This window comes from Bidens hawaiensis, unplaced genomic scaffold, assembly GCF_021521415.1.
Source record: "Bidens hawaiensis isolate Kalapana, Puna unplaced genomic scaffold, B.hawaiensis_p1.1 tig00025198_1, whole genome shotgun sequence".
NCBI lineage: Eukaryota > Viridiplantae > Streptophyta > Magnoliopsida > Asterales > Asteraceae > Bidens > Bidens hawaiensis.
The window spans coordinates 70,064-214,242 of NW_027494014.1; the positions used below are offsets into that span (position 1 = coordinate 70,064).

A 144,179-nucleotide genomic window follows, 5' to 3' on the forward strand; every position below is an offset into this window, starting at 1 on the left:
CGTAGAGTAAATTAATATGTTGAGGTAATATTGGCATATAAATGGGAAAAAGGTCACATAACCATTTGTATGTTGATATTACAAGTTGATACAAGTAGGACGACTTAAATTAGAACCATGTGAAGAGGGTCACCCAAGCATGGGGTCTAGTAGGTGTTGATGGGATAAACATGCCGACACGAAATATGATTTCGAACCGGTCCCATAAACTCTAGAAGTTGCAAAAGGGTTTGCAATTGTTATGAATAACTACCTTGATAAAACCGACAATGGGAAAAAGGTCACCTAACCGGAGTCGGGTTTATCGTTGGATTCTAGATTTTAATTATTAATTATATTTGGTATATATAAAAGGGTATTAATAATTAAAATAAGTAAAACACTAAAATGAACTTAATTAAAATTCAGCAGATGGCCGCACACGTCGACGACAACATAATCCCTAACGTCCAAAATGTATCTCTCCGATCTATTCTCGCTAAAGACCGTCTTAATCACAATAACTTTTCGGATTGGTTCCGAAATTTAAGGATTGTTCTAAAACAAGAAAAATTATATCATGTTTTGGAAACACCTATCCCCAACGAACCGGAAGAGGGAAGTGAGGTCGAATACATGAATTGGGTCCAACACACGGAAGATTCCATTCAAGTGTCATGCCTCATGTTGGCGACTATGGTTCCCGAAATCCAAAAGGATTTCGAAAACCATAATGCGTACGACATGATTACTCAACTTAAGGAAATGTTCCTTAAGCAATCGAGGGTTGAAAGGTTCGAAACGGTTCGAGCCTTGCATGCATGTAGAATGGATGATAATCAACCAGTTTCAACTTATGTATTTAAGATGAAAAGTTACATTGATCGCCTCGCCAAGCTCAATTGTCCCACCTCAAAAGAGTTAGCAACGGATTTGATCCTTAACTCTTTGTCGAAAAGGTTCGACACTTTCGTGTTAAATTATAACATGAACGGGTGGGACAAAAACATTGGAGAACTTCACTCAATGCTTAAAACAGCCGAGGCGAGCATGGGTAAAAGGGTTTTACCCGTGTTTGCGATCAATGAAGGTGGATCCAAGAATCGATCTCAGCCCAATCCTAAGGCTAAGGTAGCAAAAAGAAAGGGTCCTCCTGTGCATCTTAAGGGTAAGGGCAAGGCACCGGTTATGGCAAAGAAACAAAAGGTTGTGGAACCGAGGGGTCATAAGGATGATCCTTGTTTTGGTTGTGGGGAGACCGGACATTGGAAACGCAATTGCCCGGTCTACCTAAAGGAGCTAAGAGACAAGAGGAATGCGGGGCATGCCTCGGGTAATGTCTTTATGATTAATATTGAGCTAAATCTTATTTCTTCTAACACATGGGTATTGGATACCGGATGTGGAACTCACATTTGCAATTGGTTGCAGGGGTTCAAAAGGAATGAAGACTTAAAGAAGGGCGAAGTGAGTCTTTTCATGGGCAACGGTGCAAGGGTGCACGTGGTCGCTAGAGGAGACTTCACTTTATCGCTTCCAAGTGGTTTGGAAGTTGTTTTGAGGAATGTTTTGTATGCTCCTAGTTTGACTAGGAACATTATTTCCGTGCACCTTCTTAGACAATGTAATTTTGACTTTAAATTTGTAAAATCAGAAATGCATGTATCATCTAATGGTATCTTTTATTTTAAAGCTGTACCAAACAACGGTATTTATGAATTGGTTCATGATAATACCTCAAATAGCTCATTATATCAAACTTCCACCAAAAGACTCAAAAAGGATTTGAGTGATTCCTACATTTGGCATTGTCGCCTTGGACACATAAACAAGAATCGTGTAAATACTCTCCAAAAGAATGGTCTTTTGAAAACAAACGAGTTAGGTTCGTTTGATGAGTGTGAATCTTGTATTCAAGGCAAGATGACCAAAGAGCCTTTCAAAGGTACAAATGAAAGGGCTAAGGACTTGTTAGGTATCATACATACGGATGTATGCGGACCTCTCAAGCCCACTAGTAGGAATAGTGAAAGGTACTTCATTACCTTTACCGACGATTTTAGTCGATATGGGTATGTGTATCTAATGAAACACAAACATGAAGCCTTTGAAATGTTCAAGGAATTTCAAAATGAAGTACAAAATCAGCTCGACCGAACAATCAAGGTACTCCGCTCTGATAGAGGAGGCGAATACCTAAGTGATGCTTTTCAAAGTCATCTTAGAGATTGTGGAATTGTTTCACAGCTCACTCCTCCTGGTACTCCTCAACATAACGGAGTATCCGAGAGGAGGAATCGAACACTGTTGGACATGGTTCGATCAATGATGGCACGAAGCTCACTACCACCATCATTTTGGGGATATGCGCTACTTACAGCAGCTCGTATTTTGAATATGGCCCCGACCAAAAGGGTGGATCGAACACCCTATGAAGTGTGGCATGGAAAGGTTCCATCCCTTTCATATTTAAGGGTATGGGGATGCAAAGTTTATGTTAAACGTGACACCCCAAATAAGCTTGAGGCTCGATCCATCAAGTGTATCTTCATAGGATACCCAAAGGATGATATAGGATATATATTCTATGATCCTAGTGAACAAAGAGTGTTTGTTTCACGCAAAGGATACTTCTTAGAAACTAAGTTCCTTATGGAAGGACCTAGTGAAAAGAGAGTGGAACTTGAAGAGGTTCAAGAATCACTGGATGATACACAGTTGGTCGATACTAGCTTTCAACACGAGGATGTTGAAGGTGATCAAATGGTTGATCATACACACGTTGCTCACAGATCTAGTAGGGTTAGTCAACCTCCCGAGAGATATGGATTTCTCGTGGATGATTGCTACTTGGTCGATTCGGATGAACCGATCTCCTACAAAGATGCTATGTCACAACCTGATTGTGAAAAATGGCTTGAAGCCATGAGCGCCGAGATGCAATCCATGCACGATAACCAAGTTTGGGAATTGGTTGATCGTCCACTTAACTCCAAACTGGTTGGATGTAAGTGGGTCTTCAAGAAGAAGACCGATATGCATGGAAATCTAGATACTTACAAAGCACGACTTGTAGCAAAAGGTTTCACACAAACTCAAGGGATTGATTATGATGAAACCTTCTCGCCGGTCGCGATGCTTAAGTCGATCAGGATATTATTTGCCATTGCAGCTCATTTTGATTATGAAATATGGCAGATGGATGTCAAAACCGCTTTTCTTAATGGATATCTTGAGGAAGATGTCCATATGGTTCAGCCTGAAGGTTTTGTCGATCCATCTAATCCTGACAAAGTATGTAAGTTAAGGAAATCAATCTACGGGTTGAAACAAGCATCACGGATGTGGAATCATCGTTTTAATGAAGAAATCAAAGCGTTTGGTTTCGTCCAAAACGGTGATGAGGCGTGTGTGTATAAATGGGCTAGTGGGAGTATAGTTATGTTCCTTATTTTGTATGTCGATGATATACTTTTATTTGGAAATGATATACCAAGTATGGAAAGCGTTAAAGCGTGGTTAAGTAGTCGTTTCTCAATTAAGGATCTTGGAGAAGCGACATATATCTTGGGAATAAAGGTCTATAGGGATAGACAAAGGAAATTGATCGGACTCAATCAAAGTGCATACATTGATAAAATCCTGAAAAGGTTCAGGATGGAAAACTCTAAGAAAGGTTTGGTACCTATTCCTAGAGGAACCGTGTTAAGCTCATCCCAAAATCCTAGCTCTAAGGAAGAGCAGGATAGGATGAAGCATGTTCCTTATGCTTCGGCAATAGGATCTATTATGTATGCAATGATGTGCACTAGACCGGACGTCTCGTATGCTTTAAGCATAACGAGTAGATACCAGCACAACCCAGGTGACAGTCATTGGATGGCTGTCAAGAATATATTAAAATACCTTAGAAGGACTAAGGATATGTTTTTAATATATGGGTCTGGTGAGGAGGAACTCGTCGTAAAGGGTTACGTGGATGCGAGTTTCCAAACTGACCGAGATGATTCTCGGTCACAGTCGGGATATGTCTTCATTTTGAATGGAGGCGCTGTCTCTTGGAAGAGTTCGAAGCAGGATGTTGTCGCGTTATCCACTACAGAATCTGAGTACATCGCCGCTTCAATGGCAGCCCAAGAGGCTGCATGGATGAAAAAGTTCATCATGGATCTAGGGATTTTCTCTACCATTCAGGAGCCCCTAGAGATATTCTGTGACAATGAGGGTGCTATTGCACAGATTAAGGAGCCTCGTGCTCATCAGAAAACGAGGCACATTGAGCGCAGATTCAACTACATAAGGGATGAAGTTGAAAAGGGAAAGATATGTATTCATAAAGTTCATACCGATCAAAATATTGCGGACCCACTCACGAAGCTCCTCGATAGGCCAAAGCATGAGGGTCATGTTTGTGCATTAGGACTTCGGTATTCTAGTGAGTGGATTTAATCTGTGTTTAGTGTTTGTATAAGAACGAATGTAATGGGTATCTCATGAAAATTAATTATGTTTTAATTATTCAATGAGTTATTTCTATATTTGCATGTTTAATCCATAAATGACTTATGTTGTTCTAAACGTCCGTAGTCGATCATACTTGTGGGAACAAGTATGAAGGTAAGACTATTATGAACCCGGATTGGTTGATATTCATGTGATGAATATAGGGCATAGGTTTGCCACCAAAGTTCATAGATATTTGTGGGATACAAATATTGGACTGACCCGCTCTCAAGGATCACTGCATGGAGTTAGTGTAACTGATCATAAGTAATCCTTGAGTAAAGGCGAGTATCATTGTGTCCTTTGACCTGAGATGCATATTGGATCTGGTTTTTCATCAAGTCTGATAACTTGACTCTCTTCTTTGTTATTTCGGTAACACGATAACGTGTAAGAAAGAGCTCAGATATCATACGAGATGTCAACAAGGGTGTATGCAGTCAAGATGGGATTTGTTCCTCTTATGTGTTGAGAGTTTAGATGTCTAAGGCCTGTTAAGTTAAATCATTGAGAGAATGATCACTCTATGTCTCTTCGATTTGACAGGACATCTAGTAACAAAGGATGTAGTGATAAGACTTACCTATATCATATCAAGTATGGACTTGAAGGGGATGATGTTATTGAATGGCACTTAGTCAAACACACTAGGGATGGTGACCTGTTGTTAGGCGGTATTCACCATTAGCATTAACTTCCCATGAGTCACGTGCAAGTGGGAGATTGTTGGAATACCGTATGCCCGAGACACATAATTAGGTTAATGTGGCTAGCCGTGTTTGATCCAAGTTGGGTCATACCCAATAACGAGTTAGACACACACCAATTATGTATTTGTTGAGATATGATCTATAAAACAAATACAGAACACAACACATTCAGAAATCGGGTTTCTGAATAATTACTTGAAAGTGTTAAATAAATTAATTGGTTAATTTATTTATTCAAATAATTATTATTGGAATGATTATTTAAACATGTGTTCTTTTATAAAATGGTTTATAAAAGATGGGATGTTTATATATTTTATAAGGTATAAAATATATATTATTTAGACATGTATGCCTTACACCCCATACACTTGGTCAAAGTTGGTAAGGACTTGATGGAGGTTGAGTAACTTTTACTTGACCAAAAACCTAACTTAAGATATGAATGAGATATGATCTCATTTATATAAAGATCAACATACTTTCAAGATAGAATAAGTAACCACAACTCTCTCTTTCCCTCTAGCTTTTGGTTCGGCCGAAATCAAGAAACAAAAGAGGTTCGAGTCTCGGTTTCTCGTGTTCAAGCTTCCTAACATAGCTCGGTGTGTGTTGGAGGCTCGGGGTATCTTCCGTTTGAGGATTTTCCCTTTGAAAGTCTAGCATCAACATCATCATCTTCTTCAACTTCAACTACACTCTTAAAGGGTTAAGAATGTAAGTGTTTATAGCTTTGATAGTTTAGTTTTTCCGTATTATTTGATCCTTGCCTCGGGTTTCTAATATATAGATTATTGGTAATCTTATGACATGAATAAACTAGGTTGTTCATGAACACATATCATATAAACTTGTAATACATATATATATATATATATATATACATATGGATACATATGTTTAAGTTTGTGATTTTCACGCTTCCGACTTAATTAATGACTAGTTAAATGGTTAACTAAGTTTAAAATATCCATAGAAACCCAACAATTGTTTGTTTAAAGCGAAGTTGTTGACAAGTTCGCTTAGGCGAACTTGTTAACCAAGCGAAGTTGTTGACAAGTTCTCCTAGGCGAACTTGTTGAACGAGCGAAGTTATGGACAACTTCGCCTGAGGCGAAGTTGTCGTGTATTTATATAGGCTACGGTCTACTGTTTAAGTGTTGATCGAGTAGGTTAATTTTCGTGTAATTCAGTGAGTCAAGTGACGTGAGGTCGAGAGGCTGTAAGTAACACGGTTCGAGTTATTAATATAACGTGTGTTTGTTCGTATCGTGTTCGTGTGTTTGTGAGCTTGTGTTCTACGTCCGTAACGATCTACACAGGGATTCCGCACCTGTGTATATCGGGATATCTCGTGTGATCCATCCAGGGAACCTACAATTGGTATCAGAGCTTTTGCTCGATTGTGTGGTTCGGGATATTCACGCGGGTGTAGAATTCGTTCCATTTCGGGTATTCTCGGGACGAGTTATTGGTGTTTTTGCTCATTCTAGCCTCCTACCAGTGTGTTCAAGCCTTTAAACAGTCAAAATCGTCGTTAAAATCCGTTTTTCAGATCTGCAGAAAGTTTAAGTTCGTCAGGCGAAGTTGCTGTTCATCAGGAGAAGTTGCCGTCAGGATACGCAGGGTTTCAGCGAAGATATAAGGAGAAGCGAAGTTATTCACAACTTCGCCTACCTCCTCAACTTCGCCTAACTCATCGAAGTTCTGCTCAAGTTCGCCTAGCTCAGCGAAGTTTTCTTTAAGTTCGCCTACTTTCTAAGTTCGCTTACCCTAAGCGAAGTTATTCTCAACTTCGCCCAGTCACGCGAATTTAAGAAGGATCCAGCGAAGTTATTACTTAAGCGAAGTTATCCTTAACTTCGCCTACAGTACTGTTCCGAGGAAATTTTTTTAACTTCGCCTATTTAGAATTTTTCGGGTTATTAGTCTTCAAGAAGGATGTCGTCGATCAACATTTCGGAGCTTGTAAAGATGGAAGTTGAAGCGGGGTCAGCTACAAAGGCCCCAAGGTTGCTGAAGGGAACCGATTTTGTCGCGTGGAAGGATCGGTTCATACAATACGTTAAGTACCAGGATGCGAAGATGTGGGTATGCATCCAAGATGGATATATTCCACCAATCATGGAGTATGAGGGTCGAGACCAAATCAAGAAATACAGTAAAATAGAAGAGGAGGAGAAAAAGATGTATGAAGCCGAGAGCAAGGCTCATGCTGCAATCACAATGGCTCTTCCACAGGAGATCCTCCATACATTCAGAAAGTATACATCAGCTAGAGAGCTTTGGGAAGCTCTTGAGAGCAGATTTGAAGGAAATGTAGGTATTCGGGCTTCAAAGATAAAGTTGCTCAAGACTCAATTTTCAGTCTTTAAGTACTTAAAGAACGAATCTCTGGATGACATTATCACTCGATATTATCATCTAATGACTGAATTGAGTAACTACTCCATTTCATACCGAGAAGAAGAGATTGTGGAAAAACTTCTCGATGCTCTCCCACCAAAATGGGAGATGTATACTGTACTGATGAGGGAAGACAAGGACTTCCCTACTTATGATCTTGAAACCGCTGTCAACGAGCTCAGAACTTTTGAGCTTAATATGGTAAGAAAAGAAACATCTATGGATCAGGTTCAAGATCCAGGCATGTACGGTGCGAAAGTAAACTCCGATACAAGTTCAAAGACTGATTCTGCCGCCTACTACTCGAAGGGTGAGTCGAGTGCCAATTCTTCACAGGAGGGGCATGTGTCAGTAAACTCAAATGGGGATGTTTGCTTTGTTACGGGTGGATCAAGTGGTACTCAACAGACAGCAAGCAAGAGTAGTGGATCTTCAAGTTCCTCAAGCAATAATTACTCTAAGATGCCAATGAGCGTCAAATCTACCGAAGAGCAGTTTGGCCTCTATGCTTCATTTATTGCTTCATATGAAAACTATATTCAAGGAAAGGTGGTTGATCCAGCGATGCTGGATGAAGACTATGACCAGATCGATGCTGATGATCTGGAGGAAATGGATTTACAATGGCAGATGGCCATGATAGTGAGGAGAGTAAAGAAGTTTATGAGAAAGACGGGGAGAAAGTTTGTTGGTGGCAGGCCAGGGTTCGACAAGTCTAAGGTGAGGTGCTATAACTGTCAACAAAACGGGCACTTTGCCAAAGATTGCAGAAACGAGCGAGTTGAACGTGGTCAGGGCCGGTCTGCACAGCACACTGGGAGTACTAAAGAAGTCAATGCCATGATGTCCAGAGAAGCAGGTGAATACAACTGGAACCTGCATTCGAATGAAACTAGTGAACAGGCAAATATGGCTAAGGTTGAGAATGAAGAATGTGAGAAGATTAACGGAGAAGAGAAAGCTACTGGTAAGGAAAAAGCTTTCATGGCAGATAACAATGATCAACTCTCCGAGGTAAGTTCTAAATCTATTTGTACTAAATGTGAGAATTTGTCTGAGCAACTTGCTACCATAACTGATCAGTATGTTCGTTTAGATGTTGAATTTAAAACTCTTAAAGAAGATCATCACTTTATGAAAGCAAGAGAAAACAGTTACAAAGTTAAAATAAAAGCATGTGAAAAAGATGTTAAAAGCTTAAAAACAAAACTTGCTGAAAAAATTGAAGTAATTGATCTAAGTTATGAGGTTTTAGAAGAAAAGACTAAACTGATTGCTGAACGAGAAAAGCAGATTGCTGACCACCAGGTGAAAGTGGTGGAACTGAACCGAAACTTGAGCAGTTCAGAAATTCCTCAGCTATTCTTGATAACCTTGTTAGTGATCAAGGTACCTCTACAAAGAGGGGAGGAATTGGTTATCACGAGGTTCCACCACCTTATAACCACAATTACACTTTTAACCCTAGTGTTCAGAAATCTGTTGATTTTGAAGTTCCTCAGACAGTTCCAATCAAGGTTTCGAGTAAAGAACCAAGTGTTAGTAGTGGCGAAACGAGTTCGCCTGTTTCAAGTGAGAAAATTTCTGTTACGAGTCCAGTCTCATCGGATTCGGATAAGTTGTCCGAATCAGGTAAGACAAAAGAGAAGGTAGTGTTACCCACTGGTGGAGAAAAAGATAAAACTTCTAAAAAGAATACTCCACTCAACCCGTACGTCCCACCTTATGTGAGACGAACGGCCGGTAACACAGCCTCTACATTCAAAACAACATTTGAAAAGAAAATGGAGTATAGGTGTTGTTTTAGGTGTAATAAGTTAGGACATCTTGTTGCAGATTGTCCTCTGACGCCGAAATTCAGAGGTGTGAGGCCTATTAAAACTGAGCATAAGTCTAATGGTAATTTTAATACTGCTAAAAATGAAAACCTTTCAAAGTTCCGAAATGTAACTAATTCAGGTTTTCACAGAAACAAACCTCAGTTTAACAATGCTAATAACCAAACCGCTAGATATAATACTTTCAATACACATAGGTTTGGAAGGCCTCACACTCAATTTCCAAGGAGATTTCCTAATAGGACTGACAGGAATTATCCAAATGCTAACTTTGGAAAGCAGAAGTACGGGATGTATAGATCCAAGACCAATTGGTCTTGGGTCCCTAGATTCTAATCCTTTGCTTTATTGTGCAGGAACAGTTGAACAGGGCTGCCCACAGTCTTTGGATTGTAGATAGCGGCTGTTCCCGGCACATGACGGGTAACAAATATTTGTTGCACGACTTAAAACCTGTTCAAGGAGCGAGAGTTAGCTTTGCTGGTGAAAGTGGAGGAAGAATTACTGGAAAAGGAACGGTGTCCAATGGGAAAATGACTCTTGAAAATGTTAACTTTGTAGAAGAGTTGAAGCACAATCTGCTGAGTGTGTCGCAGATTTGTGATAAGGATTACACTGTTCATTTCACGAAGAATGAGGCGATCGTGTTGAAGCCTGGTTTTCAGATACCAGACGAGTGGATAGTGATGAAAGCTCCACGTGATACAAATACTTATGTGATGGATATGAGGTCTACTGAAATGGCCACGGGAGAATCATGTTTAATGACGAAAGCAAGCGAATCGGAATCCGAACTATGGCACAGGAGGATGGGGCACATTCATCTTCGGAAGATGAACCACATTGTCAGGAATGGGCTTGTGATGGGCGTTCCCTTGAAAAGTTTTAACTTTGAAGACAAATGTATTGCATGCAAGAAGGGAAAGCAACACAAAAAATCCCATCTCACCAAGAAGGTCAACTCAATTGCCAGTACTCTAGAACTGCTTCACATGGATCTCTTCGGTCCCGTGAATGTAAAAAGTCTAGGAGGTACTTCTTACTGCTTGGTGATCACTGATGACTACTCGCGATATTCGTGGGTATATTTTCTGAAATCGAAAGATGAGACGGCTCAAATGGTGAAGAATTTAATTACCAAAGTTGAGAACGTCATGAGTAAAATAGTTAAGTTCATCAGGAGTGACAATGGAACGGAGTTCAAAAATTTTGAAATGGAGATCTTCTGTCTTCAGAAAGGAATTGAACATCAATACAGCGCACCGTATACTCCACAACAGAATGGAGTGGCTGAAAGGAAGAACCGAACTTTAATTGAAGGAGCCAGAACTATGCTGGCAGATTCGAACCTTCCTGTGATGTTTTGGGCTGAAGCAGTTGCTACAGCCTGCTATGTTCTGAATAGAGTGTTAACCGTTAAGAGACTTGGTAAAACATGTTACGAGCTTATGCATGGGAGGAAGCCCAACTTAAGTGGTCTTGAACCATTCGGGTCCCCTTGTTCGATCTTGAAGACAAATTCTAAATTTGGAGAAGTAGCCGATGAAGGAATATTAGTCGGTTATGTTGTTGGTACTCCCAACAGACGTGTCTTCAATACTTCGACTTGCAAGGTGGAGGTGGTGTGTAACACCGACATCACAAGTTACCAATCGCCAAAACCTAGCAATGGACCTGCTGAGCTTTTCGACTATGTTAAGCTTTTTAAGTCGTTTAACGTACCGGATTTGGAAATTTCTGAAGAAGAAGAAAGAGCTGCGACGAAGATGATACTCGATGAGTAAGAAAATCTATTGCAAAGACAGCTGATTGATAAATGTCAACCTTCCTCATCAAACACTATCGGTACCCCTGCTGCCTCAACTGAAGAAGAATTTATCAATCATTTTCACTCTCAGCATGAAACAACCATTGATGAGATCTCTTCAAATTTGGAAGATAATTTGCATGTCGGTTCTGTTCCGACCACGAGAATTCATAAAAATCACCCTTTGGATAATGTGATTGGTGATGTGTCCTCAGGTGTACAAACGAGAAGTAGCTTGAATGAACACACCTGTGTTTATACAAGCATTAAGGAGACAGGAATAATCAATGAATGCCTGTATACCTGCTTTATAAGCCAGATTGAACCAAAGAATTATCAAATGGCTTTAAAGGACAGCTCGTGGGTCGAGGCCATGCAAGAAGAGTTGGCTCAATTCGAGAAGATGGAAGTTTGGACTTTGGTTGAAAAACCAAAGAATGTGCATGCGATAGGCACAAAATGGGTGTTTAAGTGCAAGAGAGATGATAAGGGGATTATTATAAGAAACAAGGCGAGGCTGGTCGTTAAAGGTTTTAATCAACAAGAGGGGATTGATTATAACGAAGTGTTCGCTCCTGTCGCCAGGTTGGAAGCCATAAGATTGTTTTTGGCGTTTGCTACTTATGAAAAGATGAAGGTGTTTCAGCTAGATGTGAAAAGTGCGTTTTTGAATGGGAAAGTTGATGACGTTGTGTATGTTGAGCAACCTCCGGGTTTTCCTGACCCAGACTATCCAGATCACGTGTACAGGTTGAGCAAGGCGTTGTATGGATTACATCAGGCACCTCGTGCCTGGTATGCAACTTTATCGGATTACTTGCTCGAGAATGGTTTTGAAAGAGGGAAAATTGATAGCACGTTGTTCTTCAAAAGAGATGGAAGCGACTTCCTGCTGGTACAAGTCTACGTGGATGACATTATATTTGCTGCATCAAAAGTCTCCATGTGTCAGGAGTTTGAAGCCGTCATGAAGAAAAGGTTTGAAATGAGTGCTATGGGTGAACTAACTTTCTTTCTAGGATTGCAGGTTGATCAGAGGAAGGACGGGATGTTCATTCATCAGACGAAGTATGTTCATGATGTGCTCAAGCGCTTCAAGATGGAGGACAGTTCTCCATATGATACTCCAATCTGTGTCAATCACAAATTGGGTGCTGAAGTAGACGGTGATGCAGATGTGGACCCAACTCAATATCGGGCAATAATAGGTTCTTTAATGTACTTAACTGCATCTAGGCCTGATATAATGTTTGCTGTTTGTCTTTGTGCACGTTTTCAGGCAAATCCAAAAGAATCTCATTTGAAAGGTGCAAAGAGGATACTACGGTATCTCAAGGGCAAGCCGAAGCTGGGGTTGTGGTACCCGAGAGGAGGAGACTTGGAGCTGGTCGCTTACACAGATTCTGATTATGGAGGGTGCAATCAGAGTCGGAAGTCAACAACTGGAGGATGTCAGTTTCTTGGTGGCAGATTGGTGTCGTGGCAATGCAAGAAGCAGACTTCAGTCGCAATTTCAACCTGTGAGGCAGAATACATGGCAGCATCCAACTGCTGCTCTCAGGTTCTTTGGATTCAACAACAGTTGCGCGACTATGGTCTGAATTTCTTACTTACTCCTATTTGCATTGATAACACAGCTGCTATCTCAGTAACTAACAATCCCGTGAAAATAGTAAAACTAAACACATTGACATACGTCATCATTTCATACGGGATTGTGCTGAGAAGAAACTGATAATTCTTGAAAAGGTGGATACGCTTGATAATTTCGCTGATTTATATACTAAAGCGTTTGACAAATCCAGATTTCAAAACCTTATTGAACTGAATGGGATGATCAATCCCGAGTAACCATGCTTTTCTTGTGATATTTAAAAAAAATAAAAAATAAAAACGTCACTAATCGCTTAAAAATATGTCGGTTACATCAGTTTGAAGGACATGTCTTTGGATATGTTTTGGTCCTCATTTTCTACTTGTAGATCTTGAGGATAGCCATTAACCAGATTACTGATAGTGACCGGGGCGGTTTATGATGAGTTTTTCTTTCGTTCGCTTAAAATTAGTCGATCATACTTAGTTAGAAGGACACATACTAGTATGTGGTCGGTCCAGCTGATCCATTGGGTCTTCGGGATAGCCGTTTACCTGAAGACTTTGTTTTGGTCGGGGCGATTAATGTTAAAATTTTGAAAGAAAAGGGAAATGAAATTATTTTTCAAGTCTGTTACTTCGTAAGAAGTTCGTTAGCTATGTTAAACGGAAAATTGATCCAACCTTGGAAAATGATAGATATACTAATTCTGTGTGCTTAACTAGTGAAGTTATTAGGCTTAAAAGGCTTTAGGACAGTCATTGTATGTCATGGTAACTTTTAATGGTGCGTAAAAGTAGATGTGATACAAACTAATTTTACTTGATTTTACGTGAAAACTCCTTAAGAGTTTTGCGTGTCTTCATATATATCTTTCCAAATGATAGGCAGAAAAGCGATTACCCAGTCATACACGAGCCCATGTGTGTTCTGATTCCCGTGAAGATAGCGTCTCAAGATACTGCAGTGATCCAGATTCGGGACTTGCAGTTAATTTCTACTTTGAAGTCTATGTTTTTTTTTTAAAAAAAAATAATAAAATAAAAATAAAAATAAAAAAAATAAAATATATATATATATATATATATATATATATTTGGAGTTATTGAAACATATTAGTGATGATATAATCAAGACTTCTCAATCTTAGAGTAAGAAGAAGAACGGGAAAAAGAAGAAGATTACTTACAACTGAATCAGACACTATGGGTCGAAGTCAATTCGGGGTGACTTGGGGAAAGCCAAATACGCTTTGAGGATAGATAGGAGGCATCAATATTTCTGAGTTGTTGCCCACTTAAATTTTGAGGCTTAATTGAATATAACTCGTATCACAGAAACGATGAAAACCACTTTAAGTTTTACCTGCTTACAACCTGTCTCTATATGTCATAATACAGCTAAACACGGATCTATGTGACAGTCACGCAATTAGTGTGATTCCTGTTCGGATCTTTTCTAAAACGTGGTAGTCCCTAACTAGACTGAAATTTGATCCCTTATACCTTAAATTTTTTAAGTTTTTGTACTTAGATAGTTTTATGATTTTTTAACTGGTTACTTCGAATTGATCATGTTATTTATTTCTTAAAGGAAAATTTATAACTTAATTGATAACTGTTAACATTTTAAGGGTTAAATTTTGAAATTTTAGGCGATGTTGTTGAACAGGCGAAGTTGTGGATAACTTCGCCTAGGCGAAGTTATCCGTAACTTCGCCTATATAACCCAGACCCTATATAAGGATGTTCAATCGACATACTGTTCATCACTTTTCAAAAATTCAGCGAACTTATATCCACAGCGAACATAATTTTCCGGCGAACTTGTTCAATCAACCGATTACGTGTTATTTATTCCCGATTTTCACACCGATTCAAGGTTCGCAATGGCATTATATCACATAGTCAATGTTCATTCAAGCGTCTAAATGTTTGTTTCGATTGTTTTCGAACCCTCGTACCATCGGTTTTGAAACCGAGTTTCATAACTTGTGTCTTTTACGTGTTATGAACTATTCTGATCGTCTAGATAACCTTAAACCATGTTATTCGGAGTCCTTAATCTTCAAACTTATCATCAAACCTCGGATTTTGAATTTTGAATTATCCTAACTGTCGCCGATTCAGATTCAGGCGAAGTTAGGGTTTAGGCGAAGTTATCCGTAACTTCGCCTGAAGCTTAAGTTCGCCTGATGCGAAGTTATCCGTAACTTCGCCCGAAGCTTAAGTTCGCCTGAGGCGAAGTTATCCGTAACTTCGCCTGAAACTTAAATTCGCCTGAGGCGATGTTGTGATGAAGCGAAGTTAACATTAACTTCGCCTAGATCATTTTAACTGAATGTTAATTAGACGAACTTAAAGCTGAAGCGAAGTTGTTCCCAACTTCTCCTCATCTTTAACTTCGCCTATACAGAGTTTATCACAACTTCGCTCATGGTAACCAGCGAACTTGTGTTATTCATTAACGATTATCTAACTTGGTTAGTTTGTTGCAGATATGGCTGCGATAGCTGGTGCTGGTGGTGCAGAAGGAGACGATGGTGATAACCAGAGACAATTTTTCCCGGGTCACAATATGTACATCACTTTAGACCCGGAGGCGAGCGGTGTGGATGATTACCGTGAGATCATAACTTTCCTCCTACGCTCGAGGATTTTTCATGCCATCACAAACACTCTGCCGATATCTCTACCGAATATCGAAGACTTCTGGCAGACGGTCGAATACGACTGTCGTGTTGAGCCCCCGGTCATGCGAGCGACGGTGAACAATCAAGAGGTTCAGTTCAATTCTGAACAGATCCGGGTGGCATTAAGGTTTGGTGAAGAGACAAGGGACGACCCAACTGAGTTCGTAGCTCCGTTCCGTGATGGAGCGTTTCTCCGAATGGACTACTCTGGTCCATTAGGTGATACCCAGAGGAGGAAGGGTTTCCTTCTAGATCAGTGGCGCTTCCTCATGCACGTTATGATAGTTTGCATGTCTGGAAGGAAGGCGGGCACTGACGGTATGGGTGCGACCATGCAGTCTGCAATGACTGCACTGACCTATAACAAACGTTATAGCTTCAGTCAAATGGTCTTCTACGAGATTGATAGGCAAAGAAGGGCGATGTCTCGGGAGCGGTTCATTATGTACCCACGTTTTATCCAAATGATATTGAACCATGTGGCTCCGAGTCTACCTCAGAGACGCCCGATTAGATACGTGGAATCTGTGAGCAAACGTATCTTTGCTCAATGCCGCACTTCGAGTGCGAGGAGCAACCCTGAACGTCGTCCCAGGCATACTCCTCTGTTTGGGTTTTTAATTAACCCAGAGTATGTTCCTGCTGGTGGGGACGAGTTCAGAGATCCTCAACCGCGACAAGCAAGAGCAATTCAAGCTGTTCCTGCTCCTGCTGTGCCTGTTGTGTCGGCTGCAGAGGATATTGATCTTGACGCTGTTTTTGGAGGTCAAGGTTATTTTGATATGGATCAAGTTGAAGAGGTGCAGGTCTCGGCTGCACAAGGTTCGGGTGTGAGTATGACTAGAGCAGCTACGTCGATGGCTGACTCCGATTTGGATGAGATTATGAATGAGGGGAGACGGTTGATGGTGTCTCGAGAGAGAACGATAGGGAAGAGAAAGAGAACGGAGGATGATGAAGAGTCAGAGGAGGACGAAGATATACATAAGCTGATTAGAAGATCAAGACGGGAAAGGACAGGTGCTGGCATGGGAGCTGGAGAGACTTCAAGGATGGTACGATTTGCTCCGGCCGCACTGTCTGGTATGTCTATCGTTCCTTCTTCTGTACAGGTTACAAGTACAAGCGCTGCGGATGTTCCCGTGGTGGCTACATCATCTGCTGGCACTCCATCCATCACTGCTATCCAGACGTCGACTCCGGAGATCGTGTCTCTACCACCTCCAACGCTTACTCAGTCGGTGGTAGCTGCACGATTTGTAGAGTCAACGGTCGTTACTGCTGCAGGGTTATCAGGTATGGTACCACCTGCGGTTACGCCTGCTTCTGGTGTCTCGCCTACGCCTACTTCAGACTCAGAGAGAATAGCTTCACTAGAGCGGATCGTGGCATAGCAATCTAAGACTATTCAAAGCCTAGTGGAAGCAAATCAACTACAGACATCCCTCCTAGTTGAGCATGGGAAAGTTATAGATGCCTTGAAGGAGTTCTTGGCATCTCAGGGGGAGATGAGCTGTAAGGGCGACGAGCTCAGGACGAAGAAAAGAAATGACCGAGACGATGATCCCAATGCATCGAAAGGTGCAGGTGGTGAGCTGCCAAGAACTTCTCAAGCTCTTGGTACTTCCACAGCTGAGGGGGAGTCTACCGACGCGGCTGGTGGTGATGATGTGGTGTTAGTTGAGGATGACGTGATTGATGCGCTGAAGGAGCTTGACGATGATATGTTCAGCGATGATGTGTTGTTTGATGAAGATGTGCTGCCGAGTGATGTGATTGAGAAGATCGGTGAGCAGATTGTGATTGAAGATGGGATAGAAGAGGGGGAGATAGTAGAAGATGACGTTGAACACGAGATCCCTAATGTTGAGAAAGCCGACATGGGTACTGAGATGGATGAGACTGAGTGGGAGGAGCAGCCAAGGTGGAAAGAAGGCTGTGCTCATTGGTTTATTAAGACCAAGAAGCCTGCTGTTCCAGCCATGTTCAAGAAGAGTTATAACATCAAAGGCTATGCTGAGTCGAAGAAGGGTATTATCTGTTGGATTTATGATGAACAGATGAAGTTGTTTGTGGTAAAGCGTTATGATGGTATTCAATACTTCAAAAGAATGTTAAGATCTCTCAATACGTTGCCGGAATGTGAGGTGAAGGATTTGGCCAGGTTGGGCCTGATAAATAGAAGTGACAACAACATGGCAAGAGTGATTGAGAAGATCGTGTGGAAAGAAAGCATAAAAGAAAAGAAGTTTGAATTTACGCTGGATTCAAAAAATACATCAAATCATCTCTCCATTTTCTGTGAAAAAGGCCAAAGGATGCTAAATCATTACTGTTAGAATGAGTTTTCCAGTCGTCGGTGCAGTTATCGTCACTGGCTGCAGATCTGGCTTGGCTCGATAGGCTATTGAATAGAACCTCTAAGGGGTCCAAATGGGTTGGACTTGAGTCGGCTGATTAAAGCCACAGAAGGGAAAGCTCGTGGAGGATACAGAAAGGGGATTGAGAGCAGATGGCAAGCCATGGATGGTGATGAAGTACAAACCGATCCGATGCATCAAGGAGGTTCCAATGAAGACTATGCCTCAAGATGTGTTGAAGAATCTAAAATGGTGGTACGTTGATTGCCAGACTGCTGAAGCCGTGATGGAAGACGAAGATGAACAAGAAGTGCTGAGGGTGTATAATCCGATGCATCTTGTTAACTTATCGAAAGCTGATCTGCAAGTGTTGAATGAAAAGAAGATATTCTATATTCCTGCTTGGAAGGATGAAGCAAGGAAATATCAGCGAGTAGTCACGGTGTGTGTTAGAGAAGGAGTGCACGCTTGAAGATACAGGATTACGAGACAAGAGCTGAAAGATCAAGATATGAAGCTACTGCCAAGGGGGAGTCTGTTGGTGCATATATGTCAGTAGTTCATATGTCTAATGTCTGTAATCGAGTCTGTAATATTGTTTATGTAATTGTTTGTTTAAAGCGAAGTTGTTGACAAGTTCGCTTAGGCGAACTTGTTAACCAAGCGAAGTTGTTGACAAGTTCGCCTAGGCGAACTTGTTGAACGAGCGAAGTTATGGACAACTTCGCCTGAGGCGAAGTTGTCGTGTATTTATATAGGCTACGGTCTACTGTTTAAGTGTTGATCGAGTAGGTTAATTTACGTGTAATTCAGTGAGTCAAGTGACGTGAGGTCGAGAGGCTGTAAGTAACACGGTTCAAGTTATTAATATAACGTGTGTTTGTTCGTATCGTGTTCGTGTGTTTGTGAGCTTGTGTTCTACGTCCGTAACGATCTACACAGGGATTCCGCACCTGTGTATATCGGGATATATCGTGTGATCCGTCCAGGGAACCTACAATGAGTTAGGAAATGGTCTCATGAAATATATTCCCCATACATCAAAGACCTCACAAATTTGAATGACTTTTTAAGCCATCTCATTTTTTGTTGAGATGTTTCCGTCTCTTTGACAAGCATCGCATGCTTGTATCAAAGCATGTGTATCTTTGTATATGGTGGGCCAGAAAAATCCTGAGTCAAACACTTTTCTAACCGTGGTGGTGGTACTGCGGTGTCTACCAGTTGCTCCTTCATGGCAGTGTTTGAGAATATCTAAGGCTTCCTTTCGTGATACACACCTACGAACAACCTGATTGGCGCCTATCCTAAACAAGTAAGGGTATTCCAAGAAGTAGAACTTAAGGTCGAAGAAGAATTTCTTCCGTTGTTGATGAGTTAGCCCTTTCCTTACGATTCCGCAAGCAAGATATTTTGAGAAATCGGCAAACTAGGGACTTAGATCCTCCTCTTTCATGAATGCTTGGATATACATGAGAACTTCGTGTGAAAAATTATCATCGATAATTTCCTTGTGATGTTCCTCTAAATCTGGGCATTCTAAGAGTGAAAGATGGTCTGCGGCTACATTTTCTGCTCCTTTCTTGTCCTTAACTTTTATATCGAATTCTTGGAGTAGTAGAATCCATCGGATAAGTATGGGTTTTGCATCTTGCTTGTTGAAGAGGTATCGTATGGAGGCATGGTCGGTGTAAACTACGGTTTTGGAAAGAACTAGGTAGGATCTAAATTTTCCAAAGGCAAGACTACTGCTAACAACTTTTTTCTGTTCTGGTGTAATTTTCTTGTGCATCATTAAGAGTTTTACTAGCATAGTAAATTGGGTGAAAATGTTTCTCTTTGCGTTGGCCGAGTACGCTTCCAACTGCAAAGTCACTTGCATCGCACATGATTTCGAATTGAAGGGTCCAATCGGGTGTAGTTGTGATTGGTGCGTTGACAATTTTGTCTTTCAATATGTTGAATGTTCAACATATTCTTCAGAGAAGACGAATGGTGTGTCTTTCTCTAGAAGTTTGGTCATGGGTCTAGCAATTTTGGAGAAGTCTTTTATAAAACAGCGATAGAATCCTACGTGACCTAGAAAACTTCTAATGGCTTTGACTGAAGTTGGTGGCGGAAGTTTGGATATAATTTCTATTTTTGCACTATCAACTTCTAGTCCTGCTTGGGATATCTTATGACCGAGAACGGTGCCTTCTTTGACCATAAAGTGGCATTTTTCCCAGTTGAGTACTAAGTTCACTTCTTCACACCTAGCAAACATTTGGTCTAGGTTTTTCAAATAATGATCGAAGGAGTCTCCAAAGACTGAGAATTCATCCATGAAAACTTCCATAGAGTGTTCGATCATTTCATGAAAGATGGCAACCATGTAACGTTGGAAGGTGGTTGGAGCGTTACATAGTTCAAACGGCATTATTCGATAGGCGAATGTGCCATACGAACATGTAAATGTGGTTTTCTCTTGATCTTCAGGAGCAATGGGAATTTGAAAGTATCCAGAAAATCCATCAAGAAAACAATAGAACATTTTTCCTGATAATTGTTAGAGCATTTGATCGATAAAAGGAAGTGAAAATTTTTCTTTTCTTATGACGTCATTAAGCTTCCGGTAATCAATGCAAACTCTCCAGCCCGTGATGGTCCTCATTGGTACTAGCTTATCATTCTCGTTCATTACAACTGTCATTCCTCCCTTCTTGGGTACTACTTGAACTGGACAATGTGAATCTGAGATTGGGTAGATTAATCCGGAATCAACGAGTTTGATTACTTCTTTCTTCTCCACATCTTGCATGTTGGGATTAAGACGTCTTTGATGTTGGAACACGGGTTTGTATTCTTCCTCCATGAGGATTTTATGAGTACAAAAGGAAGGACTGATGCCCTTGATATCCATGATCTTCCATACGATAGCCTTCTTTTGATTTTTAAGAACCGTAAGAAGATCGTCTTTCTCTTTTTTAGAAAGGTGAGATGAAATAATTACCGGAAGTTGAGAGTCTTTTTATAGAAAAGCGTATTCGAAATGGTTCGGTAGTTCTTTCAACTCTAAGGCTGCTGGTTATTAGATTGATGGTTTGGATTTTTCATTACATTTGATAATCTGACATACTACTTCTGAGGTTTCTTGAGTGTTGTTGATAGTATTGAGATTTTTGTTTTCTAAAACGGGTTTTGTGATAATTTCGGCTAAGATTTGTGTTTCTAGTGGGTTAGTGATTGACGAATCTCGCACATAGCAACTCACGATGGAATCCATGATGTCAACACAATATGTCATCGTGATGTTGCGGATGTTGCATGGATTTTCCTATGCCAAAAGTGATTGCCTCGTCATTAACCCTGAGAGTGAGTTTGTCGATGCAAACATCAATGATAGCCTTTGCTGTGACTAAAAAGGGTCTCCCTAAAATCAGAGGTAAACTTTTGTCTTCCTCCATGTCTAGAATTACAAAATCTACTAGGAAAACAAATTTGTCAATTTTGACAAGCATGTTTTCAAAAATGCCCCCAGGATATTTAACGGATCGGTCAGCTAACTGAATGCTCATGCAGATGGGCTTTGGTTCTCCTATCCCTAGTGTTGCAAAAACCGCATAAGGCATTAAATTAATACTAGCACCTAGGTCAACCAGGGCATTGCTAACAGACAAATTTTCAATGAGACAAGGGATAGTAAAGCTCCCTGGATCGGTCATTTTTTTGCATCAGCTTATTTTGGAGGACAGCTGAGCATTCTTCACTCAGAGTGACATGCGAGAGTTCCTCCAGCTTCCTTTTGTTTGTTAGTACTTCTTTAAGAAACTTTGCATATTTCGGCATCAGAGCAATGGTTTCGACAAAGGGGATGTTGATGTGGAGTTGTTTGAAGAGTTCTAAAAACTTCCCGTACTTAGCTTCCAATCTTTCCTGTTTCAGCTGTTCAAGGTATGGAACAGGTGGAACACACGTTCAGACTGGTTCCTTAGGTTGTGCGATGCCTGTTGGGATCAGTCTTTCCTGTGTTTTATTAGGAACTTCCTTCTCCATAACTGGTTCTGAAGTTGGTTAGGCAACAATGGTTGTGCCACTTCTCAATGTAACAGCGTTGGCTGATGTATTTGGGTTTGTTATAGTGTTTCTTGGAAGATCGTCGGGTGGTCTTTCAGATAATTGTCCGGCAATCTGTCCGATCTGAGTTTCTATATTCTGCAATGATCCTTGTTGACTTTTTATGTCACACCACAACCTACAAAGGAAATGCCGGGGCGTGAACTGATTTCTCACAGCTCTCAAGGCACTATCATTCAATATTGGTAATTTCAATATCTATTAAATTAAATATTCAAGTACAGTATCCAAAAACAAATAATTCACCAAACAATCATAAGTCATAAAACAAATGTCTTTTTTATTTCTCAATCTTGATTCTTAAGTTTTCTTTCAACTATTGAACTAACTTCACATCACACGATTACCTGCATATGCGTTAAAAATAAAGTAGATTTTTCAACACAAGGTTGAGTGAGAAACACACCAGCTTTAATGTGTATATAATAGAATAATAAATATTGCAACAAGTCAAATGAGATAAGCAATTCCACCAATGAGCAAAATAAATGAGATGTTGGAAAGCACGATGGCTATTAGGACTGTCGTATGATCATACTATTATGAAATTATGCAGGACCTCTTCGAATGCGATTCACAATAAGCATGTAAGCACATAACAAGTATGGTACGAAATTGTTAACACAAATGACAATAGTTGCGGTTTGAGTATTAATTAGTAGGAAATTAATATAGAACGCATGCGTCTCCAAAATGATATAAAATGTGTGTAAACGTGAGGAATGTGGTACTCACCTCAATAGACGAGCAAAAGTGAAAAGAGAATATTAAGAATGACGATTTGCGAATCACGCGTTCACAATAAAGCCTATAAAGGAAGATGGAATGCAGATACTAAGTAAATGAAAGAGATAGGTTACGCTAGTTAAATTTAATTATACTATTAGTTTACCAATCCTTTAAAAGCGTATTATACTTAATATAATATTTTATTGTATAAAAATATTATATGAATAAAATACATCTTTAAAAATTATTAGTTTGTTAAAGTATATAAGTATATTGTATAAAGTTTACCTTTTGTGTGTGTGTGTGTGTGTGTATATTAAATCAATAATATAAATTTATGTGGTATTATATATACGTATATATACATATATGTATATCTAATGACACATATACCTACATACATGAACGAAAAGATGCGAGAAAACACGAGTATCATAGTCGGTTTCTATTAAAATAATTTATTTAATAATAATAGTTATTATTACACTTAATAAAATGGTTTTAAAAACAAATTACCAAAGTTATATACATAAACGGGGTGGCAGGGGTTCGAGCCCGCGACCTGCCATTCCGTAACCAAATATTTTAACCAGCTGGGCTAACCAGTGACGTGCGTTATAATATAGAACCCATTAATTATAAACAGACGCGGCTAATACAAAATCAAGAACAAACCCTAGCAACATCAATCGGTTAATCCGATTGATGTTGTTGTAATAGAGGATATGGCTTATGATTATAACATTATTGTGATCGTATTGCATTAATTAATTACCTCAGATGATGAATGGATATAGGGGTATCGGTTCACACAGTCTCCGGCCAAAATAGATTACGGATGAGTAAGTAAACGGCCAAACAAATGCACTTATTTATAGGGTTAACAACGATTAGGGTTTGAGGATCGTATCTGTGCATTTAATTTGATTATCTCGTTTGTTTTTGTGTCCAACAAGATTAAATGATTTTCGGTTTGATTATTAAGGAAAAACGAATCAATATTGATTATATTAACGTGTTAGGATCGTTGGTTAGGCCGAAAATAACATAAACAATATATTTACATGATCAAATTATCAAAAATAACACGAATATTGTGGTCAGAGTTAATCAATTATACCACCAGGAGCAAGAAATTGAATATGGACTAGGATCCGGGTCTTGGGTTACCAGTTTGTGAAATGGGTTATGACAACGTTACAAAATGGACCCTGGAGTTAGAAGGTGGGTACAAAATAGGCGAATAGTTTAAATTTGGGCTAAATTTGTCAATATATGAAAGATATATTTATAATAAACAAATAATATAGAGTAATCAATTTAAACTCGATAAATGCGGGAAATTTTATTGATGAGAAAGCCCGAGCCCGTAAATGGGTCGGGTAACAGTTACAATAAAATATGAGGAAACCCGAATTGTTACATTTGAGGTAAGCTTCATGCTTTAATAATACTCCGTTGATATCAACGGCTCTTAGGTCGGCTTTCTTTTCTGCTTCATTTGTTTTGATCATGATTTGGCTCAACATTTCTTCAATTTTTTAGTAGCTCGGATTTTGATAGCTACTGGAACTTTGTTCTTGAAATTGAGGTTTAGGTTGGAAGGATTGATTCATCGTCCTCTTTTCGAATCCGGGTAGGGTTTGAGTGTAACCTCCGTCATTCTAACTGAAATTCGGGTAGTTTCTCCATCCTGTATTGTAGTTTTTGCTGAAAACGTTGTTTTGACGGGCGATGAAGTCAACTTCTTTCATAGCCATAATGACTTGTTTGCAGTCACTCGTCTTGTGAGTTCCTCCACAGGTGTCGCAGGTGATCTTGGTTTTTGATAGTTCAGCTTGAAGTTGCTCGAATTTTTTAGAGAGTGCTTCAAACTGTGCGGTGACAAGAATGTCATAATCGACATGGTGCATTCTTTTATGTGTTGGTGTAGATCTTGGTGGGTTATAAGGGAAACTCTTCTTTGCTTCCATCTCTATGATTTCAAATGCTTCGTTAGGTGATTTAGATCCCAGGTCTCCACCGGCGACTTGGTCGAGCGCCTGTTTGTTTTAGCTGGATTGTGCGTCAAAGCAAGTTTGTACTTGTAGCCATACGCTCAGTCCGATATGGGCATCTTCTCATAAGACTTTTGTATCTCTCCCATGCTGCGTGTAGCGACTCATCATCATTGGTCCGAAATCCGGTAACGGTGGCTCGATATTTGGCGGGTTTATCAGGTGGAAAGTTTTTGAGGAGAAACTGTTCAATCATATGGTCCTAGTTGGTGATGGAACCAGAAGGAAGAGATTCTGTTCATTCTAAGACTTGTCCCCTTAGAGAGAAAGGAAAGAGTTTGAGTTTGATTTAATCTTCTGGACAGTTTTGAATTTTAAAGGTTCCGCAGATTCTTAAGAATCGAGATGTATGAGAAAGAGGGTCTGTGTCGAGGAGAGCATGAAATTGAACCGAATTTTCCACCATATGAATGGTGCTTGATTTGATTTCGAAATGTTCGGTGATATCAGGTGGAGCCACTCCATTGTCGTAGCCTTCGAGGGTTAGCTTGGCATACTGGCTCATGTTTGTTTCATTGTATTGTGATTCCATCATTTCTTCGGCTTGATTTTCTCCTGATGTCGTGGCGTCTACCAACTCATCTTTGATTGTTTCAACGGTTTCTGCAGTCCGTTTACGTAATCGTTGACGAAAGAGTGGTTTCGGGTCAGAAATTGGATAAACAAGCTCAGGTCCAAATGTAGAGGACATACAAGGGATTAAATCAAATTTAAACTACTTAAATTGAAACTAAATTAAATGTTAGTTAAAGCTAGCCTTAAATAAGAAAATTTCTAATCTAATAGTTAGTAAAAAAAAGTTAGAAATTCGTACAATTTATAAACAATGATTAAATTAAAACTTGGATCGTTCTTAGAAACGTACCGTGTCCCCGGCAACCACGCCAAAAACTTGATGTGATGCGTTGAGTGCTTATAAAATATTGATATTGGAGATTTTAGCTTTCGCACAAGATCGTATTTTAAATTTATAAAAGTGATTTCTACTAAGACTAAACACACACAAAATAGGCAAGTGTACCTATCGTATACGTAGAATAGTATTGGTAAGAACCAAGTATCGATCCGTGGACACAAATGTTTCTAATAATGAATCTTCATTTTAGTTCAATCGGAGAGTTTTAAACTTTTTATAAAATAGAAATACTTATATATATATAATATGTAGGTGACAAGAAGAGAAATTTTAAATGAGTAATTCAATTATATGAAGGTTACCATCTAAGATCAAGAATCCACTCCATTCTTCCTTGATGATTAATAATTAAACATGAGACAAATTTTCCCTAATAATATATGATAGAATAGCCCCTCATGCGTTGAGTGCTTATAAAATATTGATATGGGAGATTTAGCTTTCGCACAAGATCGTATTTTAAATTTATAAAAGTGATTTCTACTAAGACTAAACACACGCAAAATAGGCAAGTGTACCTATCGTATACGTAGAATAGTATTGGTAAGAACCAAGTATCGATCCGTGGACACAAATGTTTCTAATAATGAATCTTCATTTTAGTTCAATTGGAGAGTTTTAAACTTTTTATAAAATAGAAATACTTATATATATAATATATATAATATATATATATATATAATATGTAGGTGACAAGAAGAGAAATTTTAAATAAGTAATTCAATTATATGAAGGTTACCATCTAAGATCAAGAATCCACTCCATTCTTCCTTGATGATTAATAATTAAACATGAGACATACTTTCCCTAATAATATATGATAGAATAGCCCCTCATTTCCAAGTGAACATATTCTATGACATAAAAGAAAGTAGCATGCGTATTTTCAAGTCCACTCTTACTTAATCTCATACTACCACGAGAATGTCAATTTAAGTAGGCAAGTAGTTTTGGTAAAGTAGAAATATTAGTATTGACTTCTCATATACCAATTCTAACAACTTTGGATGTTTATAGTTTAGTCACACAACCTCCCCTTGGTTGATTTAATTAGGTTATAATTACACATTCCATTAACATATGATTTCTTTAACTAGCATGATAACTTAAGCAATTGTGATAACAATGTTATTTCAAAATTATCAAAACTAGAGAAATAGATCATAACTTATATCTCATCATTTCTAAGTACAATATAAGTATCCATTTTTTATCTTGAAAATTATATCAAGGTATTCTTTTTACCATTTCTAGTCTCCAAGAACATGAGTGCATGTATCATGAATGATTATTAGTCATCAACCTTGATTTTTCGAGTTAAAGTGATAAAACATTTCTTCATCAAATGATAATTGCAAAATAACCATGTACTTCACCAAACTAAATCACATGTTGAACATAATCATCAAGTTGAACAAAGCTTCTTCACAGAAATTAGATGGTAAATAGAGTTTAGCTCATAATGAGCATGATTATGAACATTAAAAGAGATAGAGATAATAAACACATGAACTAGAACAATCTAACCAAATGTTGGATGAATCTTCCCTCTTCAATGGTAATGGCTGATGATGATGATGGGTGATGTTGATGATTACCTCCATGCCTTCAAACTCTCCACAAGATCTTCAATATAAGTGTAAAGTGGGTGTTTTTGTAACACCCCGACCAAAGGCGGCGGAACATGCCGGGGTGCATCGTGATTGGACAAATACACAAGACACTATTTAAAGTGACAATATTTATTCAACTCATTTTATTTCAACAAATCAATAACAATACATATCGCTCATATAAACAAATAGCATTCATATTGTTCGTTTTACTAATACCCTAATAGTCTTGGTAACGTTTTCCGTCAAGCACTCGAGTCAACAAAAGTCAAACCTGTAACATTTCATAAAATAAGTTTGTCAACACAAAGGTTGGTGAGCAATTCATAAGTTTGAGCATATAAGTATATAGTAATAAAAGCCACAAAACTTGTATACAAAACAATAAATAAAAGCAACAACTTGGATAAATTGACAATCGCTAAAAGAATTACGTTAGCCCCACCTAGCTACAAGGGGTTGCCAAGTAGACTAGGATTTAATAGAATATCGTTAATTGCATTACGTTAACGACACCTTGCTACAAGGGGATGCCAAGTAGTCTAGGATGTATAGTTCCACCATCCAAAAGCGATAAACACATAGACAAATAAGCATAGAACACCAAATCGAGCAATTATTCAACTAAGGTATACAATCACGTTTGTGGGTTTAAGATTCAAGTAAATAAAGCATTTAGTTAGATAAGTATGAAATGTCACCCCAAAACGAAAGATGGAAAAAGGGGTATGAAAGTACTCACCTCGATTGATGAATTGAGAAAACTAATAAGTGATTGACATAAAAGGAAGCTTGTAAACGAAACGAACGAATCCGACTTGAAAGATAATTGAAAACGGATAAATAAAACATATTAATGAACTTGAACTTTAGTTGAAACTACATTTGAAACATTGGACGAGACGGTTCGGTTGTTAATCGGGTTACCGGTTAGTTTGTTAATGATTAGGGACTCGTACATAATTAATAATAAAATATTATTTTATTGGGCTTTTAAATAGCTAAACCAATATTAAAAGAAACAAGACGAGTTTAAATCAAGAGTTTGGTTTTTATGAAAATAAATTTATAATGAAGCTAATAATAATATTATTTATGATAATGATAATGATAATTTTAAAAAGAAATGTTTTATATATATATATAGACATGTAAGATATGACGTAAAAATAATAACCGTAACTATTATTAATAGTACTAATAATAATAGTTAAAGAATAAAGATCTTAGTATTAATTAAAATGTTGTTGATAAAAATAATAATAATAATTAATAATATTGATAGTAAATAATGATATTATACTCGATGTCGGTTTTATTTCTAAACGAATTCATAATATAACTATAATGATATTTTTTCTAATAATTAATGATAATAATATGAAGATGATAATAATATGATCTTTAATAATATTAATAACAACTTTAATATTTATAATAATGATGATAATAATAATAGTTTTGTTAAAAGATAATAGTAATAATAATAATATTAATAATAATAATGATAATACTAATAATTATCTTGTTAATAATAATAATAATTAAAATAATGACAATCTAGTTAATAATAATAATGATAATAATAATATAATCTAGTTAATAATAATAATGATAATAATAATAATAATCTTTACGTATTTATGTTAATACTAATAGTAATAATAAATTTATTAAGTATAACAAGAAACAATACCAAAAACCGATCTAGGATGACCCGAATCTGAGACCTCTAATTTAATAAACGTACCAACCAAACCGAACCAAAATAATTAAACTCAAGAACTTATTATATCCATTTCCCGGGTGTTCATCTTTTACCCAATTCATACCAACAACGCAAACCCGATTCGTTTCAAAGTATTTGACCAAAAACATAACCGATACTACCAAACCAATTATTAACAATCTAATTCCGACAAATCGATATATGAAAATTAACAATACCAAATCCCAAATTATTTACCTTTTATATGTTTACGAGTCGTGGCTCTATACCGAGAAAGGAACCGAGCCGAAAACGGAAACAAAACAGAGAGAGAGAAGAGATATAGAGAGAGACTGAGAGGGAGAGTGAGAGAGAGATAGAGAGCCGAGAGAGAGTTAGAGAGATACAGAGAGTCCGTGAGAGAGAGAGAGTCCGAAGAGAGAGATGAGAGAGACAGTGGTACACCGGTGGCCGGTTTTCTGGTCACCGGAAAAACGAGCAGCGAGGTGGAGGGGGCTACGGGCTGCCGGAAAAACGAGGGGTGGTGGTGTCGGGTTGAGGAGGTGGATGAGATGGTGGTGATGTAGTGGATGGTGGTGGTTTAGTGGTGGTGCGTCAGGACTCGCCGGAGTTCGTGGCCGGAGGTGGCGGCGGCGGCCCGAAATCAGCTGGAGGTGGGTGACGGCTGAAAGAGATAATAAGGTAGGGTTAGGGTTTGTTGGTTTATATATGATGGTTTATAAATATTTAACTTTAGCCCCTCAAGTTATAAATGTTTGATATTTAGTTGTAAGTAAATCAATTCTTGAATAGTTTTAAGGAAAAATCACACTTTAGTCCCCTAAGGTTTATTTAACCAAACTTATAAACCAAAACTAACGGACTTTTGACAGACCTCGCACACGCTAGAGTTATAATACCGGTTCGGATTTACAAGTTTAACCTCAAATACGAAGTATAATTCATTAACATAAAACGCGAAAATCGACATGTTATAAAATGAATATAAAACGAATATAAAAGTGAGACTCAAATTTGACGAATATCACAGTTTTTGTAAGAGAAACTCGTATAGAAGTTTTATTCAAGCACACCAAATGAGTGCAACATGCTTCTCTATTTATTGGCAGTCTGGAGGACCAGTCATGACCCCGTGTAAGAGGAGGCACGCCCCCGTATATAGGTGTCCAGTCGTATATAATGTTCTATCAGATCGTAAATGATGACTAACCATGGGGACGTGCTTCATGGGGCACGGCCCCATGTTTCTGGTTATCTGTTATATTTCTTTTGTCTTTTATGTAAGGTGACCACAGCCCCATGCCTACTGGGGCACGGCCCCATGTCCATCTGTCCAGTATTTTGTCTTTTTCTTGCAGATTTTTGTCTTTTCTTGCACAAGAAATCATGGGTGCGTGTTTCAGTGTTTTCTTGGGTTTTCTTTGATTTTTCTTTGGCTTTTCGTCCGTTTCTTCGTTTGAGTCTTGGGTTTACCTGAAAATACATTTTAACATGATAAGTAGCTATTTGAACTATATTATTTGATAGAAGTTACAGTTTTTAAAGATTATTTGATGCTAAAAAAATGTATAATTTTATATACATCAAACATTGCAAAGAACTGATGACCAAATACCAAACAACTGATGGTTCAAACATTAGTTGTTCTCCATTATGAGGTTTTGATATCTATTGCTCTAATTGGTTGACGAAGTAAACTGCTGACATAAGAACTGAAGATACAACAACTTCTTTACAAAGTATTGAAGATCCAAAAAACTGAAGGCAAACAACTGATCGATGGTTCAAACATCAGTTGTTAACAAAGATCATTGTTAGCATAGTATTCTCTATAAGCAGTTGTTTGTAATAGGTTTATCAGTAGTTTGTAATCGTTTTGTTAGTTGTCACTATCACCTTTAGCTCGTCAGTAGTTTTGCATATGTATTAAATGAAGAAAAGAGTTTCTTCTTCATTAACACTTTTCACATCATAATACTCACCGGAATCTTGTACTTTTGTACAAGAAAATTCAGTGTGAATGATGAGCTAAGGTTGAAGGGGGGCAATATATTGTAATCATTCGATTATAGTTAATGCATAGTTGTTTTTCCATATGAAACCTATTATTTAGCTCAAATGAATTATGTCGATTAACTTGTTCATTTCATATACTAATTGAAGTTATAGTTTAAATATGGTTTCAATTAAAGTGATACTAATATGTTCAAAGGATTAAATCAATTGTTTACTATTCCATTGATTGTGATTTATGTTAAAGTAGCTTAGATTACTAGATCTATGATCCTAACATATATATATGTTCTTAAAAAAGTTAATGTTTAAACACAATTCTTCAATTCATTTAAGTCCATTTTCTTTAAAAAAATTACACAACTCAATTCATAACCAATAAATGCACTAAAAAATTTAATAGTTTTAAGCTTAAAAAAAACTCATTTTTAAGGACCCAGATTTTTCTTGTCTTTAGTCCAAAATTTTAACGATTATCAGAAACGACCCTATGAAACAACATATCCTCATGTACATGTTATGCATACACTCTCCATCTTAATTATCTATAATTTTAATTTCCTTATACAAGGACAAAAGGAAGTATGAATACTTAGGAAACTAAGTTAGTCAATTACTTAGAGGGAAAGTATCATGTTTCTGATAGTGCCCACTTGGATCTTGTACAATACCATCAAACAAAAAACGTGTGTGGCCTAATGTGTTTAATTTTAATTGTTAAGAAAACTTAAATTCCAAGCGTTTTAATTCAAAAAGAAAAAAATAGTGTCACAATCGTAATCCTCTATTCAAGATAGGATGATTGATTGAGTAAATTTATATACTATAAATATATAATAACCAAATAAACATAAAATCCAAAACTTTAGTAATGCGGTGGCTGATGATATGAGATTGTAAGAACGACTAAATGATCAAGTGACTCATCTGGCCATCTGTCGTGATACCTATATATTGTACCCACTATCAACGAGGAGGATGATGAGGAAGGTTTGTCCAAACCATAACGCATGAACCGGGGGGTGGGGGTGTAACAAAGGAAAATGAGCAACAACGAAATCTTTTATATATAGGGAGAGAATGATTAATTACTTAATGGGAAGACTTAAAAAGATATTAAATAACTTCCAAAACAAAAAGTAAAAATGAAGTCTTACATGGGGATTAGTTACTTTTCCTGCAGGAAAGGTGTTGCGACATGAATAACATCTGTGCATCCATGGATAACACTGTAAAGACATACATAGTGTAGCAAGTCTGCCTTAAAGAGAAGGAGTCTCTCCTTAACATGCTCCAGTTTCTTCAAGTGACCATTCTTCTTCTTAACATTTGAAGATGAAATTTATGGTAAATTTATATAAATAATTCAATCTGTTATATTAACTTAAACGAGCCAAAGTAGTGTAATTTCACAAACCATAACATACCAGGTCTCTTACAGTTCCATGAACAATATAACCCTTGGCCAACAATTCTGTCACCACCCATTAACAAGGCCGGCTTTGAGGAAGGGGAGGAGAGGGTGACCGCCCCTGGCCCGATCACACAGCTAGGCCTAAATTTTCTTTTAAAATTATATATATATATATATATATATATATATTCTTAAAAAGATATGATTTGTTAATGTTTTAACATATATGTTCTTAAAAAATATGGTTTGTTAATGTTTTAACACAATTACTTAATTCATTTAAGTTTATTTTTCTTTTAAAAAAATAAACAACCCAATTCATAACCAATAAATACATTTAAAATTTTAATTGTTTAAACCTGATAAAAAATAACTCTTTTTATTAAGGGCCTAGATTTTTTTCTTGTTTTCAGTCTAAAGTTTTTAATGCTTCTCGGTACACCACATGAAACAACATATCCTCCCGTACACTTTATGCATACACTCTCCATCTTCTTAATTATCTATAACTTTTAATATAATTCCTTATACAAGGACAAAAAGAAGTATGAATTATTGGAAACTAATTTTGTCAATTACCTATAGGAAAGAAAAGTATAATGTTTATGATAGTTCCCATTTGGATCTTGTACAGTTGTATCATCAAACAAAACACGTGTGTGGCCCAACGTGTGTAATTTTAATTGTCAAGAAAACTTAAATTCCAAGTGTTTTAATTCAAAAGGAAAAAAAAGTGTCACAATCGTATCGTGTAATCCTCTATTGAGGATCGAATGATTGATTGAGTAAATTTATGTACTATAACTATATAATAACCAAATAAACAATAAAATCCAAAACTTTAGTAATGTGGTGGCTGATGATACGTGATTGTAAGAACAACCGAATGATCAAGTGACACATCTGTGTCTGGGTCAGCATGCAAGGAAGGCTGGCTGGGAATGAAATTTTGATATTTAATTAGTATGTTATTTTGTTCTATTAAACGTAACGATATTAAGGGGGTTCGGTAGATCTCATGCAGTTGATTGCATTTCCTAGTTCAATTCTTGACTTGTTCTCTAAGTTTGTTAATGCTTATATATGACCTAGGTTTATTTGTTTGTGTAACAATTTTTGTTTGTAAGTCAATAAAATAAAAAAAGAGTTGCTTCTAAGCGTTTGAAGCAAATCTCGTTTGTTCGAGTACGTATTACTTGAAGCCGAAATAATCTCTTCAGTTTGTTCTTGTTTGCCAAGAAAGAGCCATCCATAGGTGTTACTGGATCGGACATCCCATTTACCATTGCAGAGTTTCAAGTATCTAAAGCGTGAAAGAAGTTAAATGAATCACAATTTTCATTAAATACTCAACCACTGCTTATATCACATATCAATACAACGGAAATACTGAAGTACAGGAAAAAAAATCAATACAGAAAAACGCCAACTATTCTTATTCTTATTCTTTAAGCCACAACACATGATGCCCACAACCTTGTTGTCCCAGCAAACTCATTTGACTTGTTCCACTGCAACGGGAGGTTCTTTTATTAGCTTAATAAACCAAGTTCTTTCATATTGTCAACAGAGTCAACCAAAGTCTTCTCCAATGACGTATAGTTCCATCCAAGATTCCTTAACTTCTCACACGTGTAATTCAGTTTGTCATTCCGAACAGGGAGCCTACAGTCATTAAAGTCCGGCACGATTAATTATGTTTTAATCAAAGGCTTAATTGATGTTACATATATAGAACTTAGAAAGCCATACTCAGTACTAGTAGGATAATTATAATGAGGAAGCAAGTTCTTCAGTAGTTCAATCAAAGCCGTGATCCTCAACACATGTGACAAACACAGATACCTCCCCTCGGCTTCAGGCTTTTCATAGGCTAGGAGCAAAGCCTTAGCACAATCACGAACATCCACGATAGGAATATCTATATCTTCCTCAGCATTGTCGAACTCAATGAGATTGAAAGTGTTCTTACCTTTGAAGAAGTTCAAAAGAATCAAGCTGGTGGTACATACCGTCGATTGAAGCATTGGCCCGAATATAACTGATGGACACACTGAGACAACGTTGATGTTGTTCTTTTTTCCGAATTCCAGAGCTTCACGCTCTGATACAGCCTTGCCAGCGCAATACCACTTGCCAATTTTCATGCAAAATTCAGGATCACTCCAACAAGTTTCATCCACTGTTTGATCCTTGGGCCAATTAGGGTTTGCAATAATTGCAAGTATAGATGAAACAACCACAACCATGTTTACTTTACTCTTCAAACATGCATTCATCACATTTCGAGTTCCTGTTATGGCAGGTTCAAGCATATCTGCCTGTTTTGACGCGTGTCGTAAAAATTAGCCATAGTAATTGATTAATTTCAAATAGTAACAGCTTTTAAAAATATAAGTGTGCTTCTTTTTCTATATATTTATAGCTATGATCTTTTAGGTTGTGTTCTACACAGAAGATAGATAACAAAATGGCCGCGTTGCGGCACACAATAACACGAATTAGGTCAGTATCAGTTAAGTTCGTTATGACATTGAAATTAAATGCAAAAAATAAATTTGTAATCCTCCACAGCCGTATTAGCACAATTACAACTTATTTTCAAAACGCCACGAATTCGGCCGGTTAGATTCGCTAAGACACTAGCACTAAAGGCAACAATTAAATTAGTAAGCATTGCACTCATGGTTTATATAACAAATATATATATATATATATATATATATATATATATATATATATATATATATTTATTTAAAACAACATTTATTCGGTCGGTAAAACCCGGACGTTCACTCATACACCACCCCCACATGCCTATACGGCTCATATAGGCCTATACGCCCGTATAGGGTACGCATGCCTGACAAGGGGACAAAAAAAACAGCTTTTTGCAGCCTATACGACCGTATAGGCATTAAATGGCTCGTATTGCCTTCTGACAAAACCATAAAAGCTATACGGTCGTATAGGGCTATACGACCGTATAGAAAACATTTGCAGAAACATTCAAACTGCCTTAATCGCTGTCGAAAAACGACTATACGGACCTATACGAGCCGTATAGTGCTATACGACCCGTATAGACAGATTTTCAGTTTTTTAAGCTTAAAACATGAAAGATTTCTATGATAGTTAATAAGATTAGGCTGAAAGTAATTTGGAATATTATGAATTTTAGGGTGCACTTTTATTTTAATGTATGTGGACTAGATGTTAAAGAAACCTCAAATTTTTATTATATGTAAGCAACAAATATGCCTAGAATATTAAAAAAACCTCAATTTTTTTTTAGAAAATTTAATAATAAACAAGCTGGGTCACCAGCTCCAAACAATCTTGAGCTTTTGACGAGCTAAGTTTGAGCTCAACATTTAAGCCCGTTAAGATAAACGAGCCAAATACGACCCGTATAAATCACATATATTGTATATATGGTCATCATTTTTTAAAAAAAAAAGTGTCTATACCGTATAGGCCTATACAAGGCACTATAAACGATGGCCGACACAACCTGACACGATTCAGGTCCTATACGACCGTATAGCCCTATACGAGCCGTATAGGACAAAAAATAGTGTATGAGGATCCAGGGTGATGTGGGAGGATCTCTTGCCTTAAATGTTTCCTTGTAGATTTGAGGATATAAAAAGCTACATATAACAGAAAGGATGGTATTTGGTTACTATTATAGAGTTAGGTTAAAAGGTTAAAAGTACAAGCAACAGTATCGGGTTCATCTTCTCACATATCGATTAAGTGGGAGCGTGAAAGTACCATATTTAGAGCGGGTCTTTTTGTATTTCTGGTATAGTGTAGTGGGCCCTTAAATTGATTCAAGGAAAGAGACTTTCGTATCGGTTTCATTACCCCCCACCCTTTTTTATTGGTAATTCATTTGGTCTTTCTTTGTGTAGCTTTTTCTTTTGTTGCCATCTTTTATGGTTTATTAATGGGTTGGATGTTACTAATGTATCATCCTAACTAATTTCTTACTAGATAATTTTTTATAATATAACTAATGTTCTAAAGAAAAAGTTTATTCAGAAACTGTTAGTTTTCATCTCTATATAATCAGTGTTTTTTTCCATCACGAAATTCGTCACCAATATTTATGTCTAAAATGCATAATTATATCCTTAATTTTTAGTGCTATCAGCTATTTCATTAACTTATCTAAAAATCTGATTAGTTTTTATATAGATGTATATTCTTTTAAATAAACAATTAAAAATATACCACGAGTATATAGTTAATCTGTTAACATGAGGGACTCACAATATGTTTCGAAAATTTATTCATTTTGAGGCTCAATGAATCGATAAGAGTTATTTTATAAAGTGAACGTAAGACACTCTGCCCGATTCGACTTCCATATCTATTTAGAGAGAATGAATGTTATTTATTCATTCTACACTCCTATTGATAATCTGTTATAATTTAAGTTCATTTTTTATTCAATTATTAACTCATTTTCTATTGAATGCATATACAAAGCTCGTCTATGTACTTAATTAGAAAAGTTTTCATGCGCATAACAGCATACAATGTGCAACCCGTCAGTTGAGGCAAAATCGGCATGAATGATAGAAAGGTACTGAAGAAACGTGGATCGGCTCACTGGTAGACGATCAACTTTCCTCGGGTATGAATATGCTATATCACCGATGGTTCTCCGAAGTATGAATTCTTCCACCTGCAAAACGAGCAGCACCGTGAACTTACCCCTCAGAAATGGACAGAGGGGTCCTCTTTGGGGTAACCCTCCGGTGTGAGAATAAGAGATTGTAGGAGAAGATAATAATAATCTGAGAGTGAGTAAGGAATTAGAATGTATTTTCTTGCTTACATCCCCTTGTGGAGGTGGTGTGGTATTTATAGTGCTAGGGTTTCCAATGATTGGGCTCAGATCCCATTAGGGCCTTTTTGGCCTCCTCCTATTGCTTCGCGCCACGTGTCCTTAGGACACCTGGTGCTTTTTCATTGATTATTCTCTGACCAAGGTATTTCACCTGACCCATGTGCAATCACGTGGTAGCACATGGGTTTTGCTGAGTTGTCCACCTTTCATTGGCAGCTGTCAACATCAGCATATTCTTTATTCCTTAAAGGATACCTTCTGTAAGGTTGTTTGATGAGCACAATCAGGGTTGTCCTTATCCTGATTTGGATAAGGACGAGGTTGATTATGTGCATGTGTGATATGCGCCTATCCTGAGGATGCGCGAGGTCTTCTCTTTATTCTCACGCGCAGATGTTTCATGCGCAGATGTGATATGCGCAAGCATATGTAATATGCGTGAGCATATGTGATATGCGCCACGCGCAGATGCGTGAGCATGTGATATGCGCCACGCGCAGATGTGATATGCGTGAGCATATATGGTGCGTGAGCATGTGATACGCGTGAGCATATGTGATGCGTGAGCATATGTGATATGCGTGAGCATATGTGATGCGTGAGCATATGTGATATGCGTGAGCATACGTGATATACGCCATGCGCATAGGTTTTGGCTTTGTGCCTTCATGATATCTTGATTTCAAGCCTCTTGTCTATATCTTGTGGGTTGACCCGCCCCGCTCGATGTTAAGGCGGGTACATACCTCTTCAAGCCCCTCCAGTCTAATGTGTGTCTTGTCTCGCGCGAGCGAGGTAAGATAGATATTAGACTTGATAGTTTTCTCTTTTAATAGGGTTTGTCTTTTCTTTTTTATTTCTCATCGTTGCGCGAAATTCTATCCTTTTGGTTGAAATGAATCGTCCATGTACGTGGTTGGTTGGTGCTGACATGCGTCAGAGATGGAGACATGTGTCAGACTTTTCGTGTGCTCGAGGTGCTACAGTTGCCTTTCCTGTCCCCTCACACAGTGTCAGGAACACGTGTCGCGCTCGTGTTGGCCTGCACCTGCGAGTGGGGGCGCGTGAACTCTGATCAGTACCTGTTTTGTTCCCTTTCATGTCCCCTCACACAGTGTCAAGAATACGTGTCGCGCTCGTGTTGGCCTGCACCTGCGAGTGGGGGCGCGTGAACTCTGATCAGTACCTGTTTCTTTCTCTCTCCTGGGCCTATAAAAGCAAGCCTTTTGAGTTGTTATTCTTCATCTTCATTGTTATTTCAGAGCTTTTTCTTTCCTTCCATTTTCATTCCGATTAAGAGCCTGTCTTTTGCTTCCCGATTTCCGTTCATGAAGTAGCCTCTGTTTGATTCACAGTTGTATGTCTGATAACCCAGACACCACAACTTCCCCCAGCAAACGCCGTGTAAAATCATTAGTCATGTCCACTTTGAAGAAGACCGGCAAGGGAAAACGGGCTGCCGAGGCCTCGTCGGAGGAGGTGGGGAAGGGCAAAACAGTGAAAAGATGGAATGAGATTCCCTGCAAACTGAAGCAGTCTGATTTCGACAGTCTCATCGCCTCTCAGGGTTTTCTCCCTGAGTACGGCTGTATGCTCCCGGCGGCCGGGCAAACGGCGGCAGATCCGCCCACCGGCTATATCTCCTTATACTGCCATTTTTTCACTCACTGTAACCTTCGTCTCCCGATGACAAGGTTTATGGGTGCGCTGCTTCAATTTCATGGGATTCACATATCCCAAGTCCATCCTTTTGGACTTGTGCGCATGACTCATTTTGAGTTCATGTGCAAAGCTCAGCGCGAGGAGCCCACCCCTCGGTGCTTTCAATATTTTTATAAGCCAAAAATCCAAGATTCTTGGTTCTCATTCATTCCTCGCAGTCAAAAGGTCAAGTGCTGCACTGTTTCCTTCAAAAGCCTTCATGACTGGTCTGAGAAATTTTTTTATATTAAGGCTGGTGTGGTTCCCATCCGCATGACCATGCGCGCAATCACTTCTGCGCCCGCGGATGAGAATGTTCTTAAAAACCCAACTGGCGCATGGGTTAATAAGTTGACGGCTGAACCATCCCCCGCCAAGAATATTTGCGAGGAGGCGCTGGTGGGGATTGGTATGAGCAGGAGGTGGACCGACAGCGCGACTAAGCCTGTTATCCAAGTTGATGGCTTATGTGAGTTATTAGCTCATTGCATTATTTCTGCGCGAATATAATTCGTTTTGCTGATATCATTTGTCTTGTTTTATGCAGTCAGCAAGGAGTACGTCCACGCCGCCTATGATGAGCATATGGAGGGTGGCTCTGTCGCGCTGGGCGCTGGGGAAGTTGCTTTCCCCGATCGCTTCGATGATATGTTCATCCCTGTTGATTTGGGATTTTGCTTTGACAGTGATGCGCCTGGTAAGCCTTTGTACCTATGTTTATGCCTTTAGAATACCAAATTTGGTTAACATTTCTGTTGCACGTATTGTAGATGCGCTCGAGAACTATGAGCTGGAGCTCGCGGAAGAAGAGGTGGAGGAAGAAGCTGAGGCGCCACAAAGCTAAAGGCAAAACTGGCGCAGGGGCCAGTAAAAAACAGAAGAAAAATGATGCCCCTGTTGCTCAGGATCCTCCTACTCAAGCGAAGGGACTTGAGAAAACCAAGGGGTTTACCTTCAAGTTTTCCTCGTCTTCCTTGCCTCTAGGTGTGGGCAGTCCTCCTATCCACACGAGGTATGGTGCCGCCACCTCCACTCTTCGCGCGGCGGACAAGGGAAGCGGCGCTGCGCCTGCTGTTTCCTCTTCTCCAACAGGTATACTTTGTTTATATTTTGTAGTTTTATGAGCGTGATTCCGATAGAATTATTAATGAATCTTTGCTCGCTCAAATGTTTGTAGAGCCGGCGACCTTGGTGGATCAACCTCAGGCGCAGCAAGGTACCAAGGCTGCGCCGAAGGTTGCTTTGAAGTCCCCTGTTTTACCCTCGAAAAGGGGGAAAGTGGACTTCATGGCGATGTTCAACTCGCGGACGGCGGTGCGCCAAGGTATATATTGCGCTTTGATTTTCTGACTTTTTTCTTTTAGATCAAGTCATGAATCATTTCTCTTTGTTGGTTTTTTCATAGGAATTATAGCTGGCACACAAGCTGCTGGCGGCACTGCTGGCGCCGGCGCCGGCGCCGTTGGTTCTGCTTCTGCTCCTACAAGCACTGAATCTCCCCTCATTGGGATTACTAAGGAGCAGGAGACTGTTTTACGCACTGATCTAGCGGCGTCGAGACCTCCCTCACCTCCTCCTGCGCGCAGCCCTCCTCGCGAGACTGGTTTTGATTTTTCCAAGTCGCAGGAGAAAAGACCTGTTACAGAGGATGAGGAGGTCAATTTTGAAGACTCCGATGGCGGCCGCGCAAGCCCTGTAGTGCCACGAGATTTCGTGGCGCAGCCTTCTCGTGGGGCTGGCGCTGACTTTTCTGCTTGCTCTCCGCAGGTATAAGTTCGTTTTGCTCCGCTGTGCGGACTTCCATATTAGTGTTTAGATGACTAAAACGTTGCTTTTGCGTTGCTTTGTGTTTGCAGGAAGCCGATCACATATACCGCCCGAGATGGAATATTACTGAGGATAGCTCATTTCAATCTATGGGTGTGTGTGAAGACTTCTGGGCTCACTCTGTGCCTCTGGCTGAAAGGAGGTTTCAGGAGGACCGCGCCCGCGTGGACTTGCTCAACAACCATCTTTTTGCTGTGTCTGCGTTCTTTGCTGCCTCCCAAGAGCTTCGCAATGATTATATAAAAGTGCGTGATGCTCTTGTGGAGGCCAAGCAAGAGGCTAAGGTTTCTGCTTGGAATCTTTCTGACGCTCGAGAGAGAGCTGAGAAACTCCAAGCAGAGCTCAGCGAGAACCGAGCAAGTGCCAACGCTGCCTTTGTGAAGCGCGGGCATGAGCTGCAGGCTGCGCGGGAGAAGCTGCAGGCGGCAGTGGCGGATGCAGCCAGGTACGCGCGGCGAGCGCGCGATTTGGAGCTAGATGCAGAGGCGCGTGATTAAACTCTTGTGCAGGCTATCACTGACAAATCTTTATTAGAGAGTGAGGTTGCGCGCCTGAAGAAAGAGCTTGAGGCCGCGCGGGCAGAGAAGGATGAAGCCCTGGCGGCAGCAGCGTCTGGCCAAGAAGAGCTCGATGCTGCGCGAGCGGAAAGGAATGAGGCCTTGGCGGCAGCAGCGTCCGACAGAGAAGAGCTAAAACAGACCAAGGAAACTGTTGAGTTGTTAAACTCTCAGATTCCTGCTCTTGAGACGTCTGTTTCTTCCCTCGCGCAGGATCGCCAATGGCTAGTCTCACAGGGTATGACTCGTTGCGCTTATGCGATGAAATACTCAGACGAGTTTCAGACCCTTGTGATGGATTGCAACGCTGCGTCGCGCTTGGTGGGTCGAGCTGAGGGGTTTAAGGATGGCTGTGAATATAGCATGCTGAAGAAGAACCCATCCGACTACCCTTATCAGCTCGACGTTGTCTGCGCTGACATGGCCGAGGTGGGGGAGAAGTATTTGAATACTCCCATTCCCATCCTTGAGCAGGTATTTTAACCTTAATGAGTTTGCCTTGACTTATTTTCCTAGTCTTTTGTACTCATACTTTTCCTTATGACTTGCAGATAGCCTCGCTTGCTGACCAGCCCGATCTCGGCGCGCTAAAGAAATTACTTGACGAGTGTGAAGGGGCTGGTGGCAGCGATGATGGCGCGGGCAATGCTACCTCTGCTAGCGGCTCTGGCGTGGCCAAAGGACCCGCTCCTGACACTATCGTGATAGAAGACGACTCCATTCAAGACGAACAGCTTGACTATGGCAAGTTTGGAGATGACGAGGAGCGAGCTGCGCCAGATGCTGAGGGAGGTAATGATGAGGGCGATGAAGAGGCTGACGTTGATATAGAGACTTGAGAAGCCCTTCATGTTTTTTTTTTTTTATTTGTAGTTTGTATCTCATCATTTTGTAAATTTGTAAACTTCTATATTTTGGAATGAAATTTTGTTTTTCCCTTATTCGCATCTTGCGCATTCCCAATTCATCTCTTTATATTGCATGTTTGCTTGTTGAATATAAGATATGCTTGCACGTTGAAATTTGAACAAGGTTGTAAGGAAATTATTTTACTTAATCCTTGTCATATTTTAAGTGATTTTGCAATATCCTGACTATGCTGACGCGTGCCTTGGCGTTTCATTATTCCTCTTTTGCGCGACGTTATCGCGCATTTATTATAGGGAATTATGAATGAGTTTTTTTGCCTTTACGTGTCAGTATGTGTTACTCTGATATCCATTACAATTCCATGCGCGACCTCGACCTGAGACCTTAACAACTATGTTTTGGCATGTGCTTTGCCTTAGTTGTGCTTAGGTATTTTTATGGTCTAGCTGCGCAGCATGTAGGATGGATGTTGTGAGTGATTTGAGCTAAGGCTCGTATTATTGGGCTAAGGCCCTGAGCTAAGGCTCATATTATTGGGCTAAGGCCCTGACGTTTTAGAGTTAAAACTCGTTAACGCGTTTGAGCTTGAAGCTCGCGCATGTATGTTTTACTTCGTTTTATTTTTAGTTTTGATGTCAATACAATGTTGTCATATTGCTCAAAATTAATAAAGGGAAGTGTGAAACATGTATGCAAAAGGTAATAGAACACACATTAAGAGAAAATAGCGCTTATCATTATTCATAATGGCTTAAAAAGCCTTGATTACAAACTTGACAATTTTTACATGAAACATTTTCTAAGCTGTGCTGCGTTCCATGCGCGCGGGATCTTCTTTCCATTCAAATATTTTAAAGCGTATGCGCCTTTTCCCAATTCTTCCGAGACTTGATAAGGTCCCTCCCAGTTGGGGGACATTTTTCCCGGAGGTATTGCGCGGCTAGCTTCATTGTTCCGAAGGACAAAATCGTTCTTCTTGAAGTGGCATTCTTTCACGCGTTGATTGTAATATTTTTCTAGTTTTTTCTTGTATTTGGCTTCACTGATGATAGTTGCCTCTCTGCGCCCTTCAAGTAAGTTGAGATCCAACCTCCTTTCGCGCTCGTTATCAATCTTACTCATCATGAGCACTCTATGGGATGGGCATCCAATTTCTGCTGGAATCATAGCCTCCGTTCCATAGGTTAGGCTGAACGGGGATTCACCATTGCTGGTTTTGCTTAATGTCCTGTGCGCCCACGGGACATTAGGTAGCTCCTCGACCCATGAATGGGATTCTCCCTCCAACCTTTTCAGCCCATTCAGCAAGCTTTGGTTCGCGCGCTCCACTTGGCCATTCCCCTGAGGGTGGTATACTGAAGTGAAGATTTGGTTGATGCGCAATTCCTTGAGCCAGCTGGATATCTTCCTGTCAGTGAATTGTTTGCCATTGTCGCTCACAATTTCCATGGGCAGGCCAAAACGGCATATGATGTGGCTCCAAATAAATTGCTTCATCGCCTCGGCTGTGATTTTTGCTAGTGGCTTGGCTTCAACCCATTTTGTGAAATAGTCTACTGCCACTACCAAAAATTTTACTCGCCCTTGCGCTTGAGGTAAGGGACCCACAATATTGATTGCCCATTTGTGGAAAGGCCATGCGGAGGTCACCGGAATCAAGTTGTTCTTTGGGCGCATGGTGTTTGGCGCATAGCTCTGACAAGCTTTGCATTTTTGGATCTCTTTTAACGCGTCCAAGTACATGCCTGGCCAATAGTAACCTGCGCTCATTGCCTTGGCAACCACCATGCGCGGGCCAGCATGTATTCCACATATTCCTTCGTGTATCTCTCTGATCACATAGCTTGATTCCTCAGCATCTAGGCATTTCATGAGCGGTCCAAGATAAGAGCGTCGATATAACGTACCATCAAGCAGTTCGTAGTTCTGTGACTTGTGTCTTATCTTCCTCGCCTGTGCGCGATCGTCCGGTATCTTTCCCTCCTTCAAGAATTCCATTAATGGAGTTATCCATGATGAATGTGTTGTATGAATTACAAGGACAGACTTCGCTCCCACCGACGGGTTGCTCATTACTTCCACCCTGACATCTTTGCCAAAGTGATCGAAGCTGGTTGATGCCATCTTACTCAGCACGTCGGCAGACTTGTTTTCACTGCGCGGAATATGTATGATTCTGAAGAAGTCAAATTGCTCGATGAGTTTTTTCGCCTGCTCTAGATACAGAGGCATGGTGTTCTCCTTGGCATCATAAAGGCCATTGACCTGTGCTGCTACCAAGTATGAATCAACATGGGCCTCTAGCTTTTTAACTCCGAACTTGTGCGCGATGCGCAGACCAGCCAGCAGGGCTTCATACTCAGCTTCATTGTTGGTGCTCTTGAAATCCAACCTGATTGCGTAAGTATACTCATTATTTTCTGGATCCACCAGTTTGAGGCCTACGCCGGACCCTTCGTTGTTTGAAGCTCCATCAGTGAATAATCTCCAAACATTTTCTTCATTATTGGCTTGCGGAGGGTCTACCTCGCGCTGAGCCTCTTCAATTTTTTCTTCAGGGATTTCTGCGATGAAATCGGCTAAGACTTGTCCCTTGATTGCTGGACGAGGCTTATAGGCGATCGTGTGCTCTCCTAATTCCAGCGCCCATTTTGTCAGCCTTCCTGAGAGCGCGGGACGCCGCAAGACTTGCTGGATGTTGTAATCAGTCAGGACTTCAATGGGATGACCATTGAAATATCTATGAAGCTTGCGCGACGCGTGTGTTAGTGATAAAACTAACTTTTCCATGATGGAGTAGCGCGTCTCAGGGTCTGTCAGCACCCGACTTACATAATAGATTGGTGTTTGGATTCCCTTGCGATCCACCAACAACACTGCGCCAATGGCGCGCTCTCCTGCTGACAGGTACAGCGTTAAAGTTTCACCAGGAAGTGGAGCTGTGAGCGCAGGCAGATTTATCAAACATTCTTTTATCTCACTGAAAGCTTGCTCGGCCTCGGGCGTCCACTTGAATTGGCTTTTCTTTATGCAATTTCTCAATGTGTTAACGAATGGGGTAGATTTGCTTGCATGGTTCGCTAGGAACCTGTTAATTGATACCAATCTACCATTCAACTTTTGAACTTCCTTCATGGTGGATGGTGAGGGCATGTCAAGGATAGCCTCCACCTTCTCTGGGTTCACCTTGAAACCATCCTTGGTGACCATTACACCTAGAAATTTCCCTTCTTCTACGCCGAATGTGCATTTGCTCGGGTTGAGTTTCATGTTTACTTCCTTTAGGCGCCAAAGGGTTTCTTCGATGTCTTTGAGCATTTGTTTTTCCTCCCTGCTTTTAATCACCAAATCATCCACGTAGACTTCTAAGTTTCTTCCAATTTGCTCGTTAAAAACCGCATCCATGAGTCTTTGGTAAGTGGCTCCTGCATTCTTCAAACCAAAGGGCATTTTTGTGTAACAGAAAACACCCTTATCAGTTCTGAAGGCAGTCTTGTCCTCATCTTGTGGTGCCATTTGAATTTGGTGATAGCCCTTATAGGCGTCCAGGAAACATTTGAGCTTAAATGGCGCCACAGAGTCCACCTTCGCGTCAATGTTTGGGAGGGGGTAACAATCTTTTGGACATGCTTTGTTGAGGTCCTTGAAATCAATACACATTCTCCATTACCCGTTGCTCTTCTTTACCATCACAGGATTGGCTACCCATGTTTGGTATCGTATTGGGCGGATGATATTTGCGCGCAGTAAATCTTTTACTTGCTCATTCATGGCCTTTGCCTTCTCATCCCCCATGACTCTCTTCTTTTGAGCAATTGGCTCTACAGACTTGAACGTGTTGAGAGAATGTTGCGCCAGGTCTCGCGGAACCCCAATCATCTCAGAATGTTGCCACGCGAAGACCGACATATACGCTGTGAGCAATCTTTTCATTCTCAACCTTGTGTCGTCTGATATCGTAGCTCCAATTGTGATTGTTTGCTCTGGGAATTTTGGGTTGAGAATCCATTCCTCTGGCGCGTTGTTTGCCATTGGAAGTTTCATTCTCCCTTCCCGCGGTATACTTGTCACTGCGCACAAATGATCTCGGTATACAAATGTTACACCTGTTGGTGTTGGGAACCCCAACGCGCCGTGCGCTGGCGACGGTATGGCGTTGAATTGGGCAATCGTTCCTCTACCCAAGATCATATTGTGGCATGAAGTGGTGGGCAAGACCAAGAAGTTGACAATTTCAGCTCGCTTGTGTTTCTCATCCCCCATAGTTAGTTCAAATTGTATCTGACCTAGGGGGTGAATAATTTCATTTGAAACACCCGAGATTGGTGCATTCACAATTTCGAGCCTTGCTTGGTCTGCTGGATCCAACTTCCTGAAACATTGCTCATACATGATGTTTGATTCACTGCCGGTGTCCACCAGGACTTTTGACATCTCATAATGAGCAATGTGTGTAGTGATGACTAGATGACTGCTGATAGATGGGCCTCCTCTGATTCTTGGGAAGACTACTTGTTGCTCGCGCCAATCTCCTTGGACTTGCGCGCTTCTCTTTTTCGATCTTTGCCCTTGCCTTCCTCCCTCGGCTACACAGATTCTTTTGAACTTTTTGCTGGCTGAGGCTCCATCTGGTTGTTCATCCTCTGGTCTTGGGTTTTTCACCAGGGGAGCCAACTTGCCTGATTTCACATCTCTTTCAATCGCATCCTTCAAATGGTGGCATGCATCGGTGTTGTGCCCTGTGGACTTGTGAAACTCACAATACTTGCCACTGTTTGATGGTCCCTTATGAAGTAATGGTTTGGGGCTTTTAAACTGGACATTCTCTGTGCTTAACACTTGTGAAGGCGTTTTAGTGAGGGGAGTCCATATTCTTGGTAGAGGTCTGTTAGGCTCTCTGCCGCCTTCCCTCTTGTCACTTTCTCCGCGATTACGAATGTCTTTTTGGGGCTGGGGTGAACTTGGTTGCGCCTGCTTTTCTGCGGGAGAAAAACTAGTTTGTTGCAACCTGGACCATACGGAGTTTTGTTTGCCCCTCCTTTCATTGTTGCGTGGTGCTTCTGTTTGATGCCCTCTATCTCTTGCTCTATCTTGGGCAATTTGTTTTTCATTTCGCGCGAAGACTCGCGATGCTTCCATTAGCTTAGCCCAAGTGGTTGGCATGCCATCTCTGCTCACGAGAGCTCTGCGGAGTTGATCACTGCGCGCACCTTGTATAAAGGCCACGCGCAAGAGCTGTTCAGTGATACCTCCGATTGCAAGAGATTCCTGATTGAAACGAGTTATGTAGTCTTCAATTGTTTCATCATTCCTGCGCACGCAGTGCATGATGTCATCGGGGTCGCGCGTGTGTCTGCGCTGCTGTACGAAGTGAGCCTGGAACTTCTCCAATAGCTCTTCGAACCCATTGATTTGTCCAGTTGGCAAGCTTTCGAACCAGACACGCGCTGCGCCCGTGAGGCAGCGAGCAAACATGTGACACCATGTTGGCATCGTCCAGCTTTCTGGGTTTCCAGTGTTGTAAAAACCTTGTAAGAAATCGTCTGGATCTGTTGTGCCGTCGTACTTGCCCAAACCACTTGGCATCTTGGTTTTGTGTTGAATGGGAGCCTTCGCGATGCGCTCAGTGAATTTTGAATGCTTCACCAAGATGGCTGGCCTATATGGTGTGGTTACGTCCACTTGCCCTCTCGCCGGTGGGTTGTACGGTGTGTACAGATCCATATCGGCTTTGGCTCCAGGCGCTATGTTCATGTGCGCGCGGAGCTGTGAGCCTCCTGCATGAGTATCTCGCGTCTTCCTCATGCTGTGCACTTCTTCATCACTAAAATCAGCGTGTTCAGTGTGAACAGAGTGACCATCTTCCGGCGCGCGCGCCCTTTTTGTTGTTCCTTGAATTTGCTTATCAAATGCGAGCCTTTGTGTTAAGTCGGCTAACTTTTTGTGTTTGACCAGCTCATTGTATTTGTCCATTAAAAGTCGTTGTTCGTTTATTAGCCATTCTTTAGGGTCATTGGTTTCAACTTCTGGACCCATTGGTCCTTTTTGTTTTGCACCAGTCAGATTTTGGAACGTGAGATCGTCTGGAGGAGTTTCAGTCTGGCTATGAGGAGTTGTGATGAAGGGATGGTTACTGGTGGTGCGCGCATAATCACGCGGCACCCTCAGAAACTGTTGTCCCTCATTAACATCCTCAAGCTCATTATCCTCCAGAACTTGATCGCTGTTTCGAACACCGGAAACCATGGTGAAGTTTTTCAGAGAGAACTGATGAGATAGTGATTTTGTTGCCGTTGTAACAGGTGATGGCGCCAATGAAGAAACGTGGATCGGCTCACTGGTAGACGATCAACTTTCCTCGGGTATGAATATGCTATATCACCGATGGTTCTCCGGAGTATGAATTCTTCCACCTACAAAACGAGCAGCACCGTGAACTTACCCCTCAGAAATGGACAGAGGGGTCCTCTTTGGGGTAACCCTCCGGTGTGAGAATAAGAGATTGTAGGAGAAGATAATAATAATCTGAGAGTGAGTAAGGAATTAGAATGTATTTTCTTGCTTACCTCCCCTTGTGGAGGTGGTGTGGTATTTATAGTGCTAGGGTTTCAAATGATTGGGCTCAGATCCCATTAGGGCCTTTTTGGCCTCCTCCTATTGCTTCGCACCACGTGTCCTTAGGACACCTGGTGCTTTTTCATTGATTATTCTCTGACCAAGGTATTTCACCTGACCCATGTGCAATCACGTGGTAGCACATGGGTTTTGCTGAGTTGTCCACCTTTCATTGGCAGCTGTCAACATCAGCATATTCTTTATTCCTTAAAGGATACCTTCTGGAAGGTTGTTTGATGATCACAATCAGGGTTGTCCTTATCCTGATTTGGATAAGGACGAGGTTGATTATGTGCATGTGTGATATGCGCCTATCCTGAGGATGCGCGAGGTCTTCTCTTTATTCTCACGCGCAGATGTTTCATGCGAAGATGTGATATGCGCAAGCATATGTAATATGCGTGAGCATATGTGATATGTGCCACGCGCAGATGCGTGAGCATGTGATATGCGCCACGCGCAGATGTGATATGCGTGAGCATATATGGTGCGTGAGCATGTGATATGCGTGAGCATATGTGATGCGTGAGCATATGTGATATGCGTGAGCATATGTGATGCGTGAGCATATGTGATATGCGCCATGCGCATAGGTTTTGGCTTTGTGCCTTCATGATATCTTGATTTCAAGCCTCTTGTCTATATCTTGTGGGTTGACCCGCCCCGCTCGATGTTAAGGCGGGTACATACCTCTTCAGGTACATATGTGTGAACAGATCTAGCAACAATACACTCTTTGTTGTATGCGTGTTCGACTGTTCGTAAATCTAAAAGCAACACAAATTTTACCTGAGGATCGGTTATTTTCCCTGCTGGAACAGGTGTTGCAACATGGATAACACCCGTGCATCCATTGATGGCGGTGCAAAGACTTGCATAGTCAAGTAATTCTGCCTTGAAGAGATGGAGTCTCTCCTTAGCATGCTCTAGTTTCTTCAAGTGACCGTTCTTCTTCTCATCATCTGATGCAAATATTAATATGTAAACACTACTTTTTAATGAATAAAATAGATAAGTAGTTCAACCCATTGTAAGACAAAATTGTATAAACAAACAAATTATAGTAGAAGAGATCGATAACACCAAGTATAGAAATTAAAACATACTTGGGTCTCTCACAGTTCCATGAACAGTATAACCTTTGGCCAACAATTCCTTCACTACCCATGAAGCAACATAGCCTCCGGCACCTGTTACACATACACTCTCCATATTCTTCCCTCTAAAGGCAAAGACAATTATGAATTATTTGAAGCTGTACAAGTTAAGTATTTATAGAGAAAATATCATGTTTAGCATTTCCATTTGGATCTTGCACAAAAATTCAAAAGCACGTTTTAATCCCTATAAAGACAATTTAAATGCTGAACATTTCCAATAAAAGAAAAAACAAAGTAGCGTCACAATCTTTGAAATAAGCGACAAACATGGGAATAATAGTACTAAAAACGTATTAGTTCTAAAATATACTACACTGGCTTTAGAACCCGTGTCTCAAAGCTCAAAAGGAATACAATTAAACTAAAGAAATTAAATGATTAAATTAGAAAAACTATATATTTTATCAAATTAAATAGTTTCATAAGTTCGAATTATATTTTCTAATGGAAAATTCATATGAATAGGTGGTGCATTCTTACATAATTTCTTTAAAATCTCGAAAAAGATGCATATAGTGGTTTATAAGTTGTAATTATATTTTTTTAATGAAATATTAAATTATAACAAAATATGATAAGATCTTTCATTATAAATTTCTTAAAAGAGGACATCGTATATAAAATTAGCATGACTCAAACACGATGTTGTGTTACATAATTGAAAGAGATGAATGAGAACTCCATGGACTCATAAAGGTTGAATGAATGCGTGAGAATAAAATTGTTGTTTATTCATAATTTCTTCTTATTTTATCTTCTAGACCTATAAATATCGTTCATTATTTTTTTCCGCATTCATCTCCTACAAATGTGTTTACAAATTGATTTAATAAAAAAAAAGCTTGATATATTTTTATTAAAGATATAAATATTTATATTATACTGACATAAATACCCGTATATTTTTCATCTCTATAATTTAGGTAATTAGTTATTTGATTAAATGATGAATTAATATGTTTTGATTAAACAGACATAAATAATTCTTAATTAAAACAGATAAATAGTTTGAGCCGGAAATTTTGGCTAATATTGAATCTTTAAATGACACGTGTCCCTAATTATTTTACTTTATTAGAATAAGTAAATATATACTTATTAACAATTAGGCATACAGAAAAAACTAAACAAAATTAAAAATTATAAAAGGTTGCCATTGCGTTTTTAAATGGAAAATCAACGTGGTAAATAATATAAACAAAAATATACGGAGGGATAATGAGAGAGCTCATTATTAAAAGACAGAATTACAAATTTTGTCCTTTAAAATAAGACGAATTACGGTTCGTGTCCTTTTCTAAGTTTCCTTGCAGGCGGTGTACTTTAAACTTTTTTTTCCTACAAGTTTTGTCCTTTACGCTAACTGGGTTAGAAAAAGTCAGTTAAGTATGACATGTGCCAGACATGTGATGGGCATAATTGTAATTTTAATAGGGGAATGTATTATATATATTTTCTTTTCTTTCTCTCTTCTTTCTCTCTAAGCCACCACCATCACCATAAATTCCGGCCACCATAACAGCCACCACCGTCGGCCGTACAAAACAGTAAATAATAATAATAATAATAATAATATCATGTCCTAATGCCTCCTACTCCGGCCATCTCATCTTCCTCCTCCCTCCTCCTCATCGCCGCCGGAACCCTAGCCTTCGGCTCTCTCCTCTTCCTCTCCCGCCGCCTCCTCCCACCACCAACCTCCAACAGCCGCCTCCACCGCCAGTACCACACCAACCTCCCTCAACGCCGCTTCAACGTCCGCCGCCTCGATCTCAGCTTCCGAGTCGGCCGCAACCACCGGATCGTCTTCCTAGTTCAGGCCGCCACGTTCTTCGTCAACGAGAACGGAAGCAGGTCGCAGCTGTGGTTTTCGATTAGAGTTGGAGGAAGCTCGGTTGAGAAAGAAGTCAACGCGATGATGGCTTTGATGGTGATACGGTGGCTAATGATGCCGGTGGTTGTGGAGATGATGGAGGATGTGGGTGCGACTGATCTTGGTCAGTGGGTGGGTTAGGTGAATTGGGTTTTCGGATACGGGTTTTGGAAAAGGATGGGTCGGGTTCGGGTGATAGGGATCGTTTGCGTTTGTGAACGGAAAGTGTGGTGGCGGTTTGTGAGATGGAGAGGAGGTGGTGGTGGTGGGTTGAATGGAATCTGCAACGAGGTGGCCGGAATTTATGGTGGCCGGAATTTATGGTGATGGTGGTGGCTTAGAGAGAAAGAAGAGAGAAAGAAAAGAAAATATATATAATACATTCCCCTATTAAAATTACAATTATGCCCATCACATGTCTGGCACATGTCATACTTAACTGACTTTTTCTAACCCAGTTAGCGTAAAGGACAAAACTTGTAGGAAAAAAAAGTTTAAAGTACACCGCCTGCAAGGAAACTTAGAAAAGGACACGAACCGTAATTCGTCTTATTTTAAAGGACAAAATTTGTAATTCTGTCTTATTAAAAAGAAAACTACAAAACCTCCTGAAGAACCACTGTAAGAACCACAGTAGAATGTATTTGTGGTCTGCAATAAGCATATGTAATATTACATGTATGCAACACATGAGGTAAAAACTTCATGACAAAAAACACATTATCACAATGTAAAGTACCTGCGGTCTTCAGACGTAGTATTATACATGTGCAATACATAATATCTTTCATATATGCAACATATAGAATTATTTTGGGTAAAAACATAACACGGTAGGATATTTTTTGTTTGATATGTATTTGTATTTTATAATAAACAAGTATTTTTACCCGTTCGTTGTGGCGGGGCACATTAACCGCAATAAAGGTATGAGAGGATGAATGGAATGAATAAGTGAATGAAATGGATCATTACCATTCATTTGTCTTGTTTGGTTAACCTATTGGAATGAAATAAATAATTACTTTATGTTGTTTGGTATCCAAAATAAGCTGTAGGAATGAAATAGAAATAATAAAAATATTCCTATCCCAAAATATATTCTTTTTACAAAAAAAAAAAAGAAAAAAAAAAGAAAAAACGAACTGGCGACGGTGGTGGTGGCAACTCCGACGACGAAATGGTGGTGGTGGCGGTTAGGCGGGGGTGGTTGTGGTGGTGGGTGGCAATGGTAGCATTGGTAGTGATGGCGATGGTAGGGTGGCGTCAACTATGGTGGTGGTCAGGCAGCGACAGTGGTGGTGGAGGTTATGGTCAGGTGGCGGTGGACCGGTGGTAGCGCTAGTGATGGCGGTGATGGTGGCGGAGGTGGTGGCGACGGTGACGGTGACAATCAGGTAGTGGTGATGGTGGCGATGGTAGTGGTGGTTGTTAGGTGGTGGTGATGTTGAGAAAGTAGGGTGAGGGATGAATGGAATGAAAAAAAAGGGAGGTGAGAATGAATGGTTTTGATGGAATGGGATTCCATGTGTAATGGATGATTCCATTTCATTGAATAACCAAACACCACGTTCTCCATTCCCACGTAATGGATCATTGCATTCCCCCTGTCATTCCTGCATACCAAACGCTACCTAAATGTTTGAAAGCTATCATGCGTATTGACAAATACATGGCGAGGAGATGGTTGGTATATATCGTTCAGTTCGTTAAGTTAAAACTTTAATAATCAAAGTTGAAAGTTTAAAAGTCTAAACGTGTATTTTTTTTAGCAAAACTTGAAACTTGAAAGGATAAAAGTGTTGTAGTTAAAATTGTTAAGGCCAAAAGTGTTGTAGGCAATGTTTTCATAACCGGATCGGACGACGAACTAATCGGGCAACCGGTTCAACCGGTCGAACCGGTCAAACCGGCCTAACGGCTTTTACTTAAAAAAAATGTTGGAAAAAAGATTTTACAAAAAACAAAATTATTTTTTAATAAAAAAACCGGTGAACCGGTCCGGTTTCCCCAGCCGGTTTTCTGAGAGCCGAACGAACTGCAGTGAACCGGACCGGTCAGTTGACTGAATCCCGATTGGACCGGTCCTACCGGCCAGTTCGATCCGGTCTCAATAACACTGGTTGTAAGAGTTGAAAAGCCAAAAGTTATATCACTAAAGTTAAAAGGAAAAAAAAACGTAAAATTGTAAAACTAAAGTACTTAACAAGGGCAAATATCAACGATGAAACTTTAGTGGCAGAACTACGAAGGATCAAATTTTTGAAGTCTTCTTTTAATATAATATAAACTAGGTTGTTACCCGGCGGCGCGTTGCGTCGGGTTGTTCTGTGTTTGGTAAAACACGGGCGTTGCTTCCGTAAGTTGGCGTGAATTCAATGGGTATCAACTACGTCCGTTATGGTACCAAAATTAAACCCAAAAATAATTTCGTCAAGCTAACGTATTTAAAACAAATTAAAAAAATGAAACAAAAAAACGAACGTTGCAGTAGCGAGTCGACACAAATTTCCTCTTAGGTTAGTTATGATACCGACAAAGAAAAACAACAAAATCAACTTATAGTATGTCTAAAATAACTTCAACGTGTAGACGTTGATTCGTTGATTTCTTTTATTATTTATCATTTTATCTATGATACAATTATTATTTAAAGTTTATAAACTTAAGATACCAACTTAAAAAGTTGATTTAGTAGTAATTTACTTAAATTGTAAAATAGTTGGACTGCAAATATAAAATGAAGAAATACCAAATTGTCGCAAGAATTGAACCGGGGTAAAGCACTTTAAACGAAGCGATGGAAAATATAAAATATAAATGAAAGAAAAATCAATTGCTCTCTTCAATGCTTAGGAGGAATACAAATCCTAAATGTGGACTAAGTTTTTTCAAATTGAAATTACAAAAATGGCCCTGCTACTGTAGCATTATGTTTCCGATTATATATAGTATAATGCGTAATTCTTTTTAAATTGAACCACTTTTTTAAATACTACATTAGAAGTTTGCGACTGTTTTCTGGCCGAGAACAATCGCAAAAGAGGCATTAGTTGCTAAACGTACAGGTAGACATAGCGGTCACAAATCGTTGCAATATTTGCGACTAATCTCTAGTCGCTAACCTGTTGCAAAATAACTCTCTGTCACAAAAAAGGCCGCAAATTGAATTACTGGCGGAGTTTAGCGATCACAAAAATGTCACCAAATGGCTATTTGTGACCTATTAATTTGGGATCGAAATTGCAGTTGCGATAAATCCGGTTTTCTAGTAACGATACAAAAAATATGTGAATCACATGGATCTAGAACATATGGTTTATATGATGACGAACAATGACGATGGGTTTGATGTGAATCACGTGAATACCTTATGATTCGTCTGTGGAAGTGTTTAGACGAGATAGTGACAGGTTACGAATATAGTACATGGTAGGGAAGTGTTTAGACGAGATAGTGACAGGTTACGAATATAGTACATGGTAGGGAAGTGTTTAGACGAGATAGTGACAGGTTACGAATATAGTACATGGTAGGGAAGTGTTTAGACGAGATAGTGACAGGTTACGAATATAGTACATGGTAGGGAAGTCGACTCCTATTTCTGCTCATTGAGTTACACATTATAATGTAGCCTCTTAACAGTCATTAAGAGGCTACCTCTTAATGGGTAATAACATCTGAATGATTAAGAGGCAACCTTAAGTCTGAATGGTTAAGAGGTTGCCTCTTAATGGTTATCTCTTAACCATTCAGACTTAAGGCTACCTCTTAACTATTAAGAGGTTATAACCCATTAAGAGGTAGCCTCTTAAGCCCATTTAATAAGTTTTTTTTAAGCATAACGACCATATATATTTATGTAGGTTTTCTATTGACGATATAACTAGTAGAACACTTATTTGTAAAATAAATGGATTGAAATTTTTACATATAGAAGCATCTTTTTTAGTATACGGTCTAATATCTAGGAGAAAATGAAATAGAAAAACTTACATGTGACTACATGCATATCAAATTTGCAACTACATCTGCATTTGGATTTAAGAGGATTAATTGTAATCTTTCAACCCACGAGTACGTATAGGCCGGCCTATAAACAAACACGAACACTTAATGGGACAAACTAATATTTGTGTCCATTCGTTAGTTTAAAAAATGAGCATGTTCGTGTTTGGTTATATTTATTTGTTTAAAATCTAAACGAACAGTTCACAAACATAAACGGACATAAATGAACATAATTGAACAAAGATAGTGAATATAAATGAAGATGAACGAACATATATATCTATATACGGTAAGGATCCTAAGAGAACCCTTTACAAATTGAGAACCATTTTGAATCATTAAAAACACATTTAAAAAAAATATTTAAAAAATCATAAAACAAAAAATAACAAAATTTTAAAAAAGTAAAAAAAACCAAAGTTCTTATATTTCATTCCGATTTCATTAAAAAAAAACTTTGCATTATACACATGTGTATAATTTTATTTAATCTTTAGTTACGCAATATACACATATGTACAGTATCATTTATCTTAAATTATACACATGTGTAAAAAAAATCATGTAAATGTACATATATGTATATATTATACATATGTGTATATAATTTGGCTAAACCGAGTTTTTTTTATAAACCGAAATGTTAAAATAAGAATTTTGGTTTTTTTACTTTTTTCATTTTTTTTGTTTTTTTGTATTTTATGATTTTTTTTTATTTTTGAGTTTTTTGTGGTCCAAAATGGTTTATTAAAGTTCTCAATTTCAAAAAAGTTCTCTCATGTTCTGATTCTATATATATATATATATATATATATATATATATATAAAACCATTAAGCATATGATCCATCCAAATAATATTTTAATTAGCTATATTAATATATACACGAAAATAAATAAATGAGTATAAATGAACGAACAAAATACCAACTTATCAGTATAACCAAAAACACAAAATCGCAAAATGTAAGGCTGAGGGGTGTGGGGGGCTTTAATGGGGGCTTTAGTGGGGGCTCCAACCAATAATATTATGACGTGTGGCAGAGAGAGAAACTGGATAAGGGGGTTGTTGGAGCCCCCGTTGGAGCCCTGGCCCCTGGTGTGGAGAGGCTCCAGCAGAGGCTCCAGCGAAAATTTTTTTTTTTATTTTTTTATAAATATATTCAAACAACGTATTATTAAAAAAACTCATAAATTATTAAAAAAACACACATTAATAAAAAAAACACATTAATATCTAAAATTCAAATTACAAAAAAAAAACATACTAAAAATTAAACAAACAATAATACTTAATAATAACACTAATCTAATACAAGATCATCGGGTCGCCTCGCCCACAAATGTTCAACCAATTCATGTCGAAGATTCCCGTGTATCTCACGGCTCTTGATATTTGCTATGTTATGAAGTCTTTATTGATCACTGATTGTGGACGGTTGTGGCGGAATGTCACCTTGGTAGTTTTGGCAGATAGCTTTGCCCTCGTCTTCTAACGTCATGTTGTGTAGGATCAGACACGTGTAGACGACGTCCATTATCCTCTCCCGAGTCCAATAACGTATCGGGTTCGCCAGCACATAATATTGTTTTTTCAGAACTCCAAAAGCTCTTTCAATATCTTTTCTAGCAGACTCTTGCTTATTCGTAAAATACTTCCGTTTATCGGCGATTGGATCTGTAAAAGCTTGATCTAACAAAGCCCATTCGTTGTAAATACCATCGACCAGATAGTACCCGTACTTGAAGAGTTCTCCATTTGCAACAAAAGATTGAGGTGGTTCAACCCCGTCGATAAGGTCGTTGATCAAATGTGACTGATCGATAACATTAAGGTCGTTATTTGACCCAGCAACACCAAAAAAAGCATGCCAAAACCAAAGATCCTGTGCACCGCCGCCTCAAGTATAAGGGTCGGCCCTTCATGATCACCACGGTGGAACTGACCTCGCCAGGCCGTTGGACACATAGCCCATCTAACATGCGTACAATCGATGCTACCTAGCATCCCAGGAAAACCATGTTTTTCTGCTTGCACCTCATATATGCGTTGGATGTCATACATTGTAGGTTTACGCAGATATCTCCGAGAGTAAATCGATATGACTCCTACGTATATAAAATAATCTATAAACGTATAATATATATTACAAAATGTAATAAATATTTAATAAAAACTTAAATTAATGTTTTTTATCTTGGCAGAAAAAATGAAGGGATTCACGTGCAACCCTTTTCGACATCTGTAAATATTCATCCAAAGCGTCCGACGAGATGTCCTACGCTAATTGACGGATAGCAGCCGTGCATTTTTGAAGAGAGGTAAAACCGGGGTGACCCCTAGCATCCTCCCTTTGTTGAAAAAAGGGATACCGTGCCTCTAAATCACTTGCTATACGCATGAACAATTGTCTGCTCATTCGGAAACGAGTTCGAAAATCCGACTCCTCGTATACCGGTTGAGGGCTAAAATAATGCCTAATCAAAGTATCGTTAGCACCCGATCGATCACGATCACGAGGTGGTGCTCTAACTCTCGGGACTCGAGGTTGATGGGCTTGATTTTGCAAGAGATCCACCACGGTTGCGGTCAAAACTCCCCCTACATGAAGAAGCAAATCATCCTCTTCGGAGGAGTCGGAATCAGACGAGTACCACGACATTTTTTTGTGTTAGTTTTGAGAGGATTTTAGGAGGAAAGGTGTATAATTGTGAAATGAAGTATATTTTATAAACGTATATATTTATAGTTTAAGAAAATATTTTTTTTTAAATTTAATATGAGCTCAACGGCTCTTTTCCGTAAACCTATATAGAAAATATATTTTTTTTTGTTTTTTTCGGCTCCCAACGGTCCAAAATACCTCAAAAGGTGTGCTCCTCTCTCTCTTCTCCCGCTAACCAGCTCACGCCTGCATTGTTTTTCGCGTTCGCGCCCCGTTAGCGCCCCCGTTAGCGCCCCGGTGGTGTGGTGTTAGCGCCTGGGGGCGCGAGCGGAGGGGCTCTAGCGCCCCCGTTGAAGCCCCACACCCCTCAGCCTAATAACAATAAAGACAACAAAAAGAATTAATGAAAAAAGCCATTACCAACATGCGAAGTTATTTATGTGAGTAGATTTAGTCATTTAAGCAATGCACGCATTTCTAAGTATCTGATTGATTGGATACTTGATACATACATAGCAAAGTACAAACATCATATATAGCATAGTACAATCTTAACGTGTTTTGTTTGTATCCTAGCTAGCAATAGTAAAACTATAATGTTTCGTACAACGTTGATAGCAAAGGGCTCTGCTATAAATACATCATTTACACATATTTTATACCATTCCCCATTTTATCATTGGCTGCATTAATTATTTTTTGCTTAAACAGCCACTTTCTTTTGTATTAAAGTAGAAAAGTAATACAATGATTTATTTATATACAAAAGTCAAAATGTGCTTATGTGTAATACTTCAATTAGATGGGTGCCCGCGCAATGCGACGGGAAACAAAAATCCTAGTAATCATGTAACAATTACGGATGTTCACGGTTCGTTTGAAACCTTGAAAACGTTTCAACCAATCACCGCTTTTGATTAGCATGTCTCTAAATGTTCAAACCATAGCAAATAGTTCGGTTTACAATTTATACCAAAAATAGGTCATATTAAAGCTCAATGCGTGAGACCAAACCATTAGTAACGATTTCGTTTAAATTTTTGACGATTCAGTTTTGGTTTTCAATAACAAAAAATCAAACCAACGGTTTGTCTCGCAGTTTAACTTAGAAACCGTTAAACCGAATTGTGAATCTCCATACGTAACATGTTAATTTTTTAATTGAAAAAAACTATAGTAATATCATACCCAAATTAAAGAGAAAAACATGCTCATTTTTATGGTGCAATTTTTAAAAAAATATATTAACGCATGAAAAAGTTACGCTCGTTGGAAAATCGTTGGTGGGAAGTTGGTTACAATTAAGATCAAAAGGAATACATGTGTAAAGATGAAGGTTCAAAGTTGTAACTATTTTCTTAAATTTACAAAATTTGAGTAAAGTTAACGGGCAATGTTGTAACTATTTTCATGCATATTTTCTAATTGACAAGTTTGTCCCCATCTTACATACTATAGAAGGTGTACATAATGCTTTGGGTATTGTAAATCCTTTAAAATCTAATGTCTTAATTTACCCTTGTTTGATGTATTATATATAGTAAAGATAAGAATTATTTGTGTAATACTTTAATAACAAAATTGTTAAGTCAAAATAATAATATGTTTAAATGTGAATATTTTAAAATGAAAAGATTTTAATTCTAAAGCTCCAATATGCAATTATGGGTTTTTTAAACTTTCACAAGAATATAGAAGGAATTTGGACAATTCTACGTGGACTTATGCCCACCCTAATTATACGTTGGATCCGTTTATGGCGATGAGCATATGTTGCATACATAATACATAATATATTTCATAGATGTGATACTCCTTTTCTTATTTAATTTATATTTTTTCGAGATATATTGCATATACGCATTATACATAAAAATGAGAAAAACAATTGTATTGTATATACGTGCAATACATCATTTATTGCATATATGTAATAGAACTTTTTTCACATAGCAAATTGCAAGCATTTTCCCGTTATGGTTTGCATCATGTCTTCTCAACTTTTGATATATGTATTACATTGCGGACCGCAAGGACTTTCTCGTTACGGTATTTGGCTTGTTTCGCATAAAGTTCTCTAGTTCTATTTTTAAGATGAATTATCTTCTAATCCAACTTTTTCATGTGTATAACATTTACTCCTTAATTACAAAATTTATGGTTACCCTTGATATGTATCTCACTATGGCTACTTATTGTCTATTTGTCTCTCATTCCCCAAACCTGCTGGATGTTTATAGTTTTGACGAGGAACCTTAAACCCGATCTCTCCTAACATGATGAAGCTTACAAGGAAACACATCTCCTTTAGCATTGACCTTATGAAGCCATATCAATATTACACCACTGTGGTTGAGTAACCAAACGATTCTCTCACTAAACTGAAGATTGTGAATCCTCCATTAATTAATTAATTCAGTATCACACTATGCTATACTTATTCGATAAGGTGAATCAAGAAACCGAACACGATATTAAAAGTTTAACAGAGAATGCTGGAAATTCTTGTGACATTGTGTCAGTTTGCATGAACGATTAAATGTAAATCTTTCAGAAAGAACCCATCCTTGCACATATAGAAGACTTCGGGAACTTCAAGAGACTCACAATTGACTAGTAACAATCACGAGTAGGGGTGTGCAAAGTCGGTTTGGTTTGGGGACTTAACCATTAATTAGGTTTGCTTATGAAAGATTGTTTAACCATAACCACAACCGAATGCTCGATTAACCATGCATCTATCGGTTAACCATCGGTTATGTGTCGATTTCAGTTTATTGTCCAATGTATTTATTTATGTTTTTTTTTTTTTTGCTTTTTTAAAGTTGAAATTAGTTCATTCATAATGTTTCAAGCTCAATTATGAAGTTTCGAACGTGAAATATGCCGGTTTCAAGATTGGTTATGGTGTTTCAAGCTATGTTATAGATAGTTGCAACATAAATTTAAATGTTCGAAGTTAGATAAAGATGAATAAAAAATTGAAATAGAGGTATAAAATTTGGAAAAAATATAAACACATGCAAGGTCATGTACAGTTCGGTTAATGCCGGTTAACGAAGACACATTAGCCATAACTATAACCGAATGGTCGGTTAATCTAACCACGTAAGTGATACATTAACTTAAGCAACTAATGAAACTTGAATAGACACATACTTGTTCAACGGAGCTATGAGTTTGTTTTTTTTGTTTTTTTTAAGAGTTAATTTCATTAACATTTAACACCAACCAAACTACATCTGGATAATGGGTAAGCGAGCAACAAGCTGCGCCGCTATCCCCTTTTGGATCGCAAAGCCTATTCTACTAAATATAAATCTTTAGTTCCTCGGGCTCTGCGAGTCACTGTGGACCACCTTCTGCACCCGTTCCAAGAAGCGAACCGCCTCGGGAGCTAGAGATCCAAATGTGTCAAAGGCAAATGGAATAAACACGTGCTGATTCTCCAAACACGCTGCCTCATGCTTAGCAACCTTCCTAAATTCTGCCCTCAAAACCGCCTGTCTCGGAATGAAACCATTGTCTCTCAGCCCCACCAACGGGGACACCCCAGTGAGGTCGACACATGCATGCTTACCCCCTGCCCATCCAAACACAAGAACGTCCGCAGGACGCAGCTATGAGTCAAAAAGTACTATGGGTGACTCCCATAAAAGTGTCAAATCCCTCATCAAAACACTAATGTACAACGATCATCACATAGTAACATGCATGTCCCTAGCTTGCGACTGCCACTAAGTATGTCATTGTGTCTTCTTATGCAATACTGCATTCTATATAAACTCCCACTTATAAATCAACTCAAAATTCATCATTTAACTGATGTGGAGCAAGCTTCATATTCAAGTTTCAGCCACACGACTTAGAGTATCAATATCTTTTTCATCGTAACTTTTTTTAGACATGGTTTGGTTAGCTTTGATAACATATGGGAGATTGATACCAAGCTAATACAAATTCTAGCCGACTCATTTTTGGATCCAGTTGACATAGAAAACCAGCAGGAAATGTCCTAATAAAAAGTTAATACTTTAGGGTATGTATGGAGTTACGGGACTCAACAGTGGATAGATCGTCTGAATGGGGTGGCATGACAATCAATGGCTATAGATGATTTGTCCTAGACTATCTGACCAAATTTCCCTAATTGGGGTCCCCGTTTGGTTTTCACGAGTGTTGTTTTAATTTGTTTCCCTAAACACGTCTGAACCTTAGTTTGACACACGTTTATTTAGGAGTTATTGTATTTTAAAATTCAACTTATACACAAGGTGAGATGATGGTTTTACTTTTTCTTTTTTGTTGAGGTTAATTTATTTTGTTCTTTCTGCTTTTTTAGCCGTAGATAAAGTTTCATTTTGTATTTCATACCGAAAGAAATTTAAAATTTCAAATTTTGTAAAATGTAACATTTAATCGTTTTGAAAAAATTCATAAGAGATTGTTTCGTGTAGTAATCTTGAAGGAGAAATGAATGGCCCATCAAAAAATGCATCCTTATGTTCCCAATATTCTTTAGATCTGATCTATCACCGAATGAATTGAGTTATTCCATTCCAAGATCATTGTAAATTAACTTCACACGTATAAAAAAAGAAAATGGTACGGCTAAACGTTCCATCCATCTATTTTTACTAAACATACCCCCTCCCACAAGTTTTACATTAATACGATTTAAATCTTTTTGTTGTTTCTTTTGCCATTTTGTTAATCTTTTATTATCATTATTATTTTTATATAACCATTTTTTTCTATTTTAATTTAAACATTTTTTTTTCTATTTATCTTTTTATGTATTTAAAAGCCTTTAATAAAACATATTTTTTACTTACTTAGAAAAACATTTTTTTTCTTATCTAAAAAGCGTTGTTTTTCTTGTTATATAAAAAATGTTTTTTTATACTTGTTTTAATCTTTTTGGAGAGCGTTTTTTAAACTACGAGATAGTTTACATTCTTTTATAAAAAAAATCATATTCTTTTAATAAAAAAAAGTTAAATAACATACAACTTATTAAACAAATTTGGCTCTTTTATCAAGTAACATTAATCTCATGAATAAAACGTAACAAAAAAAATCAAATTGTTTTGAATACATTTTATTAAAAAAATTAAAACAAAAAAAACTAGCTAGAGAAAACATACAAAAACTTTTAATACATGTAAAAAACTAAACGAACTTTTAATAAGTTCTTAAAGAAATAAAATAATAAATTCAATAACAAAAATAAATAAAAAAACTGTAAAACAAAAATAAAAACTTAATAGTTTTTATTTGATATTTTGAGATAATTATAGATAAAATAAGAGAGACTAACATGTCAATTATAAATGTTAAGGGAAAATGAAGTGCAGGTGGGGTGTATGGTTAGAAAGAGAGGAGAGTATGTTTAGTCTGACCCATAAAAAAACTACATCTTGCATAAACAAATCGAAAGGCCGAATCCAGGTGAGGAGATTCTATAAGTATTAGAGCATTCACGTTACATCCCTCATTCTCAATAATATAATTTAACAAAAGAACACCATTATGTAAGTCTATTTCTCATTTTTCAAACCTCTCGGCTATGAGGCAAGGTGCTCAACCGTCCCCGGCCCGATCACCCCGGTATGCCCACTTTTTTTTAATTTATATATTTTTTTGGGAAAAAAAAATATGTATTTTTAATATTTTAACAAAATTACTAAAGTAATTCAAGCCTAGTTAAAAACTTTAATTGTTTAAATCCAATAAAAAAACCCTTTTACTCTAGACCAAATAATTTTTCGCCTTAGGCACAAATTTTTTTAACGATTTTCGGATGTAAATTCTGAACATTTCCATTTCCAATTTGACAATTTAGAAAGTTTAGGGACTGGTTAGTCATTTAGCTAAAATAAAATTTTAAAAGACTCACCAAACGACATGTGGCTTGTGACTAATCGGTATGGAATAATACGTGTCAAATTCAAAGGACACGTACTCTCATGAAGTGACATGTGGATGACAACTAATCCACACGGAATGCCACATGTCAGCACATTATAAACGAGTCGTCACAATGAACGAAACATGTCAAATTCTAATAACACCTCGTTCTTACTCGTTAAGTTTCCTAACACTATAAATAGAAGACAATAGAGGTCATCTTCATTCATCCCAACTTGAATAGTCGAGTTAAGTTACCAACAATAAGAGATTAAGGAACATAATCAAGTGTTAAGGTTATCGACAAGTGATTATTAGAGAAATAAAAATATGAATACGCTCAACATTTTTATAGCGTGAATACGTTTAAACTTTCTTTACGACGTGAATACGTGTATCTTTTTATGAAGTATTTACTCTTTTAAAAATATGGATGTTTATCCATCTTTAAAGAGTCAGAAAAGAATTTACATGAGGGTTGGTTCAAATACTCTAAAACGTTTTGATACAAGGTAGTATTAGTTAGGAGATGACCTGAGCGTCTTAAGCTATATGTATATATACACACATACATATATACACACACACAGAGAGATATATCTACACACATACATATACTCACCAATTAATACACACTTACACATATACACAACCATCACATAATACAAACATACATATATCTACATGCATAAATATATACATATGCAAATATCAAAGGTCACAAATATCAAAACTATCCGTAGGGTTTGTGAAAGGATAGAGAGGTTACTTACAATGAGACCCCCGAATCCAAAGCAAATAACATAACCGTAAAACAAGTAGAGTTTAAAAAAATGTCATAGTTGTTGCTAGAAAATAATAAGAATAATAAATAAATAAACAAATAAAAATATATATTTAAATAATAAATAACTAAATAAATCAAAATAGGGAACAATAAAAATACAAATATAATAATTATTAATAATATTAATAAATAACACTAAGTACGTAAAGTTATGACCATAGGACACATTTATAGCCAAAAAATTATACCCTACCTTTAATTGGGTTTAACATTAATTTTACGTCTTCAAGAAATCTTATCATCAAAGGGCATTCAAAACATGGCTAATAATAATTGGTCTACCTCTACTACTTCTCTCCTATATAGTAATGTTTTCTACTGATCTAATAGGATATGTTGCTTGTCTTCTATTTATGTGCCCAAACCATCTCAATATCCCTTCCCTTATCTTATATGTTATACTACTTAGCCCTAATCTTTTTCCAAAAACGTCATTTCTTATTCGGCCAGACAGTGTATTCTCACATATCCACCTCAACATTCTCATCTCTGCTACTTCCATTTTACATGAGTGTGCTTTCTTGATGGGCCAACAATCTGTTCCATACAACATCGTCGGTCTAATGGCAACCCTATAAAATTCCCCTTTAATTCAGTTGGGAACCTCCTGTCACACAAAACACATGTAGCTGCTCTCCGTCTACACCATCCTACTTGAACGCAATGTGCCAAGTCACCATCTATGTCTCTATTGCTTTGTACAAATGAACCTAAATACTTGAATTCCATTGTCTGCGGAACCACTTGGTTTTCGACGGTAATCTGGACGTCTTCGTCATCAGTTACTCCACTAAAGTGACGGTGAAGATACTCAGTTTTTGAGCGACTAATCCTTAAACCCTTCGTCTGTAAGGCTGCTCGCTACTCCTCTAGCCTCATGTTCAGATCATAAGGCTAGATATATGCATACATACAGACACATACACAGATGCATACATATATGCATGCACAAATGCATACATGTATGTAGACGCACAAGTTAACATATGACAAGGTTTATATTGAATAAGTTAACATACCACATGGTTGCAACATGCAAGGGTATTAGCATCTTTTCACTCGATTTTCAAATTTGCGTTAACGGCAGGGGTTTAATTGTAAAAATAACGTCCACCACAGGGTGATATCTGCGCTTTTATCATCACTAGGTCGATTCCGACAAAGCGCCTCCCATCACAAGAGTGAGTTTTGCACCACTCTTTAAAATAAAGACCATATAGCATATTAAAACAAATTATAAAAAAATGTGACAGTGTTCTCGGCGTTATGACGGCTTTTTGGGCGGGTATAGCGCCCCATTATAGCGGTTTGATAGTGATTAGTGTTAAATATCACCACAATTTTTTACTATTTTAAAAACCAAGGAAATTATAAACAAGACAACACTGAAGGTTTTTATTATCCGAGACATTGTTCAAAATTTAACAGATCTTATTTTTTTAACAGTGTTTGAAATTTGGCATGTTAAACTCTGTTGAAGACAGAATATAATCCAAATAAAACATTTTTAGATAACCTGGTCAAAAGTGCATGTTTAGGATGCATATGTTTTGTTAATTATTTGCAAGATGCAATATGAATATAGATGAAAACATTATTGCAAAGTTAACATCCTGGAGACAAATTTGTGGGTAGTAATGGCGAATAGCAGGAAAACTAAATAAATATCTTACATAAAAAATCGAAGATAAGATAATTTGTGGCTTACTTAAAGGACGGACCATGGCTGTTCTTGAGTACTTGATCATTCTCCTTCTGATTTTCATTCCCCTTCTGATTTTCATTCCCCTTCCAATTATTAGTATAATCAATAGGCTTCAAAAACAGAGAACTGCTATCCCTACAAACTGGCCAATTCTCGGTACAATGCCAGCGCTTCTTGTATACGCTCAATGGCTCCATGATTACACCGCCTCAATTCTGATACAAAGTGGTGGTACAGCCATGTTAAAAGGCCCTTGCTTTCCCAACATGGACATGCTATTTACCACTGATCCTTTAGACATCTCCATCACATTCTAAGCAAAAGCTTCAGCAATTATTCCAAAGGTGACCAATTTCAAAAGATCTTTGATGTCCTCGGAAGTGGAATTCTCAATTCCGACCGTGAGATATGGGAGATCAACCGAAAGGTCATTTTTTCTATACTAAAGCATGCTGGATTTCAGAGTAGCTAATTAGAAACCATTATTTGAAACAAACTGGAAAATGGGCTTCTACAAATACTTGAATCCATTTGGGAACGCAGCATCGCTATAGATTTGCAGGATATACTTCAAAGGTTTTCTTTTGACACCGTATGCAACCTACTTTTTGATAACGACTCAGAAAGCTTGTCTCTTGATTTTCCTTGCATCCCATATTCAAAAGCCTTCACAGAAGGCGAAGAAGCTATTTTGCTTAGGCATGTTACGCCCCCAATTAAGGCTTTGGAATTTGCAACAAATTCTTGGAGTGGGGGAGGAGAAAAAGTTGAGTGATGCATGGAAAATTTTGATCAGTTCATATATAAATGCTTGGCTCAAAAACAAAAGGAGTACAATTGCATGAAGTACCATGAGGCGGAAAGGTTCATATTTTTCGCAGCTATTGTTAGAGAGCTTAAAGATCAGAGTCATACTTCTTTGAATCACTCAAAATTTCTAAGAGATACCTTAGTTAATTTGATGGCTCCAGAAAAAGATACCATCATCAGCGCTTTGTCTTGGTTCTTTTATCTTCATGCCAGAAACCCAAATGTAGAGAAGATAAGATTTTAGAAGAGATTCAAACACATCTGGAGGTCATGTTGGGTTTCAACAGTAGTTCGGAACGAAAACGGTCAAACTATTTAACCCGTTTTAGTTAATTATTTAGTTTAAGTAATTATTAATCAATATTAATAATTTATATATACAAACGAATTATAAAACGCAGCGGAAAGAAAAAGATTAAATCGAACCATAAACCGAAACCCGAACCCGGATCCGGTTACAACCATATATGAGTACGATTAAACAAACAAAAACAACCATAGATAAAGATTAGTGTTTATACCTCGGTTATACATAACCGGGTGAGACACCGAGAGATAACGAACTATGCTAGATCTGGACACAATCAATAACTCCGGTGGCTGGAGCGGTTCACGGCGGCGGCGGACTACTCCGGCGACGGCGATTCACGGCGCAGCCGGTTGTTCCGGTGGACAGCAGCAACCAGAAGTGGCAATAGGCACCACCAGCTGCAGCGGTGGTGGCTGGAAGTAGCTGCGGTGGCAGCAGACAGCAGCGCCGGCAGCGGAGTAGGGCGGCGGTGGTGACTGCGGTGGCCGGAAGGCGTCGGACGGCAGCGGCGGTTGTCGGATGGCAACAAGAGGCGCCGAACAGCAGCAGACAAGCAGCTGAGCGGCTTTGGTTCAACTGCAGCAGCCCGAGGACAGCAGCAGCAGCTCGCCGGAAAAGCGAGCTTGCCGGAAAAACGGGCTGCCGGAGTCTGACAGCGGCGGTCGGCGGTTCCGGTAGGGACTATGGCAGCAGCGGCTCAAGTGACGGCAACCGGAGGTGGTGGCGCCGGAGCTGGCTGGTGGCGGCTGTATATATATGTTATGGTGGCTAGAGTTTTGTTGGTGATTTTTGTTAGTTTAATTATAAACAATAAGTTGTTTATATATTAAAAGATTAGGGTTAAGCCCAATCTTAAACCCATTTGGCTTTTAGCCCAAATCATTAAACCAAAAGCCTTTAATCACCATAATCTCGTTCAATTGTGTCTAGCCCAGTTAACCATTAAGTGGGTTTAATATTCGTTACCCCCGGTGTAACTCATACCGGGTCACATTCGGGTTGGTCCGTGTTGACTTGACCCGAACCGACCTGAAGAAACACTAACCGGACCCCGGGCAAATTACTGGTAACCTAGGGGTTAGATAGCTGTTTCCCACGAGGGGTTAGACCCTGAGAAGATGGTTCTTCTGATAACCTGCAAAACAGACACCGTGAGCTTGTCACTGAGAAGGGGGGGGGTTCCTCCTTGTGACCACCCTCCGGCGTGAGAATCAGACTAGATTGCTCTTTAAATATAAGTGTATATTAAGAGAGTGCTAGAGCAGATATCAGGTATATTATGATGATATAAGATAAGATTAGATGGTCATACCATTTGTGGTATTTATAGCCGAAGGTAGGTTTCCAAGGAGGTGTGGCCGGCTGCAACAGTGTTCCTGTTCCACCAACAGTGGCCTATGCACGTGCCCTGCTGGTAGTTGGTGGGTAGGCAGCGGCTGATAGTGACCAGGCCTGCTGTGTACTATTCCTTTTCCACCAACTGCCGGCTATGCACGTGGTATGGCAGTAGTTGGTGAGTAGGCATCGGCTAATAGTGGCATACAGTACAGGAGCATGCTGCTCGCCATACTGTTGTCAATAAGCTGTCGTATCTTTAGTCAGATCTTTTTCCCATACCTCGTCAGGTACAGTACAGAAGATCTTCCCGTATCGTACGGACTGGCTTATTTGGGCGGGAGTATTCCCCCTCCCGCCCTTGTGCGGGATTGTTCCCGGCTTCGCTCATTCCTTCAGGTGACACTGAGTGATTGAGAGCTAAGTGCCTTGTGCGTGTAGCCTTGCTGCGCGGGTGGCCTTCCCTGATGGCTTGTATCCGAGGCTGCGGGGACAGGCGGAGTCCTTCACCATTGGGAGGCATTTCCTGCGGGAACAGCTTGCGTACTGCGTGTAAGGACGTCACGTCTCTGAGCATGGTTGGTCCTGCGGATCCAGTTGGTTTCTGCGCAGACGTCCCTCTTCAAGGTGAGTCTTGCGGGTCCAACTGGGCTCTGCTGTCACCTACCTCTTCAAGTCCCCCCAGTCCAATGTTCTTCTCATGAGTGTTTAATAGAGTGAGGTGAACTTTTGGACTTAAGCAAAGGGTTTTTGAAAAGGGTTTTTTAAGGTTTTCCATGGGGATTCTTCCCGCGGAAGTCCTTGTCACTTGCAGAAATTCCCGAGTTTCCTGCTTGGTCTTTGGGTATGATGCGGGTAGGTCTGTAACCTTCTCGCAAGTCAGGAGCGTTGAGTCCCACTTGTGTGGATTCTCCATGAGGTTTTGGTAGTTTTGAACATAGTGATCAATTATGTTAAAACCACCAATTCCATCCTGGAGCTTCAAACAACGTAGTTCTCGACGTTCCCGCTATGCGGGGATGTTATTTCCGTTTCCGCAAGCATTGCCCAGAAGATCCTTCTTGGTTTCAATTCCCAGCGGAGCGCTAGGTACGTGAAGGGTTTTGCCTTAACACTGTACCCGCGCTCGTCTTACGGTTACTTTACTTCCAAGGTATTCCTGGCGTCAATTCCCTGCGGGTGCTAGGTATGTGAAGGGTTTTGCCTTAACACTGTACCCGCACCCGTCTTATAGTTACTTGGTTGCCGAGGTATACTTGGCTTCAATTCCCTGCGGGTGCTAGGTATGTGAAGGGTTTTGCCTTTACACTGTACCCGCAGCCGTCTTACGGTTACTTGTTTGCCAAGGTATTCTTGGCTTCAATTCCCTGCGGGTGCTAGGTATGTGAAGGGTTTTGCCTTAACACTGTACCCGCAGCCGTCTTATGGTTACTTGTTTGCCAAGGTAAGGGGTATTTTCCCGCTTACTTTTTAATCTTTTTGAATTTTGAATTTCTTCTAACTTCTTTCCTGTTTATTTCAGAGGGGAACGACTTGCAGTCGCTCCTGAACCCGCGGGAGGCTGACGGTCCCGCTCGGATGGGTACTCGCGCTCTAGACGAGAACGAGTTGCCCATCCTAGCACAAATGGCGGATCGGTTCGTGGAGGTCTATCCGCTAGGTCATGAGATCCTTAGCGCCCGTCGGCCAGGTAAGGCGCTGTTCGACCCTCGACCCCTCAATGTTGAAACCTCTGCTGGAATTCCTTTAATCGTATGTTCTGATGAGGAATCCGCAGATGGTCTTCCGTTGGTGCGGAAGAAGAAGGCTGCCGGCGGGAAGGGGAAGGAGAAGGCCTCCACTGCCGATCCAGCGCCTCGGTCTGATTCGGAGACCGAGAGCGAAGAGGTGGCGGGGAATCCCGGTGGTGATAAGACCACCGCTCCGGAGGTTGCGACTGTCACCTCCGGAGAGCCAAAGAAGACGACGGTGACCGGCGCAAAGAGGCCGGCTCCATCGGGTTCGTCCCCGCCTCTCCGTACCTTTAGGCTCAAGAAAACCCATAAGTACAAACTTCCTTTTATCTTTATCTTCATAGCTTATCGTTAACACTTATCTTCTTTACGCAGGCGTGGATGTTGACGCATTCCAGGGTGGAGCGCAGAGGAGTACCTCTCCGCCAATGACGGTAGGCCCGGTCAGCCTACCTGAGGCGACGACCCAGGCGCCTGCGCCTGCTTCCGCTGGTTCAGTTGCTCACTCCTTTGAGCCGACTGTTCCAGCTGAGATGACGTCACCGCCGGCTGTGAGTGCTATTTTTACAGCATCTTTCACCGAGCCGGCGGTTACTATTGCTGCGGATTCTGCGGCGGCGACCGCAGCGGCTGCTACCATGCCCCCGCCATCGGCAACGACGGCCGATCCATCAGGTACGCATGGGGCATCTCACCAATCTCTGCCACCTTCCCATCTGCCTGACCTCTTGGATGGATTTCCCTTGGGTTCAGGTGATGGGTTCGGCGGCTATCGGCCTGTTATTGACCCTACAGGTGCGTAGGGTTCTTTTGACCCATTATATATATATATTTTTTATCATATTTTCCTAACTGCTTTGTTTTTTGCAGTGTCGGATTCCAATGAAGTGTATGTTCCACGATGGAACATTCGCCGAGGAACAACCCTTCGTACCCATGTGGAGTGCGTGGAATGGGCTCGTCACGCTGCTCCCAGTGGTGCGTTGGGGGAAGCCATGGCTAGCTACCAGGAGGGTAGGCTAACCAATGAGCTTCGGGTTCTCCTGGCCCGGATGCAGCCGCGTGTCGAGCTGCTTTGTCGTGAAAACGACAAGTTAAAAGCAGCTCGTCTTAAAGAAGTGGCTCAGGCGCGGGCTGTCCGGGAGGAGAACCAAAGGCTTTCCGCAGCTGCTGCGGAAAAGGAGAAGGCCTTCAAGGCCCTCGAGGTTGAAGTTCAAGCTCGACTTGAGGCCCGTTCCAAGGCTGCCCAAGCTGTTAATGAACAGCTTCGGCTGGCTAAGGAAACTGCAAGGAACGCAACCGAGAGGGCCACCAAGGCTGAAGTTGTTGCTGAGCCTCTACGCGTGGAGAATGAGGAGCTTAAAGCCAAATTAGAGGCTCTCCAGCAGGCTCATGATGCCTTGGCGATGGAAGACGCCAAAAAGCTCCAAGAAATCCTGGACCAGAGGGGGGTGCTTGACCATGCTGAGCGTAAGCTAAAGGGCGTCGAAGAAGCTGCGGCTAAAGAAGTGTTGCTTGCCAACCTCAACAAGAGTGAAGCCGATCGCGCCCGTAACGAAGCTCAAGCTGCCCTCCAAGAAGCTCTGGTTGCCAAGGAATGGCTTCTTCGAGAAGCGTTGTCTCAGGTATGCTTTTCTTGTCTTTACGCTTTTCTTTGTAAATAGAAAAGGTTTTTGACACTTGTATATTTTCTTTTGTAGGTTGTGCATCGAGTCTTTGCTGAGACGTCGTATGACGATGCTATGAGCGCAGCCCTCAACGCTTCTCACGAGGATGGGGAAAAGGTCGGCTTCCTGCTTGGTCTAGGGTTCGTTGAGAAATGCATCCCGCCTTCCAACTTCCCTTTTGTACAATGTTGATACTGAAGCTGTTTACGACCAAGCAGTGAATCAGTACGCCGCCTTCCCGCATCCGGTGGTGGAGAAGGTGAATGAAGTTGCTGCTGCTGATGATGGGCTAGCTATCCTTAAGGCTTTCCTTGAACTGCCATGCTCTACTGACGGTGCTGGTCCAAGTGGAAGTGGCCCTGAAGCCTGATCCTGAAGATCCCTTCCCACTGCTAGGATATGTTTAGCTTGTATAGATTTATTTTCTTGTAGGCGGGTAGTTACCCGGCCATTCTTGTAATGAATCATTGTGAAATATAAATCTTTGTGCGGGTAAGACCGCTTCTTTTATTGGATTCCTTGCTTTATAAACGTTATATGACTTGCATACTTTAGTTTAAATTAGCAATTTTCCAAGTGTAGAATAAGTTAACCTTTGAACGTGGTAGATAATAGGTGTGAAGTTTTGCTTCCTCTTTCGTGATTGTGCGGGTAGGACCGTCACTTGCACTTAGTAGGATGGCTAAACTTTACCCATATCTGACCTGCGTGTAGGTTTTCCTCATCTTTTCTGAGGATAAGTTAACCTTTGATCGTGGTGGATAATAGGTGTGAAGTTTTGCTTCCTCTTTCGTGATTGTGCGGGTAGGACCGTCACTTGCACTTAGTAGGATGGCTAAACTTTACCCATATCTGACCTGCGTGTAGGTTTTCCTCATCTTTTATGAGGATAAGTTAACCTTTGAACGTGGTGGATAATAGGTGTGAAGTTTTGCTTCCTCTTTCGTGATTGTGCGGGTAGGACCGTCACTTGCACTTAGTAGGATGGCTAAACTTTACCCATATCTGACCTGCGTGTAGGTTTTCCTCGTCCTTTAGAAATTCTCTGTTTTGAATAATTTAACCGTTCGACGCGCGGTTGTCAATAGGTTAGTGTTCAGTTCCCTTTTTCATGATTCATGCGGATAGACCGGCACTTTCATTTAATGGGATAACTGAACTTTTCCCCTTCAACTGACCTGCGTGAAGGTTTGTCGTTTTTTGGGTTTATGCGGGTTTTGCCGCCTTCCCCACGCAACGACTTCACGTAATTATGCGGTGAAAACCGGCATATCCGTGTTGAATAAATTAACCGTTCGACGCGCGGTTGTCAATAGGTTAGTGTTCAGTTCCCTTTTTCATGATTCGTGCGGATAGACCGGCACTTTCATTTAATGGGATAACTGAACTTTTCCCCTTCAACTGACCTGCGTGAAGGTTTGTCGTTTTTTGGGTTTATGCGGGTTTTGCCGCCTTCCCCACGCAACGACTTCACGTAATTATGCGGTGAAAACCGGCATATTCGTGTTGAATAAATTAACCGTTCGACGCGCGGTTGTCAATAGGTTAGTGTTCAGTTCCCTTTTATCATGATTCATGCGGATAGACCGGCACTTTCATTTAGTGGGATAACTGAACTTTTCCCCTTCAACTGACCTGCGTGAAGGTTTGTCGTTTTTTGGGTTTATGCGGGTTTTGCCGCCTTCCCCATGCAACGACTTTCCACGTAATTATGCGGTGAAAACCGGCATATTCGTGTTGATAGTTCATAAAAGTATAAATGTAAAATCATCAGCGTCAATGTTTTAAGGAGAATCATTTCCATTAGAAGTGGCTCTTGGCCTTTTCTTTACAAATTTGGAGTTGATTTACATGCAAACTGTGTAAATGAGCTCCCTTCCATGTTGTTGGGATGGGAGTGCCATCGAGCCGATACGCACCTGGTTCGGGATCTCGTTCTTTACGTAGCATGTAGTCTCCATATTGAAGCTGGAATTTTATTCGTGTTTTCCCCAGCTGGGGTTCTACACGCATCAGCCTGCTCAGCGTTCATTGCGCCACGAGGTGCGCGAGCGTCCCATCTCTGACAAATGCTTCGACCATGTCCTTTACGTCTATGCATTCTTCAGTGTTGTGGTCTTTCGTCCTGTGAAAGTCACAGTATTTGCTCCGATCAGCATTGTGACGATGTCGGATTATTTGAGGCTTTGGCCATGGGAGCTCCTCGGTGGCGAATATCTCGGTGACGCTTTTGGTGAGCGGCGTCCATCTAGAGTTCTTGTTTGACTGTACGTTATCCCTTCCGCCTAACCGATTTTGCAAGCCGGATGAGGTGTCAAAGTTTACCCTTGACTGCCAAATGCCTAGCTTTCGCTTTTTGTTTAATCGGGCGGTAAGGACGTTGTCTTCCCTTGTTTTCTGGGTGTAGAGGTTTGTGCTCTGTGGGAGATCTCTACCCAGTTGCTTCTCCGTTTCCGCAAAGCGTTTTGCTGCTGTCATGATGGCATCCCATGTGGATGGCATGCCATCTTTACCCGTTAAGGTGCGGATGAACTCTGGGTCGTTCGCGCCCTGGATGAAAGCAGCGCGAACAAGATCTGGGTCGTCCCAGTATTCTTCGAATTCGTCAGCCTGTTGGACGGAACGCAAGCGTTCGTCCAACTCAGCTTGGAATTCCTTTTGACGTGCCTCCGCCCATGCCTTAACTTCATCGAGTGTTTGGCGGGGGAGTCTTATTCGTTTCTCTAACTGGGTATCGGTGATTCCCAGTGAGCGATTATTTACTGCACTTGCCCCAGCTTGAGTAACTGGGGTAGTGTTCGTAAAATTTACTTCACTTGCCCCGGCTTGGGTAGCCGGGGTAGTGTTTGTAAAAACTGTGTTGCCGGTATTCCCCCCAGTAGCTGGGGTTGTGGTTACTGGAGTTTCTTTAACCATCTTAGAAGTTTGAAAAAACTGGAGAAAAATGTTCTAGCTTTATGCACGGATGGCGCCAATGAAAAACTGGAGAAAAATGTCCTGTGCGGATGAGCTCTGGGTTTAATATTCGTTACCCCCGGTGTAACTCATACCGGGTCACATTCGGGTTGGTCCGTGTTGACTTGACCCGAACCGACCATTAAATCCAACAGGTCACTAATGCACGTAAAAGATGGATCATAACCGAGTTAGATGAGATGGTTTACCTTCATGGTGCTTTATGTGAACCCCTAAGGTTGTAGCCAGAAATCTTACCAAGTCGGCACCAAGCATATCAAAATACCAAAATTATCCTCTCTCTTTCTATTCTATGGGGATTGCATGGAGTTTAAGCCTAAAAGGTGGATCACTAACAGCGGAGGAACGAAACATGAGCCATCATACAAGTTTCCAATATTTAATGCTAGACCAAGAACTTGTTTAGGCAAGAATTTGGCTTTGTCTCTGCTGAAGATAGTGTCAATCGATCATGATCATTTACCATTATCACATTCAGCTGGTTAATGGTCATCATGTGCTTCCGGCAGATTCTATTGTACTTCAGATGAAGCATGGTCTCAAGGTTCATATTTTTCGCAACTATTGTTAGAGAGCTTAAAAATAAACTACTTTGTTGATGGGTTTCGATTGGGCCATTCTATTTTCGAAGAGAGTCGAGCGCAAGTCACAGAGTAATCTTTCAATGTAATTACATTAAAGTAGACGTAGAAGTAAGATTTTGAGTTGTGTGCAAAACCCCGCAACTGTTACGAAATATGAACTACATGAAGAGAAGTTTTTGTAGGCCCTTAGGCTAAGTCACGAACCATCTAACGAATTTCAAACGGTTCGTCCGAATGTAGAGTCAGCAATGCATATGTTACAGCAAGCGTGTAACGTGGGCAAAATTTTATGACTTGATAATTAGGCGGGTCATCTAATCATTCAAAAGGTCCGTTTAAAGGTCAAAACTATAAACTTTACTTTTCCATTTAAATAGTTTTGAGCGCGTAACCAAACCCACTTAGCATAAGCCAAGTGAGCAGTTGATTTAGGACCCCAAAATTACTATTATTCATTTCTATGGCTTTAGGCCTATAAATTTTGTTGCTTCCCAAAAAAGGCCTCGATTTTACTAGACATTTTAGGTCTAGAGAAAAGTTGAGCCGGCAATATTTTAAATAGATTAAACTACATCTTTCAAAGATATAATATAAAAATTAATTAGGTTTAACTATAGGTCAAGATTTATAGCAATTAGTTGCCATCACGAAGTTATCACATAGCCAAATTCTGGTGAATACTTTTACAAACAAAAAAAAATCTCTTTGAATTGATTAATTTATATCAAAGCCATTTGATACATAAGGTAGATTAACGAGACAGCATTCAATATAAATGCACGTATGAGTGAATCCGTTTTTATACTTCAGATGAAATACAGTAATTAACCGTGCTAGTAGAAAACTCAATTATATGCATACATAAAACTTAAGAGTGATCTTTGTATGATACTAGTGTATACATACACTTGGAATGAAAGAGAAGCATTCATCTTATTTCAACCGTTCAATTAAACAAATTATCAAGAAATTTACTAATGAGGAAAACTAAGGATGAAAGAGAAATATTCACTTCCAAAAGTAATTACACGGGTAAAAAGTTTAATTTGATGTTTTAACGTCAAAAACTAACCCAGTTAGTTTTGGAGCAATGATGAAACCGAGAAAGTTGATGAAGACTAACCATGTAACTATTAAACAAATAGGGACTAAATCCAAAATTTGACCTAAACTACAAGACCATTTTTGCAATTTACTCTAAAAGTTTATAAATAAAAACCATATAGCATATTAACTTTTGAATATATATTTTTTTAATGACTAAATATTTGTATTTTATAGAGTTCGAATCCATGATCTCCTATTAGTGATGAATTAGAACAAAATGTCACGGGTAATATTTAATTTTTTTTTACCGTATTTCATACAATATCAATATATCTTACAACTACGCCATTTGTTCCTTTTGAGACACCTCACTAGACTCCTGTTCCAACAACCCAAATACATCGTCTTTGATTTCAGCATTTTGGTTACTTATTTCGCAAAGCAATCGATAATCTATTTATGTATTGATGGAGCTGACAACTTATAGTTCTTTTTTGCATTCCCTTAACAATACTTAGCAATATCCGGGTTATTCTCACAAATTAACTTTAAAATCGCAAGAAAAAGACCTTTAGAAAAAGAGTTCTCATATTCATTATTACCACTAAATGTAAGGCCAAAATGTGACTTGTGAATTGTGATATCAATGTAACAAAACTCGTTATATATATATTGGTTAATCAAATTGGTGATGTCGACTAGAATTTTGGATCCCTGACGAGAGCTTTGGTGTACGCGTTTAGCTTCAATGGGGAAAGCGCTTCTTGAATATGTATTATTTTGCTACAAATAGGGACTTGTATGTCATGTTTATGTGTGTGTTTTGTATGGTGTAAATCACTCACCCAAGGGGAGCTCATCTTGGGTGGGGTTGGTTCATTTATTATATATTTAATATTTTACAACCGTTAAGGAGATCGTTTAATATTATATTATCCGTTTATAATTTACTCGATCATTTGATTCATCGCACAAGTCTCAATCGCTTCGTTGTCGAATCCGGTCGCTCGGGACCTACACCAAATGATAAACTATTTTCTAACAAGAATCTCGAACTACAAACAGAACTCAACAATCGATACCAATTTGTAATCTTTTCTCCATTACTATGCTTAGTAACATTCGCCTCATAGGATCACTTTGGGTTCAAGAGATTGTCACATTTTTGCCCTGACTTATTATGAACACTATTAACTTCCCCAACATAGTCCTTTAAGGCATCCGGTTTACTCCAGTTACAAAAGTCTCTCTTCCACCTTGATTACCAACACTTTCATTAAACAAGTAACAACATAAGCAATATACTTTTTCTTGTTTAGTGTTATACTCCAACCAATCATATTTATTAAACCATTTTACATTAAAACGTCTCAGGCCACTAGAATAGTTTGTCCATTTAAAATCATGACCTCGTGGTTGAAAAGTTTTTATAAAAAGATACGATCTTCTTATGTCATCTATTGATTAGGATGATAACTAGCAATAGGTGGTCAATCAAATTTATCTGAAGGAAGATCATTCAAATCGACTACTAAACGTATTGAAGGTCTTGAAGCCGAAGGAATATTTAAACCAATATTATTATTTTCTTGCATATCATTAGCTGAACTTGGGCTGATATCTTCATTTTCTTGCATATCATCAACAATATTTGAACTTGGAGTATGAATATTTGAACTTGGTGTTGGACCGATATCATCATTTTCTTTTATTTGTCATTTAAAAAGATTGCTAATAAGACTTTGTTTACTTATCTTCCAAGTTCCCTAAACAAAATTTAAACCATAAACCCAATATCAATTCCAATCTACACAAAAAACCTAAATCCCTAAGCAATTCTAATGTAGACATAACCCCTAAATCGCTTATAAATTCCAATTTCCAATTTATAATATCCAAAAATCCAATAAACCATAATAAATCATTCAGTTGTCAATAAACACTTTTAAATTAACAATTATAATTTTAGTTATAAGTAAGAATTCCAAAATTGAGCACCGAGTAGAGTCGAATCGTGATGGTGAGTGCCTGAGTGGTGGCCATAGTTCCGATGACCGGAAGAGGACGGCAGACTTGGTGGTGACTGGTGGAGTGCCAGAGTGGTGGCGTCAGGAGTGGTTCAGGTTGGTGGTACGGTGGTGGACTGGTGGAGTGAATGCCGCTGATGTTTTATGTTCTTAAATTAGGGAGTTTTTTTAAAAGGGTTAATGGGTTTAGGGGTTGTTTGGTTCATTCAGATCTGAATGAGTCAGATCTGAATGAACCTCTGTCCCATTAAGCAACAACAGTAAGTCTAAATGATTCAGACCTAATTTCAACAATTCAGATGTTTTTCTGTTTGAAACCAAACAGTCTGAAGTCTGAATGAATCAGATGTATACATCTGAATGGTTCCATTCAGATTTAAACAAACAGCCCCTTAATTTGTTTGGGCTTTAGTTGGGTTGAACTTATAAATTGGTTGGACTTAAAGCACATAGGGGTAACGTTATTATTTTTCAGGGGTGACGAAACTCGAAACCGATCAAAATTTATTTTTATTACACTATCGACCATCTTACCACCCCATCAAAATAGAAATGACTTAAATAAATATATCGACCGTTTGTCTATTAAATTTTGGATATCAAAGACCATATAGCATATAAAACTACATCTTGATAAGGTTCAACTATAGGTTAATATGGGATTTTTTAACATGTGTCCTAAGGGCACATGTAAGAAACTTTAATTATAGTAATATTCTTGTTAAAACTTTATATTTATATTACTTACATTAATAACTACTATATTTAACATTACATGTTACCCTTCTAAATTTTTCCTCCATTGATAACTATTAAATAAATTTTTTAATTTCCACTAAAGTTACTATTTCATCTCCCACCATTTTTATATTCATTTTTATGTAAAGAATATTCAAATATGAAAGTAACTTTTGAAATTCCTATAACGTCTTCAAGTGTTTAACCAACTCAAGATCAGCTTGCTTTAGCGATTCAATATTCGGCTTGCAAAGAAAATGACACAAGTTTTGTTGTCAAGCATTACAAAGCGGCTCGATGGCATAAGGTTATTTGGGATGGTAAGATGGCTATCAGCACTTGCAAAACTTTGAATTTGTCAGGATACTTTGTCGTCATGTTTTGAGTGTTCTTCTCCATACGGGTTGTTTTGAAATTTCTTTTAGTTATTTTCTATCACGATGGAGACGAGAAGAGGCTCAATTCAATAACGTCTCTCAAGTACACCAAGAAGGAACTTTGGATATTACATCATCTTTTGCTCAAAATAATGATCCTATAACTAATGCAATTGGGGGTTCAACACTTGGAGACGTTATAGGAATTTTGAAAGTCGCTTTCATATTTGAATATTCTTTACATATAAATGAATATAAAAATGGTAGGAGATGAAATAGTAATTTTAGAGGGAATTAAAATTTAGTAGTTAAATTTAGTAATATAGTAATTTATTTAGTAGTCATCAATGAAGATAAGATTTAGAGGAGGAAAATATAAAGTTAAATATGGTACTTATTAAAAGATGAATATAATTAATATAAAATTTTAGTTTTAACAAGAATATTTCCATAACTATTGTTTCTTACATGTGCCCTTAGGGCACATGTTAGAAAATCCCGGTTAATATTTATAGCAAGTTACTACCACGAAGTTACCACCAAGCCAAATTTCAGATGAATACGTTTAACCCTTTTAAAAGCAAAAAGAAATTTACCTTTAAAATGGTTTAATCTAATGGCCGGGTATAGTTGAAATACAAAGGGAGACAAAAATAAGAAGTGTGAGAAAGATTTATGACCACACAAAAAACCTTTTAAAAAAATAATAAAAAAATCATAACTCAAAATATAAATAAAAAACGAAAAAAATTAAAAAAGTAGAATGTTTCCGCAATCATTCCCGTTAAAAAAATACAAAAAAAAATGACGAAAGGACACGATGGTGAGATCAAAGAAACAATGACGAAAGTGAACAAAAGATACAATTATAACTAAAAAAGACATAATAGATCGCAAAATATAACACAATACCGAACAAAATATAACACAATATTGAGTAATATAACACAATATAAAGTAAAAAAGACACAATGTCAAGGAAAAAAAAGATACAATCAATGATGAAAATAAACACAAAAGACAATGATAAACAAAAAGACACATAGACTTTTGTTCACTTACCATTGTGGTTTTTTATGAGAACGAGATAGACGGTGGAAACATTTTTGTGTTTTTACATTTTTCATTTTTTTATTAAAATTTTTAGTTATGATTTTTTTATTTTAATCTTTTAGGGTTTTTTTTTGTGTGGCTAGAAATTCTTCTCATCCTTCTCATTTTTTTCCCCTTTGTAGAATAATTTGACCCTTAATCTAATATCAAAACTATTTAACACATAAGATGGTTTAACAAGACAACATTCAGGCTATAAATGCGCATATGACCGGTGGCAGAGGGAATAGTCGGCACCGGTTTCGTCCGAACCCGGTTTTTTTTCGATTTTATATATAACATGTAATATTGATCAAGCGAACTCATTCTTTTTCGGCGAGCGAACCCAGTACCATTCTAAATATTTTTTTTAGCAATAGGCGAACCCACTGATTATGAAAACTTTAGTTAAATATATTTTTTAGTAATGAATATATTTTTAATAAAATTTAAAAAAAAATAAAAATTACTAACAAACTTATAAACGGGCCAGTAAAATAATAACTCATGTATAGTTTATAAATAAAAAAACACAAAATTATTCATAGAATAGGCTAAATAAGTCCAATCCAATTAACACACTTAAACATAACACCTAAATAAAAAATAAAAAAAACAAAGAGGGTCGCGATCAATTCCGAATGCCTCATGCCTCATCGCGATTTGCTTTTGTTATGATAGTGATACTGTATTTTATTTATCTAATCAAATGACCAACCTGGCCCTAACACCTTGATGTCTAAAAAAATCGAGCATAAAAAATCACGAACCCATAGGAAAGTTTTCTAGCTTCGTCAATGCGTATGACCTCGTTTTATACACATGTTACAAATGAAACACTGTAACAGAGCTAGTGCCTAGTGGGAAACTTAGTTGTAAGCATACGTAAAATTTACAAATGATCTTGGTATAACAATAACGTGTACCATATTTGTACACTCGAGATGAAAATAGTCCACTGAGTGTTTAGACTACCACTAAATATAATCAAGTTGTTTTTCTGTTCAGTTTAACAATTTATCAAAATAATTATCTGGAAGGGTAAAAATGTAATTTACGTGTGATGAAAATAGTCCACTGACAGGTCCGGTTCAACAATTTTGAATGCCTAAATCAAAATTAGATTTTGTGACCCTTTTATGACAATTGGTTTAAAAAACCAAAATATAAAAATGCTAACAATGAGTCCCGAACTCAAGACCTACAAAGTAGCAACGCACATGTTACCACCAAACAAATAAACATAGGTGTTTACAGTCCGCTGATTATATATATATTGTTTTTTTTAATTTGAAGGTCTTAAATAAGTGTGGGCTTAAAGCCATATTTTTATTTCACTGACCCATAGACCGGCCCTGTCAACTGAGTGTTTAGACTACCACTAAACCCGTGACGTTTTTTTTATCAAGGATGAAGGACTAATTATGTAACACTTGTAACAAATATGTAGGGAATCTAAAGTTTGACCCAAACCACAAGTATCATTCTTGCAATTTACTCTAAATATTTATAAATAAAGACCATATAGATTATAGCATAGTATATAATATTAAAAAGAAAAAAAAATGTGGTAGTTATAACTTATCTATAATATAATATATATAAACGAAAACCAAAAAATCATACGTGTCGCGATGTGGTCGCTTCCCCTTTTTTGGAGTCACCGGATTTGCTTGATTTTTAAATGGTGGCTTTTCATGCATTTGACCCGAATTCATGGGTATGGGTCTTACCAAACCCAGATATTTCTTAAACAGGTTATAACATCTCCATCAATAAAAAATTATTCTTACCAAATTATTGATGTAAAAATCCTATAAAATATGATATACTAAAAATTAATATCTTATTTATTTTAAAAAAGATATATATATTATTTAAATTAAAAACCAATTTGATAGTAAAAAACATAAACGGGTCTTGGGTCTCATCAAACCATAAGTATATTATTAACTTTCATAAATATTATTTATAATTAAAAAACCAATTTTATAGTAAAAGAAACAAACGGGTCTTGAGTCTCATCAAAACCATTTAGTTTTTAAATCGAGTTATAACATAAATCATAAATTAGAATTAAAAAACCAATTTTATAACATCTCATTTATTTGTCAAACAATTTATCATCAAACCATAAATTAACTTTCATACAATAAAAAAATATAAATACAAAAAATAAATAAATATTAAAACAAATAATATAAAGCAAGTAATACATGGGATAAAAACTAGTAATTAGAATAAAGTAGAAGAACAAAGATGACCTTGTAAGTGCATTGAGGTTTCAGATTCTAATGGCGGCAGCTAATGGAAGACTAGTGTGTGTAACAGGTGCAGGAGGCTTTATAGGATCATGGTTAGTTAACCTTCTGCTTGCCAACAACTACACTGTTCATGGCACCGTCAGAAATCCTAGTAATCCTCTTCTCAATCTTTGTATTTGTCAGATATTTGATTTCAATTCATTTTTGTTCTATTTTTAATATTATGCAATAATATATAATAGATATGTGCTTTAACTTAATTGGCAGTCTGGTAACTTGATTCTTGATTATTAATAACTGTACCCCATTTAAAATTAAAAGCTACAGTGATAATAGAGAACGATTCGAGATGGTGATGTTAGTAGACATGTAGAGTGGGTTAGGCTCCAAGAACAAGAACTAGAGAGAAGAAGAGAAACCGAACTTGAGACAATTTTTAATTTTTCTTATTCTTTTTCTCAAACCATGATTACAATTTATAGGTAAAGAAACACATAAAAACAGGAAAAGATAAACAATAAGAAAACCAAATATGAGTTTAGTTAGAAAGCTAAATAATAGATAAACTTAATTAATATATTAAACTTAATTAATATATTATATTGTATCAGTTTTCAACTAGCTTCACAAAATTGGTTCTTGGGTTAAAAGGCGAACCGAAAATTGAAAGGTTGTCGCTTATTTCGGTTTGAGAATTTTGGGCCGGAAAAGAAAGTTAGCCAAAATAATGAATTTGGATCTAAGTTTTTCTTGTTAGTTGATAATTAATTGATTATTATGCAGCTGGGCTAAAATAGTTGGGTTAAATGTATATTAAACAGTTATAAATTGCTTAAAATTTAAAATAAAAATAAGAATCTATAAATTCAGTTTGGTTTTTTTTAATTTTATTTATACGCAAAACTGAACCGAAAGTTCGGTTTTTACTAAAACATAAAGCCAAACCGTTGGTGTTTTCTTCTGTTCGATTATTTTGGTTTGGTTTCGGTAAAAAATAAAAGATATAAAAAATTTCATAATAATAATAGTAATAATAGTTATAACAATTTTTGAGTTAGTATTCCGTTGGGACAGAGGTAAGGTTTGACTCATCTCACTCTCCCGGTCTCTACCGTTTGGTGGGAATTTTTACTCGATGCGTTTGTTTGTTTGTAAAAATTTTTGTCACGTTTTCTTTCAGTGGATGAGAAATCAGCTCATTTGAAGAACCTGGAGAAAGCGTCTGAGAATCTGAAGCTTTTCAAAGCGGACCTTCTAGACTATGAGTCCATTCGTGCAGCCATTGCTGGATGTAATGGTGTGTTCCACACTGCAAGTCCTGTTCCATCTGGTTCTATACCAGATCCTGAGGCATGTTTGACTTTTGACTTTGAACTTTTGACCTTTTTGGGTTGACTTTTTAGAATCAAAATGTTTGGAATTATCTCTGTTGCAGGTAGAACTGATTAAGCCAGCTGTTGATGGTACGCTGAATGTGCTTAAAGCATGTTGTGAAGTAAATGTAAAGAAAGTTGTGTATGTGTCGTCTGTAGCTGCTATTGCTGTCGTACCTAATAGACCCCTGGATCGACCGTTGGATGAGACTTTCTGGTCTGACCAAGAATTATGCAGATCAAATAATGTAAGTTACATAATATTTTAGCTTTGCTAAACTTTGCAAGAATGAAAGATTTTGGACAAAAAGTGACACATTGGATGGTGTTTTCAGCAGTTACATTCCACTGTTTGCAAGAATGATAGTTACTTTTTATAAATAATTACTATGCCAAATATGAAATGTTTTTAATCGTTACAAGTACATGCTTGACAACTTTCTATCTAGTTTCCAACCATTTGACCTTTTAAATTTTCTTTTGTTTTCTTTTCACCCTTTCGACCCGTTACAGATAGGAAAAATAGCTTGATCAAGTAATAGGGTTATTTGCAGTTTTCGTCTTTTAGGTTTATATCAACTTTTAGCTTATGTTCTTAAACTTCAAAATTACATGGATCATCCTTTATGTTAGGAGCTTAATAGGTCAAAATGGGTTTTAAAAAAAGGGCAAACTTGTCATTTAACACTTCATTTAGCTGAGATCTAACATCTGTTATTGAAAAATACCCAATTTCATAATAATAGCAACTCATTTGCAACAAAAAGTTATTATAAGTATCTGTTATACAGGATTGGTATTGTCTTTCAAAGACGAAAGCAGAAAGTGAGGCTTGGGAATTCTCAAAAACAAACGGTATTAATTTTGTGTCCGTGTGCCCAACTCTTGTTTCGGGACCTATGCTTCAAAAGACAATAAATGCTAGTAGCTTGGTTCTTCTTAAGTTCTTAAAGGTTTGTACTTTTATAAGTCCCATGTGCCATTATCCTCTATTATTCACCTTTTACAAATGCATATTATGCATGCAACATTTTTTTTTGTAATAAACTTATAAAAAAGTTACGTTTTAATGTGTGTGCAGAAGGATATGAAGAATTAGAGAACAGGTTGCGGTTGATTGTAGATGTGCGTGATGTAGCGGAAGCACTGATTTTAGTATATGAAAAACCCGAGGCCAATGGAAGATACATATGCACATCACATTCGGTTACATCAAAGGATATAGTTGAAATTTTGAAGAAGCATTATCCTCACTATAACTATCCAAAGAAGTGAGTTTCTTTCTATTTTAGAAATTTTCAAAAATTTTGTTTTGTGATTCATATATTCAAAATCAAACATTTAAAGATATGTATTTTTGTTTTACAAGATTTAGGGTTCATATATTTAGTTATTATCTTTGCCGTTGCAGCTTTTAACATACGTTTTAAGGATGTGCATGAAACCGAAAAATGACCCTATATGTGACTGAAAAATCCAAACCCAAACAAAAACCAAACCAACATTTATGGTTTTGTTTTATATTTTTGTAAAAACCCAACTTTCGGTTTGGTTTTGGTTTTGCATGCACTAAAGCCGAAAAAAGGAAAAACCGAACCGAATTTATCGATTTTTATTTTTAATTTTGAACTCCAGGTAATAATTAATTACTTGTTAATTAACAAAAAGATTTAGTCCAATAATTATTATGATTATTTTGGACCGGTTTCTTTTTCAGCGCAAAAGTTTCAAGCCCAGTCGAAAAAACCAAACCGAAACCAAGTGGTTTTTCAAAACTCAACCGAAATTTTGGTTTTTGGTTCGATTTAAGCCCGGAACCGACTCCAATCGACCTAAGATAACCCATAAAACATTTGTACTTTATAATTTTTTTTGTATGAAAGTGTGGACCTCTACATGTTAATTTTGGACTCACGAATCATAGATAATTAAACATTAATGAATTTAAGTTCAACTTGTAACTATTTGATCTTATATTTATTTTCTTGCCATACTAACTTCATTTCACTCAAACTTGCTGACAGATTTATCGAGGTGACGGGAACATTTACAGCTACATCTCAGAAACTGCAGGAGTTGGGTTGGAGTTACAGACCACTCGAGGAAACGCTTGTTAACTCGGTGGAGAGTTATGTCCAAAATGGCCTTTTGGGTATGGATTAGATCTATCTGGTCATTTTAATAAATTTGGTGTGTACTTTTTTTCATACTTGTGTAATAAGTAAATGATTATTTGCTTATATATGACATCCATGGTTTAATAATAAGCTGTGTTCTTGCAACATAACTTGCTTATGTTGATTGTGAAAAGATTTGATGGTAAAATATATACGTCTATATGACGGTTAGTGTAAAGACTTTATGAAATGCTTGAAAGTTGATTGTTTGTTGGTCAAATTAAACATGTTAACTGCAACTGACTTTCTGGTGAGAGTGATGTTTGGGACTTGGGATCTTTATGATCTTGGGTTCGAAACACGACTCAACGGGGTTTTCGATGGGTTTCCTCCTTGACACGTGACAGTATTCTTGTGTGAGTCAAGCCAAAGCGTCAATAAGCTCATATTTTATGTATTTTCAAACACTGTTAAAAAAAAGATTAAACATGTTAACCAAAAACTAACTTTTGGATAGTGTCTCTTGGTCAATTGATGGTTGCTATATATATAACTGGCTTTGTTTGAGTTACCAACTACTTTAGAATTATCTATAACTTGTATAAATTAAAGTTTTTATGTAGTGGTTGACCGGCCTTACTCATTTCGTTGTCACTTTGTGTTATACAATATACATAACCAAAAGATCCAAAACTCAAATATTAATAAACACAATGAAGGAAAAAAAATAAATAAATAAACAAATAGTTAGGTACTAGGTAGGACAACATAAACTGAGTATAACTAGGTAGCAAAACCAGTCGTAACAGCGGCGACACGACTTTGATCAGTATCGGTTAGGTTTGTAACGGTGACGACAATAAACCCAAAAAAGTAAATGCACAAAATATTATTTTGCTCTCGTATAACTTATGATGGAAAAGACATACTTAAAACTACGTGTAGTCGGTTGGTTAAACTAATTTGGTTGGAAGCGGGTTATGGCATTTCTTTTTGTTTTTAATTAATATTAACTAAAAAATCAAAAAATAATTGTCAAGTTGACTTGTCCGATCATGGTATAGAAAGTAAAACTTGTGGTGCCACCTGCTGAATAAAGAAATGCCATGCAGCATTTAAAATAGAGCTCATGCGACCTGTTAGTCTACACCAATAGTTGCATTAACATACTCGAAGAAAGAGGTTCTCATGGCGGCTGAGAAGGGAAAAATCGTGTGTGTAACAGGTGCCGGCGGCTTTGTAGGATCATGGTTAGTGAAGCTTTTGCTCGCTAACGACTACACTGTTCATGGCACCGTTAGAAACCCTCGTAAGTCATAACATGTTATATGTTGATCGCTTAAAGTCTTCGCATTTGAGATTGATTTTAATTTGTTTGATTGTTTCGGGTACAGACTCACTGTATTTTTGGTCAACTTTAGTATTGAAAATCAAAATCTTTGTGAATATTATGTTTGACTTGTCAATAGCTTCACAAAGTTGCTTAGATTTAGTTTTTTGGGTCGTTTTAAGATTGGATGTTTGTAAAAACAAAAATATTATTTTGATTATGATCATAATAAATAGTATTCCACCCTTTTAGAGACCCTACCTGTTGGTGGGATTTTTATTGGATACGTTTGTTTGTTTGTTTGTTTATTGGTATGTTTGAAAATTATTTAATCATGCTTTTCTTAAGTGGATGAGAAATGCGCTCATTTGAAGAACCTCGAGAAAGCATCTCAGAACCTGAAGCTTTTCAAAGCTGACATTCTGGACTATGAGTCCATTCGAGAAGCCATTGTTGGATGTGATGGTGTGTTCCATACCGCAAGTCCCGTTCCACCAACAACTGTATCCGTCCCCGAGGCAAGTTTGGCTCCTATACGAATTATGACTTTTGACTTTTCAGAATCAATATTTTTTATAAATAGGTAATTACTCTTATTGATTACAGGTAGAACTGATTAAGCCAGCTGTTGATGGTACACTCAATGTGCTTAAAGCATGTTGTGAAGTAAATGTTAAGAAGGTTCTATATGTGTCATCTGCAGCTGCTGTTGCGTTCGTGCCTAATAGACCCCAAGATCGACCAATGGATGAGACTTTTTGGTCTGACCAAGAATTCTGCAGATCAAATAATGTAAGCAACATAATATTTTAGTTTCAATTTTCTTTGCTTACAAGTTACAAATTATAGTTCTCCAAAATTGATGAATTTTGCTTAGAATGAAATATTTGCATTCGACTCTTTATGCCGTCACTCATTCTTGTAGATTTAGGCTAAGGGGTATACACCCCTCAACACCATTTCACTCACTCGTCACTTCTGCGCTATGTCGGATTTCCCCCATCATTCAACCTCACCCTCAAACTAGGGGCATACACCATCTCCTCATTCTTGTACACTTAGGCTAAGGTTTACCGTCGCCTTTGATAAAAATAAAAACCTAATACTAGTCAACAAAAAATTAAAATGTGAAACATAAATCTTTTTTTTAATATAAATTACCTTGAATCGAGTCTTCGGGCGATCTCCTCATATGTTTGCCACTTCATTTTTTCGCCTTTTTCTTTGATCGTTTGACCTGGAGGTTTTTTTATGACTTCCTTTTACTTTTGACGTGGTACTACTTGTGGTTCGGGTACTTGCGAAGACATATATAGGATTACCGGTCGATATAACATATCGGAGAACGTTTGCGACATTTGCGGGGGTTGCATTACGGGTCGATAAAGACCTTGTTGGTTGGCAAAGAAAGAGTTAGTAGGGTCGTTGTTATTTGAAAGTATATTACTCTTATTTAACTATTAGTATTGTGTTACATACAGGATTGGTATTGTCTATCTAAAACAAAAGCAGAAAGTGAGGGTTGGGAATTCTCAAAAAAGAATGGTATTGATTTTTTGTCTGTGTGCCCAACTCTTGTTATTGGGCCTATGCTTCAGAAAACAGTAAATGCTAGTAGCTTGTCTCTTATTAAGCTTCTTAAAGGTAATTCTTATTATTCATTTTCATAAATTTATGCAACTTACTTATTTTTTAACTATTTAATTCAGCATACTCATTGTTGCTTAACTTCATCCCAATCTATCAAACTTATTCCTATTAAAAATTTTATGTAATAAACTTTTAAAAGTTTCACTTTAATGCATTTTGGTAGAATTAACCCTCTTTTTAACCATAGTATATACATATGTGCAGAAGGATATGAAGAACTAGAGAACAGGTTGCGGTTTATTGTAGATGTGCGTGATTTAGCAGAAGCGCTGATTTTTGTATATGAAAAACCCGAGGCCAACGGAAGATACATATGCACATCCCACCATATAAGTTCAAAGGATTTAGTAGAAATTTTGAAGAAGCATTATCCTGACTACAAGTATCCAAAGAAGTGAGTTTCTTACACACAATTTGCATAAAACTTATAGCATGTTATTACTTTAAGAGTTAACAAGTCCTTATTTTAAACAAAATTCATATGTACGTGCGTTTTAGACTAGTTTAGAGTCGTTAATATGCACCGTTTAATATAGTGACCTTTCATGTATTTTTAATGTAACAAAATTAGGGTGTCGGACGCATTGTGATTTTCTATGTATTAACCCTTTCAAATCAAAATTTTCGGGTCTATATTTTCATTTTACAAGATAAAAGGGTTCATGTATTTATTAACTTTGCCATGCCAGCTTTTAAGATACAAATTTTCTTTTAATAAAGTTATGGACCCTTGAATTTTAATACCGGAAGCACGAATCATAGACACTTAATTATTATTCAATTTAAGTTCAGCTTGAAACTTTTTGATCTTGTGTGTTTTTTCCTTTTGGCCATATACTAACTTCATTTTACTTAAACCTGCTGGTAGATTTACCGAGTCGAAAAATAAGTCTACAGTTACGTCTCAGAAACTACAAGAGTTAGGCTGGAGTTACAGACCACTTGAAGAAACACTTGTTGACTCGGTTGAGAATTATGCCCAGAAAGGTCTTCTGGCTAAGGATTAGATTTGATCTTATTCTTGAATTCGGTATGCAGTTCATACTTCTCTAATGAGTTATGTAATAAGATATATCAATAACAAGTTTGTATCCTTGCAACATAACTTGATGAAATGCATAAAGGTTGATTATTTGTTGGACAGCTTACACATTTTAACTAAGTCAACTATTGGTAATAGTTAGTGCATAGACACTTGGTGAATTGATAGCCATGGTGATGGTTGATTGTGTGTTAGTCATATTAGACAGTTATACTCGTCGTTTGACCATTTAACAAGTAAGGTCAATGGCAGAGCGGATCCAGGATTTTTCATTAGTGGGGGCAAAATGAGCCAGGTTAAAATGGGTCGGGTAAAATAACTAGTCGTATCTCAACAAGCCTAGCTTGACTGAATAACTGAAATATTAATTTTTATTTTTTTCTTGACCATCCTGTATTCTGGTATGAACTTTTGTTTTGGGATATTTATTTAGTGATATTATTTATATTTTCTATGCTATAAAGTATGAATTGTTATAAATATATATTATTATGGTTATCAATACCTAATATAGATTAGGCTTTTTCTCCAAGTTATCTTTTTCCTATATATACATATCATTGTATCTTATTGTAATACACACATAATTAATGAAATCTACATCTTTCTCCCTACATCTCTCTTTCACATTTTTGGCTATTAGGCTTGTTTCATAACACGTTATCAGCACGAATGACTTGACATGATGTACTCATCATTAGTTTCTTTGGAGTCGGCAAAGTGAACCGTTCTCTATCGTAAGTTCTTCTACTTATTTTGATGTGGTTCCAACAATTAATCGTTGGCCAAAGAAAGTAGACGGGAATCCAGATTAGCAAATAGAGAGAAAATTGAGACTAATTGATATTCTTCATTCCTGATCTTCACAAAGTACATACATGACTATTAAATAGAAACAAGACTAAAACTACCCACTACTTCTTAACCCATGTTCCACTAAAATAATGGAGTAACTACCAATTACTTTGACCCACTAATTCTAAATAATTGATAAAACAACTAATACTATAATTTAACATGCTTAATTAAATAAAGCACGTAACAATCCATCCCCGTTAAAGAATCCTTGTCCTCAAGGATGAGATCGGAAAAGGCTCGGTAATAGGCCACGGTGGCCGCCACTCGGTTCTTCCATGGGGAACACCTGAAAGAATTTTAGTAACGCACCACGGTGGTCGCCACTTATTTACTGGACTCGACTTTGGTTCAATTCCAACAAGAATCCCATCCCAAGCCATTAAACTTCTCCCATCTTGACTACCAAGCTTTTCCTTGGCAATAGCACCAAACAAAACCTCAGCAGCTTGTACCTGTTCACGAGAGCTTGCCAAATTCCATGCACACGTGGGAACATGGTAACTTGTGTTATGAAACTCATGCTTATTAAGTGTGGAATTCAAGTTGTATATAATGAGTTGCTTTAAGTTTTAACCATTATTTATTAATTTATAGTTATATGATATCTTGTCTTGCTTAACTTTCACCATGAGTCACTTACATGTTCCTAGTTAAGTTTCATAGTAAGTTAATTGATTATTAATAACTAGTATATGTACGATTTCTTTTATTAAAACTTTTTCAATTTATATGGATTAAATTGACTTGATTATTAAAATTATAAATTGGTTTAAAAATAGAAAGTTGGTGTAAATATTTCTGAATTAGATATTTTATAAATGTTCAACGATAATATTTCTAGATATATTTTTCCTTCAACTAACAAACAGGTTAATCTTTTTGGTTATAATCACATACATTGGTTTATTTGATTATATACTAGCCTCCCTTATTTGGAATGAATGCGACGTTTTTAGAAAAGAGAAAAACACATTAATCAGAACCTAATATTTGGTTGCTTCTATGTAATCCAATTTGGGAACGAAGGCTTAATGTTTATATTTCGATGTAGAAGTAACAGGATTCAATGGAAATAAACTCAGATTTAGTTCACAAGGTGTTGCTTTAGTGGTTTACAAACTTAATGTTGTCTTATGATTTGTTTATTTTTATTTTTTGTTTGTTAAACCATAGAATATACAACAAATTATTTGATTTGTGTTTTTGAGAAATTGTTGTTTTATGCCATATAAACAAAGGTTTAATAGATGATGAAAGCTTATTATTGGATCATCATATGATTATGCTATATCCCCATATGAATTAGGAAAACTTTTGTTGACGTGTATGAAATTTTTAAAACACGGGTTTTCTTGGTTTCTGATATCATGAATTTGACAACTCTAGATTTGAATAATAACTTTTATCTTGAGTGATTTAAGTTGTGATAGCATTTTCTTTGAATTTATAATTCATTTATATACTGTATAAGATATGTTTGCCTAATAAACTTTATGATATACGTTATTATGAAATGTTAATAAATCTTTATATAGAGATTATTGTATAAAGCAAATAAATTATCGAAGTTGGTTGCTTTATTGTCAGTCCTGTGAAAAAGTATGGTGGTATACTATATTTAGATATGACGTCCGAGGTATTATAAGATATTATACTTGGGCATGTATTTTTTTTTTCTTTACATTGTGTGTAGAGAAAACTATCAAGAAAATATGGATAAAAGAATTTGCCATCCATATCTCAAATATGCTCATAAAACTGCAATATCTATAAAAGAGTAGGAAAGGTTTGAAGTGATTTTATATTCATATGTCCAATAAAATATTGAGAAACTATATAAGTTGTTTGTTTCTACTCTATTTCTTGAAGTGAATGTGACAAAAAGTTGATCATTGTGATTACGGAATTGAGAAAATTGTTATGATGATTTCATGTTAATATTGAGATCGACTACCATAAGTGGCAAACGGTATATGAAAACAAATATGGAAATATAAAAGTGAAATCATATGATCACTTAAAGCGATAATACAATGTTCTCTCATAAATATACTCATGTATTATAGAAGTATAATACATATACGATCATAAACCTGAAGTTTATGGATCATGATTATCTAATGGCATGATCGGTTAGACCACACCGAGTCAATGATGTGAAATTTATTGAGTAACCAAAAGATTCTTCATTATACATGTAATATTGCTCTCAAGGGAAGTCATTTATTTACCAACTAAAGGAGGGTGTGAATCCCTAGATGTTATGGAATTGAGAAAAGGATACACATATCCTAACATGATACCGTTTAGTGTTTTGAAAATCGATGCATCGTCTAAATGGTTATCAAGATCGCAACTTCATGTTTGCATGATCTATGGCTTAGATTAACAAACATCTTATTCCGTATTGGTATATTTACATTCAGTTATAATAATGAATTTGATTCCCAAGTTAATAATGATCATTGGAATAAGTGTTGAACTTCATAACTGATTATGTTCTTACATAAATTGTTTTGTTAAAGACGATTACTCAACGTCTATAATTGGTTGCAAAGGCAATTATCACGAGAGCAATTGTTCATGTTTGTATTTGAGCACATATGATTTTTACATGTATTAGAAACTAATTCACATCAAGCCAACAAGTTATGATATTTCCTCTCCATTATAATTGGTTTTTGGTCAGTAACCAAGCAATTCTCATCTAATATTTCGTGTGTGTTATATACTGAAATTAATCCACCATAAAACACAAAGATGAGGTCACAAAGGAAGTTGGGAATTTATGACGGTATTAAATATTATTTATGATTATATACTTAGAGCCACTAATGAGATATTTGTTTATGGCTCATTAGTTTTCACTTTAGTGAATCAAAATTCCCAACATTAGCGGGAGATATAAAGTAGTTGGAATAAATTATCATTGATCCTCAAACTAAATTATATGAACTAAAAGTTCAAAGGATAATTCATGAATAAAGATTAACGAATGAATTACCAGATGATTCACTGACCAAAAGAGAGTGTCTAGCTAAGACACCTATACAGCCGGCTAATGCTCCAATTAATAAATGTCCCGAAAGGACAAATGCATATTGATAATAATTCTAATGCACGCTTGTAGCGTGGTAGATTGATCGGTTCAAAAGGTAAAATTTCCTCGAAAATTGAAGCAAGTAATAAAGATGGTCAAGTCGAGGTGCAGTAAAAGGTCTCTTGAATGAGATTAGACATGATGGTTCTTAAAGAACCTTAGGTACCTGAAAACAAAGAGCTCTCAATAAATTATTGTATCATGTCTATAAAGATATATGGAATCGAGTTAAAGTCGACATCGTTATACTTTCATTTATATATATAAAATTAGCGCTTGAGATGATGATGAGGATCAAGATTCTAAATCTGCCTATGAAAATTGATTGGCCAAAGTGGAAAGACGCAAACAGGGCAGAGTTGAATTCTCTAAAAAACGGAAAATTTGTTAGACCAGCAGTCCGTACAACTAAAGTTATAAAATGTGTTAGATACAAACGGGTCTTGTATATGAGTTATGAAAATTCATCAAGTGATATAAGGCAAAACTGATGGCACAAGGATTTTTGCAAAGACCCATGATTAAATATGAGGAGACACATTCTCTAATGGTGGAAGCAATGATTTTTCGTTAACTAAACAGTCTGGTAATATAAAGAGAGAATTGACATGCGTCCGATAAATATTGTTATTCAGTTGATACTGAGAGTTTACAAGAAAATCTATGAAGGATTTGAATTATCAAATCATGTAAAGTAAGTTCTCGAGAACAAAATGATTGTTGTGTATAGATTCATATTTTCAATACTTTACGATTACTGAATATGTTGAACATAAATGGAACTCCTAAAGAGTTTCCTAAGGTAATTGAATACTTGAAAAATTAATTGATTATGTGCATCAACAAGCATACACATAGAAGAGAATGTACGTGATGAGTACAATATCTCAATAAACAAATAAATCGTACAATATGTATTTTTGATATGTGATACAAAATGATGTGTTAATGAGGAATTTTATGCAGCAAAAATCCTGGAAAAGTGAATGCATATGCATCATTTGTCAAGTTGAAAGAAGTCCATGATGGATTGGTAAATGCATGGATTTATGCTTATTACGTATTGACTAAATTATTTGGATTGATCTTGACACAACTCAAGATATATTTTGATAAAGAGGGAGATAAGTTGGCTAACTAATATATTAGCCATACTTTTATCAAAATTTCACTCTTAAAGGTCATTATAATCTCAGTTTACAATGATTTACATATCACAAAGAGAAACTTATGAGCTTTTAAAGAGAAATTTCTTTTTGAAAGGCCTTGACATAGTGTGATTATTGTTCGACTTATAGTTCGAGTAGATGTGTAATTATATGATTATAAATCCATCAAAGTGCATATAGAAAATGTTGAGACATTTTACGATGGATAAGTTTAATCATATTTAGCATGTTATAGTATGTCTAATAATGACTCTATATCATTGTCTATCTGAATATGAAATGTTACTGGTTTGGAAATACCATAATTAAATGAGTTAGCTATATATGATTATTTTATTTATATTTATCAGCATGTGCCCTGCTAGGGGACATCAAAATGGGTTAAAACACATATCTCAGGTATGAAAGGTATGTGTTTATAATTCTAACCCATCAAAACAAGTTTGGTTAGTCTTATTGATGCAGAGAAACACAACAGGATCATAGTGTTTACCAGATGAAGCAATAGAAGTTTTCACGTGAAGATCATACAACATTATTCAACTTAAAGATTCAAATGTCAAGGGACGAAGACACAAATGATTAACTACAAAAGTTTTGGGTAACTTTCTTAGAAGATCGATATTTACCATTTTAAATGATATATAAATCAGGGGGAGACAATACGCGTTGCACTCTTTTTCCCTTAGCTATGGTTTTGTCCCACTGGGTTTTCCTAGCAAGGTTTTTAATGAGGCAGCATATCCAAGCGTATTGAGTTGATAACCAAGGGGGAGTGTTATAAATATATATTATTATGGTTATCAATACCTAATATAGATTAGGCTTTTTCTCCAAGTTATCTTTTTCCTATATATACATATCATTGTATCTTATTGTAATACACACATAATTAATGAAATCTCCATCTTTCTCCCTACATCTCTCTTTCACATTTTTGGCTATTAGGCTTGTTTCACAACATGAACTTATTTTTTGGAATTTGTTTCATTATGAAAATTTTATATTTTAGATATTTCAAATATTTTATGGAGATTATATGAATTAATTATCTTACTATTTTAATTTGAAGTGGTTAAAACATATAAAAAAAATTAGAATGGTAAGAAAAAAAAAAAATATATATATATATATATATATATAGAAATCTCGACGGGTACCTTAAACAAATTAGGTATGTTTGATCATTGACAAGTGTACCTTAAACAAGTGGGTATGTTCACCATGTCTGATCCTTGACAAGTGTAAGCCAGGAATGTGACACTATTTTAGAATCGAATGTCCTGTGATAATTCAAAATCACTTATAAATAACGTTCTCGTGTTAATACCATTCCCGGTGGGCTCCTTAAGAACTTTACCAACATTTGTCTTGTCCATGATAACTCAAGATCATTTGTATACTTTATATCGGTTGGACTTATTGGTGGGGCGGGTTTCATACCCAATTGTTTAGGAAAGGGAGAATGAAGAAACGGTGGTTGCAATACCTTAATAGAGAGAGATGGAGAGAGAGAGAGAGAGAGGGAGGTATTGATGATATCAAAGACCATGGACGTCTGGAAGAAAATGATTGGATGAAAAAGCGGTGAGTGGGATACACTTAATACCGCAGGATGTACAACTCTCAATGCTTAGGTTCATTTGAAATTGTAGATATATAAATTGTCCCAAAATTGTCAATTTTTTTGAGCTGTATGTTTTTTTCTTAATCTATATACTTTACCGGGCTCCCATTCACTTTACATTAAAAAAGTTTTTAAACAAAAATAATAAACAAAAATCACAACCCCTAAAGACATCACAAACAACATCAACCTCAAAGTCAACCCCTGTTTCCATTTGAAATCTGCTACCATCTTGTAATACACAAAATTTCCTCTAATTGCCAAGTCTTTAACCACCATAGGGTTTAGCTAAACTAGTCTCAATGAAGTTGTGAGAACTTCATGTATCCATTAAAATTATTTACACATTTCCCATGATGGCCAGGAATCTTCATTAACTTGTATATGTGAAATATCCACATGATTGGGCGCATTTTCTTCCGCATCTTCATACATTAGTTCCGGTTCGTATGAGATGTTTAAGCTCGGTCCAATTTAGGGTGACATCACCTTTTGGTTTAATGAATGGTGGCTACCACTGAAGTGATTTGTCCTCAAAAATCAATATGGATAGATTTCAATTATGGAAATCAATTGAACCAAGCAACACACGAACAACTGGTTTTTAACCAACTCCAGGTCGATATTTAATTTTGGTTCAAAAACCACGCCCAAATACGTATAGCTCTACGCCATTTATTTATACTAGAAAAACTTGGAAGAGAAGAAACATATATTTTTGGACTCATATGCTTATCTTGTAAGAGTAAAACTATTTCTTGACAATTATTTACCTTAGTGGCATCTAAAACTATGTCCAATGCGAAGAAATGTTCAATGTTGTATAGCGAAAATAAAAGGTTCATCTTTTTGAGTTGTGAGGAGTAAATGTAACTTGATCATCCTTATCATTCGTGTGCTAGCAGCATATACCATGGCTAGCACATATTAGTGAATCTAAAATTACATGAAAATGACAAATGATATGAAATGAAGAGTGATAAAAAGATGAAGTTAATGAAATATTCCACAAACAAGATTTTAGTTTCAAACCAACGGTTGGCTATAGAGCCTCTTATAAGGCTTTCGTATTTTAATCGTTTAACTGATCCATCAAAAATGACATTTTAATTTTGAGAGTTGTTTAAATACTAGTTGATTCAATATTAATGTAATGTTGACCAAAATAAAAACGTAGAAGACCCGGATATAGAGTAGATCATAAAAGGAAATTATTGATGAAAATATTTAAAACGGTATTATTATGTCACTTTTAAATACCACATAGTGACACATGACATCAATTATTTATGTTTTAGTTGAAATAATTGCTATGGTATTATTATAGTTTTTGTAAAACAATAATCACTGAACAGTGAAAACTAGACCCCTATACAACTTTTCTTGAAACGGCAGTGGGATTATTTTATGCCGTTGAAAACTACAAATAGGTTGTTTTTATGTAAAAAGACAATTTTATAAAACAACAACTAAATTTCAAGTTTTTTTTAATTAAATTATTATATTTTTATTTTTATCTTATTAAGTTACTAAACTTTAAACTTTATCTCAGTTAACTCATTCAACTTTCAATATAACTTAATTATATCACTTAATGTTCAAGTAGTGTTCTATGGCCAGGGGTATACCTTAACGCCTAAGTACGTTAAAGTTAAGTTGGCAAGGTTAATGAGTGTCATACCACTCCCTTCATGATGGGTTAAAACGTTAATGAGCCTTAAAACCCTCTTCACACACAATCACAATAACTTAATAATCAATTTAACATTAAATTAAGAGAGGTAAATAGGGGTTAAACAATTTTCTTAGGATAAGATTGAGTGAAATTGGTTAAACTAGGTGATACGGTGACTATGTAGAGTTAAGAAACTTGAATGTATACCTCATGGCATAATACTATATTTTCTAATTTTATATTATATGCTCATATATAACTAAAACGTCGTTAAAACCAATATTTTTATTGTTTATCGCTAAATATATCACTTACGATAATATAGTAGTTGTCCATCTCGCTTTAAAACACAAATTGAAAGTTTATTGACCTAATTAAAACATACAAATCAAAAATTAAGTAACCTAATTGATATAAAAAAAATATATGAGTGACTTAGAACATGTTTGGGATTGAGTTTTAAAACAACTGATTGGCTTTTGGATTTTTCAAAAAGCTAATAAGTTAAATGATATTTGGCAATCACTTAAATTCCTTTTATTTTAGCTTTTTGAAAATGTTAAAAAACATTTTTCTAAAAGTTTCAAATCCTGACTTTTCAAAATGACTTTTTGAAAAAGTCAATAAATCAATAAACACTTTCAAACTCAATCTCACACGCTCTTAATTGGATCAACCTTGAAATTCGTTGTTATTCCACAATGTTTTCCTTCATAAAAAATGGTGTGAGTATATTAGAGATATTTTTTTTAATATAAACTAGTTTTTTTTTCAGAACGGTGGTAAAAGTCAAGTGTTGTTGGTTTTAAACGTTGAATCAGTACGTCGACACGAATTTGGTCGATTTCGGTTGCGTGAGTTATAAAACAAAAAAAAAAAAATAAAAAAATTGAGATGGACCAATGGGGTGGTGTCGGTCGGTAAAACTTAAGTGCTGATAAAACTGACCATTGTTGAGTTCGGGCGTAACATCCTACTTTTGGTTTCAATAATAAAATATATTTCGTCTATTTTATAGTGGGTCGTTACCGGTTTAGATAAATAGATTACGAGTTGAGCTAGTGTTGGGTAAATGGATATGGGTTATGGACTTGGGTTAGGAAAGAAAGAGGGAAAGACCATGGGCTTAAGCCCAAGATCCATAAATATATAAACCCTTAATAACCATTTAATTCCATTTCACACATATTCCATACACCACCCAAAACACACACTTAAGATCTCTCTCTAGTTCTCTCCTTGTCTAGCCGAACCAAGAAAGAGGAATCGATCTCGACTCAAGGTAATAATAGTATAATGTTGTATGAGCTTAAACCCGTTAGATATAATCGCGTAACGACGAGCCGACGCCGTTAAACCGTTTAAGTCACGAGATTCGGGTGGATTCGGATATAAACCGAACCTAAGATGAGCTTAGGGGTCACCCTAGCTCAGATCTGGATCGAACGGGACGGAAAACGGTGAAAAATGGTGGAGAAACGAAGAAATCTCGTTTTTCCGGCGAAAACAACGCCGGAAAGGAGGCGCCGGAAAAGTGGTACGAGGTTAAGGAATGAATGTTCTGACATTCCCTGACCTAACCTTAGTTCACTAAGGAGTAACTAACGAATTAGAAGTAATTCGCTAGCTGATTCGTCCATGGGAAAATAACGAACTAGCTTCAGTTCGTTAAGGGAAAAGATAGCGAATTACCCTTGATCCGTTATAGTTAAAAGATAACGAATTGGAAGGTCCAGTTCGTTACATAGACTGTTTCGCTATGGACTAATTCGTTAAGGGTCCAGTTCCTTAGAGGGTTCAATTCGTTACAAGAACTAGTTCGTCATGACAAGTCAATTCGTTAAGGATAAGTAACGAACTAGAAGTTTAACAGAATTGCTGAATGGTCCCTGGACTTGAACTTTTAGGTAGCAAGTTAATTAACGATTCAAAATTTTAATGGAAAATGTGATAAGATAGTTAATAGAAATAAAATTTTTCCAAGCTGACCTGGCAGCTCGACCCCAGCCAGGGGCTCTGCCCCTTGGACCGTGCTAGGGGCTGCCGCCCCTAGACCCCGCTGCCAGGGGCGCTGCCCCCGGATCCCCGTTCGTTGTGGGTTATGATTAAACTAGAAACGCGATATATATAGTGATAGTTAATTGATATGTGTAATTGTTATACAGTTAGTCGTGCATAGCTCAAGAAATGAATAACCATTAACGGTGAACGTAACCGACTTCAGGTGAGTTTCTAGCCTCATTCCTTGTTATGTTTTCGGGGCTGTGTGCATACTCGATGTGATTAGTTAATACACTTATCTTAAGTGATAAGTGTATGCCATATATGTATTATGTGAAATGTATGAATGGTTTCTTGCCGGTACATGAACGATCTTCGGAATTGCATGTACTGCCAGGAAATGGTTGATGTTATATGTATGTTGTAATATGAAGAATGAATGATTTATGTATGTGCCAAAGTTACGATTATGTATATAGAAAGTATGTTAAGGAGGGATGGAAGAAAGGGTACCGGACCCTAATAGCCGAGGATGGAGGGTGACCGGACCCTAATAATATCCGAGGATGAAGGGTACCGGACCCTAATAATATCCGAGGATGAATGGTACCGGACCCTAATAATATCCGAGGTATGTAGGGCGACTGCTCTTTATAACGTAAGATTAGCTATGAATATGTATGAATGAATGATGAACAGGTTATGTATGAAAAGCGTACCTTCGGGCACGTATATGTGTACGTATAGTAAGTTATGTGATTAACTAGAACTCACTCAGCGTAGCTGACTTTTAGTATGCACGCAGGCAAATAGGTTGAGGCAGCTCGCATGATTGAAGACACATGGCATGGAATCGAAGATACTGGCATCTCGCAGAAATGTTATGATGAATTAAAGACTATGTTTTATTTTTAAATGGCTATGAATGTTTGGTAAACGAGATTTGGAAGTTATGTAATATATTATGATTGAAGTTATTATATTCCGCGTAAAGTTTTAATTAACTCTGATTTGTAGAACTGTGTTTATGAGTAAATCAAACACCAAATGTAGGGCGACCGGTGCCGGTGAGTCTACGCAAATTCTATTGGTTTCCTTCACGTTCGTGAGGATACTATAACTTAACTAAAAATCGGCATCCAGTCAGTTTTCGTTACGATATCGAAACAAAATTAAAACGCGGCGAATCTATGCGATTTCGGTCGATTTCGATTACATCTAAGATGGTATGGAAACTAAAACAAAAACTCGGTAAAACGTAGTCGTTGGTAATACTCGAACGTTATCGGCTTCGGACCTTCCAACGACGAGTCAACGTGAATAACCGTTTAATTATCAAATTAAAGAAAAAAATAGTTTTCGCCAATCAAATGGCGCCACGTGGACCAATCATGGTCATGCGGCGCCAAACTTTCCATTTATTATATATAATAATGTACTTTTTAAAGATCCTAAAAGAAACCGGCTCTCCGTTGTGGTGCCATTTGGCAGGCGTGGGAGACGGGTTTATCCGGTAGGTGGTAGGCGTTCGCCAATAACTCACGAGTGTCCAAGCGTGGGCCCGGTTAAGACAACGTAGGCTTGGCCTCGGGAGGGTTGAAAGTCGTTGTTCTGAAAAAAAATTAATGTTAAAAAAAAAGAATCGCATGGGTGTGAGTCGCGTAAAGAAACAGGAAAAAAAGTAGTTAAAGAATCATATGACGTTTTATATAGATTTATTATATAGAAAATCCCGAAAATAACCATTCTTATGTGATATACTCTTATGGTGATGTTTGTAACAAATTATGTCGAAAATTTTCATTTTTAATAAATATTTATTTACAAACTTGTTTTTGCATAAATTTCTTTATATATTTTGGCGCCGGGTAAAAAAAAGATGCTATTGGTTTAGTAAAAAAGTAACAAGCTAATTTTGGGATCAAATACGAAAGTAAGGTGGTGACGTGGTGTGCTTTACAATAGTGTGCAAAGAAATTATAATGTAAAACGATAAACGACTTAAGAGGAAAGCCTTTCCTTTGATCCATGGGGATCTCTAAACATAAAACCTTTATCACCTCCCTCATAAATATTATTAATCAAAAAGGTGAAATATAACTCGAGAACAATATTAATCGTGACTAAAATTATAGAATTATAGAGTGTTGAGTATTAAGAGTGTGTGATACGTGTCCCTATCGATCTAACATGTCCCTATTTATAACGAAAGAATACAGCAAAATGTCCTATTATCTCAGCTCATCCTTGGTCTAACACTCATGACCGTAGAGTCGATCCGTTCTTCAGCTGATTTATTGAGTCTAGGCATGAAGTTTGACCATGAGTAGTCATAACTCTCCATCCTAGGTATTATGCGTCACATGGCGCCCAGTCAGAGTTATGATTTTTAACAAAAACAAGGTGTAGTCATAACTCTCCACCCCCAGGCGTTATGCGCCATGTGATGCCCAGTCACTTTTACATTTTTTGTTTTTTGTTTTTTAACTTTTTAATAAGAATAATCAAATAACAATAATATTTTATTAAATAAATATTACATGAAAATAAAAAAAAAAACTACTCATCGTCATCGTCGTCTTCACCCTCTTCGTCTTTGTCGCCCTCTTCGTCTTCATTGTCTTCGCCATCGTCGTCGTCGTATTCATCATCGTCTTCATTGTTGCCCTCGTTTTGATCATCGTTTTCACCAGGCAAAGGCCGATATATCCAAAGATGTTGGACCAAATCCTCCTTTAGGCGTTATGTATCTCTCTTGATTGCACGGAATCCGAGTTTTCAAGTCTTTGCTCCATACTTGCCGGAGTCGGTGGTGGATCTGGGTCCGGTATTGTGACACTTCGTTAAACATCTCGTGTTCCGTACAATACTTAATAATGATTTCTTAACGTTAATTCCCGCTTGATTAAATCTTGTTAAGTTTAATCAAACTGAGTCTAGCATAGGCCCGCATATGCATAATATATTGTATATAAGTAATTTATTTTATTTAATTCTGATTATGTTCAATGGATACAAACGTTGGTGGTAAATACTTTTAAACGAATTGGACGTATATATAAACGAACCGAAAGGGTTCAATCCCATGATACAAGATTATATACTTTATAATTATTTTTATATAATATATTCGAATAATGAATACTAAACAATTCATCAAGCGTTTATTATTACTTATTTTACGATATATTATAGAGCTAAGCATGCTAGCACTTAAAACCATATCATGAGAGCACACGTATATATATGTAGAATCATAGATTATTAACCACTTAACTAATCTATTTTTAATTCTAACTAGTCTAAAGCATACTAGTAAATTTAAAAGAAAGAATAAACAAATGTCTTCCAATAAAAGAGCATGCACGTGAGAGTAATAATAAGAAATCACATGGAACAAAATGTTACCAACTTCAATTATTAAACATCCACAACACGCTCTATTTCCCTTCTTTTCCTGGATATGGGTTGACCCACCCATCCCATTCATATCTTTGAAAAAGTTGTGATTTTGTCAAAAACCAGATTCTACACTCAAACCATGCATTAAACTGTTTGATGTTTTCAGTATACAGATCACCTGCTTGTGCCTGTCAGCCAATGCCATCCTCAACCAACACCCACAAAATTCAAAGTCCACCATCACACTCAACAATCAACCACAATCATTCCTATTCCTAGATTGTTTTATCATATGATAGCCGCCATATACTTAATAATTAAACCAACAAAAGGAAGCAAAGGAACACACACATCCAACACTAAGTCTTAACTTCTCTATTTATTTGTGCTCTGTTGTTACAACTGGCCACCATATCCCTCCCGCACAGTAGCACCACACGAACACCCACTGCGACCCTCCTCAGCCCATCTCCAACCTCACTGTGATCCACCACCTTTCCACCTCTCATTTTCCTCGCTTCAGTTCTACATCACAAACACATCCTAGCTTTATTTCAAGGTTAACAATGGTATAGGATTCTTTCAAGAGGTGTTCAAGGCTAAGGAATGGAAGCACGAAGTTTTAAATCTTTTATCCCCTTTCTCTAAACAAATCCTAGAACTAAGTAAGCTAAACCTTCAAAAACCTTGTTTATATAAAATGCGTTTATGCTAAGCTTTCACCTAATTGGTTAACTGCATGTTGAAGATAGCCTTCAAATACACACGTCATGCACAAAAGTGTCAAAAGGTTTAGAGAAAATTTCTAAAGGTTGGTTTAAAAGTGGGTCTAAATATGTTTACACCTCAAAAGAATACTAAGTTTGATAATGGTGTCTTGAGAGGGTATATATATAATGTGTAAGCAAGGCTAATGAATGTGGTTAAAGGGTGTTCAAACATAAATAATGTTAAAAAGTTAATTTTCCGCTATCATGTATGTTAAAAAGATTGTCTTGAATAAATATGGAGCACAAGGGTTTTGAAGATATACATTATTTGGTGAAAGTTAGAAATGTGAACTTATATTAAGTGGGTAAATAATTATAAACGAGTAAAACTCGATATATATGCTTAATAACTTGGTTATTTGAAAAGTTCGTCTATGATTGATATTAAGCGATAAATAACTATATTAGAAAGATACATATATTTTGGATATAAAGATGGGATTTTAAAAGCTCACAAATTGAAAAATATGATTAACAGTGTGTACAAGGTCCCTAACGAAAAAAATAAACGTATTCTAAAGTTAAAACGTATTTCATCATTTTAATCAAATCATTTTCATAAATGAAAATGAATTTATATGAATTATTATGTCAAATATATTTTAATAAAGCTTAAATACAAATTTTAGTTAAAACTACAAAGTTAGACAAAAACTTGACAAAAACATATATATATATAATATATAATATATATATAGGGAAGGGTTATCATAAAAATCAGTAGTTTTCTAGGAAGACTAAGAATAAATCATAACCATTGGATCATGTTAATCAATGGTTAAGATTTAAAATTATCAATAACCGACATAGTTTCCTAGAATTACTCTTTAATCATTATAACCGACATAGTTTTCTAGAATTGTTCTTTCACCGTCATTTGTAATGCCAAATATAAAAAATTTATTGTTTCTTACCATTCCTAGGAAACTCTTTATTATTATTTAAACCCTTTTCTATATATGTATATATATATATATATATATATATTACATAGAAACGTTTTCAACTTTCATACTCTCTCTTTCATGAGAAGCCATAAAATTTATTGGTTATACTCCGGCGACTCTTAGCTCTCTACTTATTGTAACAGTTCTCCCATCAATTCTCCATTGATTCTCAATCATTAGTATCGATAACGTTTTAATTGAACCCTACTTTAAGCCCTTCCCAAGTCAATTGCCAATCAGGAGCATCCTAGATACGCCGTCTTCGTCCTCTTCCCGTTGCCTTTGGTGGCTGATACGATGGTTCACTCAGGGCTTATTTATCCTCTTCTACTGGTATGATAATTTCTTCTTATTTTTCCATATTTCAAATCCATACAAGACTAGGACTACTTTTCTGAATTTCTTGTGATTTGTGATTATTGTTTTTAGTGTTTATGTGAAACATTTAACTGGACAAAGCAGACTTGTAGGTGTTTGTATTTTTATTTATATAATATGTAAAATAAACCCTAGACCAGAAGAATGGTGTTTGTATTTTTGACTCGTAGGTGTTTGAATTCGTTGTACAAATCCTCGTAATTAGTTTCAAATATTTGTATTCTTATTCTTATTTTTTATTGAGGTATTGTTTTTGTATAAGTTGAGAATTAAGTTTTGTTTTTTCTTATTGAGGTATTTTTTATTTTAGATATACCAGGTTCAAGTGGATTGTTTTAAACGTTGGGTGAAAAATTTATACATAACAAAGCCATCAATTAATGAAGCTATAGCATTGTATACATGCGAGTTAACACAATATAGAATAATTGTCTTTTGATTATCATTTTTCATGACAGTTGTTTGAATTTTCTATAATATATTTCAAGGAAACTTTGCAGTTAGTTATGAAAAAACATGACTGTCATATACTAATATTTACAAGAATACATAAACAAACTTTTTCATGATAAACATATATTGTATGTTCTAACTTGGATCATTTTTGTTAGTGATAGCAGGTTAAGGGGGTTATTTGAATTGATTCAAGACCTATTGTCACATATTTATACTCTAATTGATTTTTTGTTTACTTTTTTGTGCAGCAATTTAGAGTTGCATAAATCTATTGGTGAAGACCGTAGCACTTTCTTTAGGTATAACTTTACTTCCTGTCTTCACCCCTTTCGACATAATATTCTGGTGTTATGCTATTTGTGACAAATTTTTCATGTACTGTAAGTTTGAAATAATGAATTGGTTGCATTATTTGTGTAACTGTTGACCAGTTTTGATACAATACTTATTTTAAGTTTGGTGGGGTTGTTGTATGAACATGATTTGTAGTTAGGCACAAATACTATATAAGTTATGGATTTGAACTTGAGTTTTGTTATAGTTAGTTCAATATGTTTTGAAATAATGAGTTTTGTCAACTATATGATTAGCTTATGAACACTCATTCTCTTAATATTATGACATATTGTCATCCAAAACCCTAAATAGTCAGATCAACAAATGGCGATTACACGCCTTTTAGTAAAATCAACAAATGGCGATTACACGTCTTTTTTATTATTGTTGTGAGTTGGTATATCAATTGTGTTAGCAGTTTGTTTTAAAAATTAGACTAACAAAAAGAAACATTGCATTATTTTTTTTCTTACATGGTTGTCTTTTCTGGGTTGACCGTGGTCCTGGTGGTGCAATGTTACCAGGTTAGTTTTACGCCAAACCTTAGTTACCATGTGCTTCAATCAAAAAGACGGCTTCTGCAATAAGGACAATTTGGGCGCTGAATTTTATTACTCTCAAGTTAAAAAGTAAATTTTAAATAATGGTACTTGTGTTTTATTGATAATGTAAGATGTTAAAAAATGAGAGCAACATGAATAATTTGGCTCATATGGTCAAGTTTGACTTTCTGTTGATCAAACATGACGATTGGGTTGTTTAATACTCTCAAGTATTGTATATAGATATTAAAAACAGATCACTAAAAGAATAGACAAAGTTAGTCATGTTCTTGAATATTTCTACTTCTTTGTTTCTTTTTAAGTGTTATTTTGTTATACATTTGGACTATTAGTTATATTTTTGTTTATATTTATTTTTCTTACTACACTATTCTGCCTCATGGCTCCCTAGGATGAGGTACACGGCGCTTGTCATTAAGTGTTATTGTTATAATTACTGAAGTTAATTACTAAATACTTCAGATTTCAAACTATACCCATTTCCTTAAATACATTTTATAGTATAACCCGTTTCTTCACCTTACACTTCCTTGTAGGATGTTTACTTTGATGATGAACCAAGAAAGGGATGCTATTTATCTTTGTTCATCAAATGGGTTGAGATTCAAAAAAACAAGAAAATTACTATTTTAACCTGTCGAATATTTGTTTAAGCAGGCTGCTCTCACTAAATCAAACCGGTTTGCATTTGAGAAGGTGGTTCAACCAGAACCATTAAATATCACCACTCTGAGCTGGCTGGAACATCCCAGGTTGCAACCGATAACCTCCTGAATGGAAATCTTCAAACTAAACCAGTGGATGCTCTTAATCTAATCAAAAGATCCGAGCCAAAATGGTTGGTCAGGTAACGGGTGAAGAATGCTTGCTTTTCATACGGGTATGTCAGTTTGTGAGTTTAGGTCAAACATGGTGTGCCATTTGAAAAAATAAAAAAGACAACACTCAGGTGACAACTTTGGTGACAACTTTTGTATGATGGGAAGCATAAAAATATTTCTTTTCCTACTTATTTTACATCAATATTACTTTATATCTGGTTGTAGGAATGACGTGTTTCGGGTCTGCGTTTTATCATAGCATGTGTCGGTATGAACTGAACCGCTACCAACCGAATTCACGTTTTTATCCCGCCGCAACGCGCAGGCTCTTTTACTAATATATATATATATATATATATACATACGAGGCGGATACACTAAAGTATATTCTTAATATTTATATAGATATTTAAATATATATGTTTAAATGTTTAAAAATAGACACAAAAACTTATTATCAACGGGTAGTCTAATACTAACGCGTGAAACATTATTTACAAAATAAACTGAACGATCGGTTGGGTGAAAGCAACCGACACCTTAAACGAATCGATCGGTTGGTGAAAGCAACCAACGCCTTAAACGAAACGATCGGTTGGTGAAAACAACCGGCACGAACAACGAAACTACTAGTTGGGTGAAAGCGACTAGCATAAACCGACTTACGAGTCGATAATGGTAACTAACTGACCTTACACGTTTAGGACGTGTGATGGAAACAGACCTTGGGTTTAAACTGAATCTGTAAAGAGACTGAACGCTAAACTAACAAGGTGAGTTTCACTACCCCCTTTTTACGGTTTTACTGTTTTATTTATTCGGGGGTGGAAAACATACACAACTGCTTTTATATACGATAATTAGAAACAAAACACACAATCCTTATGCGAACATGAGTTGAACTATGTAGTGCTATAAGTCCCTTGCTTGCATACTATAACCATTAACTAACGGAGTTAGCCACAGGAATATACGAATAGTACTATTGACGTTGACATTTCCCCTATTGTTAGGTTAGGGGCGCTAACCTCCGATATTGCATCGAAACAGGGTGCGTATATTCCATCTGTGAGATTTGAACGGGGAAAACGGTTATAAGTCGTGGTTTGGTTATAGTCTCAGGGTTCGTCATATTAATTCATAGAATTAGCTAGTCTACGGAGGATCATCGTATTTGTTTCAACGGATTATCGTATACTTGTTTATGAACTGATTCAACGATTTATGAATAACGTATTTTCATACAAGTGTCAAAACCTGTGAACTCACCGACCATTGTGTTGACTTTTTTTTAAAACGTGTGTTTTTCAGGGAATTAACAACGCACGTAAGGAATCATGAAGACGAGACCTCATTGTATAACAAGGATACCATTTTGATGTTTAAATTATTTTGTTTTAAAAAAAGATATGGTTTGTAAACACTTTTAAACTATTGGTATCCTAATACATTTATGTTGGCGATAATCATATGCTTACGGTATACATGACGTCACGCGCCCGTGCTTCCGCTTCGGCGGGGTGTGACAGGTATGAAGGTTGGACATATTGCTCTTCCCTCGTCCTCGATGATCATGTTATGCAATATGATACACGCATACATAGCAAATTTCATTCTTTCTAAAGACCATAGACGACAAGGATTTTTAACAAAATGCCATCGTTGTTGAAGAACACCAAAACACCTCTCAATATCATTTCTCGCAGACTCTTACACTTTCTTAAAATACTGTCTTTTTTCATCCATCGGGTCTCTGAATGTTTTAACGACTATCGTATACTTTGGATATATTCCATCACCCAGATAGTACCCATGATGGTAGAAGTTATCGTTAGCCCAAAATGAAGTGACGGGAACGGTCCCAGATATGTAACTCTCCACCACAGGAGACTGCTCTTTGTAACTCTCCACCATAGGAGACTGCTCTAAGACGGTTATGTCATTGTTGGAACCGGGAACACCAAAGAATGCCGACCAAATCCAAAGGTCATACGAAGCAATCGCTTGAAGGCTGACCGTTGGTCCCTTTTGGTCACCTCGTGTGAATTGACCTCGCCATGCAGTTGGATAATTAGCCCATTCCCAATGCATGCAATCTACACTCCCTATCATGCCGGGGAAACCATGCACCCTTACAGTAGGGCTCTCTGTCACACCCCCTTCTAAGGCCTAGGAGCATGACCCATAAGTTGGTATCGTGATTGTAAATAAATCAGAGTTACGTTTAATTGCGGAAGACTTATAAACTTTAGGATCGAAAATGTAATATTTATATTTACAATCAAAAGACGGGATTATAAAGACACCCGTTTAAGTTGTACAAAAAATTACTTGTTTATGTTTTACAAACCACCATATATTTAAGTTTACAAATAAAATCCGAGCCATCGGATATCATAGAACTTCATCTTTCCAAGCTCTAACTTTGTTCACCTGCAAAATGTAATAAAATACGTCAGCAACGAATGCTGGTGAACACGCTGACGCAAATAACTTCTTTTACTTTATCACCCCTCGAGACTACGCTTGCCTCGGCCCAACGTGGCTTAGGAATAACAAAGTCAAATACCACATTATAAACTAGAGCCTCTACACTAGGTCACCTCACAAACACCGCAGCGTTCGACTTCATTAAGTACCCATAAATATACACAACGGTCGTACTCCCTGCAGGAGAGCGTCCTACGACCAATGGTGGTGTGATCATGCCCATACTTCACATAGTACCACCTATGTAAGGATCCAGACATATGTATACCACAGCCTGAGGGCTAGGTTCATACCCATAGTTATAACGGTTTTAGGAACACATAGTCCCTTGTAAACAATTTCATATAACAAGTTGACTCTTTTGAAAACAAGTTTAAAAGTTTGGGGGTGTATGCACCTTATCTCTTTAGGATCGGCTTCACTCACCATCCAAGGGTCTTTCCCTTTCTTTATCTCGAACCTATAGTTACGAGTATAAATATTTGTTAGTTGGATACACGATCCGGCTTAAGACCTTTAGTCTTATATCTCAATCCTCGATTGAACCTTTAGTTCAATTCTAATTTACTTGAAAACCTCTTGTTTAAAAGTAAATTATAAACCTTTAGTTTATATTCAAAACTCGACGTTTCTTCTTCTCCAAGAAACGAAATCTTTTCTTTTATTATTTAAGAATACTCTTTATTAATTAAATAATAATTTCATAACAAAGAATATAATCATATATACTTACACACATATATATGAATTCACAATATTCAATAATCATATTTTTATTCATTTTTTGTTATGTTTTCCTTTCCTTTTCTTTTATCGAGGTATCGAGTATAACCTCGACTTAAGGCCAAAGCCTTGAATATAATATTCAATTATATTGAATTCGATATTACGCCTAACCTTAGTGGCGTACCAAAATCCTAGGGACTTGAGCTGCACTCCGACGCCGCTTTACTTCTCGATCGTCAAATGAGTACACCAAACTTCAATACTCGTTGACACGCTTATCGAGATTCATTGCCATTTCAACAACACCTTCTTGGTATGTGGGTGGAGGGTGGTATGAACTCTAAGGAAACGTTGGTTACACAAACGAAAGACTCAAGGCACGCTTATCGAGAAAACGAGGCACGCATATCGATGTATTCTAGAGAGAGAGAGAGAGTAGAGAGATGTGAGAGCAGGTTTTGGTAGAGAGAAATGAACATCCCACGGCTGCTATTTATAGGCGTTTTCTAGGCTCCCATCGCGGTACGCGATGAGTCCCTCAGCAGACCTATCGCGTACCGCAATATAGGTCTGCTGACGCACAGCATAGACCTGCCACGTGTCGACGCCGCTCCACGTGGCGACAGTGTTGCCACGTGGCCGCACATGGTGCCACCGTGTGCCACGTGGCACAAGTGTCACAATGTGTCAGGTACCCCATCGCGGTACACGATGGGGTTCTCCTCTAACTCAACGCGTAGCGCGATGGGTCAGGAAATCAGAATTTTCAATTTAGACCCTCGAGTTTGGATTTTGGCAATTTTAGTCTCTAGACTTTGGAAAGTTGATATTTTGAACCCGAAAATTTCACGGTGTTACATCCTCCCTACCTTGAAACAAATCTCGTCCTCGAGATTGCTTTACAAGAATAGTTGGGGGTATTTCTTTCTCATTTCCGATTCGAGTTCCCAAGTATATTCGGGCCCTCTACGCGAGTCCCATTTAACTTTCACAATTTTCGAAGTTCTTCTTTTCAATTTCTTTGTTTTCGAATCTTCAATTTTAATGGGACGTTCTACGAATTTTAAATTTTCGTTTATTTCTACGTCTTTTAATGGCATAGCCAAAGATTCATCGGTCAAACATTTACGCAGATTCGAAACATGGAATACATAATGTATTCCTTGCATTTCCTCGGGCAATCGTAAACGGTATGCAACATTGCCGATTCGTTCGAGTACCTCAAAAGGTCCAACGAATCGAGGACTTAACTGTCCTTTCTTACCGAAGCGAACAACGCCTTTCCAAGGCGAGACTTTTAACAAAACCTTATCACCGATATTAAATTCTAACGGCTTATGCCGGACATCTGCATAACTCTTTTGACGATCACGTGCCGTCTTAAGACGTTCTCGGATTTGGAGTATATTGTCGGTGGTTTCTTGGACTATCTCGGGTCCAGACAATTGATTATCTCCAGTTTCAGACCAACACACAGGCGTTCTACACTTACGACCATATAACGCCTCAAATGGTGCGGTTTGAATATTTGTGTGATAACTATTATTGTACGATAATTCCATTAGGGGTAAGTGGTCATCCCAACTTCCACCTAAATCGATCACACAAGCTCGGGCATATCTTCCAACGTTTGAATCGTCCTTTCACTTTGTCCATCAGTTTGTGGATGATAGGCAGTGCTAAGGTTTAACTTCGTATCAAGAGCTTGTTGGAAGCTTTTCCAGAAATGAGATGTAAAACGATTGTCTCGATCAGATATTATAGACAACGGTACTCCATGCAAAGCGACAATGGTGTTTACATAGATACGCGCTAGTCTATCCATAGAGTACGACTCATTGATTGGTATAAAGTGTGCGGATTTCGTCAATCGATCCACAATCACCCAAATAGCATTGTGTTGTCGAGTCGTCTTCGAGAGTTTGGTTATGAAATCCATGATTATTAACTCCCACTTCCATACGGGAAGTTCGGGTTGCTGAAGTAATCTCGAAGGCTTTTGGAGTTCAGTTTTGACTTTCAAACACGTCAAACATTTCGCAACGTGCGAAGCGATATCTCTTTTCATTCCATTCCACCAATAATTCTCCTTGAGATTATGGTACATTTTATCACTTCCGGGATGCATCATGTATTTCGACTTATAAGCTTCGTTCAAAATTTTATCATGCAATCCTCCAACAATTGGTACCAAATTCGGTTTCCCATTCTAAGGATACCATCGTCACCTTTGACTAGCGAGTCAATGGTGCCGTTACGTTTTTCGTCGGAGATTTGGTTTTCATTAATTGTTTGAGTTTGAGCGGATTTGATTTGTTCAAAAAGATCAATTTGAAGCTCTAGACGTAACGCTCGAACCCTTTTGGGCTTCTCGTGCTCCTTACGACTTAAGGTATCAGCCACAACGTTAGCTTTACCTTCGTGATAAACGATTTCACAGTCGTAGTCGTTGAGCGTTTCCATCCATCGCCGTTGGCGCATGTTCAACTCTTTTTGATCAAAGATATATTTCAAGCTCTTATGATCAGTGTACATGGTGAATCTTACTCCATAGAGATAGTGCCTCCATATCTTAAGCACAAAGATTATGGCACCTAACTCTAGATCGTGAGTCGTGTAGTTCTTTTCGTGTACTTTGAGTTGACGAGAGGCGTAAGCGATTACTTTCTTACGTTGCATTAGTACACATCCCAAACCCGAGTGGGATGTGTCACTAAATTCCACAAAATCCTCAGTACCTTCTGGCAAAGTCAAGATAGGTGCTTGGGTAAGCTTTTGTTTAAGTATATCAAACGCCTCTTGTTGCTTCGTTCCCCATTCATACTTGATGTTCTTTCGAGTTAAGGAAGTTATAGGAATGGCGATTCGAGAAAAGTTCTCGATGAATCTACGGTAGTAGCCAGCCAAACCTAAGAAACTTCGGATTTCGGTTGGCGACTTCGGGACCTCCCACTTAGAGATAGCTTCAATCTTAGCAGGGTCCACTTGAATACCGTTAACATTAATAACGTGACCAAGAAATTGCACCTCTTGCAACCAGAACTTAGCGTACAACTTCTCGGTTCTAAGAATTTCAAGTAACGTTCGAAGATGAATTTCATGATCAGCCTTAGACTTAGAGTAAATAAGTATATCGTCGATGAATACGATAACAAATTTATCCAAGTACGGCTTGCAAATACGGTTCATCATATCCATCAATGCAGCTGGGGCATTAGTGAGTCTAAACGGCGTAACCGTGAACTCATAATGTCCATACCTTGTTCGAAATGCAGTTTTCAAAATATCTTCAGTTTGAACTTTGAGTTTGTGATAGCCGGAACGAAGATCGATTTTAGAAAAATAGCTAGCACCTTGAAGTTGGTCGAAAAGATCATCAATACGAGGGAGTGGATATCGGTTTTTGATTGTGACTTTGTTCAACGCACGATAATCAATACACATTCGCATGGAACCATCTTTCTTCTTGACGAATAGAATTAGCGCTCCCCAAGGCGACGAACTTGGTCGAATGAAACCTTTTTCCAAAAGCTCGTCGAGCTGTTTCTTCAACTCCTTCATTTCGGTCGGTGCTAAACGATACGGAGCTTTGGCGATCGGAGTAGTACCGGGAATAAGATCAATCATAAACTCTACTTCACGATCGGGAGGGATTCCAGGAAGTTCATCAGGAAAGACGTCAGAAAAGTCAGAAACGATAGGAACGTCTTTGATTTCTTTTGTCTTTGACTCTTCAGTAACGTAGGCCATGAATGCGAGGCATCCTTGATTCAAACATTTGTTAGCCCTAATCATAGAAATTATGCTAACTTGGCCAGCGTCTTTGTCCCCTTCAATTTGTATCGTTCGTTTATCGGGGGCTTGAAGTTCAATAGTTTTGTTATTGCAAATGATACGGGCATGGTTATCGGATAACCAATCCATACCAAGTAAAATATCAAAACCAGCTAGACTCATGGGTAACAAACAAATAAGCAAAATATAACCAGCTAGAAGTATTTTTCCGTTTTCGAGGGCTTCGGAGATCTTAACGATTTCGCCACTACCAGTTTCGACGCTTAAAGTTTTATCTAATTTTGTTAATGGTTCGTTTAATAGACTACAGAAACTATAATCTATAAAACTCAAATTGGCACCCGAATCAAACAAAACTCTAGCATAGGTGTCGTTTACTAGAAATGTACCGGTGATGGTTTCCGGCATATCAGCGGTCCTTTTTGTGTCGAGTACAAAGACTTGAGCGTTTCCTTTTCGGTTTTGGCCACTTCCACCCGCACCACTAGCAGCAGGCTTGTTCTTTGGGCACTCAAAGCTCAAATGGCCCATTTCCTTGCAGTTGAAGCAAGTCATCTTCTTCTTCCAGCAATTAGCAGCATCATCTCCCATATGATTACAGGACTCACAGACTTTAGGAGATGGGGCGAAGTTGCATCGGCCCTTGTGGTATCTCCTACAAGTCTTGCATGGCGTAGAGTTGTTTCGGTTTACGCCTTTGCCTTTAAAGTTGGAACCTCCTCTAGTCTTTCCTTGAGCAGCAGTTGTTGTCACCTTCTTGTCCTCTTCTTTGTTGCGGACCATGCTGCCCATCAGATAACCAGCCAACTCCATCGCAGAGTCAGTGGTTTGAGGAAAGTGTGACCTTACCATATCACGGATTTCCCGCCTCAGTCCCCATATGTATCGAGTGACTTTGCTGGACTCAGGGTTAACCAGCTGAGGAACAAGGCGACAGTACTCAAGGAATTTGGTATTGTACTCTCGAAGGTTTGTCCCTACGAACTTATGGTTAAGGAACTTGGTTTGGATTTGATCGGTCTCGTGCATGAGACAAAACTTTCCCATCACCATGGCCTTAAACTCATCCCATGTCAGGGCGTACATTACATCTCTTCCTCTACTCATTAACAGCGCATTCCACCACTCGTGCGCTTCTCCCTTGAACATGAGAGCGGAGTATTGAATTTTCTCCTCCTCGGAACACTTACTTGTGATAACAAGAGTTTCCATCTCCTCGAGCCACGTCACGGTTGTGATGGCTCCCTTATCACCATGGAACTCCTTCGGTCCATAGTACTTAAAATCTTTGAACGTACACCCACTAACTTTCATCCTTTTAAACTTTTGCCTAATACCTTCGTCGGCATTAGACCCATGATCGCTTTCTTCATCATGGAATGGTTTAGGACGAGATTTATCAGATTTCGATGGATGAACGGAAGGGTTAACAGTTCGGGAATGTCTAGATTGTCTAGATTGTGATCTCCACTCGGATTCCTCTCTCACGGCTTGTTAAATCATCTTTTGGATTTTGTACATGTATTTCTCAGGAATTTCTTCCTCTCGCTCGTTCTCAGGGCCTTTCCCCTTATCTCTCAACTCTCTTTCTTTTCGAGCGTTATCATTGTTGTTACTTTGTTCAGACATATTTTTCTTTTTATTTTCAATTTAAGTCTGAAATCAACAATGTTTCTTTATCAAACACACATTTTATTTATTATACATAAATATATATCATAAAGATATATATTTTTCAATACACATACTTATATATATTGTTCTTCACAATATATATAACTGGTCCTATCATTACATTAGAACGCTCCATACGTTCTTTTATTTGTACTTATATTACACATAACAGATAGGACTATTTTACACACAGTCTTCATATGGCCACCATCTCAGTTCTTCAAGAACTTCTTCACAACCTTCGATATCTTGTTGCATTTACGAATGATTGTTTCTCCGACTTTCTTCTTTTTCTTCTCCTCTTCGTCTACCTTCATCCTCCAGTCCTCGGTCTCGTGCAATGCGCGATCCAAGTGTTCTTCATATGACTGTGGGATTATGTTGGGGTATCCATAATGCTGGTGAACACGTTGACGCAAAATAACTTCTTTTACTTTATTACCCCTCGATACTACGCTTGCCTCGGCCCAACGTGGCTTAGGAATAACAAAGTCAAATACCACATTATAAAGTAGAGCCTCTACACTAGGTCACCTCACAAACACCGCAGCGTTCGACTTCATTAAGTACCCATAAATATACACAACGGTCGTACTCCCTGCAGGAGAGCGTCCTACGACCAAGGGTGGTGCGATCATGCCCATACTTCGCATAGTACCACCTATGTAAGGATCCAAACATATGTATACCACAGCCTGAGGGCTAGGTTCATATCCATAGTTATAACGGTTTTAGGAACACATAGTCCCTTGTAAACAATTTCATATAACAAGTTGACTCTTTTGAAAACAAGTTTAAAAGTTTGGGGGCGTATTCACCTTATCTCTTTAGGATCGGCTTCACTCACCGTCCAAAGGTCTTTCCCTTTCTTTATCTCGAACCTATAGTTACGAGAATAAATATTTGTTAGTCGGATACACGATCCGGCTTAAGACTTTTAGTCTTATATCTCAATCCTCGATTGGACCTTTAGTTCAATTCTTATTTACTTGAAAACCTTTTGTTTAAAAGTAAATTATAAACCTTTAGTTTATATTCAAAACTCGACGTTTCTTCTTCTCCAAGAAACGAAATCTTTTCTTTTATTATTTAAGAATACTCTTTATTAATTAAATAATAATTTCATAACAAAGAATATAATTATATATACTTACACACATATATATGAATTCACAATATTCAATAATTATATTTTTATTCATTTCTTTGTTATGTTTTCTTTTCTTTTCTTTTATCGAGGTATCGAGTATAACCTCGACTTAAGGCCAAAGCCTTGAATATAATATTCAATTATATTGAATTCGATATTACGCCTAACCTTAGTGGCGTACCGAAATCCTAGGGACTTGAGCAGCACTCCGACACCGCTTTACTTCTTGATCGTCAAATGAGTACACCAAACTTCAATACTCGTTGACACGCTTATCGAGATTCATTGTCATTTCAACAACACCTTCTTGGTATGTGGGTGGAGGGTGGTATGAACTCTAAGGAAACGTTGGTTACACAAACGAAAGATTCAAGGCATGCTTATCGAGAAAACGAGGCACGCATATCGATGTATTCTAGAGAGAGTAGAGAAATGTGAGAGCAGGTTTTGGTAGTGAGAAATGAACATCCCATGGCTGCTATTTATAGGCGTTTTCTGGGCTCCTATCGCGGTACGTGATGGGTTCCTCAGCAGACCTATCGCGTACCGCGATATAGGTCTGCTGACGCACAACGTAGTCCTGCCACGTGTCGACACGTGGCAGGCGTCGCTCCACGTGGCGGCAGTGGTGACACGTGGCAGCACATGGTGCCACCGTGTGCCACGTGGCATACGTGTCACAATGTGTCAGGTAACCCATCGCGGTACGCGATGGGTTTCTCCTCTGACTCATCGCGTAGCGCGATGGGTCAGGAAATCAGAATTTTCAATTTAGACCATCGAGTTTGGATTTTGGCAATTTTAGTCCCTAGACTTTGGAAAGTTGATACTTTGAACCCGAAATTTTTACGGTGTTACACTCTCTCAGATAATGTGGTCCATATAGTTTCAATATTCCTATATTTTATACAACTTTTATAAAATAAATGATTAAAGTAAACAATTGATAAAATTATTTAAAAAAAAAACAAAACGTACCATAACAAAAATACTCCAAGTTGTCCCGAGTTGTTTTGACGACCATCTTTAAATACTCGTCGTTGATGTCGGCTGTGTTTCCGTAGGCGAGCACGCGTACGGTTGACGTAACCTTTTGAATAGCTGTGAATCCTAGCGTCCCTCGACCGTCCGGCTTTTGCTTAAAGTAATCAAGCTCACGCTCCAAATCACTGGTGATGCGCATAAATAAATTTTTAGACATCCGAAAACGACGCCTACAGGTCTTCGGGTTCTTGTATCTCGGCGAGTCACAGAAGTAATTCGCCATCAACTGGTTGTTGGCTTCGGTACGATCTGGTTTGATATATGCTCTTTTTGAAACGGGGGGTGGTGGAGAGCTTATCGCGCTCGTAACGGAACTCATATAAGTTGTCACCAGTATAATCGCACTCGTAACCGCCTGTTACTCCGCCACGTCGTCGGCTTGTTGGTCGGGCCCAAAAAACCGTTTATATATAGATGGAGGAACCATTTATATAATGAATTTTGTGTGAGAAATTATAGAGTTGAAAGAGATTTTTTATAAATTTGATGAGTTTTGATTGAAGATGAGTTGGTTTAATATATAGGAAGTAATTTTTTTTATTCCCCAACAGTAAACTAACGGCTCTTTTTTGATATTTGAGCCAATTTCTCGTGTTTTACATACAACGTAAAAAAAAAGTCAAAACGCCCCCCCGGGGGGGTGCCCCCGGCGTTACAGGCTATAACGCCTACACAACTCGCCAACTACGGACGATCTTAGTCCAGAAAAGTCACTTATTAATATTGCCTTTATTATTAATAAAAATAAAAGTAACTTTCTTCGATTATTCTTGCCTAATTAATATGTCTTTTATTTGGTTATCACTCATAGCTGACATACATCTAATCCACACGTTTTTTATTTAGTTATTAGCAAGTCTTGAAGGTTAATTAAGTCATCAACAATCACCTGTAAGAATAAATATAAGGCCAAGGTCGAAATAAACCGTTAGTACTTAAATTTTTTTTAAAAATTGAAATCGGTATCCCGAAGGCTAAGGATCCAGAAGAATCTTAGATCCCGAGTCATAAATTGTCCCACAATAGTTATCCAAGCAAATTATCACATAGGCTTTGATTTTTATCAGTTCTTCATAAAATGAAGATGGATACACTCGATAGTCAATACACATGTTAAATTGCATACACAATCATCTACCTCTTGAGTATAAACAAAATTATCAAACCATATAATTATAACAAATCCCACAAAATTAACTCGGAGTATAAACAAAAATATAACCTTTATCATAATTTGATATATAAACGAATATTCATCAAATATTCAAGACACTAAAACCCGAAGAACCAAGGATTGATATTTAGTAGAATAAACTTTGCGATTCAAAAGGGGATAGCGGCGCAACTTGTTGCTCGCGTACCCATTATCCAGATGTAGCTCGGTTTGTGTTTATATGTGTAAGAAAATTTGGCTTTGGTTTTTAAAAAATAATAAATACTAATAAACAAGTATGCATACCATATAAAAGACATTAATATCCAAAAATCAATTAAAAATAATGATTAATTATTACCAATAAAATAACATAAAAACTATTGCTATTCCAAAAAATAATGATTTAATTATTACCAATTTATTTTGAAATATTCATCAAATATTCAATATACTAAAAAAAACATTAATCTTCAGAAAATTAATTTATATAATGATTAACTATTACCAATAAAATAACGTTAAATTTACTACTATTCCAGAAAATAATGATTTAAGTATTACCAATTTATTTAATATATGAACGGATATTCATCAAATATTCAATACACAAAAAGACATTAATATTCCAAAAATCAATTAAAATAATAATTAATTATTACCAATAAAATACCATAAAAATTATTACTATTTCAAAAAATAATGATTTAGTTATAACCAATTTATTAAATATATGAACAGATATTCATCAAATATTTATACACTAAGGCTATGCGTAGTAGAGGGGCTACAAAATAGAACGTTTTTCATCATATGGCGTCCAGCCAGCAAATAGTGAGTTTTTATTTTTGGAGTGTAAGACTGCCCTCTATGGCGGGGGGCTTCGAAGCCCCTCCACCGTGCCACGTCAGCGCCACGTAAGCACTGAGGGCTTCGAAGCCCCACCCCAAAGGTGCCCCGCTATGGTTTAATGCCCTAAGGACGTCCCTATTATATATATATATGCATATGTATGTATGTGTGTGAGAGAGATGGAGAGAGCTGCTGAAAGGGGGCCCACCAAAACTCAATCAACCGCGCCGGCCATTGCAACGACCGGATCTTCGTCACCCCTCCCCAGTCCGCGCCCCACGGTGGTGTTCGGCGCCCACCACGCCCTAAAAATCTCCTCAACGTCGCCCCATAGCAACCAGTCTAATGGTGGAGGGGGCTACAAATTTGCCACGTCACCATATGTGTATATATATATCACACACACAATATATATACATATACATATATATACACACAACATGTAATATAATAATAATAATAATAATATTTTCTTCTTCCCGACAACAAACTTTCCTTGCTACCTTCTCATTTTGCCTGGATATCGCCCAGGGGGCGGTGTTCCTCCTCTTTCTCGCCCTAAATCGCCCCATTACACTTGGCTTAAAAGACACTAATCTTCCAAAAAACAATTAAAAAATAATGATGAATTATTACCAATATAATACCATTAAAATTATTACTATTTCGAAAAATAATGATTTAATTATATAATTATAACCAATTTATTTAATATATGAACGGATATTCATCAAATATTCAAGACACTAAAAATTAAGCTCCAAAAATCAATTAAAAATAATGATTAATTATTACCAATAAAATAACATTAAAACTATTACTATTCTAAAAAATAATGATTTAATTATTATCTATATTTTGAAATATTAATCAAATATTCAATATACTAAAGAACATTAATATTCAAAAAATTAATTATTACCAATAAAATAACGTTACATTTATTATTATTCCAAAAAATAATGATTTAAGTATTACCAATTTATTTAATATATGAACGGATATTCATCAAATATTCAAGACACTAAAAGACATTAATCTCCAAAAATCAGTTAAAAATAATGTAATTATTACCAATAAAATACCATTAAAATTATTACCCTTCCAAAAAATAATGATTTAGTTATAACCAATTTATTAAATATATGAACAGATATTAATCAAATATTCAATACACAAAAAGACATTAATCTTCCAAAAATCAATTTAATAATAATAATAATTAATTATTACCAATAAAATACCATTAAAATTATTTCTATTCCAAAATATAATTAACGGAGATTCATCAAATATTTATACACTAAAAGACACTAATCTTCCAAAAATCAATTAAAAATCATGATTAACTTCCAAAAATCAATTAAAAATAATGATTAATTATTACCAATAAAATACCATTAAAACAATTACTATTCCACAAAATAATGATTTAATTATTACCAATAAGATATGATCAAGATATGGTTCTCTAAAGCAATACAACGACTTCCTTTTTAAATAAAAAAAGAGGGTCCGTAAAACACACGTCATGGAAAAGTGGATGTGGTTTGAATTTCAAAAATCTTAATAATTATTAAAAATAATATTTCCCAATTTATTTATTAATCAATTCATTTTCATCTCATTTTCGCCTGCAAACCCTAGAAATTCTTCTCCTTATATTATTAATCCCCTCGTAATTTCTTCACAAAAATTATCATTTTTTTGGGTAAGATTTTTTTTCTTTTTTTAATTTTTTTCGTATGATTTATTTTTATATCTTCAGTAACTGTAAAAATTTTTGTGGAATACTACTACCAGTAATAATAATAAGAAGAATAATAATATTAATATCATTTTCCGGATTTATCGTCTCTCCGTCTACTGTAATAACTTATTTTCATTTCCCCCTTTTATTTCAATTTGTTCAAATTAGGGCTTTTTTTAGGGTTTGATAAATTATGGTAAATTAGCTGTTTAATTAATTTAATTAGCTAATGCAGTATGACATATGAATCAATTGTGTTCTAATAAGTGATTTTGATTTGATTATCGCAGGCAATTCGTACAGATGAACGGATCAGAATCAGGACGGCTGTTTCAGCCATCAATGCCGCCGGTAACCTCGCCGGCGCCGGCGCCGGCGACGTCTCAGCCGCCGGTGAATCGGTATCCCCCTGGTTACAGTGTTGGTAGTACTGATATAATGTCTGCCGGCGGCGGCGGTGGTGGCGTCGGAGGTGGTGGTTTAGGGTTTCATCAGAATATTAATATTAATGAGCGTCACGGTGGCGGTGGCGGTGAAGTGACGGTGAAAAAGCGGGGGAGGCCGAGGAAGTACGGTCAGGACGGCGTTATTTCACCGTCTGCCGCGAGGACGGCGAAGCTGACATCTGTCAGTAATACCGCCAGCGGGTCGTTGAACGGGGCGTTTGAACAGCAGCAGCAGCAGCCGAATGTGGTTCCGCCTATTTCGGCTGCGCCGGTTAGTTCGGTTCCGATGGACGAGGGATTTGGATCGGGGAAGAAGTTTAGAGGGAGGCCTCCGGGTTCGTCGAATAAGAAACAAAAACGAGAATCTTTCGGTATGTTTATATAAAGATTTGAGTAGTTCAGATCCAAATTTATTGGTGTTGTATATATTAATATCTGTTTTAGACATGTGATGGTGGAACATGGAATGGTATTTTGTTGACTTTCATAGGATTCTGTCGGGTAGGCTCTGGTTGCTGTTTTGTGTTTTTATTTGATTTGACTGGTTGCATTGTCTATCAGTGACTCTAATATCTGTTTGGTTGACTTCAATACTGGATTGTAAATTATATATGCATACTGAAACTTAGGATGAAAAGAAATGAACATGAATATGTTTTTACTGAAACTAAGGATCTGGTCTCTACTGCAATAACTGAAACTAAGGATCTGGTATACCTATTTTGTGGGTGGATATTATTTAAAATATAAAATTTTCATACAAGATCTGGTTTATTTTGTGACTTTTATCTATTCTTGTATATAGAGTATTGATGCATGGTGCTGTATATTGAATTTATTTCATACAATTTGCTATTATTCCTCTTATTACAAATGAAAGCTTATCTTTTTATTTTATTTTTATTTTGTAGGATCAGCTGGATTTGGTTTTACTCCACATATTATTGTTGTGCAGCCTGGAGAGGTTATTATTTTTATTATCTTCTTTTCTAAGTATATTAAACTATACGGGGTATTATCATCTTAGTCATATTCGTTTGTTAAGGGTAGGGGTGTAAACAACCCAAGCCTAGGCTCGATCTCGGCTCATTGACTATTTATTATTATTTTTTATGTATTCTAACTATAACAGTTATATATAGCACAGTAGAAACAGGATCAAATACATTTTATTCTTAACATGAAAACGGTGAGAACCAATTTGTTGTTATTATTAGGTTAATTTTTATAGGTGTTTGCTGCTATTTTTTGTTCGTATTTGCTAATTTTCGATTATGAGACGTTATAAGTATATGCTTATTTATATTTTGTTGTTATTATTAGATGTTTTCTTTTGCTGTTATAAGTATTTGCTGGTATATGCTGTTATTATTTTGTTCTTGATTTTGATTTTTTTGCTGTAGTTTTTAGGTTCTTTTCTTTGTTATCATAAGTCATTGTTTATGTAGATTGGTATTGTAGTTGGTATTGTTTCTTACGTTCGCATTTTTAAATAAATTGGCATTATTTCTTACATACTCATGTTAAGATCAAAATGTACATGAACCTTCCCCGTAGCACAGTATATATTATTTAGTTTTTTTTTCAATAATTACATGTATTATAATTATTCCTATATAAATATATACATGGTTGTAAAAATCTTTGCTAGGTGCCGATTAATCCCGATTAATCGCTAGTCCCCACCCCGCGGCCGACTAGCAATTATTTTTTTTGAACGTCAGGACTAGCAATTACTACAACACTAGATATATACAAATATTTTCAAAAAAATTATTAAAATAAGGGCTCGGTTAAGCTCTGGAGCCAGCTCGATCTGGATAACTGAAACTCGGGCGTAGGCTCGTTTATCTGACAAACTTATCTTTAGGCTCGAGTTTGTTTAAGCTTGGGTGGATCCAATCTTTTAGCGAGCTGATCTCGTTAGCTCACTATCGGTTTAGCTTGTTGACACCCCTAGTTAAGGCTGAGGGAGGGTGAGGGGTGAGGGTAGGCAACTGTTTTGGTACTGTCCAAACTGTGGTGCCTTTTTCTGTAATTATTCCTATACGATAAAAGTCAAAACACCCGTGTACGACTAATATTGACAGTTTAACCTTTTTTTTTGATAATCATGTACAAATTCTATTACTTTACAGGATGTGTTAAACAAGATCATGTCATTCTCACAAAACGGACCAAGAGCCGTATGCATCTTGTCTGGCATCGGTGTTATCACTAATGTAACACTTCGTCAAGCTGCAACATCTGGTGGAACCGCAACTTATGAGGTTTGTCTAATTTTTATGAACACATTACACATCCAAATATTTTAAAGGTTTCGTGTGAAAGGATGTGCATAATGTATTATTAATATCTTATATAGAATAATATTTGAAAATACCTCCACAATTCTGCAGGGGCGGTTTGACATTTTGTCACTTTCTGGTTCGTTTGTGTTATCCGAAGCGTACGGTCAGCGTACGAGGACAGGTGGGCTAAGCATCAAGTTGTCGGGAGCTGATGGTCGGGTTTTTGGTGGTGTTGTAGCTGGACTCTTAGTTGCAGCATCTCCTGTTCGGGTAGTGTTGACTAATTGAGTATTTTCTCCTCATTGATAAAACTTAAACGTTGGATGGTGGTTAGGGGTGTTCATATTCCGGTTCAGTTGGTTTTGGCCAACGTACCACTATTTAATATAATTATATATTTGTTAGTTTGAGGGTTTTTTATAGTAACGGTATTTTGGTCATTTCACACTCATTTTTTTCTTTTAACGAGTTCACACTCATTTAACAGAAAAAAGTAACCCTAGGGTGTTGTTACCTGCTTCAAAATCATTGGACTGAACATGTAACTTTTAGAAACAATGTATCAAGTCTGTAATGTGGGTATACCTCGGGAACTAGGCTTGTAAAAGAACCGAATGAACACTAGCGAAGCGTGTTCGTTCTTTAATTTAACTGATCAAATGATCCAACGCGAACAATTAAACGGACGGGGTTTTCTTCGTGTTCGTTCGTTAACAGTATAAGCGAACGAAGCATGTTTTTTTTGTTCATGTTTGTTCTTTTATTAAATAAACGAACTTCCTACCTAACAGTTCATGAACTGTTCCCTGAACGTTCGGTTCGTTTACAAGCCTAACAAGGACCCACTGTGTAATTAATTCTTAGAAACACTTCTCGTATTCTAATTATTTGTTTTGTGTTTCCTAAGTGAAAAAAATACTTCGCCTTTTACTAAAATCATATAGATTTATCGTTTTTTTTAATATTCGATTTGCGCAGTTTAAACTGTTTTTATAGCCCCTAATGGTGGTGTAAGCATGTTTGCATTTTTGAATCTTGAGGTGCAGGTTATACTAGGAAGTTTTCTTCCTGAAAATTGTAAAGACCCGATGCCAGCTAACCATGTAGAGCCATCAAGTGTTACACCAAAGGTCACACCGGCTAACCATGGCACTGGGCCGAGCAGCTCCCCATCTCACGGGACCATGAGTGAGTCATCAGACGGGCCCGGGAGTTCAATGAACCGTGGCAATGAAAGTAGCCCTCAGGGCATGGCAAGCATGCCATGGAAGTGATCTTTTTGCAGCTTCAAGTATGTATGGACTAGTGGTGGAGGGTATTATTGTAATTGTAGTTTAGTGTTTTATCTGCAACTTGTTAGTCAACTGAGTTAAGTACCCAATGTTGAGTATCCAATGTCTTAATTATTGATGATTAGTTCAACTTTCACTTTTAACTCTTTTGGTGCATGCACTTGATGCTAGTCGCACTATATATTGTTTTCCTATTATGTGATTTTAATTGGGTTAATCTTATTTCATTTTATTATTGGGGGTGTAAACGAGAAAAGTTTGTTTGCGTTCCAGCTTATGAATGATTTTGCAAGTTCTTAATTAACATACAAAAATAGACGGGGTTATCGATTTGGATGAAGTTTGCAAAGGTAGGAAAACCTGAAGGGCGGTCTAACTATAAAAAAAAAGGTAACCAAACCTTAAGAACGATTTACATATAACAACATATATTGAAGAAATGTGGATCGGCTCACTGGTAGACGATCAACTTTTCTCGGGTATGAGTATGCTATTTCACCGATGGTTCTCTGGAGTATGAATTCTTCCACCTACAAAACGAGCAGCACCGTGAACTTACCCCTCAGAAAGGGACAGAGGGGTCCTCTTTGGGGTAACCCTCCGGTGTGAGAATAAGAGATTGTAGGAGAAGATAATAATAATCTGAGAGTGAGTAAGGAATTGGAATGTATTTTCTTGCTTACCTCCCCTTGTGGAGGTGGTGTGGTATTTATAGTGTTAGGGTTTCCAATGATTGGACTCAGATCCCATTAGGGCCTTTTTGGCCTTCTCCTATTGCTTTGCGCCACGTGTCCTTAGGACACCTGGTGCTTTTTCATTGATTATTCTCTGACCAGGTATTTCACCTGACCCATGTGCAATCACGTGGTAGCACATGGGTTTTGCTGAGTTGTCCACCTTTCATTGGCAGCTGTCAACATCAGCATATTCTTATTCCTTAAAGGATACCTTCTGGAAGGTTGTCTGACGAGCACAATAAAGGTTGTCCTTATCCTGATTTGGATAAGGACGAGGTTGATTATGTGCATGTGTGATATGCGCCTATCCTGAGGATGCGCGAGGTCTTCTCTTTATTCTCACGCGCAGATGTGATACGCGCAAGCATATGTAATATGCGCCACGCGCAGATGCGCCACGCGCAGATGTGATATGCGTGAGCATATATGATGCGTGAGCATGTGATATGCGCCACGCGCAGATGTGATATGCGTGAGCATATATGGTGCGTGAGCATGTGATACGCGTGAGCATATGTGATGCGTGAGCATATGTGATATGCGTGAGCATATGTGACATGCGTGAGCATATGCGATATGCGCCATGCGCATAGGTTTTGGCTTTGTGCCTTCATGATATCTTGATTTCAAGCCTCTTGTCTATATCTTGTGGGTTGACCCGCCCCGCTCGATGTTAAGGCGGGTACATACCTCTTCAAGCCCCCCCAGTCTAATGTGTGTCTTGTCTCGCGCGAGCGAGGTAAGATAGATATTAGACTTAATAGTTCTCTTTTAATAGGGTTTGTCTTTTCCTTTTTTATTTCTCATCGTTGCGCGAAATTCTACCCTTTTGGTTGAAATGAATCGTCTATGTACGTGGTTGGTTGGTGCTGACATGCGTCAGAGATGGAGACATGTGTCAGACTTTTCGTGTGCTCGAGGTGCTATAGTTGCCTTTCCTGTCCCCTCACACAGTGTCAGGAACACGTGTCGCGCTCGTGTTGGCCTGCACCTGCGAGTGGGGGCGCGTGAACTCTGATCAGTACCTGTTTCGTTCCCTTTTATGTCCCCTCACACAGTGTCAGGAACACGTGTCGCGCTCGCGTTGGCCTGCACCTGCGAGTGGGGGCGCGTGAACTCTGATCAGTACCTGTTTCTCTCTCTCCTGGGCCTATAAAAGCAAGCCTTTTGAGTTGTTATTCTTCATCTTCATTGTTATTTCAGAGCTTTTTCTTTCCTTCCATTTTTATTCCGATTAAGAGCCTGTCTTTTGCTTCCAGATTTCCGTTCTTGAAGTAACCTCTGTTTGATTCACAGTTGTATGTCTGATAACCCAGACGCCACAATCTCCCCAGCAAACGCCGTGTAAAATCATTAGTCATGTCCACTTTGAAGAAGACCGGCAAGGGAAAACGGGCTGCCTAGGCCTCGTCGGAGGAGGTGGGGAAGGGCAAGACAGTGAAGAGGTGGGATGAGATTCCCTGCAAATTGAGACAGTCTGATTTCGACAGTCTCATCGCCTCTCAGGGTTTTCTCCCTGAGTACGGCTGTCTGCTCCCGGCGGCCGGGCAAACGGCGGCAGATCCGCCCACCGGCTATATCTCCTTATACTACCATTTTTTCACTCACTGCAACCTTCGTCTCCCGATGACAAGGTTTATGGGTGCGCTGCTTCAATTTCATGGGATTCACATATCCCAAGTCCATCCTTTTGGACTTGTGCGTATGACTCATTTTGAGTTCATGTGCAAAGCTCAGCGCGAGGAGCCCACCCCGGCGCTTTCGATATTTTTATAAGCCAAAAATCCAAGATTCTTGGTTCTCGTTCATTCCTTGCAGTCAGAAGGTCAAGTGCTGCACTGTTTCCTTCAAAAGCCTTCATGACTGGTCTGAGAAATTTTTTTATATTAAGGCTGGTGTGGTTCCCATCCGCATGACCATGCGCGCGATCACTTCTGCGCCCGCGGATGAGAATGTTCTTAAAAACCCAACTGGCGCATGGGTTAATAAGTTGACTGTTGAACCATCCCCCGCCAAGAATATTTGCGAGGAGGCGCTGGTGGGGGTTGGTATGAGCAGGAGGTGGACCGACAGCGCGACTGAGCCTGTTATCCAAGTTGATGGCTTATGTGAGTTATTAGCTCATTGCATTATTTCTGCGCGAATATAATTCGTTTTGCTGATATTATTTGTCCTGTTTTATGCAGTAAGCAAGGAGTACGTCCATGACGCCTATGATGAGCATATGGAGGGTGGCTCTGTCGCGCTGGGCGCTGGGGAAGTTGGTTTCCCCGATCGCTTCGATGATATGTTCATCCCTGTTGATTTGGGATTTTGCTTTGACAGCGATACGCCTGGTAGGCCTTTGTACTTATGCTTATGCCTTTAGAATACCAAATTTGGTTAACATTTCTGTTGCACGTATTGTAGATGCGCTCGAGAACTATGAGCTGGAGCTCGCGGAAGAAGAGGTGGAGGAGGAAGCTGAGGTGCCACAACTCAAGCGTAAAGCTAAAGGGAAAACTGGCGCAGGGGCCAGTAAAAAACAGAAGAAAAATGATGCCCCTGTTGCTCAGGATCCTCCTACTCAAGCGAAGGGACTTAAGAAAACCAAGGGGTTTACCTCCAAGTTTTCCTTGTCTTCTTTGCCTCAAGGTGTGGGCAGTCCTCCTGTCCACACGAGGTATGGTGCCGCCACCTCCTCTCTTCGCGCGGCAGAAAAGGGAAGCGGCGCTGCGCCTGCTGTTTCCTCTTCTCCAACAGGTATACTTTGTTTATACTTTATGGTTTTATGAGCGTGATTCCGATAGAGTTATTAATGAATCTTTGCTCACTCAAATGTTTGTAGAGCCGGCGACCTTGGTGGATCAACCTTATACCGAGGCTGCGCCGAAGGTTGCTTTGAAGTCCCCTGTTTTACCCTCGAAAAGGGGGAAAATGGACTTCATGGCGATGTTTAACTCGCGAACGGCGGTGCGCCAAGGTATATATTGCGCTTTTATTTTCTGACTTTTTTCTTTTAGATCAAGTCATGAATCATTTCTCTTTGTTGGTTTTTTCATAGGAATTATAGCTGGCACACAAGCTGCTGGCGGCACTGCTGGCGCCGGCGCCAGCGCCGTTGGTTCTGCTCCTGCTCCTGCAAGCACTGAATCTCCCCTCATTGGGATTACTAAGGAGCAGGAGACTGTTTTACGCGCTGATCTAGCGGCGTCGAGACCTCCCTCACCTCCTCCTGCGCGCAGCCCTCCTCGCGAGACTGGTTTTGATTTTTCCAAGTCGCAGGAGAAAAGACCTGTTACAGAGGATGATGAGGAGGTCAATTTTGAAGACTCCGATGGTGGCCGCGCAAGCCCTGTAGCGCCACGAGATTTCGTGGCGCAGCCCTCTCGTGGGGCTGGCGCTGACTTTTCTGCTTGCTCTCCGCAGGTATAAGTTCGTTTTGCTCCGCTGCGCGGACGTCCATATTAGTGTTTAGATGACTAGAACGTTGCTTTGTGTTTGCAGGAAGCCGATCACATATACCGCCCGAGATGGAATATTACTGAGGATAGCTCATTTCAGTCCATGGGTGTGTGTGAAGACTTCTGGGCTCACTCTGTGCCTCCAGCTGAAAGGAGGTTTCAGGAGGACCGCGCTCGCGTGGACTTGCTCAATGACCATCTTTTTGCTGGGTCTGCGTTCTTTGCTGCCTCCCAAGAGCTTCGCTATGATTATGTAAAGGTGCGTGATGCTCTTGCGGAGGCCAAGCAAGAGGCTAGGGTGTCTGCTTGGAATCTTTCTGACGCTCGAGAGAGAGCTGAGAAACTCCAAGCAGAACTCAGCGAGAACCGAGCAAGTGCCAACGCTGCCTTCGTGAAGCGCGGGCATGAGCTGCAGGCTGCGCGGGAGAAGCTGCAGGCAGCAGAGGCGGATGTGGCCAAGTACGCGCGGCGAGTGCGCGATTTGGAGCTAGATGCAGAGGCGCGTGATCAAACTCTTGTGCAGGCTATCACTGACAAATCTTTATTAGAGAGTGAGGTTGCGCGCCTGAAGAAAGAGCTTGAGGCCGCGCGGGCAGAGAAGGATGAAGCCCTGGCGACGGCAGCGTCTGGCCAAGAAGAGCTCGATGCTGCGCGAGCGGAAAGGAATGAGGCCTTGGCGGCAGCAGCGTCCGACAGAGAAGAGCTAAAACAGACCAAGGAAACTGTTGAGTTGTTAAACTCTCAGATTCCTGCTCTTGAGACGTCTGTTTCTTCCCTCGCGCAGGATCGCCAATGGCTAGTCTCACAGGGTAAGACTCGTTGCGCTTATGCGATGAAATACTCAGACGAGTTTCAGACCCTTGTGATGGATTGCAACGCTGCCTCGCGCTTGGTGGGTCGAGCTGAAGGGTTTAAGGATGGCTGTGAATATAGCATGCTGAAGAAGAACCCATCCGACTACCCTTATCAGCTCGACGTCGTCTGCGCTGACATGGCCGAGGTGGGGGAGAAGTATTTGAATACTCCCATTCCCATCCTTGAGCAGGTATTTTAACCTTAATGAGTTTACCTTGACTTATTTTCCTAGTCTTTTTGTACTCATACTTTTCCTTATGATTTGCAGATAGCCTTGCTTGCTGATCAGCCCGATCTCGGCGCTCTAAAGAAATTACTTGACGAGTGTGAAGGGGCTGGTGGCGGCGATGATGGCGTGGGCAATGCTGCCTCTGCTAGCGGCTCTGGCGTGGCCAAAGGACCCGCTCCTGACACTATTGTGATAGAAGACGACTCCATTCAAGACGAACAGCTTGACTATGGCAAGTTTGGAGATGACGAGGAGCGGGCTGCGCCAGATGCTGAGGGAGGTAATGATGAGGGCGATGAAGAGGCTGACGTTGATATAGAGACTTGAGAAGCCCTTCATGTTTTTTTTATTTATAGTTTGTATCTCATCATTTTGTAAATTTGTAAATTTCTATGTTTTGGAATGAAATTTTGTTTTTCCCTTATTCGCATATTGCGCATTCCCCATTCATCTCTTTATATTGCATGTTTGCTTGTTGAATATAAGAGATGCTTGCACGTTGAAATTTGAACAAGGTTGTAAGGAAATTATTTTACTTAATCCTTGTCATATTTAAGTGATTTTGCAATATCCTGACTATGCTGACACGTGCCTTGGCGTTTCATTATTCCTCTTTTGCGCGACGTTATCGCACATTTATTATAGGGAATTACGAGTTTTTTTTAGCCTTTACGTGTCAGTATGTGTTACTCTGATATCGATTACAATTCCATGCGCGATCTCGACCTAAGACCTTAACAACTATGTTTTGGCATGTGCTTTGCCTTAGTTGTGCTTAGGTATTTTTATGGTCTAGCTGCGCAGCATGTAGGATGGATGTTGTGAGTGATTTGAGCTAAGGCTCGTATTATTGGGCTAAGGCCCTGAGCTAAGGCTCATATTATTGGGCTAAGGCCCTAACGTTTTAGAGTTAAAACTCGTTAACGCGTTTGAGCTTGAAGCTCGCGCATGTATGTTTTACTTCGTTTTATTTTTAGTTTTGATGTCAATACAATGTTGTCATATTGCTCAAAATTAATAAAGGGAAGTGTGAAACATGTATGCAAAAGGTAATAGAACACACATTAAGAGAAAATAGCGCTTATCATTATTCATAATGGCTTAAAAAGCCTTGATTACAAACTTGACAATTTTTACATGAAACATTTTCTAAGCTGTGCTGCGTTCCATGCGCGCGGGATCTTCTTTCCATTCAAATCTTTTAAAGCGTATGCGCCTTTTCCCAATTCTTCCGAGACTTGATAAGGTCCCTCCCAGTTGGGGGACATTTTTCCCGAAGGTATTGCGCGGCTAGCTTTATTGTTCCGAAGGACAAAATCGTTCTTCTTGAAGTGGCATTCTTTCACGCGTTGATTGTAATATTTTTCTAGTTTTTTCTTGTATTTGGCTTCACTGATGATAGCCGCCTCTCTGCGCCCTTCAAGTAAGTTGAGATCCAACCTCCTTTCGCGCTCGTTATCAATCTTACTCATCATGAGCACTCTATGGGATGGGCATCCAATTTCTGCTGGAATCATAGCATCCGTTCCATAGGTTAGGCTGAACGGGGATTCGCCATTGCTGGTTTTGCTTAATGTCCTATGCGCCCACAGGACATTAGGTAGCTCCTCGACCCATGAATGGGATTCTCCCTCCAACCTTTTCTTCAGCCCATTCAGCAAGCTTTGGTTCGCGCGCTCCACTTGGCCATTCCCCTGAGGGTGGTATACTGAAGTGAAGATTTGGTTGATGCGCAATTCCTTGAGCCAACTGGATATCTTCCTGTCGGTGAATTGTTTGCCATTGTCGCTCACAATTTCCATGGGCAGGCCAAAACGGCATATGATGTGGCTCCAAATAAATTGCTTCATCGCCTCGGCTGTGATTTTTGCTAGTGGCTTGGCTTCAACCCATTTTGTGAAATAGTCTACTGCCACTACCAAAAATTTTACTCGCCCTTGCGCTTGAGGTAAGGGACCCACAATATCGATTGCCCATTTGTGGAAAGGCCATGCGGAGGTCACCGGAATCAAGTTGTTCTTTGGCCGCATGGTGTTTGGCGCATAGCTCTGACAAGCTTTGCATTTTTGGATCTCTTTTAACGCGTCCAAGTACATGCCTGGCCAATAGTAACCTGCGCTCATTGCCTTGGCAACCACCATGCGCGGGCCAGCATGTATTACAGAGATTCCTTCGTGTATCTCTCTGATCACATAGCTTGCTTCCTCAGTATCTAGGCATTTCATGAGCGGTCCAAGATAAGAGCGTCGATATAACGTACCATCAAGCAGTTCGTAGTTCTGCGACTTGTGTCTTATCTTTCTCGCCTGTGCGCGATCGTCCGGTATCTTTCCCTCCTTCAAGAATTCCATTAATGGAGTTATCCATGATGAAGGTGTTGTATGAATTACAAGGACAGACTTCGCTCCCACCGACGGGTTGCTCATTACTTCCACCCTGACATCTTTGCCAAAGTGATCGAAGCTGGTTGATGCCATCTTACTCAGCGCGTCGGCAGACTTGTTTTCACTGCGCGGAATATGTATGATTCTGAAGAAGTTAAATTGCTCGATGAGTTTTCTCACCTGCTCTAGATACAGAGGCATGGTGTTCTCCTTGGCATCATAAAGGCCATTGACCTGTGCTGCTACCAAGTATGAATCAACATGGGCCTCTAGCTTTTTAACTCCGAACTTGTGCGCGATGCGCAGACCAGCCAGCAGGGCTTCATACTCAGCTTCATTGTTGGTGCTCTTGAAATCCAACCTGATTGCGTAAGTATACTCATGACTTTCTGGATCCACCAGCTTGAGGCCTACGCCGGACCCTTCATTGTTTGAAGCTCCATCAGTGAATAATCTCCAAACATTTTTTTCATTATTGGCTTGCGAAGGGTCTACCTCGCGCTGAGCCTCTTCAATTTTTCCTTCAGGGATTTTTGCGATGAAATCAGCTAAGACTTGTCCCTTTATTGCTGGACGGGGCTTATAGGCGATCGTGTGCTCTCCTAATTCCAGCGCCCATTTTGTCAGCCTTCCTGAGAGCGCGGGACGCCGCAAGACTTGCTGGATGTTGTAACCAGTCAGAACTTCAATAGGATGACCATTGAAGTATCTATGAAGCTTGCGCGACGCGTGTGTTAGTGACAAAACTAACTTTTCCATGATGGAGTAGCGCGTCTCAGGATCTGTCAGCACCCGACTCACATAATAGATTGGTGTTTGGATTCCCTTGCGATCCACCAACAACACTGCGCCGATGGCGCGCTCTCCTGCTGACAGGTACAATGTTAGAGTTTCGCCAGGAAGTGGAGCTGTGAGCGCAGGCAGATTTATCAGACATTCTTTTATCTCACTGAAAGCTTGCTCGGCCTCAGGCGTCCACTTGAATTGGCTTTTCTTTAGGCAATTTCTCAATGTGTTAACAAATGGGGTAGATTTGCTTGTATGGTTCGCTAGGAACCTGTTAATTGATACCAATCTACCATTCAACTTTTGAACTTCCTTCATGGTGGATGGTGAGGGCATGTCAAGGATAGCCTCCACCTTCTCTGGGTTCACCTTGAAACCATCCTTGGTGACCATTACATCTAGAAATTTCCCTTCTTCTACGCCGAATGTGCATTTGCTCGGGTTGAGCTTCATGTTTACTTCCTTTAGGCGCCAAAGGGTTTCTTCGATGTCTTTGAGCATTTGTTTTTCCTCCCTGCTTTTAATCACCAAATCATCCACGTAGACTTCTAGGTTTCTTCCAATTTGCTCGTTGAAAACCGCATCCATGAGTCTTTGGTAGGTGGCTCCTGCATTCTTCAAACCTAAGGGCATTTTTGTGTAACAAAAAACACCCTTGTCAGTTCTGAAGGCAGTCTTGTCCTCGTCTTGTGGTGCCATTTGAATTTGGTGATAGCCCTTGTAGGCGTCCAGGATACATTTGAGCTTAAATGGCGCCACAGAGTCCACTTTCGCGTCAATGTTTGGGAGGGGGTAACAATCTTTTAGACATGCTTTGTTGAGGTCCTTGAAATCAATGCACATCCTCCATGACCCGTTGCTCTTCTTTACCATCACAGGATTGGCTACCCATGTTTGGTATCGTATTGGGCGGATGATATTTGCGCGCAGTAGATCTTCTACTTGCTCATTCATGGCCTTTGCCTTCTCATCCCCCATGACTCTCTTCTTTTGAGCAATTGGCTCTACAGACTTGAAGGTGTTGAGAGAATGTTGCGCCAGGTCTCGCGGAACTCCAGTCATATCAGAATGTTGCCACGCGAATACCGACATATACGTTGTGTGCAATCTTTTCATTCTCAACCTTGTGTCGTCTGATATCGTAGCTCCAATTGTGATGGTTTGCTCTTGGAATTTTGGGTTGAGAATCCATTCCTCTGGCGCGTTGTTTGCCATTGGAAGTTTCATTCTCCATTCCCTCGGTATACTTGTCACTGCGCACAAATGATCTCGGTACACAAATGTTACACCTGTTGGTGTTGGGAACCCCAGCGCGTCGTGCGCTGGTGATGGTATGGCGTTGAATTGAGCAATCGTTCCTCTACCCAAGATCATATTGTGGCATGAGGTGGTGGGCAAGACCAAGAAGTTGACAATTTCGGCTCGCTTGTGTTTCTCATCCCCCATGGTTAGTTCAAATTGTATCTGACCTAGGGGGTGAATGATTTCATTTGAAACACCCGAGATTGGTGCATTCACAATTTCGAGCCTTGCTTGGTCTGCTGGATCCAACTTTCTGAAACATTGCTCATACATGATGTCTGATTCACTGCCAGTGTCCACCAGGACTTTTGACACTTCATAATGAGCAATGTGTGTAGTGATGGCTAGAGGACTGCTGATAGACGTGCCTCCCCTGATTCTTGGGAAGATTACTTGTTGCTCGCGCCAATCTCCTTGGACTTGCGCGCTTCTCTTTCTCGATCTTTGCCCTTGCCTTCCTCCCTCGGCTACACAGATTCTTTTGAACTTTTTGCTGGCTGAGGCTCCATCTGGTTGTTCATTCTCTGGTCTTGGGTTTTTCACCAGGTGAGCCAACTTGCCTGATTTCACATCTCTTTCAATCGCATCCTTCAAATGGTGGCATGCATCGGTGTTGTGCCCTGTGGACTTGTGAAACTCACAATACTTGCCACTGTTTGATGGTCCCTTGCGGAGTAATGGCTTGGGGCTTTTAAACTGGACATTCTCTGTGCTTAACACTTGTGAAGGCGTTTTAGTGAGGGGAGTCCATATTCTTGGTAGAGGTCTGTTAGGCTCTCTGCCGCCTTCCCTCTTGTCACTTTCTCCGCGATTACGAATGTCTTTTTGGGGCTGGGGTGAGCTTGGTTGCGCCTGCTTTTCTGCGGGAGAAAAACTGGTTTGTTGCAACCTGGACCATACGGAGTTCTGTTTTCCCCTCCTTTCATTGTTGCGCGGTGCTTCTGTTTGATGCCCTATATCTCTTGCTCTATCTTGGGCAATTTGTTTTTCATTTCGCGCGAAGACTCGCGATGCTTCCATTAGCTTGGCCCAAGTGGTTGGCATGCCATCTCTGCTCACGAGAGCTCTACGGAGTTGATCACTGCGCGCACCTTGAATAAAGGCCACGCGCAAGAGTTGTTCAGTGATACCTCCAATTGCCAGAGATTCCTGATTGAAACGGGTTATGTAGTCTTCAATGGTTTCATCATTCCTGCGCACGCAGTGCATGATGTCATCGGGGTCGCGCGTGTGTCTGCGCTGCTGTACGAAGTGAGCCTGGAACTTCTCCAATAGCTCTTCGAACCCATCGATTTGTCCAGTTGGCAAGCTTTCGAACCAGACACGCGCTGCGCCCGTGAGGCAGCGAGCAAACATGTGACACCATGTTGGCATCGTCCAGCTTTCTAGGTTTCCAGTGTTGTAAAAACCTTGTAGGAAATCGTCTGGATCAGTTGTGCCGTCGTACTTGCCCAAACCACTTGGCATCTTGGTTTTGTGCTGAATGGGAGCCTTCGCGATGCGCTCAGTGAATTTTGAATGCTTCACCAAGATGGCTGGCCTGTATGGTGTGGTTACGTCCACTTGCCATCTCGCTGGTGGGTTGTACGGTGTGTACAGATCCATATCGGCTTTGGCCCCAGGCGCTATGTTCATGTGCGCGCAGAGCTGTGAGCCTCCTGCATGAGTATCTCGCGTCTTCCTCATGCTGTGCACTTCTTCATCACTAAAATCAGCGTGTTCAGTGTGAACAGAGTGACCATCTTCCGGCGCGCGCGCTCTTTTTGTTGTTCCTTGAATGGTTTGCTTATCAAACGCGAGCCTTTGTGTTAAATCGGCTAACTTTTTGTGTTTGACCAGCTCATTGTATTTGTCCATTAAACGTCGTTGTTCGTTTATGAGCCATTCTTTAGGGTCATTGGTTTCAACTTCTGGACCCATTGGTCCTTTTTGTTTCGCGCCAGTTAGATTTTGGAACGTGAGATCGTCTGGAGGAGTTTCAGTCTGGCTATGAGGAGTTGTGATGAAGGGATGGTTACTGTTGGTGCGCGCAGAATCACGCGGCACCCTCAGAAACTGCTGTCCCTCATTAACATCCTCAAGCTCAATATCCTCCAGAACTTGATCGCTGTTTCGAACACCAGAAACCATGGTGAAGTTTTTCAGAGAGAACTGATGAGATGGTGATTTTGTTGCCGTTGTAACAGGTGATGGCGCCAATGAAGAAACGTGGATCGGCTCACTGGTAGACGATCAACTTTCCTCGGGTATGAGTATGCTATTTCACCGATGGTTCTCCGGAGTATGAATTCTTCCACCTACAAAACGAGCAGCACCGTGAACTTACCCCTCAGAAAGGGACAGAGGGGTCCTCTTTGGGGTAACCCTCCGGTGTGAGAATAAGAGATTGTAGGAGAAGATAATAATAATCTGAGAGTGAGTAAGGAATTGGAATGTATTTTCTTGCTTACCTCCCCTTGTGGAGGTGGTGTGGTATTTATAGTGTTAGGGTTTCCAATGATTGGGCTCAGATCCCATTAGGGCCTTTTTGGCCTTCTCCTATTGCTTTGCGCCACGTGTCCTTAGGACACCTGGTGCGTTTTCATTGATTATTCTCTGACCCAGGTATTTCACCTGACCCATGTGCAATCACGTGGTAGCACATGGGTTTTGCTGAGTTGTCCACCTTTCATTGGCAGCTGTCAACATCAGCATATTCTTATTCCTTAAAGGATACCTTCTGGAAGGTTGTCTGACGAGCACAATCAAGGTTGTCCTTATCCTGATTTGGATAAGGACGAGGTTGATTATGTGCATGTGTGATATGCGCCTATCCTGAGGATGCGCGAGGTCTTTTCTTTATTCTCACGCGCAGATGTTTCATGCGCAGATGTGATATGCGCAAGCATATGTAATATGCGCCACGCGCAGATGCGCCACGCGCAGATGTGATATGCGTGAGCATATATGATGCGTGAGCATGTGATATGCGCCACGCGCAGATGCGCCACGCGCAGATGTGATATGTGTGAGCATATATGGTGCGTGAGCATATGTGATATGCGTGAGCATATGTGATATGCGCCATGCGCATAGGTTTTGGCTTTGTGCCTTCATGATATCTTGATTTCAAGCGTCTTGTCTATATCTTGTGGGTTGACCCGCCCCACTCGATGTTAAGACGGGTACATACCTCTTCATATATAATTTGATAAAGTTGGAAGGAGGGTAGAACATTTGAGTTCTGATAATTTTCTTTTATGGTTTTTATTAAGGTTTGAGTTATGATAATATTAAGGTTATTACTCTTATTGTTTTAACTTAAAAACTTAATATATCTTCCAACGTCTCGGTCTCTTAATGTCAAAAACCGTACTTGTTACAAGTCAATGCATAGTAGAACCGAACCCCCAATTTCAAAAAAGTTGGACCAAAACCGTAAATAACCTACCACTCAACCATCCTATTATTTCGTAATAAACTATCATAATCACATAAGTAACAAGTTCATTTATACTCGTCATACACTCATACCAGACAAATCAGTATCTAAGCTCAAACTCGAACTCAAACCTTAAATAAGCCCTAATTAATGCTTGAACTCGTTTAAGATCGTCCTGATTCAAACGTTTAACAATCCAGTTTTACGAAGTTAATTTTCATTTTTTTTACCAAATTGAACCCAAACACAAAATTAATTTGGAAGAGTAGAGGTGCACAAATCAAAATTTTTAAATACCTGGTTTCGAGTATGAAACATGGTTCAGGTATGGCCGGGTATTGAAAAATCGGGTATTAGTAATATCCGGGTCGGGTTCGGGTCTGGGAATTGTCTCTAAAAACCATACCCTATGCATTGAGTTCAGGTCGGGTATAGAACCGGGTATTCTAAAACCGGGTATTTGAATACTTTATTTTGGGTTTTTTCGGGCTTTTTTCCGGGTATAGATTGGAGTTTTTTATGAGTGGGTTGTACTTTTTAGTGGTATTTTTATGGTATTTTTAGGTATTTTTAGGGTAATTTCGGGTATAGATGGGGTATTTGAAAAACCCGGTTTCGGGTATTGGAAAAATCCGGCTCCGGGTATGGAATCGGTTTCGGGTATTACCGAGTACAAATCGGGTCCGGTTCGGGTATGCGTTTTGGTACTGAAATGCATACATTATCCGTACCCTATGGGTATGGTCGGGTACGGGTTCGGGTACTAAGAACCCGGGTATAAAAAAAGACCGATTCCGGTTTTTTTCAGATCCGATCCGGTCCGGGTTCGGGTTTTTTTGGGCACCTCTAAGGAAGAGTACGTATATCTTCACGCCATTTCAACTTTATTCTCTTAAAATCTCAAGTTCTCAACACAAAAAAAACAGTTTGTTTAATAAATTCTATCGCCGGCCAGATGTTCGACGAAATGCATCACCGTTCTCCATTAACACCTTCAGAGTTAAACCTGGTAAAAATCCCTTCATACTTGTCCTACATTCTTACCAAAGTTTGTCTTAACCGATTTATTATTTCACTTCGTAAATTCACTGCTATTGTTTAATTCCGTATAAAAAATTGGCTTTCTAGTAGCTATTAATTGAAAATGAATTAGGGTTTATATCAATTTGAAGTTAAATGTGACATTTCTAGGGCATAGAAACATTTTCACCCGAATCGTTGATTTCAAACCCTTATATGGATGATTGATTAGTTATACATTTGTGCATTTGGTAATTATATCAACTATTGATTGTTATTTATATAAATTTCCCTTCGAGCTCTATTTCCAAAGCTTGAATTCGGCTCGTGCGCGGTTTTTCTAGCTCGAGCTCAGTTTGGGCTCGCTCGTTAAACTTACAGAGAGATTGAGCTCGAGCTTGCCTCATTTCAAGCTCTATTTATAAAGCTCAAGCTCAGTTCGTGAGTAGTTGTTCAACCTCAAGCTTGACTCGGGTTCCCATCGTTTACAATTTATTTGTTAATTTATATGTGTTTATAGTTAATTTTATATATAACTTTTCATAATTTGATAATAGCATAATATTTATTATGTAGTTAGTTTTATTAAAATTATATATATAATTATTTTTAAATAAATATATATTAAAGGTATCAAACAAAAGTTATAAAAATAATTGGCTCGTGAGCTAGCTTGAGCTTGGACTCGTTTATTAAACATGCTTATTTTCAGGCTCAAGATTTGGGTTGAGTTCGTTTATATCTGACTTGATTCTGAGCGGCTTGGCTCGTTTATGCCCCTCCATATGTACACTATGTTTACGTGTTATTTTTATTATATGTGTAATAATTTCATTGTTTATCATTTTATGACATGTGTACCTCACAAAAGATCAAATCTACCACTTGTTGAAGACCGCCTGATAACCAAACAAGTTACAAATAACAATGGTTTTGAAGAATTCAGAGGACACAATGGCAACCAAAGGTTCAAATGAAAATGGGAATCCATCCACTGTTATCGAAGAAAACTTGAACAAAAAACAAAGAACTGATTGTAGCTCAAATGGACCTTTTGTGATGCCCTTTATATCAATCCCAAAACTCGAAGATCAAAACTCAAACGCTTCGATTATCTTGTCTGGAACCGCTAGAAAGGGTGAAGTGGGCCCCACTGTAGGAGCGTTTGACATCGGCATCAGCAAAAACGCGTACTTTTTCCAAGTTGCTCTACCTGGTGTCAAGAAAGATCCTGGTGCATAATGATTATTATTATTGTTCTATTTTTGTAATTTCATTTGTGTTAAGAATATTTTAATTTTTTTATTTTGTAATTTGCAGGTCAATTTAGCTGTGAAATTGAACGAAACGGGATGGTTCATGTGAGAGGAGAAACTTCAACTGGTGGGAAAACCGTTACTAGACATTCTCGAGTTTTTGAAATGAAGTTTCAACAGCAATCGCCACCTGGACCGTTTACTCTCTCGTTTAGTCTACCTGGACCGGTGGATCCGAGGCTGTTTTATCCTAATTTCAGATCAGATGGCATTTTTGAAGCCATTGTTATGAAATGCGAGTAATAATGTAACTTGGGTTTGTTGAGTGCATTCAGGGTGTTTTGTGTTAGGTTGGACATCAAGTTTCAGTATGTGGGGGTGACTATGGGTTGTTAAATATGTTATTTTGGATTTTAGATTCACTTTTTTA

The 144,179-nt window shown here is 38.3% G+C and overlaps 4 protein-coding genes and 1 pseudogene across 5 annotated transcripts in view; 4 read left to right on the forward strand and 1 right to left on the reverse strand.

Annotated features, from left to right (window-relative positions):
• Window positions 1-33,850: 33,850 nt before the first annotated feature.
• LOC143571112 (cinnamoyl-CoA reductase 1-like) lies at window positions 33,851-50,217 on the reverse strand. Its single transcript, XM_077056620.1, has 4 exons — window positions 50,014-50,217; window positions 49,697-49,869; window positions 34,229-34,797; window positions 33,851-34,141 (listed from the first exon to the last, which is right to left on the reverse strand). The coding sequence occupies exons 1-4, from the start codon at window positions 50,117-50,119 to the stop codon at window positions 34,009-34,011; spliced, it is 981 nt and encodes a 326-aa protein (XP_076912735.1). The 5' UTR covers window positions 50,120-50,217; the 3' UTR covers window positions 33,851-34,008.
• Window positions 50,218-84,027: 33,810 nt separating this feature from the next.
• LOC143571115 (cinnamoyl-CoA reductase 1-like) lies at window positions 84,028-87,787 on the forward strand (annotated as a pseudogene). The gene is made up of 6 exons (XR_013142043.1): window positions 84,028-84,189; window positions 85,219-85,392; window positions 85,478-85,659; window positions 86,203-86,368; window positions 86,496-86,682; window positions 87,436-87,787. The product of XR_013142043.1 is annotated as a cinnamoyl-CoA reductase 1-like (transcript).
• A 902-nt stretch (window positions 87,788-88,689) lies between these two features.
• LOC143571116 (cinnamoyl-CoA reductase 1-like) lies at window positions 88,690-91,870 on the forward strand. The gene is made up of 6 exons (XM_077056622.1): window positions 88,690-88,837; window positions 89,207-89,380; window positions 89,469-89,650; window positions 90,340-90,502; window positions 90,713-90,902; window positions 91,377-91,870. Exons 1-6 carry the CDS (start codon window positions 88,717-88,719, stop codon window positions 91,513-91,515), a joined length of 969 nt encoding a protein of 322 aa, XP_076912737.1. The 5' UTR covers window positions 88,690-88,716; the 3' UTR covers window positions 91,516-91,870.
• Window positions 91,871-124,097: 32,227 nt separating this feature from the next.
• On the forward strand, window positions 124,098-128,423 carry LOC143571117 (AT-hook motif nuclear-localized protein 10-like). Its single transcript, XM_077056623.1, has 6 exons — window positions 124,098-124,248; window positions 124,578-125,104; window positions 125,645-125,697; window positions 126,872-127,003; window positions 127,133-127,288; window positions 128,065-128,423. The coding sequence occupies exons 2-6, from the start codon at window positions 124,591-124,593 to the stop codon at window positions 128,296-128,298; spliced, it is 1,089 nt and encodes a 362-aa protein (XP_076912738.1). The 5' UTR covers window positions 124,098-124,248; window positions 124,578-124,590; the 3' UTR covers window positions 128,299-128,423.
• Window positions 128,424-142,385: 13,962 nt separating this feature from the next.
• The window catches only part of LOC143571113 (increased DNA methylation 3-like), a 1,912-nt gene continuing 118 nt past the window's right edge, over window positions 142,386-144,179 (forward strand). The window contains exons 1-3 of the mRNA XM_077056621.1: window positions 142,386-142,482; window positions 143,365-143,727; window positions 143,814-144,179. The exon at window positions 143,814-144,179 is cut by the window's right edge and continues 118 nt beyond it. Of these exons, the coding sequence (XP_076912736.1) occupies window positions 143,421-143,727; window positions 143,814-144,052 (546 nt within the window). The 5' untranslated portion in view covers window positions 142,386-142,482; window positions 143,365-143,420 and the 3' untranslated portion in view covers window positions 144,053-144,179. The remainder of the gene's footprint in view (window positions 142,483-143,364; window positions 143,728-143,813) is intronic.

Bases quoted from the DNA above. Each gene is read 5' to 3' on its own strand.
- LOC143571117 (XM_077056623.1), top strand. From the start codon at position 124,591: ATGAACGGATCAGAATCAGGACGGCTGTTTCAGCCATCAATGCCGCCG. The intron at 125,105-125,644 runs GTATGTTTATAT...TTTATTTTGTAG, and splicing joins ACAAAAACGAGAATCTTTCG to GATCAGCTGGATTTGGTTTT. The intron at 127,289-128,064 runs GTTCGGGTAGTG...TTGAATCTTGAG, and splicing joins TCTTAGTTGCAGCATCTCCT to GTGCAGGTTATACTAGGAAG.
- LOC143571116 (XM_077056622.1), top strand. From the start codon at position 88,717: ATGGCGGCTGAGAAGGGAAAAATCGTGTGTGTAACAGGTGCCGGCGGC. The intron at 90,503-90,712 runs GTAATTCTTATT...ACATATGTGCAG, and splicing joins TCTTATTAAGCTTCTTAAAG to AAGGATATGAAGAACTAGAG. The intron at 90,903-91,376 runs GTGAGTTTCTTA...ACCTGCTGGTAG, and splicing joins GACTACAAGTATCCAAAGAA to ATTTACCGAGTCGAAAAATA.
- LOC143571112 (XM_077056620.1), bottom strand. From the start codon at position 50,119: ATGGAGAGTGTATGTGTAACAGGTGCCGGAGGCTATGTTGCTTCATGG. The intron at 49,870-50,013 runs GTATGTTTTAAT...TATTTGCATCAG, and splicing joins TGGAACTGTGAGAGACCCAA to ATGATGAGAAGAAGAACGGT. The intron at 34,798-49,696 runs GTAAAATTTGTG...GCGTCAAAACAG, and splicing joins GGAAAATAACCGATCCTCAG to GCAGATATGCTTGAACCTGC.